A 131,251-nucleotide genomic window follows, 5' to 3' on the forward strand; every position below is an offset into this window, starting at 1 on the left:
TTTTAGATTCTGAATGATCTTAGAACCGTCACAAACATCAACACAAAGCCTTATTACTCCCCAAAACATGTCCCTGAAGCACACAGGGCTTCAAATAACTTTAGCAATCTGCACTCATTAATGCAAGGCAAACCATTTAAATTTTTCCCAAGAAAAAAGAAAGAATTCTACCATGAATGGAAAAGAAAATGAGAAAGCGAAATACATTTCTTTTGAAACTTTAATTTAAAACATTACAAACAAAAATCTCATTACAAAAAAAGATTCTCTGTACAAAAGAAGACGATTGGAGGCAAATACATAGAAAGATTTCACCGATTCATCAGGTTCTATGTAATGATCAAAGTTAGCATAGGCAAGCTTTAAACTGTCCGCCGCAGTAGTAAAGACGTTACATCCGACCACAGGCGATGGCGAAGATGAGACTTTCTGGTCCTGCTAGTATTCAATTAAAGGGGGAATACAGTGAAATGCAAATCAAAGTTATGTTAATAGTATTCCTGACACGATAGAAGGGCTAGCATATTGCCCCAGGCTCCCTTCAGTGCTACTTACAGAAGAAAAGGCCTAGGCATTCGGAAGGATCATATTGGTTGAACTACTCTGCAGCAGATATCAAAGAAACAAAAGCCTAGGTTTTTTGTTATCTGAAAAGCACTGGAGGGAGCTTGCTACAGCATTTTCTCCAGGAAGATTTTTCAGATCATTGTTTACAGTTTATCTATCGCTGCGACACTTAAAGCAGAACTAAACCCATCAATATAATGGCTTCAAAAAACAGTTACATTCCCGTCACGTTCTGGAAATGCTGTAACATTGGATGTGCTCTCAACTAAACTGTCAAACCATCAAATGTCTGGAGTCATAACTGATCACATGTGCAGCATCATAGCAGTTGAAGATCAGAGGCCAAGATGGCAGCTTCCTTGGCTGAAAAGGATAGGAGGGTTTCGTTTTGCTTCAACATTAGCTTATGTTAACACACGGGGAAAGTCCACTCCATTTTATTAACTGGTTAAATGTGAATAAGCGTGTACAAAGTTGTTCGAACATTTGTTATTAGCCAATGACGCAATTTTCTTTTTTATCTATCTTTGAAACAGAGGAGGGGGGAACTTTTACCATACAGCAAAAATGGATCATTGCATTAGACATTCAGTTTAGATAAAAGGGTTACATTCAATAATATCACATTTTTTAAATGACGTGATTTTGTACTTAAATTTTCTTTAATTTATCGATCATGTGACCATTAAAAAAAAAAAAAAATATATATATATATCTCCACAAATGCCACTTAGGAAACATTTGGGTGAGGTCAGAAGGACAGCACAATGAAAAAACTTGTGATAAAATTAAAATATCATTGTCATTTTTACTTTAAAATTACTGGTAGAAACGCCACAAGGAAGCGCTTTCAGTGTTGCGGTCAAAGGCCAAAGGGTATTCTTTATGCTTATAAACTAAGAATCCACTAGGGGGCACTGTACACCATGTATTGTATTGGAATCACTTGCCCAGGTGGTCCCCAATCTTTCCAAACGAGGGGTCAGTTTAATGCCCTTCAGACTTCAGGGGAGCCAAACTTTGCCCAGAGGGAGTAGAAAATGCCCCATCATTGGTACTAGTGGGAGGAATAGTGCCCCTTTGTTGGTATCAGTGGGAGGAAAAGGGTCCGATCGCTAGTGTCTGTGGGAGTAAGGCTGCCAAATCGCTGGTGGGAGAAATAATGCCCCATCGTTGGGGTCAGTGAAATCGTGCCCCAAGGGCCAAATCAGTGAAATCGTGCCCCAAGGGCCAAATCAGTGAAATCGTGCCCCAAGGACCAAATCAGACTCTCCACCTTTTCATCATCGAGGAACCCTTGAAGTAACTTACTGGTCTCAGGTAAGCCCTGCTAAAAATGACTACTACTAAAAATCTACACCTCATAAAACATTTGTGTGATGGTCAGTGGGAAGAATGCTCTATACCAGTGATGGTGAACCTTGGCACCCCAGATGCTTTGGAACTACATTTCATGACAAATGTAGTTCCAGAACATCTGGGGTGCCAAGGTTCGCCAACACTGTTCTATACACTTGTGGTCATTGGGAAGAATCCCCCCCTATAGATAGCTAAAAAGATCAACGGTGTCAGTGGGAACTTATCTGAGCGGCAGAAATTGCTCATTGCTCAAGGAACATCTAGCAACCCCAGGAGGAAATCTGGTTGAGAAACCCAGGTCTAGACCAGCCATTTTCAACCAGGAATCCTCCAGAGGTTGTTTAGGGGTTACTTGAGCAGTGGCATATTGACCCCCTATTTAATGGTCCATGCATAGTTTTGGGGCCAACGCCACTTGGCAGAGCCAGCAGCATGACACCAATAATCATTTTAGATATCTGTAAAATGTGGCATTCTGACCACCACTGTAGGTGACATGCCAGGGTTGCCAACCTCCTGCAGCGTTTTTTACTGGCAAAACATGGAAAATTTACTGGCGGAGCACATTTTTTTACTGGCAACCTGAGAAACTACAGAACTCCTATTCAAAACTAACACAGTGAATATTTGAACAGTATAAACATGATATAGAAACAATGACAATACCTAGAACAAGGTAATTTGCTCAATTTACACCTAAGTCAACATAGCATGAAATTATCAGCCCTTGATATTTACTGGCAGTTGTAAAAACAAAACTGATTTTTACGGTCAGTAAATTTACTGGCGGTTGGCAACCCTGGGACATGCTTTCCACTGACCACCAATGTAAGAGGCAATTTTCCCACTGACCACTAGTGAATGGTTTTCATCAGAGACCTAATCGTCCCAAAGATAAAGGCAGTCTATAGTTTGACATGCAATCTTCTGAAAAATGAATGTTAGAGAGGGAGAGCAAGAGAGCGAGACCATTGATCAAGGAACCCCCTGCAACCTCTGGAGGAACCCTGGTTGAGAATCCCTGGGCCAGATAAGGCAAGTAAAGGAATACATTTTGGAGACCACTGATCTACAGAAATGTACGGCCAAAGTTTTGGGAATCCATCCCATTTCTATGTTGGACATTCCATTCCAAAAGCAAGCTTATAACTATGCAATCCCCATTGACAAACATTGGAAAACCAAGATAATTGCACGGTTCCAACCTTGTGGTAACATTTTGAGGAAGACCATTTTCTGTTCCAGCATGACTGCGTCCCTGTGTACAAAGCCAGATCCATAAAGACATGGTTTGAGGAGTTTGGTGTGAAGAAACCAGAATGGTCTGCACAGAGCCCTGACATCAACCCTACTGAACTCCTTTGGGATCAATTTGGTGAGAGACCGGGCTCACAAATCAGCATTCCATTCCAACATCAGTATCTGACCTCACAAATGTTCTTTCGGTTGAATTAATTCAAATTCCCACATCTTTCCAAGAGGAGCAGTGGCTGGTATTGCTGCAAAAGAAAGAGGTAAATGGGGGTACCCTAGAAAAGAACATGCATTTACCCCTTGCAGTGTGGGGAGCTCTACTGCAAGTTTTTAAAAATTTGCCCCAGAGTTTAGCCTCAAGGCCTCATCCAAATTGGACATTTATAATGGTGCTGTTAAGGGCGTCTGGTGTTTTTTTTTGTCTGCCTCTAAATATCTCTGCATGTTAGGCTATGCTTCCATGCACACAGGCGTTGAAACATTTAGGAGGCAGAAAAAAAACCCTCACTGCCAGTGCATCTAGAAGCAGCAGAGTTTTGGCAGAAAAAATGCTTGACGCCTGTAATCATACATTAACGATAGGCGTGTCAAGCGCTTGAGTGTGAATTTCTTTCAATGGCCAGGACAAATTATTATTCTGGCCAATGAAATGAATGCCCAAGTGCTTGATGTGCCTAGACAATGTTTACATGTGCTTACAAGCGTCAGGCATTTGCTGATGGTTATTAGTGCTCTAGTCAATAATTTCCTGTCTACAGGTAACGTAAGCTTCTGAAAGGTTTACTGGCCCTTTACGTAAATGCAGCAGTAGAATAACAAACTGACACATCAAAAGTATGCCATTTCCCTATATGGTTTCAGCGGTCGTCATCGAATACCACAAAGTAACTTAACCAATACTTTTGGTTAAGCCAGCTGCATCATAAAACCCCATAGATTTGGAAAAGCTACATCCATTTCTCCATATGCTGGCTATGCTCTGCTCCTGCATGACCTGTACAGCCATTCAATAGAAGAGGGGACCCACAGAGTTTATGAAGGTGTCAAGTAACGGAGAACTGCGGTTTCACATTGAGCAGGGGGAACCTGTCCCAACAAATGCTATTAAAGAGGAAGTAAACCCAAATGGGTTTTACTTCCTTTTGCTCCCTGCAAATTAAAAGCATAGCGGGCTAGTATGCATCGCATACTAGCCCATTATGTGACACTTACCTGCAAACGAATCCATCGCTGTCCCCTGTGCAGGCTGCGTCCATCTTTGCCCCTCATCCTGCCGGGGGCCGTGGACTCCGGCTCTGAGAGTGGCCGGAACAGCGTGACGTCAGTAATGGCACACGCTGGGGGAAGAAACGGAACGGAGGCCAGTTTCTTCACAGCGCACGCGCTGAATACATCATCGGCCCACTACAACTGAAATATCTCCTAAGCGGCGCACGTTTAGGGGATATTTCCACTACCTATAGGTAAGCCTTATTCTAGGCTTACCTATAGGGTAAAACACTCACAAAAGAAGGGGCCGTGTGGGAAAACTTCACAAGCATCATGACTACTTCACACCATTGTTTTTAGTGGTTATATTGTTACATATTTTTCTATTTATAGGTCTATATTCTTATTGTCATTTTGTATATCCTTTTTTTGTATTCAATAAAATTGTTTTTTTTTTTTTAATTACTCAGTTTCCTTGAAAGTCCCATCAACCTTTTTTTGGGGGTATTTTTATTCTTCCAACTCACACAAAAGAAGGGTTTACAACCACTTTAACCTTTCATAAAGCCCCTGGGACCTCCCCACTGTATACATAAAGACAGTACATCAGCAAGTAGCATCTCTACCTTATGTTTTAACATTCAAACTGTGAGAATTTACATGGGCACATCAGGGCTCACTTTGGCCCTGGAAGGGCCAAAGAAGAGATTTCCTGCCACCTCATGGTACTCTTGGCAGTAGTATTAAACTGAACGTACACATTTTTTTTTTTTTTTTTTAAATGAGAGAAATGAGGGGATAGGATCCCTGACAGCTTTTTATCTCCAGGTCTCTGTTGGGGAGATTCACTTGAATTTTCCTGGTCACCAGAACAGGATGAGAAGGGAATCTTCCAATGGGGACACTTATTTCAGAGACAACTGTTCATAGAAGAGAATTCCCTTATATTGGGAAGATGGACTCACTTCCTGCTGAGTCTACAGGACAGGAAATGGAGGGAAGTCTTCCTAATGTAATGTAGATAGCAAAAATCTGATGGTGGTAATCCTTCCCTGCTTTATCCAAAAAGAAAAAACAAGGAGGTGCCTTTTCTGTATACTTTAATTTATAGCCTTTACTTTTCACTTGGCTGAACTCCAGGAAGGAAAAAAAAATATATATATTTTTTCATTTTTTTTAAATAGTCAAAATGCCTGGATGGGTTTTTATATTATCTTCCTATAACCCTCTATAAAACAAGACACTGACAGGCAGGGGGGAGAGGCAGCACTAGCAGACAATCAGGCTCAGCTGCTGCGTTTATTGAATACTCAATGTGCTTACATGAAAGGGTAAGCTCAGGGATGACATTGTGTAAAGCTGATCCTTTATTGTCCAATCAGTGGGCTGGGGGGGGTGGGTGTGTCCTGGACCAAGCTGTGCTGCTTAACTGCAGTAGAGGTCCAGGACCTGGCTATAATAACGGGATCCCAACAGAAGTGAAAAATCTGCTGAAGGTATGATAATCTCACATGTTTTCAAACAATATCGGTAGTCTCTTGCCTGGAGTTTAGCTTCCACACCAATTTGATAGTAACAAAAATTAGATTAGAAGATGCACTTTCAATTGTGAACAGCAACAACTTAACATTTGTTGAATCTTACGTAGAATAGATTTTAATCGGCACACATTTGTAGATGTTATTCACCCCTTCTAACAATAACAGAAGGAACTTGGTTTGGACTGACATAGGGTTCAGTGGCCTGTTTCTTTCCAAGCTGAGTGGTCAAACGGTTAGCTTTTCGGTACTGTTGGCATCAACTCCAAAGAACGAACACTTTTCGCCACGTGATCTCCTCCTTCCCCAATAATATGCAAAAACAGAACTTATATAGACTATTCTTACCAAGCTAGATAAAGTGGCACAGATTATCTAATTTAAATAATAAAAATGGGTGGCAATCAGGTGACACACCACAGCCAAACTTGTAGATGCAGATTTGAGACGCGTAACGCAGATACAAAAATTTGTGTCGTCAGCAGTCATCGCACTTACTGCCTCTTGCATAAGTTTTTTTTTCCTTACAAGTTCAAAAGGTAAAGTAAAATGTAAAAAGTTCATCACACAAAATTCCCCTTCTGAGGAGGAGGTGGCGATTTCCTTTCATTGGTCACCCAGCCGAAACCCTTGACCCCAGTTGTGTCGCCCACCACCGCCTCCTGCCTGATCGTCTGCTGCTCGTCTGGCACTGGCAGGAGGGACACCGAATCCGGAGACTCCTCCTCTTCTGTTTGGGAACCAGCGGTACCTGGAAATAAAAAAAAAAATGTTCCCTTATTTTTAAGATTCTGATTGAACAAAAAGAAAAAAAAAATATATTAAAATGCAGAACAGTTATAGTGGATCTTCACCAATTTCTGTGACTTGGCTGTTCCGCTGCTCATAATTTTTTTTTTTTTTTTTTTACGTTTACGGGTTCGGTCTAGCGGTGCATATTTGGTAAGTTGTGCCAGAACCTGGAAGAGCCAGCAGAGCTTTCTGGTGATGTCACAAAGGAAAATGGTGCAGGAACTGGCAGTGGCTGCAGGAAAGAGGATCCCAGCAAGACAATGCTGGATCCTCTGTGTGGGGGAGCGAGCATCTCAGTATCTTAACTGCTGCCATCTCAGTATCAGGTAAGCTGGGGAGAAATTTTTTTTATACACACACAAAGTTTTTGATCCCCTGCTGATTTTGTACATTTGCCCACTGACAAAGAAATGGTCAGTCTAGCGAGAGACAGAACATGGGAAAAAAAAAAAAAAAAAAAAAAAAAAAACACACCACAGAAAAACGCATTTTAAAAAGTTATAAATTGATTTGCATTTCAATGAGTGAAATATTTATTTGATCCCCTTTGCAAAACAAGACTTGGAACTTGGTGGCAAAACCCTTGTTGGCAATCAAAGAGGTCAGACGTTTTGGCCACCAGGTTTGCACACATCTCAGGAGGGATTTTGTCCCACTCCTCTTTGCAGATCCTCTCCAAGTCATTAAGGTTTCAAGGCTGACGTTTGGCAACTAGAACCTTCAGCTCCCTCCACATATTTTCTATGGGATGAAGGTCTGGAGACTGGCTAGGCCACTCCAGGACCTTAAGGTGCTTCTTCTTCAGCCACTCCTTTGTTGCCTTGGCTGTGTGTTTTGGGTCATTGTCATGCTGGAATACCCATCCACGACCCATTTTCAATGCCCTGGCTGAAGGAAGGTGGTCAGAATTGACAGTACATTGCCTCTTTGAGGCGGTGAAGTTGTCCTGTCCCCTTAGCAGAAAAACACCCCCAAAGCATTTATTCACCTCCATGTTTGACGGTGGGGATGGTGTTCTTGGGGTCATAGGCAGCATTTCTCCTCCTCCAAACACGGAGAGTTTAGTTGATGCCAAAGAGCTCAATTTTGGTATCATCTGACCACAACACTTTCACCCAGTTCTCCTCTAAATCATTCAGATGTTCATTAGCAAACTTCAGACGGGCCTGAACGTGTGCTTTCATTAACAGGGGTATCTTGCGGGCGCTGCAGGATTTCAGTCCTTCACGGTGTAGTGTGTTACCAATTCTTTTTTTGGCGACTATGGTCCCAGCTGCCTTGAGATCATTGACAAGATTCTACTGTGTAGTTCTGGCTGATTCCTCACCGTTCTCATGATCACTGAAACTCCGAGGTGAGATCTCGCATGGAGCCCCAGACCGAGGGAGATTGACAGTTATTTTGTGTTCCTTCCATTTGCGAATAATCGCACCAACCGTTGTCACCCTCTCACCAAGCTGCTTGGCGATGGTCTTGTAGCCCATTCCAGCCTTGTGTAGGTCTACAATCTTGTCCCTGACATCCTTGGACAGCTCTTTGGTCTTGGCCATGGTGGAGAGATTGGAATGTGATTGATTGCTTCTGTGGACAGGTGTCTTTTATACAGGTAACAAGCTGAGATTAGGAGCACTCCCTTAAGGAGAAGGCTCCTTATCTCAGCTCATTACCTGTATAGAAGACACCTGGGAGCCAGAAATCTTGCTGATTGATAGGGGATCAAATACTTCTGACTCATTAAAATGCAAATCAATTTATAACTTTTTAGAAATGTGTTTTCCTGGATATTTGTTATTCTGTATCTCACTGTTAAAATAAACCTACCATTAAAATTATAGACAGATCATTTCTTTGTCAGACGGCAAACATACAAAATCAGCAGGGGATCAAATACCCTTTTCCCTCACTAGATCTATCTATCTATCTATCTATCTATCTATCTATCTATCTATCTATCTATATTTTATCAGCTGATGAGGCAGAGCTGCTCCTTATTTTGGAAGGCTCTCAACAATATTGTTGGGATCTATCCAGCTGCCTGATTGGCAGCTTTCTCTGCGTCTCAGTGCCTGGTTGAAAGCCGAAGCCAGCTGTGCCCTCCCCCTTTTCCTCTGTCCAGCACTCCAGTGACTGACCATGCTGCTCTCTGCTCCGGCCAGACCAAAAACTCAGTTCTCTGCATTTGAGATGAGCAACCACACTCACACTCATGTACGATCACACTCATGTACGATCATCATGTATGTATTTTTGTAAAGTAAAGCACTTTCTCCTCTCACCTTGGGACAAAGTAGAGACCTTTGGAATATCTGAGCATGTGCAGGTTTTCCATGAGCAAGGATGGTGAAGTGAGGGAGGCCTGGGACCTCTCAATATACATGAGCACAGTTTGGCACATGCACAGAGGTGCCGAAGGGCTCTGCCAAATCCCAGAGGCTGAACAGAACCAGTTGGCTTATCTGTGCATCTGCTGGACTATCAAAAATGATGGTGGGCAGAGCCACGATTGAGGGGACGGAAGGATTTTACAATTATCTTAGGGTGGCCTTCTATATCCCTTGTACTTTGGACATATGGAAAATTTTCATGACATTGCTGCCTCTTCCCCTGGAGACCTCCAGCACATCTAGATGTGTGTCTTGATTTTAAAATAGATCCCTCAATATGCTACTGGATTCTAATCCCTGAGGAAGGCTTAACCAGTCGAAACGCATCAGTGCTCTGGACTCATGCATCCGGGATCAGTGCGCTTTACTGTGCTGTTAATTTTCAGTAACCAGTGTTCTAGTCTTCATATATGTGTGTGGTATTTTCTATACTGCCTCCCTGTCCACTAGGGGTTATTTTAATGCTACTTTATTCAACATTGTATTTTATTCTAATGTCACATACTCTATGTCTTCTGGGTATCGCAAAGTCCCCCTTCCCCCCTTTTGTGGGTTTTAAACCAAAAAAGGAAGTGTGCCCCAAGGGGGATAATATGAGCAGTGTATCACCGGGCGATGGATGGTGCAAGCGTGAAATACACAATTAAATGTTGAAAGTTTTATAACAAAAGTTTATTAAGTAGAAAATTAAGTAGAAAAATATACACACAGATCTATAATATAAAATCGCATGAGCGGAAGAGACAAAGAACAATGGTAATCAAACTGCTAACATGCTTTGGTATACTATCCCAGTAAATTCAAAGATAACCTGCTGGGGTGAACATACGACAGCACATGATACTCTACATGTTTCGGAAAATAAAGGGGTTCTATCCCCTCGATATAGTGTGTTTCCTTCTTCAGGAGTTTCGGGGAAGCAGTGATGATATTTTTCTAGAAAGGATAAAAAGGGATATATATGTATATAGGTATAAGTCAGTCACTGTATTTAGCACCAACATAGGGTATAAGACCATTATGTCAGAGTATGAGAGACTGTTTGAAATACAGACAAGACATGAGGACAGAGCAAAATCGCAGATTGAGCGAACATATCTATACAGAAGTACTCACAAAGCATATGACTCTTCAGCATATATACTGTACACAGGTATACCACGAGAAGGACTCCCACTTCCTAGGGTTCGGAAGATTACATCAATTAGTTAAGGATCCAAATACTGGATATGATTTGAAGAATGGAGACCAGAAAGGAGAGTATGGGGAGATTTGCAGATTCTGGCCTTGACAGAAATCCCTACAGGGACGGCAAGCCAGGGCTCACAAGAGCCACCACTGCTGAGCGGACCACAAACACACCTGCAGAGTCAGAGACAAGGAAGAGGGGGTTGTTTTGAGAGATATGTATCCCATATTCAAGATATAGGGCTAATAGAGCCTTAACATTAAATGTCCTTTCACAGCACAGTGTATAAAACACTGAGACATGTTTGTGACAATCACAGTTAGGATTGACATACCTGGTCTCTGATGTTTCAATGTAAACAACTCCTGCAGGGAAGGAATGCTCCTCAATCAGAAAGAGAGATGTCAATTACTAATTCCTAAACCTAAATCCACTGTTGAGGCCCCTGCTAGAATCATTACAACTTACACGAACGATCATGAAAAAATTAGGCATATTTGCCAAAAATACTGGCATCTATTAACTTCAGATCCGACTTTGGGCCCTCTGGTACCCCCCAGACCCCCAATAACATATAGACGCGCCACTTCCGTAGGTGATTTATTAATTAAAAGTGAGTATAAGGGACAGGATAGAGGTGATCCCTGCACTACGCTGGGCACATTCCAATGCGGATCATGTGCATACTGTAGATACATGGATACACGCAAAAATATATGTTTGCCTAACGGCAAACGTTTCATACCGAAACACTATGCAAACTGTCAAACCACGGGAGTGGTGTATCTATTGACCTGTCACTGTAACTGTTTCTATGTGGGGAAAACCTTACAAAAATTATGGCAACGCATCTATCGACACCTTAGGGTGATGCAATCTGCCGACCCTGACTTCCCCTTCTGGAGACACGTAGCCCAGGTACATGGTGGCACGTGTCCCAAAGTCTCAGTACTAATTTTGGATCGGCTACATCCAAGTTCCCGAGGAGAGGATTTTAACAAGATCCTCCTACAGCGGGAACTCCGCTGGATATCCAATCTGAATGCGACAATGCCACCTGGCCTGAATGAGGCGTTCAATCTTAAACCCTTCCTTCCTGGCTTCTCCACAGGTGGTTACGACAAGGAATTATAGGACAGTGGCTTGTTCCACCAAGCCATTCTGTCCTATCTTCCATTCAAGCACCCAATATCCTGAATCTCCTGTGCTTATGTATTAAGTAATTTAATTTTTTATAAAATTATTCCATTTCAATAGTCTTATGCCCAATGCAGATTACACATGCTGGGCTGCCGCTCTTATCCTTTACCCTATCATTCTAGTTTTATTACTACCCCTTTTTTTTTTTTTTTTTTTTTTTTTTATGTCTTCCATTTGTCTTTGCATTAGGCTCACATTGATGTGTTTAAAGGACAATCAATTATTCCCATGATAAAGAATAGAATGTGCTCACAGGACTAACCAGTGTTAAAATCTTATTGTCCAGCTTGTATCTGTGTATATATATATATATATATATATATATATATATATATATATATATATATATATATATATATATATATATATATATATATATATATATATATATATATATATATCTGTACTGTAATATTAAGGAAATTTATACATGCTTGTGATTTTCCAGGAACGTTTTGTAAAGATGGAACTCCCACCTCTGAACAGTCCGGAATAGGTCAAATTTAAATTCCCTTAAAAACGACCATACCAATGAAATTACTGTATTCATAGATGTGGCTTTGATCAATGTGCCCCTGGGGATGGCTCGCCGGTGCTCCCCGGCACGGAAAGACCTCTGTATCCCTTCTCTGGGGACAGCGGCATCTCCCCAGCAGCGCTGATGCGCACGCGCCCGACGCCCTGTCTCGCACCTGCGCACTGGGGATCTCCCATCCTCACCCCATCAGACTGCTCTCCTTCCGTGTCGGCGGCCTCTGTCGACGAGTGACGTCACCGCGTCCTATGACGCGTTGGCGTCGGCCGCCGCCCAGGCCGAGGAGCTACAGTGGGCGGCTATTACGAACGCAACTGCATACAGCTGATGTCTCCTCCGGACATTACGCTCCGGTTGGTCTGACAATCAGCTGTATTGCAGCCACCTAAGTCTACCCCGCCCTGCAGGCTAATGATTGGCCTGCAAGTATTACACCCTACACCAAATAGAATACTTAGTATTGGCCTCACACACTCTCTTCTCTGCTACACAGCCGAGAGGAGCATTCCTTCCCTGCAGGAGTTGTTTACATTGAAACATCAGAGACCAGGTATGTCAATCCTAACTGTGATTATCACAAACATGTCTCAGTGTTTTATACACTGTGCTGTGAAAGGACATTTAATGTTAAGGCTCTATTAGCCCTATATCTTGAATATGGGATACATATCTCTCAAAACAACCCCCTCTTCCTTGTCTCTGACTCTGCAGGTGTGTTTGTGGTCCGCTCAGCAGTGGTGGCTCTTGTGAGCCCTGGCTTGCCGTCCCTGTAGGGATTTCTGTCAAGGCCAGAATCTGCAAATCTCCCCATACTCTCCTTTCTGGTCTCCATTCTTCAAATCATATCCAGTATTTGGATCCTTAACTAATTGATGTAATCTTCCGAACCCTAGGAAGTGGGAGTCCTTCTCGTGGTATACCTGTGTACAGTATATATGCTGAAGAGTCATATGCTTCGTGAGTACTTCTGTATAGATATGTTCGCTCAATCTGCGATTTTGCTCTGTCCTCATGTCTTGTCTGTATTTCAAACAGTCTCTCATACTCTCAGACATAATGGTCTTATACCCTATGTTGGTGCTAAATACAGTGACTGACTTATACCTATATACATATATATCCCTTTTTATCCTTTCTAGAAAAATATCATCACTGCTTCCCCGAAACTCCTGAAGAAGGAAACACACTATATAGAGGGGATAGAACCCCTTTATTTTCCGAAACATGTAGAGTATCATGTGCTGTCGTATGTTCACCCCAGCAGGTTATCTTTGAATTTACTGGGATAGTATACCAAAGCATGTTAGCAGTTCGATTACCATTGTTCTTTGTCTCTTCCGCTCATGCGATTTTATATTATAGATCTGTGTGTATATTTTTCTACTTAATTTTCTACTTAATAAACCTGTGTTATAAAACTTTCAACATTAATTGTGTATTTCACGCTTGCACCATCCATCCATTGCCCGGTGATACACTGCCCATATTATCCCCCTTGGGGCACACTTCCTTTTTTGGTTTCTTTCCTTAATTGGGATGTGGCAGTGATCCCCGGGCAAGCTCAAATATTGGTTCCCTTCCGAACTGTTGTTTCCTTTTGTGGGTTTTAGCCCCTCATAACATTTTGTTTGGCCTTACATCAAACAACGCCATTTACTTACAGAATCTCTGGCGTGGAAAGAAAACTTCTGCCTCCCAGGTCCATGGGATATTTAAACATCAAGAAGAAGTAGAGATGGCCCACCAAGTTTCCAATCAGTTCATTGATGATCCTTAAAGAAAATAACAATTTATATACATTTAGGTGGAATTGCATTATTCACATGAGCACTGCTGTAATTAAAATTTCTGCACAAGTATTGAGTGACCTAACTTTCCGGAGTGTGAACTGTTCTGTAAGGTTTATTGGTTCTCAAACTTTTCTCTGAAAAATTGGAATTGCAGCCAGAAGGTCATTTTTTGATAAAGTAGGAAAAAGCACAACATTAGAAGGTTTTATTGCTTCTGACTGTGACCCCCACAGAAGAGATCTGCCTTCATGGTCACCAGGACAAGTGGGTGAAACAGACAGCAACAAACCCTGACGACACCTGACCCTTTAAACCCTATCCAAAAAATTAAAATAAAAAAGTTAAACACCATCTCCCTGGTCCTTCTCATTTTTGCAGAACCAAACCTTCCTATCCACCAATGAAAGCACCATCTTGGTCTCTATTCTGATCTGCATTGGCCATAATGGTGCAATGGTGCATATGTGACATCAGGTATGACACCAGCCATTTGAGGGCTTGAAAATTCAGCCAAGAGCTGACATAAGCCCACTGGCAACAGTGACAATTATCACCATAGGCATGCCTTTAATGCAGCATACGTTGTGCATGGAGTACAAAAAAGGCAGATTGTACAGTCTATGAAAACGCAGAAAACGTTATCAATAAGTTTTACCATCACCAGTAGCAGCCATGAGCTTGTATTTGTTTTCTTGACCCGGCTACCAGCTGTCATGTAAATGTGACCTGGGCGGCTGTAGAGCCATCTGATCACTTTTACAGTGCGGATGGTATGGAGTTTCCTCCCACCCCACACCCTTCTTCCCTTGGGTTCTTAGGCTCTCTCTCTCTCTCTCGGAGCCGGGACAACATCAAATGATTTCAGGAGGGCAAGGGAGAGGAGATTGAGAACATCCTTACCATGATATCCTCTGCCGTTTATGAAACGAGAAGTGCTCAGCATGTGGTTGGGCAGCAGCTAATCAAGCATAATGTGTGCTTGATTAAAACAAACCTAATCACAGAGCCACAGTAATAACTGTATGGGATGTCCCAGAGCAATGCCACCTGAGTGGAGGGGACACAAACAAAAGTAGGGTACAATCAGACCTGAGGACCTATATTGCTGTCTGCAGCACACTGCACCCAAAGGCGATATCCTCATACCTTCTTACATCCACCTGATAGAATCTGGTGAATGTATGGACTGAAGACCAGGTTGCGGCCTTGGAGATTTGAGCCATGGAGGCTTGGTGATGCACTGCCCACGAAGCATTAACAGCCCTGGTGGAGTGCGCTTTGACCTGAAAAGGTGGAACCTTCCTCTTCAAGCAATAAGCTTGAATAACTAGCTGCCGAATCCATTTGGCAATAGTGGTTTTCGAGGCTGCCTGTCCTTTCCTAGGACCTTCAGACAACACAAACAAAACATCTGTTTTCCGAATCTGAGCAGTCGCTTTCAAATAGATTTTGACTGCTCTCACTACAAAGAACGTAGTGACTTTTCTTCCTTAGGACATGGTTCTGGAAAAAACAAAGGTAAAACAATATTCTGGTTTAGGAGAAAACCTGAAACCACCTTTGTCAGAAAGCTAGGATGAAGACGCAATACTACTCTATCCTTGTGAACGATTAAATATGGCTCTTTACATGAAAGAGCCGCCAACTCTGACACCCTTCTTGCAGAAGAAATGGCTACCAGAAAAACTAGCTTCCTTGTCAAAAGGACCAAAGGTATATGTCGTATCGGCTCAAAAGGCTGTTTCTGTAACGCCGACAGAACTAAAGTCCCAAGGGTTATGGGGTGCTCTAACCGGTGGATTAAGCCACGTTACCCCCTGTATAAAGCTTCGGACCAAAGAATGCGAAGCAAGCGGACGTTGAAACAATACTGATAAGGCCAAAACCTGGCCCTTGATAGTACTCAAGGCCAGTTTCATCTCTAGCCCCATTTGCAGAAAGACAAGAATTCTACCTATGACATACTTCCTAGGATGCCAACCCCTGGATTCACACCAGGAAACATATGCCTTCCAGACTCTATAATAAATGACTCTGCAAGCTGGCTTCCTTGCATTAATCAAGGTAGGTATCACCGAGCCTGAAAGCCCACGATTCTTTAGAATGTGGGTTTCCATAGCTAAAACCATTAAATTTAGCGTTTGTAAAGTAGGATGGAACACTGGTCCCTGCGATAGCAGGCCTGGACGTGGTGGTAGGGGCCATGGACCATCTTTACTATTTCTGCATACCAAGATCTTCTGGGCCACGCTGGGGCTACAAGAACTACAGACTTCCTTTCCCGCTTGATCCTGCGAAGAAGTTGAGGTAGCAGCAGAAAAGGAGGGAATGCATAAATCAGCGAGAACTGATACCACGGGGTCATCAACGCATCTGTTCCACATGCGAGTGTATCCCTTGTTCTTGCCACAAAGTTGTCGACTTTGTTGTTGAACCTGGATGCAAACAGATCTACATCTGGGATCCCCCATCTGTGGCATATAGCCAGGAATATGTCGGGGTGAAGGGACCATTCCCCCGGGAACAACTGCTGGCGACTTAGTCTGCCTGCCAGTTCTTTAGCTCTGGAATGAAGCTTGCCGATATGCGCGGCACATGTTTTTCTGCCCAGGTTAGGATATGGCTTACCTCTCCCTGGGCTGCCTGACTTCTGGTGCCCCCTTGGTGATTGATATAAGCCACTGCTGTGGCATTGTCGTATTGAGTCCTGCTATCTGAATGTCCAGGCCCTGAGGGCTAGACGCGCTGCCCAAATCTATAGAATGTTGATGGGCAAGGTCCTTTTGGTTCTGGACCATTTCCCTTGGACAGACACTTCTACCAGGACCTGAAAGGCTGGCATCTGTTACCACCTTCCAGGTAACCGGTAAGGAGGATTTTCCCTTCTGCAGATTCTCGGATATCCTCCACCAACTGAGGCTCTGACGCACTTTTGGCGACAAACGCATTGGTAAATCTAGTGCCTGAATCTTCTTGTTCCAGGCAGATAGGATACTGTTTTGCAGCAGTCTCGAATGGAACTGAGCATAGGGAACTGCTTTGAATGAAGCCACCATCTTCCCCAACAACCTCATACAAAGGCGAATGGAAGGACCCTTCTTTGCACTGACCCCCTGAACCAGCTCTTTTATGGCGCTGATCTTTGCCTGGGATAAAAACACCATCTTCTGGGCTGTATTTATGACCAGACCCAAGTACTCTAATCTTCTTACTGGCTTTAAAGAAGATTTCTCTAGGTTAAGGACCCAACCTAGGTATTCCAGGTAGTTGACTGTGGTGAACATGCTTTGGTCCAAGCGGACTACTGACTGGTCTATTAAGAGCAGGTTGTCCAGGTATGCTATTATTGTTATACCTTGAGTCCTTAATCTGGCCAGAGGAAGGGCCAAAGGTTTTGTAAACACCCGAGGAGCAGTAGCTAGACCGAAAGGCAAGGCTACAAACTGAAAAGTAAGTTTTTCTACTATGAAACGCAGATACTTCTGGTGAGCGGGGAAAATAGGGACATGCAGGTATGCATCCTGGATTGATTGATGCCAGAAGCTCTCCCCCTTGTAGGATGGAGACTACTGATCGGATTGATTCCATGCGAAAAGAGCGAATCTTCAGGAAACGGTTTAGATCTTTGAGATCTAGAATGAGTCAGACATCCCCATTTGGTTTTGGTACCGTGAAAAGGTTTAAATAAAACCCCGACCCCTGCTCTTCCATGGGGACCACCATGATCACTTTTTGCGACAAAAGTCGGTTTAATGCTAGAAAGAGAGACTCCTTTTTCCCTGACTGGGTTCTATAGGTGTGGGAAATGCCAAGCGTGCTCTCTTAATGCCAACAGATCTAGATGTATCACGACATTTACATCCACTAGCACCGGGTGTTCACATGATATTGAACCATTTATTACTTGTGGCTCCGAAGGGGTGGTCTATCTCCTACAATGTCCCTGTGGGCTCCAATATATAGGGAGGACCAAAAGGGCCCTACGTGTCCGTTTAAACGAACACATAGGGAATATAAGAAGAGGTTTTGATAAACATCCTGTCTCCAGGCATTATGATCAGGTCCACAGAAGAGACCCCTCTAAGACATTTTTTGTAGGGATTGATAAGTACAAACCCCACTGGCGAGGCAGTCCACTTATTAGGGAGATCTTCAAGTTAGAGATGTCCTGGATATATAAAGTCAAAAGTTACGTGCCATTTGGCATGAACGTCGATACAGACGTGAATGCCTTTATTAATAACGCCTAACCTACTGTTGGTTCCTATTTTCTCCCCCTACCCCCCCCCCCCCTCCCTTTTCAAATACATCAATGGTGTTTGATTATGCAGTGTATACATATTGAATTTATGAATCTATTGTCAAAGTCATCGCTCTGGGTCCTCATAACTGGAGCGCCGGATGAGCCTTTGATTTTTTTTTTTAATCACAGTGTTTTGGTGGTATGCACCAACATAATCACTTTCTTCTTGTTTTGGAGATTGTGGGAGGGAACTCTCATTAGGGTTTTTTGGGTCTAGCCTATGTTGTAATACTTTGGGGCTTCTATATTTCTAGTATATACTGGCCCATTGCTTTATTTTATATTTTCATTTTTTCTATCTTTTCATCTTATTTTAAATATTAAAAAAAAAAAAAAATTTTGTATTTTTATACACATTTTTATTTTTATACTTACATGCATATCCATCCACTCATCATTCATGCAAATATAAAAACATTTTTTTGCATGCAAATTCTAGGATGGCCACCAGGGGTCCCCTCTTTCATGTCCCCGGAGGCCCCAATTTCATGCTTCATTTATGTGTGTCACCACTTAGATTTTTAACAACATGTTGCGGTATGGACTTGGATTGTCCGCCCCGGTGTGGACACATGTTGTTGTGGTGGAGCGTGGGTCCTTCTGGGGTGTGCACCTTTTGCTTTGGCGGGGCATGGTGCGTGAACTCGATGGATCTTTTATGAGTGGCCGGTGTTTATTTATTTATTGCCCTTTTTTTTTGGTCTTTGCTGCCCATGCGCAGTAGAGTGACCCAGTTAGCCACCTGACGCAGCATCACGTGATGCAGGTCAGGATCCAGGGCGCGCAAGCGCATATGCATTCTGCCAAACCTCATCCTGGGTATCTTCAGTTAACCGTCCGACGCAACATCGCATGATGGAGGTCGGGATTCAGGGCGCGCATGCGCGCCTGTATCTAGCCATTTGCGCTTCAGGCTAATGCGGAAATCCGGTTTAGATGGAACCCAGAGCGAGGCTTCTACTTTATTATTTTTATTATTTAAGGGAGGTGACGTGATGTGCCACCCATGCCCCTGGAAGACGCAATTTTCTTGCGAAACGCAGCGTAGGGCTGAGCGGTGTCATCGCATCACCTCCCTCTGTCGTAACTCCAGCAGGACGGGCTGTCTGAACATCCGGCCGGTGCCACAGACTGTCTTTCATTAGAGGACGTTTTTCCTAATTTTATATGTGAGTGTTTACTATATTTTTTTAATAAATATCACCTGATTTTACACTATTGGAGCCCTCTTCTGTTTTCTCTTTATGATGATATTACTCTGCTGAGGGCTGAGCCTCTTTTTCCCTATGGATCCATCCATCTGCACCACAGCTCCTGATGTCCCATTCCAGCTTCCATCTTGATTCCCTGGCGGTCCGGAGTAGCAGGATTTCACAGCCCATTTAGACCCTCTGTAACGGGGGGTCATGGGGTTCTTGTAAGCGGCCAGGCACTTCATCTATGGTGGTGGAGCCACACATCTGGGATTTCATATAATCTGACAATTTGGCATTATTACATCACTTTTGGGTGTTTTTGTATATGGACTTGTTTTTCATTATTTTTAAATTTATTTGCTTGCAATATATATTGCAGCCCTTCACGTTCATGTTTTTGCACTAATGTTTTGATATATCATTGTAGATATTTTTTTATTTGCTTAAGGGGAGGTTGGATCACTTTTCAAACCTTGCACCTGGTTTTGTCATATATTACCTTATGCTTATATGTTCTCTTACATTTTGCTCTCAATGAGGTTGGGAATACTTTTCAGTTATACACGTTGTAGTTTGTTTCAAGCGCGAGTCATCAATTTTCTAATCTAACTTCTGTGTGTTTGTGTCACATATAGGACTCTGCAGCACATATTGTTATTATTATCATTTTCTTTTGATGCGCAGTTATTTTCCACTTTTTCAACTTTTCAGCATGTGAAGCTGAAGAAGGTCCTTCTCCACTTGATTCTTCGGAAGAGGAATCACCAGCTTGTTCACAGTCCTCTGAGGGGGATTCATCTTCCATCTCCCACTGTTCCTCCGTCTGAGGATCCTGGGTGGTAGAAGGGGACCGAATACATTTTCTTCCACTGTGTGAAGACGTGATTAAAGCCACTAATCTTTCCTCTAAAGCACTCATAGCTGAGGAGAAAGCCTGCTCAGTTATATAGACAGGGGCTGAAGTGTCAGAAGCAATTGCAGCCCCTGATAACCCCGATGGCTCACTCTGACCAGCCTCCTTAGATTGGGATGGTGTTGCAGAGGGACCTGAGGGCAACCCCTTTGTGTCCTTGGTTTTTGTGGCATTTGAATCACCTCCTCTAGACATAGTGCTGAGCACAAACGCAGAGGTACTACCAAAAAAAAAAAAAAAAAAAATGCACCCACTGCTGAGCAATAGTCCAGCAACTGCAGCTGCTATTAAGCTCAGCCTGATGCTTTAAGTAAATGTGCCTGGGAATACCTGTGTCACTCACTCACATGCCACCCATCCGCTCTGTGTCCCTCCTTTAGCTGTATGCACCTAAAAAAAGGTGCGTTTTATAGCTATACAGCCCGCGTTGTGGACGCTGAAGCACGCCAACGCCGCTAAGGCCCCCCCCTCCACTCATCTATTTTAAAATAGATAGTTTTCCTGCGCAAGCGGGCTCTGATCCTCACTGGATGACATGGAGGAGGACTGTGGTGGAGGAGAGGAGGAGAGCTGCCGAGGGGAACCGCCGTAATGGAAGCAGGAGTGGTGCAGCACACCACTATCTGACGCCATGCTCCCTCTGCCTGGAGTAAAGCTATCCAGGTGGGGGAGACATTCCTAGGAGGAAAAAAAAAAAAAAAAAAAAAAAAAAACACCTCTTTCCCACGTCTTAAGCTGGAGCTTGGGCCGGAGGAAGCATGCAGCTTGTACACAGAGTGAGACTGACAAGTATGGAACAGGTATGTGCTCTTGACAGCCCCTGGTGGTGACTATAGGCATGACAACATTTACTTAAAAAGGAGAAAAGCCCACAAGAATTAGAAAAATTCCCTAGGAATCTCCCTTATCTGTGGTAATAGACCCAATCTTTACCACTCACGGTGGGCTCCGTTAAAAACCTTCAGGGACTGGGGCCCCCTTTAAAAAAAATAAATAAATAATCGGGGGATCCACAGCCCTGGGCCTGTAAAAAGCACCCCGCCAGGTATATGGCTAAAAATTCAAGTTAGACTTACCGGTAACTTGTTTTCCTTGAGTCTTTCAGGACAGCACTTGAGAGAGTGACTCCTCCCTTTGCCAACAGGAAACACCTCTTCCACCAAACTTTAAAAGGAGGCTCCTTTCCACACATTGTCAGTAGTAGTAGAGAACCTCCGGCCCCAAACTGGAACACATAATCGAGATATGATTAGTCACAGTATATATATATGTAAAAAAACAATAGGGCGGGATACTGCTGTCCTGAAAGACTCAAGGAAAACAAGTTACCGGTAAGTCTAACTTGAATTTTCCCTTATCGTCTTTCAGGACAGCACTTGAGAGGATAATAGAGACTTACCCCCCTAGGGAGGGACCACAGCCTGCAGAACCTTTCTGCCAAAAGCCTGATCACCTGCAGATAGGAGATCCAGTCTGTAATGACGGACAAACGTTAAGTAGCTTGACCACGTAGCCGCCTTACAAATCTGATCTGGGGTGGCACCAGCTCTTTCTGCCCATGTAGTGGCCTGCGCTCTTGTTGAATGAGCCCTAATTCCCAGCGGGGAAGATAAACCCATTTGAGAATAGGCTATAGAAATAGCTGTCTTAAGCCATCTAGCCAATGAAACTTTTGATGCTTGTTGGCCTTTCTTGTTTCCAGAAAAAAGAACAAATAATGAATCTGAAACTCTAAACCCTCCTGTTACTTCCAAATACTGTAATAGGATACGTCTTACGTCTAAATTGTGAAACTGCTCTTCCTTTGCACCTGAAGGGTTAGCAGAAAAGGTTGGTAGAGTAATCTCTTGAGACCTGTTACTAAAGCTTGCCACTTTTGGCAAAAACCCCGGATCTACTTTAAGGACAACTCTATCAGGAAAAACTGACAAAAAAGGCTTTTACTGATAGGGCGTGCAGTTCACTAATCCTTCTTGCTGAAGTAATTGCGACCAGAAAAATAGTCTTCAAAGTTAAATTCTTTAGGGATATGGCCTGTAAAGGCTCAAATGGTTATTTTGCCAGAGCCTGCAGAACCACCGAGAGATCCCAATTTGGGAAATGCTTCACCGGTACCGGTCTCGACCTGGAAAGTGCTTTGAAAAATCTCATGATCAGAATTTCTGAAGATAAGGATCTCTCCAGATAAACTCCCAAGGCAGCCACCTGCACCTTAAGAGTGCTGACCGCCAGATTCTTGTCTGCACCTTTCTGCAAAAATTCCAGCACTGAAACTAGGTCTTTAACCCCCCTATGTTCTGAATGACAGAAAGAAACATAGACTTTCCATACTTTGGCGTAAATATCCCTGGTTACCTTTTTCCTACTGGAAAGCAACGTAGCAGTTAAACGTTCTGAAAAGCCTTTGCTTCTCATTAATTGCTCCTCAGATACCAGGCAGTGAGCTTTAACCTGTCTACCCCTGGATGAAGCACTGGCCCCTGAATCAACAGATCCTGACTGAGCGGGAGATGCCAACATGGTTTGATTGCCAACTGCAGAATCGTGGAAAACCAAGCTCTCTTTGGCCAATATGGAGTAATCAAAATGATTGATACTCTCTCTTTCAGTATTTTCCTCAACACTAGAGGGATTAATCGGAATGGAGGAAAAGCATACCCTAGGTGAAAATCCCACGGATGTGCCAGAGCATCTATCCCCTGAGAGCAAATGTCTCTCTGAAGGGAGAAAAAATTCGGGAGCTGCGTGTTTTGTTTTGAAGCAAACAGATCTACCTGCGGAAGGCCCCAAACACTGGTGATTAATGCAAACACCTTCCTGTTCAGACTCCACTCTGATTCCTGAACTTTTTGTCGGCTCAGATAATCCGCTACTTCGTTCAATGTGCCTTTTAGATGGACTGCGGATAGAGATAGTAAGTGGTTCTCCGCCCACTCCAGAATCTCTACTGACAGTAAGTGAAGGGCCCTGCTTCTTGTGCCTCCCTGTTTGTTCAGGTAGGCTATGGCCGTGCCATTGTCCGACAAAATCTGGACATGGCAACCTATGAGGTTTTGAGAGAAGAAAGCTAATGCTAGGGCAACTGCCTTCAGCTCTCTCCAATTTGAGGATCTTTGGGCCTCGAACTGGGACCATGTTCCCTGCGCTAAGGCTTGACCCATGTGGGCCCCCCATCCCTGCAAACTGGCATCTGTTGTGACCACTTTCCCGGTCAGAAAAGACCAAAGAAGACCTCTTTGCAGTACCACCTGACTTTTCCACCACCAAAGTGAACGTTTGACTCTGGTGGGAATCTTTACTTTTGTATCCAAACTCTCCGTCCTGTGGTTCCATGTCCTTAGAAGGAACCTCTGGAGAGTCCTGAAATGCAGCCTTGCCCATTGGATGGCTGGCATTGAAGAGGTTAATGTCCCCAGAGCCGACATAACCTTTCGGACTGAAATCAGTTGATTTGTTTGTAGTGCCGTTATTACCCTTTGGACCTTGATCTTTTTCTCTTCTGGGAGAAAAATCTTTTGCTCCACTGAATCTATCAAATAACCCAGAAACAGTACTTGCTGAGCTGGGATGAAATTTGATTTTTGAACATTCACTATCCACCCTAGTGACTCCAAATGACTGCGGGATTTGTTCAAATCCTCCTGCAACTTTTCCCTGGATGGGGCAAAAAAGAGTAGGTCGTCCAGATATGGAATTAACGCAATCCCCTAAAGTCGAAGAGGGGCGAGAGCTTCCGCCATTGTCTTCGTAAAAATACGAGGAGCTGACGACAGGCCGAAGGGCCCTGAACTGAAGATGTATAATCTCCTTGCCCATATTCACCGCAAACCTCAGGAACTTCTGGGACTGAGGTGCTACAGGAATATGAAGATAAGCATCCCTCAGATCGATTGATGCCATAAAACAATCTTTTGTCAGAATGTTTCTGACCGTGAAAATTGAGTCCATACAAAACTTTTTGTATAGGACTGACTTGTTCAGGGGTTTTAGGTTGAGGATAAGACGGAAGTTTCCGGATGGTTTTCTTATCAGAAATATGTGTGAATAGAAACCCTGACCCTGTTCTTCTGGGGATACTGGTATCACTACCCTCTGGTGCCTCAGATCCTTTAAAAGGTTCTTCATGGCCAGAGCCTTTGTTAGATCCCTTGGTAGGTTTGTTACAAAGAATCTTTCTGGTGGGCGATCCGAAAACTCTATCCTGTAACCTTGGGACAGCATGTCCAAAATATATAGACTTTCTGTCATGCTGGCCCAAAGGGGAAGGAAACTTTGAAGCCTTCCCCCCACTGGTACGCACAAGTCATTGTGCTTTACCGGAGGCTGCAGGAGGATGGAAAAGGACATTTCCTTTGCCTTTACCCTTCTGCGATGCCCAATTTTTTCTTTTCTCCTGGGGTTTGGTTTGTTCTTGAGCCCTTTGGGAACGAAAAAACCGTTTAACTGGCTGCTTTTTCTTTTTGATGGGAAAAGACTTCTTTTTATCAGCAGTTCTATCTAGAACCGCATCTAAATCAGGTCCAAAAAGCAAGTCACCCAGGAACGGTATCCCACACAGCTTGTTTTTGGATGCCGCGTCCCCCGGCCAAGTTTTCAACCACAGAGCCCTTCTGGCTGAGTTGGCTAGGGCAGCAGATCTAGCTGTCATTTTAATTGATTCCGCTGAAGCATCAGATATAAATGCGACAGCGGCAGACAGAGTTGAAAATGAATCCAAAATTTCTTGTTTTGGTGAGTCTGCTGAGATATGGGCCTTAAGTTGCTCTAACCAGAACTCCATATTTCTGGATACCACTGTAGTTGCCATAGTAGGTTTAAGATTTCCCATGATGGATTGCCAAGCCCTCTTTAGTAGCTGATCCATCCTTTTATCCATGGGATCTCTCAACACCCCCATGTCCTCGAATGCCAAATCTGTAGACCTCGAGACCTGGGAAAACGCGGCATCTAGTTTGGGGTTTTTGTTCCAAACTGCCGCTGGATCTTCATCAAAAGGGAAAAGCCTTTTTAAGGCTTTGGGAAAGAAAGGCTCTCTGGCTCTGCCCACTCTTTCTTAATAGCTTCAGAAATAACAGAGTGTACTGGGAAATTGCGATTTTTGTGCTCGCTAAGCCCTGCATACATTTTATCATGCAGAGATAACTCCTTTCTTTCCTCCACCAGACCCAGTGTGGTATAGATTGCTTTTAACAGGCCATCTACCTGTTCTAAAGACAATTTAAATCTTGAAGGTAAATTTTCTCCTTCCTCACCCTCATCAGAATCCTCAGATTGAGAGGGGGAATGTCCCTCTGGGGTAGGAGATGCCTCAGTCTCCATCGCCGGGACTATAAGTGAGCCTTGGGAGGACTGTGAGGTAGTAGGCTGACTCAGGGATGGGTTTGCTAGGGAAGAGCGAAATGATTGAATAGTCGCATCAAGTTCCTTTTTAACCGATGCAATCAAGTCGCTGCAAGCGGAAGAAGCTTCTTCTTTAACTAGCAAATCAATACAAGCTTGATATAACGTCTTCTTCCATCCTTCAGGTAGCTTGGATTTACATGAAGGACATTTTCTTTTTGCCACTGGATCAGAGCTCTTGGCCTGCCATGAGACAAAAGAAACCATCCCAGTGAGACAACCTGTCCTATACCCAAGGATGCTCACCACAGGTGCACAGTAAGAGCTAACTGCTTTATGTGCCCAGACAGGCCCCTGCCACCGGGGGGGGGGGAGATAGAGAGAGAGAGACCCCACAGTACAAGGAAGACAGTATACAACTGCACCTTACCTGGGCTTTGCTGGTGCCTGTCCCACTCGCTGCCGCCATCGATTCCATCGAGGAGCGTTTGCTGTGTTTGTGTGGCTAAACGCCGGTTCCGGACTCCAATAGCGCCAGTGCGCCGGACCAGAACCGCTAAATAAGCACCAGCCCCGTTCCTCCCCTTTCCCTCTGCGATTTCCGGCGGAAATGACGCCGCACGCCTGTTCCGTGGGCGCCGCCACCTCCGGATGCCTCACTTCCGGCGGATGGAGCCCCGCTGCCATCCCCAAGATGGCGGCGGTGCAATAAGCAACAGGCGGTGGACCTGAGAAAAAAAATATAGTAAACGGCCACCGCCTGTCTTGCCGCCGCCTAGGAGCGATGCCCACGACAGTCGGACTCACCCTGAGCCCATATGAAGAGGGAGAGGGAGCCCAGCCAGCAGCACTTCACCTCAGCTGTGGAATGGGAGGAACAGCTCTCATGAGGTAAAAAAGTGTTTGATGGAAATCCAGGAAACCTGAGCTCCCAGGACAGCACCTGAGAGCCCTGACTTCCCCACGAAGTGTTCCCTCCGGAGGAAACACAAAAACTGACAATGTGTGGAAAGGAGCCTCCTTTTAAAGTTTGGTGGAAGAGGTGTTTCCTGTTGGCAAGGGGAGGAGTCACTCTCTCAAGTGCTGTCCTGAAAGACGATAAGGGAAAAACCTAATACTGGATCCCGGGGTCCAGCTCTCTAAAAAGAGAAGCCTTAGGAGGTAAAACCTTGTTTCTTCGAACACGAGGCCTGGGTACCATTCAATTTGGTCTGGAAAAGACACTTTGAATGGATCCGGTTGCATGGCTTGCCCCAGTAAGGAATATTCCAGCGGAGCTCAGCACAGCGTATCTTTACTCGTGACCAACACCTAAGACACTGGCAAAAAAAATGAGGTACTCCCGGTAAGGGGAGGGGTTATATGGGGAATTGAACTTCCTGTTTAGGGTGCGCCAGTGTCCATCACCTGAAGGTGCCATATAAACCATACAGTTATTATTGTGGCTCTGTGTCCCGTTATGTACGATAAAGAAAAAGGTCTGCTGATCGGCATCTGATCAGCGTTGATTGGTGTGTTCTGGTGGGGGGGGGGGGGGGGGGGTCGTCGTCCACCAATAGCTCAGCAGGGGAGATCACTGTACTAACATCAGATAGTTAGTACATCAGCTCCTTCTGAGCTCTTCAGTCCCCCCCCCCCCCCCCCCCATTCAGCCCGCTGGGTTGGAAAAAACAAAAAACGAAGTGTGTACCAGGCTTAACCCTAGCGGAGGGCAGGGGAGACCCTGAGATTTAAAACCTCCTCTGATGTCTCCATCACATAGGAGGCGTATTTTTTTTTAAAAATGCAAACGCATGCACAGGGTGCTCCTGTGTATGTAAACCGCGATTGCCCCATACATGTTTAATATCGCCGTAAGAGTAAGTCTAGAGCAATCATTTACGGTTTATGCTAAACTGATGAGCTGTAAAAGGCATTTTAAGAGTCTACTCATTATTTTAGACACAATCATTTGTTGCCATTTTGTGGGTGCTCGCAGTTTTGAGGCTTGACGCATTTGGTATATATTTACTCTACACTACCTTTTTTTTTTTTGTCCATAATAAAAGATAAGGGGAGTAAATTGTGTTTCGGTAATAAAATAAATTTCCGTTTATTACTGAATTTGAAAAATTTGAAAAAAAATGTTTTTTTTATTCTACAAGGCCTCTGCTTTCAAAAAATATATATAATATTCAGGGGCTTTAAGTAATTTTGCAAAAAATAAATAAAATTGCTCTAGAGGAGAACTAATTAATTGAACATCTGAGGCTGGCCATACATTATACCATTTTCCTTCAGATTTACTAAAACCATATAAGGGGAGGTCAAACAAACATTTTCAATTAAAAAAAAAAAAGTCATAATGTATGACCAGCTTAAACACTTTCTCTTCAAAAGCAATTAAATTGTCACTAATTCAATAGACCAAAAAAGTAGATCAAATTCAATACCTTGGTCAGCTAGGCGGTTGGAGACAAAGTTTGCCTCCCCCTCCTCTCCCTGCAGCCTCTTGAGACGCGTCACAGGCCCAAGAGACTCGGAGGCCATTCACAAGGGGCAGCGTGGCTCGTGCATGCGCAAGCAGCTGTAAAGCCTCAAGCAGTCACAGTCAGCTGCACAGTTATGATGCCGGCGCCAGCACCGAAGAGCGCTGAAAAAAACTGGTCGGGAGAGCACGGCGCTGGATCCCTGAACAGGTGATTGGCTGTTTTTTCCACATAGGGGACTGAAGAAGTGCTTTAACTTTATTTAAAGAGTCACATAGTGACCCTTCATGTATGGCGCTGCTGTGCAGCAAAACGCGGTACAATCCAGCGCACGGTGGAAAAATACAAGACATTTTACTGCAGATCACCACACATCACAGCAGCAATGCGGTATATGAATGAGGCACATAGAAAACATAGGGTTTGATTTATTAAAGGCAAACAGACTGTGCACTTTGCAAGGGCTGTTGCACTAATTTTCCCCAGAGCTTAGTGAAGGTGGTGAAGCATCACTTTGTAAAGAACACCCAATCAGGTGCAAAGAAAAAAAAAATAAAAAATTTCTTGCAGATGACTGACAGCAGAGCTTCACAACATTCACTAATGTGGAGAAAATTAGTGCAACTGCACTTGCAAACTGCACAGTCTATTTGCCTTTAGTAAATCCACCCCATGTTTCTGTAGCAATAACAATGCAGAAAAACCCAGGTGAAACAATCCTTGGGCTATAGGCAGATTTCCTGCTACTGTAACTGGCTTGCTGCACAAAGTCTGAGAATGCAGGAATATGTATGGGGGGGCACGAGGGGTTCACAGGACAAATAAGGGACAGGTATGGATCTGAAAAAAATAAATAAATAAAATAATGCTGTGCTAGGATCCTTGCAATGTATGTCAATGACCTGCAGGGAATTAAATACTTACGATCCACCGATAATATAGTTAAATCCAAGAATGACCCACGGGAGATAGCAGGCCTGTTGCAGCATGAGAAAAAAAAAATAAAAATCAGGTTAGTACTGCGTCACACCCACAGGTAATCAGCATTATACGGCAACATATGAAAATGTGTTTATCAGTGCTGGATGATAACCTAACATTCCAACAGGAGGACCATACATAACCCAAACCTAACAAAAGCCCAATACAATACTCAGGTGAAAAAATATTGAAAACTGCCCCAAGTGCAGCCACTGCCTGTAGGGCTGAATGAAATAGGAATTGTATGCAATTTACTAAAAGTAAAGCAAACTGTGTTTGCTTCAAACATTCAATGTGTAGGGAGGTCTCAGAAGAGTTGAACGTCTACAGCACACAACTGGATGTTTAAACAGGACCTGGATTTAAAAAATGAAAATTTGATATTTTATATAGAAAACCTAAAAAGTTAAACTGCCCCTAAGCAGTATCCTAAAAAAAAAAAAAACCACACAACACACACCACACTATCTTGTCTACCAGTAGATACTAGTACACTTTCTGTGCATTGAGCCTTATAGCTGTATAGCTGCAGTGTGAGATCATCTAAGGCACTGCTGCCTCTGATTGCTAGTTCTATGAAATATGGAGGGTCATTTGGTGATGTCGCTAAAGCTGCTCACTGTTCTCCTTTCTGGAGAGACATCTATACCCGAGGACCTGCACTGCAAGGATCTCGCTGCTTCCGTTTCCTTCACTGCTCCTTTACTCCACCAGTTATCATATCACCAGTTATCAACAAGCAGCTCTGACACGGAGGCGCAAAGCCCTGCTTCTCTGCCAAGATGGTTGCCTCCACATAGGAAGTGCAGAAAAAAGGTACAATAAGTCAGTAATGGTGAAAAGATCAGAGGCAATACTGGTAACTAATTCTTTGCCCTCTGCCTGCCTTTTTGGGCACAACTTTCTCAGTTCAGGTCCTCTTTATTGCCAATACAGACTCATTATTACCAAGTCCCCTCCTGTATTGAACAGAATCTAGTACTTATGTGTCATGGTTAGAAAAAGATGGAAAGACCTCTGCAGGTCCAACAATGTACAAAAAGACTGCAAATTACAATTAAAGTGATCTTAAACCCAGGGTTTTTTTTAAAGAACTTTCAGCAACTTATTTCATCACCGAGTATGCAGCTTCGTTATCTTTGAAAAGGATTCTAAAGACTCGTTTACCTTCATGCATTCTATGCATAAAAGGTAAAAAAACCTTTAGTATGCAGCTCCCCCAACCCCCAGCCCCCCAATACTTACCAGCTGCTCTCTCCCTCCTCATTGGCTCACACAACATATCAGCAGCAGCCTTTGGCTCCTGCTGCTGTCAATCACAGCCAGTGATATGGGCGGGGCAGAGACCTACTGGTGCTGGAGTGGGGTCCATTTTTGCTGGGGGAGTCTATTGTTATTAGCTAGAGGGGATCTTTTGATCCATCTAACTAAATTCCATAGAAAGCGAGGCTCAGAAGTGAGCATGTACGAGTCTCCCCATAGTAAGGGGGGGGGGGGGGGGGAGCCAAAAGTGCTGGCGGGGTCCCAGGAAGAGGTTCAGGGCTGCTCTGTACAAAAGCCATTACACAGAGACCTCCGGTCCACCGGCAGGAAGGGGGGAGCCTACTACCGCTGGTGAGGCAAAGTCTGGGGCTATGGGATCTACCACCCGCCCCCTTTCTGTGAGGCAGTCCGAGCCCTGGGATCTGCCCCACCAGTCTCCTCCCCCAACAGCGCCTCGAGTGTCCACTGAACCTCAAAGCGGGCCCCCGGAGCATCCAGCGACACAACTTTCGGAGAGCTGGGGTGGCAACAGAAAAACAGTGTGGCTGCCAGGTGACCTCTCTCTCCAAGCTTAGCACTAGGGCTGCAACTATTGATTATTTTCATAATCGATTAGTTGGCCGATTATTGTTTCAATGAATCCGTTAAAAACCTTAAAAGAAAAAGTGTGGTATATAATTTCGTTAATATGTAAAGTTTAAAAAAAGGCAATTTATTCTTAAATATCTATATGCAGTGGTAAATATAAATAACCAACTATATGGTAAGGGAGTAAAATCTTTAATCCACTCTGAGAATAAACGGACAGAAGAGATATATACTGTATATACACCATTAGAGGGGATAAACTATTAGAGGTTGAATCTAGTAAATATCAGACTCAAATCAATTTTTTTTTTTTAAAGAAAATTACTGTTTTGCAGATTTTCAAACAGAATTGTATTATATGCTGGCCATACAAAAACAATGTCTTCCTTCAAAAAAAAAAAAAAAAAAAAAAAAAAAAGTCATTTTAAGAATGTTTGTTCGATTTTCTAATGGTTAGTGGGGGTCAAATCGACGGTCTTTTTCAACCACAGTGGACGGGAAAAGTTAGAAATAGAAAACTTTTTGGTCAAAGGAATTTTCAGATAGTGTATGTGGTTTTCGTTCAGAAATTACATTCGTTTTAAAACAGAATGTTAAAAACAAGTGAACATTTTAAACAATTCTTTCATTCAAAGATTGCACAAAGATTTTTCGTCTGAATATTCGACTGAAAATTGATCCGGGTGGCCAGAATAAGACTCGGTACACACCTATGCAGTTTGCTTTTGATGTGTTTCTGCAGTGCTTTTTGCTGTGCGTCTTGATTTTTTGCGCATGTTATGTTGCTGTGATTTGCGCTTTTGCATTTTATGCCTTTTTTTGACCAAATTGTTGTTAAAAAGTTCTTGACCCTTTCCAAATACGCAGCAGCTAAAAGAGCATAGATGTGAACGGTGAATTGTAGTGCGTTTCTACGAAAAGCCCCAAAAAACATATAGGTGTAAACTAGGCCCAAGATGTTTAGTAACATAATGGGGGGGGGGGGGGGGGGGGGGAAATAGCCCTTTATAGTACAAAAAGAACAAATCGCTACTGTAAGGGGTTCATTTTTTTACTGTGCAACGGTGAAAGTAATATTCACAGTAGCGATTTGCTCTTTTTGTACTCTAAAGGACTCATTTTAGTTTTTATAACCCCATTATGTTACTAGTCGATTAATCGGTTGTTTTCGGCCCCACATAGCACCACTAGTCCCCAGAGACCTGTCTCCTTCCCAGACACACAGGCTTCAGCCTCCCTGGCAGTCTTTAGCCATGGCTCCTTGCAGTGTCTCCTGCCTAAGGAAACACCAAAACTGAGGAGCTGGCGGGGAAGCATGCCTTTTAAATCTAGGCTGGGCGGTGTTTCCTAAGGGAGGAGCCAAGGTCTCTCATAGGTGGCTGTCCTGAAAGACGATATGGGAAAATACTGATTTTAATTTGTAAGCAACAAGTGTCAGAAAAAGGTTTCGTTTTTAAGTGGTTAAACTGACCTCATTTACAGACCGAAGTTCATCCCTTTGATCTAAAAGTTACGTTTCTCTTCATCTCAGCTTAAGATGTTGTGACAAACTTGACAGGCTGCCTGTCAGCAGTGAGCAGGGAACTCTCTGCACTGATTTGAGGAAACGCTATTTAAAGATCGTGATGGGGTAGAATCGCAATCGATTCTTTAACGATTAATCATGCAGCTCTAGTGTGTTGGTCTTGTAACCGTTTTGTGGGCAGCAAGCCAAGAGAATGTGTGCGATATACAGATGCCGCTAGAGAGACAGTCTACAGCTTTGTATGTTATGTACATTACTGGGCTCACGTACCTTAAATCTTGTCCCAAACCAGAAGGACACGATCATGTCTCTGTTCAGCTGTGACCACACGTACAGAACGGACATGATCAGAGGGATCATCAACAGCTGGAAGGCAGACAGAAATCCATTATTACACAGACATCCATCAGATGGCCTTACCTTGAGGACTAGACAGTGAATAGGCAGAGTGTGGTGTGAGTGGTTCTAGGCTCTGTTCAGATCGGAGTGGTTCCCGGAGGCAGAAGGGGCAGTAAGCAACTGCAGGGACAACGCATCAAACACCAGACTGGATGAAAGTGAACCGTCTGGGTCTCAGATCTCCGATGCAACACTATGGGGGTTATTTACAAAAGGCAAATCCACTTTGCACTACAAGTGCAAAGTGCACTTGGAAGTGCAGTCACTCTAAATCTAAGGGGTAGATCTGAAATGAGGGGAAGCTCTGCTGATTTTATCATCCAATCATGTGCAAGCTAAAATGCTGTTTTTTATTTTCCTTGCATGTCTCCCTCGGATCTACAGCGACTGCACTTCCAAGTGCACTTTCAAGCGCACTTTGCATTTGCCTTTAGTAAATAACCCCCAGTGTGTCACTGAAATGGCAGCCTGTGCTTTAAAGTACACCTGCCATCAGAGAAATAGAAATAAATGCCCCCTAATTGGGACTTTAAATGGACCACCAACTCAAAAATTGTATAAAAATGATTCGTTAATGTAATAGATTAAAATACAAAAGACCACATATTGAAAGGGTGCACAACATGTGCTACATAAAACAAACCAACTGTGTTATATAAAATCACATGCAATATGAATGCCCAAATGCCCGGCGCGTTTCCGGTATAAGATGTTCGAATACCTTCCTCAGGGGCCAGGGGTTCAGAGAGTTTAATATTCAAAATAAATTCTAGTATGGTGATTCAATATCAGAAACACGCATAAGGGACCGGTCAGTATATATTAACAATGCACACCTCGCCATCAGTGGGAATTGTGAATATTTAGTGCGTTCTCTGGGTGCATGGCACCTGCATAGTCTCACGGGGAGTGCTCCTATAGTAAACTCCTCTTAGATGAAACAAAACAGCTCGTAAGAACCACTGTTATTGGGCTAAATAGCCCAGGGAACAATGTCCCAATGCCTAGGCATTTATCCAGTGATTCAACATCACACGCTAGACAGACATATTCGTCTCACCAGAGGTGAAACGTTGGGACATTGTTCCCCGGGCTATTTAGCCCAATAACAGTGGTTCTTACGAGCTGTTTTATTTCATCTAAGAGGAGTTTACTATAGGAGAACTCCCCGTGAGACTACGCAGGTGCCATGCACCATGCTTCGCTCCCATCTTGTGACCGCCAATCAGAGTGGTAATCTTGTTGGAAAGCCCGCCCCCCTCCTGGCACTCAGATCTTCTTAGGGTTGGTTTCCACCAGAACGCAGTGAGGGAAACCCGCGTTCTGCGTGCATTTCCCACACCATATTCAAAATGCACTTCAGTTGCAATCTGCAATGGTTGTCAATATTAAAGTGGTTCAAAATCCTTATGGTTTTTATTTTAATGCATTCTTTGTATTAAGGTGAAAAACCTGTGCTGCAGCCCCCTCCTTTCCTTACCTAAACCTGATCCAGCAACATGCACGAGAGCAGCGGCTCCAGGCCACTGTCTCCCTCCTCATTGGACAGACTGACAGAAGCAGAGTCATTTGCTCCCGCTGCTGTCAATCAAGTACTGTGATGTGGGAGCGGGGGCAGGGCTGCGTGTGGGTTTTTCTCCCCCACAGCAGCGGTTACTTTTGAAATAGGCGCGGCTGGGCTCCACCCACACATGCATCATTTATTCACAGGGATCTTTAAATTGAACTACAAATTCCCGTCTGTCACTGCTGCTAATTTCCAATGGAACACGAGCCCGGTAATCACCACATTCACAGTCCATTGATACTTCCTCCAGCTCTGCAAGTGAGAGCCTGTACCTCCGAATGGACAGACAGCTGGAGGAAAAGTCAGCAGGAGCCTGACACTAACCTATCACCCACCTATCACAGGTGCAATACTTTGCAAAAAAAAAAAAAAAAAAAAAAAAAAAAAAAAAAAAAAAAGGGGTTCCTGCAAAAATGTGTATTTTTGGTTATAAAGGTGAACTTTGCCTTGATAAGGACCCAAGGGTAGCAATGGGTTAAAAGCAACTGTGCAGCCTCAGTGTGTGAATGGCTACAGCCAAACAGGCATTTCTTGATAGCATTGAACTTTGTTTACCACATTCTGCCTTGTGCGCATTTCTCTTGGCCATTAAAGCAACCCATTGTAGAGAAGGGCCAATAGCAATGTGCGAGAGGCAGGAGGGAGTCAGCAATCTTCAATACATTCTGGAAGATTCCCAGGATTCAAGCACAATGGTGGGAGTTTGGAAGCTGCAGAAGATATGTGCACCTGCACTAGATAACAAGAACCTGCTGTGTGCTGTCTGGTGGAGAGTGTCCCTATTAAATGATCTTACCTGCATGTCCATTATCACGCCCGTTATCTGTCACAATGTTAAGGGAAGCTCACATTCAAGAAAAAAATAAAAAAAAATAACTTAGACATGAAGCTTATGTTTTTAAGGGCCAATGAACACAATATATTGGATGTCAAGTAAGAAAGACGTTTGATACATTTGTACCACTCTCAGGGCCGTCTTATGTGGGGGCAAAAGGTGCAGCTGCCCCGGGCCCAGTCACTGTTTTTGGGCCCAAAGCAGCAGCCCCTTGACCTGCGTTGCCAGTTTTCCTGGTGCAGCAAGGCAACCAATCCTCTTCTCCCAATCACCTCATCTGCCTGCCCTCTCCATTAGTTTACTGTGCATGCAGTCAGCTGTGCTGTGCCAGGTGAGAGATGAGCGTTTAACTCCCCGCTCACCCCCCTCCCCTCCTGTCAGCAGTGCAGAAATTAACCACAAGAGCGGGCTCTGTGTAATCCCCGCTTACCGCCCATTGTTTGTCCCACCATCGGGATGTAAACACAGAGCGTACTGTGCGTGTGTGGACCCCCCCCCCCCCTTCTGTCAACGTTTGGAGAAGGGGGGGGTGAAGAGATTGATAAAATAGAGAGAGGGGACTGGAGCAGGACATTGTGAAGTGGCAGCGGGCTCGCCACCCACTCTGTCTCTTCCTCCTCTCTAGTAGAAACAGGAATGGACCAATCAGCAGGGAGGAGAGGAGCATCATGGGACACATATTCTGCAGAGACAGGCTGCCCACTGAAAATAATGGGGGATGAACTACAGCCCCCAAGCTTTGCAGCAGTAAGGAAGAGAGAACCAGATTTTCCCGGGGAAAGTTTGCTGCTCAAGTTGACTACCCAGAGAGAATATGTGAGGACCGTGCTGGGGACACCATCTGAGAGAGTACAGAGCGTGACCCGAGTCTGGAGGGACAAAGCTGCTGCCAGGATATGGACCTGCTGTGCAGCCTACCATAGTTGTCACAGACAACCCAGAGTGAGTGGACATCTGATTGGAGGGATCTGCTGGTATGTTGCTGGGTCTGGCAAGAGCCTTGTGGGGACTACTTTTTACCACTGCTATAGACGGACCCACCGGGGGGGATTTAGACTGACCCACCGGGGGGGATTTAGACTGACCCACCGGGGGGGATTTAGACTGACCCACCGGGGGGGATTTAGACTGACCCACCGGGGGGATTTAGACTGACCCACCGGGGGGATTTAGACTGACCCACCGGGGGGATTTAGACTGACCCACCGGGGGGATTTAGACTGACCCACCGGGGGGATTTAGACTGACCCACCGGGGGGATTTAGACTGACCCACCGGGGGGATTTAGACTGACCCACCGGGGGGATTTAGACTGACCCACCGGGGGGATTTAGACTGACCCACCGGGGGGATTTAGACTGACCCACCGGGGGGATTTAGACTGACCCACCGGGGGGATTTAGACTGACCCACCGGGGGGATTTAGACTGACCCACCGGGGGGATTTAGACTGACCCACCGGGGGGATTTAGACTGACCCACCGGGGGGATTTAGACTGACCCACCGGGGGGATTTAGACTGACCCACCGGGGGGATTTAGACTGACCCACCGGGGGGATTTAGACTGACCCACCGGGGGGATTTAGACTGACCCACCGGGGGGATTTAAACTGACCCACCGGGGGGATTTAGACTGACCCACCGGGGGGATTTAGACTGACCCACCGGGGGGATTAGACTGACCCACCGGGGGATTAGACTGACCCACCGGGGATTAACTACCATGAAGGGGGGGGCAATAAATGTTTGCCCAGGGTCCAATCAATATTAAAGATGGCCCTCACCGCTCTGTGGGCGAAGAACAGACAACTGACAATCAATAACCCCATTGAAAATAAATGCCAACTGTCATTTGTAAAAGTGCCATATATTTTTCAGTCAAATAATTTGATATACCAGTCACAACTATACAAAAATTATAAGCATACATGGGCAGTTATGAACTGAAGGCAAGCAACATCTCATCCTGGGTCAGGTCTGGCAAACTGAAAACAAGAACAATCATTAAAAACCACAATCGCCATTTGGCTTATCTCTCTGCATCCGGGTTCCCAGCTCCTCCCACCTCCAGCGGGGATCATCACCAGAGCTATAGGTGAAGAATGCAGGAAACCCCAACATTGGGGTCTACAAGAGATCTCTTCAGATACAGGAAAGCACATCTCTACAAAAACTGAAACCAAGTTTGTGTGAACTAATTCTTCTAAACACAGCCGGGGTCCATTCAGAGTTTTATTTTTGTTAAAGGATACAACAATACAAATCCAATTAAACAGGAGCATGAACATGTAATCTGCAGGTCTTCCATCAAATGCACCTAGAAAATAGAGAACACTAATAGTTAAACATGGATTTAAAGCTAAACTCTGGGATCAGCAAATCTCATCTAAATATATTCATCATGTGTATTCTTCCTTGGTGAGCTTTGTGTATTTCTTCCAGACCTGTACAGTAGTCCAGCGTGAGACTTTCCCTCTGTGTAATAAAGACCACTCACTGCTGCTCTCTCTCTTTGTGCAGGGAGACTGGTCTGGTCTCCGCCCCCCCTGTAGTTTTCTGCAGGCAGCCTGTAGTGGGTGGAGCCTGCTGGGCCCCTCCCACAGCTCTGCTTTCTGTACAGGCCATGTACAGCACAGTGAAGATGTCAACATTATTTTACAAGGCAATATCTGGATTTATAAAGTCATTTAGTGCACAGAAAGTACATTTATATTTTCTTGGCTATCGAGGAATTTCATAGAAAGTTTTCCTGCCCAGAGTTCTGCTTTAAATGAGGAGTACACTTGTCAAACATTATATAGAAGTATAGTGCTGAAGTCTACAGTTGACTGCAATGCTGCAACTATTTTTATATATTTTTCTATGCATCAGAGGAAGTTTCTGTTTATTTTATGAGGCTTGTACATTACATAGTAACTGGATTTGGGACCGGCTTAGCCTGTCATACAGGCAGATGTACTTTAACGCTGAACTCAAGACAAACATTGAAATACACAAATGAAATACGGGGCATTAGACCTGATTTTTTTCTGCTTGCAGTTAACACTTGCAGTCTTTTCCCTGCTCTCATCCTGTGAATTTAAAGTAAATACATAATTTAATTTCTCATTTCTCTGGCACTCTGCTGTCCACTCCTATCAGCATGCTCCTTGCACAGCATTCCAAGAGGCTGACAAATGCACCAAATGCAGAGACTTACACTGATGTATTTTTCTAAAATCAATTAAAATGATGTATTAATGGATACAGGGGCTACATTATAGTGCATCTCACTGGAGGTTCAAGTGGTTATAAAAACTTCCTATTTTTTTTTTTTTTAAATAAAAAGAACAAACATGTCATACTTACCTGCTCTGTGTAACGGTTTTGCATAGAGCGGCCCCAATCCTCCTCTTCTGGAGTCCCCCGCTGGCGCTCCAGGCCCCTCCTCTTCACCAGGTGCCGCCACAGAAAGCCGCTTTCCCTAGGGGCACCTGTGCGTGTTCACTCCTGAGTCCTGCTGCTGCGTCCATTGACAAAGACAGCAGGACTCGGCCCCGTGTCACAGGATTTGACTGACAGCAGTGGGAGCCAATGACTCCTGCTGCCATCAAACTGTCCAATGAGGAGAGAGACAGTGGCGAGGCCCACTGTGCTCTTGCACATCGCTGGATTGGGTTGGGCTCAGGTAAGAAAAAACGGGGGGGGGGGTCTGCTGCAGCACAGAAGGGTTTTCACCTTAAAGCATAGGATGCATTAAGAGAGATGTATGGGGATTTCTTTGCAGATTCATACTTACCTAGGCAGATGCTGCACCTGTCCCCCGCCGCCTCTAACACTGAGAACTGAGGGATCAAACATCACCGCTCGCTTGGTTCTCAGAGCTCCCTGAGCAGAGGGCTGGTGACCGTCAGTCACTGACTCTCTGCTCTGCCCCCTTCTCTCTCGATGGAGCGCTGGGCAGGGGAGGGGACGGGAGTGGCCGGCTCAGGCTCACTGAAAGCATGAGTTGGGTGCCAGTCCAGATCTTGCCTGCGCCTGGACCGACTCGGACCTCAACTGACAGCAGGCTTCAGCCCACTGTCTGCTGAAAACGGGTCCCAGGAGTGCAGAAAGGACTGCTTGGCTGTACTTCTTGAGGCCCTAGTCACACTGATGCAACAATCGCTTCAACTTTGGAGCAGTGTGAAGACCAGTGTGAAGACCAGTGTGAAGACCAGTGTGAAGACCAGTGTGAAGACCAGTGTGAAGACCAGTGTGAAGACATACATAGAATTTAAAGAGATGCATTTTTCATGAGCTTTTCTTGCGCTAAAAAAGGTGCAGATTATGGCTGACAAGGAATTCATATTAAATTTAAATTCATGATATTAACCACCTCAATACCGGGCACTTATACACCTTCCTGCCCAGACCAATTCAGCTTTCAGCGCTGTCACAATTTGAATGACAATTGCGCGGTCATGCTACACTGTACCCAAACTAAATTTATATCATTTTGTTCCCACAAATAGAGCTTTCTTTTGGTGGTATTGATCACCTCTGCGGTTTTTATTTTTTGTGAAATAAAAAAAAAAGAGACCGAAAATTTTGAAAAAAAAAAAAAAAAAAAAAAAAAAAAAAAGGGTTTTTGTTTCTGTTAAATTCTGTAAATAAGTTCTTTCACTGATGGGCACTGATAAGGCGGCACCAATGAGCGGGCACTGATATGTGGCACTGATATGCAGCACTGATCTGCATTGATAGGCGGCACTGATAGGCTGCAAAGATAGGTTCTTATGGGTGGCACTGATGGGCACTGGTAGGCATTGTGAGTGGGCACTGATTGTTAGCTGCCTGGGCACACATTAGTATTTCCCTGGGGGTCTACGGGGCATACCTGGTGGTCCAGTGTGGATGGCTTCCCTGGTGGACATGGGTGGGCTGTGCTGATAAACAATTAGCACAGACCCCCCCTGTCAGGAGAGCAGCTGATCGACTCTCCTCTACTCGCGTCTGTCAGACGCGAGTGAAGAAAAGCCGATCACCGGCTCTTCTTATTTACATCGTGATCAGCTGTGATTGCACACGGCTGATCACGTGGTAAAGAGTCACCATCAGAGACTCTTTACCAAGATCGGTGTTGCGGGGTGTCAGACTGACACCCCGCAACAACGATCACCGCAATGCACGCCCCCGGGGGCGTGCAGCGGCTCAATATCCTAAGGACGTCATATGACGCCCAGTCAGGATATTGAAACCACTTTGCCGCCGTCAATCTGCTATATGGCGGGTGGCAAGTGGTTAAAAAGTCAAATACAATTATATACAGCATCTAACAAAGTATGTACACCCCTCACATTTTTGTAAAATATTTCTTTTTATGTGACAACATTGAAGAAATGACACTTTGCTACAATGTAAAGTAGTGAGTGTACATCTTGTATAACAGTGTAAATTTGCTGTCCCCTCAAAATAACTCAACACACAGCCATTAATGTCTAAACCGCTGGCAACAAAAGTGAGTTCACCCCTAAGTGAAAATGTCCAAATTGGGCCCAAAGTGTCAATATTTTGTGTGGCCACCATTATTTTCCAGCACTGCCTTAACCCTCTTGGGCATGGAGTTCACCAGAGCTTCACAGGTTGCCACTTGAGTCCTCTTCCACTCCTCCATGACGACATCACAGAGCTGGTGGATGTTAGAGACCTTGCGCTCCTCCACCTTCCATTTGAGGATGCCCCACAGATGCTCAAAAGGGTTTAGGTCTGGAGACATGCTTGGCCAGTCCATCACCTTTACCCTCAGCTTCTTTAGCAAGGCAGTGGTCATCTTGGAGGTGTGTTTGGGGTACAGTGCCCAGTCCCGGCAGCACTCATGCAGCCCCAGACCATGACACTCCCACCACAATGCTTGACTGTAGGCAAGACACACTTGTCTTTGTACTCCTCACCTGGTTGCGCCACACACGCTTGACACCATTTGAACTAAATAAGTTTATCTTGGTCTCATCAGACCACAGGACATGGTTCCAGTGATTCATGTCCTTAGTCTGCTTGTCTTCAGCAAACTATTTTCAGGCTTTCTTGTGTATCATCTTTAGAAGAGGCTTCCTTCTGGGATGACAGCCATGCAGATCAATCTGATGCAGTGTATGGTCTGAGCACTGACAGGCTGACCCCCAACCCCTTCAACCTCTGCAGCAATGCTGGCAGCACTCATACGTCTATTTCCCAAAGACGACCTCTGGATATGACGCTGAGCACATGCAGTCAACTTCTTTGGTCAACCATGGCGAGGCCTGTTCTGAGTGGAACCTGTCCTGTTAAACCTCTGTATGGTCTTTGCCACTATGCTGCAGCTCAGTTTCAGGGTCTTGGCAACTTCTTATAGCCTAGGCCATCTTTATGTAGAGCAACAATTCTTTTTTTCCGATCCTCAGAGTTATTTGCCATGAGGTGCCATGTTGAACTCCCAGTGACCAGTATGAGAGAGTGAGAGCGATAACACCAAATTTAACACACCTGCTCCCCATTCACACCAGAGACCTTGTAATACTAATGAGTGACATGACACCAGGGAGGGAAAATGGCTAATTGGACCCAATTTGGACATTTTCACTTAGGGGTGTACTCACTTTTGTTGCCAGTGGTTTAGACACTAATGGCTGTGTGTTGAGTTATTTTGAGGGGACAGCAAATTTACACTGTTATACAAGCTGTACACTCACTACTTTACATTGTAGCAAAGTGTCATTTCTTCAGTGTTGTCACATGAAAAGATAGAATAAAATATTTACAAAAATGTGAGGGTGTACTCACGTTTGTGAGATACTGTATATTTTTTTTAAAACTGTAATTTTCGGTACCAAAATTTCCCATTTGGTGCACCTCTAACCATTCCCTACTCCACACTAGCTAATATTACTTTAAACCTTTCGCTGCCAGGTCCGTACGTCATATGGGCCTGAGGGTTTTTTTTTTTTTAACACACAAATCAGTCATGTTTTAAATGGTAGGAAAAAAAAAAAAAAAGTTACACTCAAGCATATACCCCCCCCCCCCCCAAATTTTTGCCCCCCCCCCCCACATATACGCACTTACAAACATAAAAATGCATGCGTCAAGGGCGCCTACACATGAAATAGATTGCAATACACTTTACATATCCCCATACACGTGAAGTAAGAATATTTCAAGCACCAAACCTCCTCCATGACGCTAAATGGTTTGCCTAAAGGAAAATATATGATACTGAAGTTTGTTGCCATTTCCCAGGTGAGGCGCACGCAAATTTAAGGTTTGACATGTTGGGTATCTATTTATTCAGTGCAACTTTGTCTTTTATATTTTACCAGAAAAGTGGTATACCCCAGAACTAACTTTAGTCTAATATTTACTGAAGTTTTGCATTTCCTAGACCTTTGTGGTAATATGTAAATAAAACATTGGAACTGCCACTATTTTATTCTCTAGGGTGTCCGCTTTCCAAAAACACAATGTTTTGGGGGTTTTATGTAATCTCCAGGCCTAAAAACAGCTTACCTGTAAAATCCTTTTCTTTCGAAGGACATCACGGGACACAGAGCCTCAGTAATTACTGATGGGTTATATAGGGTATCACTGGTGATTGGACACTGGCACACCCTATCAGGAAGTTCAACCCCCTATATAATCCCTCCCTTTGCAGGGATACCTCAGTTTTGTAGCCAAGCAATATAGTGTATTAGAAGAGGGGTGGGACCTCTGTGTCCCGTGATGTCCTTCGAAAGAAAAGGATTTTACAGGTAAGCTGTTTTAACAAATCCTATTTTCCTTTCTCGAACATCACGGGACACAGATCCACAGTAATTACTGATGGGATGTCCCAGAGCAATGCAACCTGAGGGGGGGAACCACGACCAAGTAGAGTGCAATCAGACCTGAGGACCCCGTACCGCTGCCTGCAGCACACTACGCCCAAAGGCGATATCCTCATGCCTTCTTACATCCACCTGATAGAATCTGGTGAATGTATGAACTGAAGACCAGGTTGCGGCCTTGCAGATTTGAGCCATAGAGGCCCGGTGATGCACCGCCCAAGAAGCACCAATAGCCCTTGTGGAATGTGCCCTGATCTGAAACGGAGGAATCTTCTGTTTCAAACTGTAAGCCTGAATGATCATTTGTCGAATCCATTTAGAAATGGTAGCTTTTGACGCTGCCTGTCCTCTATTGGGACCCTCTGGCAGCACAAACAAAACATCCGTATTGTGGATCTGAGCAGTTGCCCCGAGATAGGCCTTAACTGCTCTTACTACATCCAACGAATGTAGAGATCTCTCTTCCGAAGAACATGGATCTGGAAAAAAGGAAGGCAGAACAATGTCTTGGTTTAAATGAAAATCAGAAACCACCTTCGGTAAAAAACTAGGATGAGGGCGTAGTACCACTCTATCCTTGTGTATAATCAAATAAGGCTCCTTACAGGAAAGAGCTGCTAATTCTGATACTCTTCTAGCAGAAGAGATGGCCACCAGAAAAATTAACTTCCTAGTCAACAAGACCAAAGGAATCTGACGTATTGGTTCAAAAGGCTGTTTCTGTAACACAGCCAGGACCAAGTTCAAGTCCCAGGGGTTTAGGGGCGCTTTAACCGGAGGATTAAGACGCATCACCCCCTGTATAAAGCTTCGGACCAAAGAATGCGAAGCAAGTGGCCGTTGAAATAATACTGATAAAGCCGAGACCTGGCCCTTGATGGTACTCAAGGCCAGCTTCATCTCTAATCCCAATTGTAGAAAATCAAGAATTCTACCTATGACATATTTCCTGGGATGCCAACCTCTGGATTCACACCAGGATACATAAGCTTTCCAGACTCTATGATAAATCATCCTGGAAGCTGGTTTCCTTGCATTAATCAAGGTAGATATGACAGGACCTGAGAGCCCACGACTCTTCAGAACGTAGGTCTCAATAGCCAAACCGTCAAATTTAGCGTTTGTAAGGCAGGATGGAACACTGGACCTTGAGATAACAGGTCTGGGCGTACCGGTAGGGTCCACGGGGAACCCACCGTCATCCCACGGAATCACCAACGCATCCGTCCCGCATGCAAGAGGATCTTTTGTCCTTGCCACAAATCTGTCTATCTTTTTGTTGAATCGGGATGCAAAGAGATCTACATCTGGAACCCCCCATCTTTGGCATATGGCCCAAAAGACGTCGGGATGTAGAGACCATTCCCCTGGAAGTAACTGCTGGCGACTTAGATAGTCCGCCTGCCAGTTCTCTATTCCCGGGATGAAAACTGCCAATATGCATGGCACATGCATCTCTGCCCAGACTCAGATCTGGTTCACCTCCTTTTGAGCAGCTCGGCTCCGGGTGCCTCCCTCCCTTTGGAGCTCAACACAGGACATCTTTACACGTCCATCACCTAAGACACTGGCGTAAAAACTGAGGTATCCCTGCAAAGGGGAGGGATTATATAGGGGGGTTGAACTTCCTGATAGGGTATGCCAGTGTCCAATCACCAGTGATACCCTATATAGCCCATCAGTAATTACTGTGGCTCTGTGTCCCGTGATGTTCGAGAAAGAAATTATTTTTTTTTTTAAACATGTATGCAAAAATGGCTCTGGCACCAAAAGAATTAAACTTGTAGACTAGCAGAAAGTTCACGATCCATGGAGAGTTCAAACTGCACATTAAAAAGGCATTATAAATCTTCCTACTTGCACTTTGTGTTTTTACCTGTAGAAGATGTACATTGATCATAGTGTTTTTTGGTGTCATTTGCTGTTCTGTACACACAGCATATAGTAGAGCAAATCACCACATGCCGATGTTAGCAGTTTATATTAAAAAAACATGAGGCATGTGGTAGGGCGTTGCACAGGTTAAAGCATGTCCTCTGTCTGTAGTCTGAGAACTGACATTTCCTATGAAGGACCTACATATCCCACAATCCCTGGGTACCTCAGTCCAACACGGGCACAGGTGAGAGCTTCAGAGGAATTTGATCCGACACGGGGACAAAACAGGCGGAGAATTCACAGAGACACAGACAATGGTGCAGCCGGAAGGTGTTTTTAGTTACAATAGCACTTCCACATACACTATATTGCCAAAAGTATTGGGTCGTCTGCCTTTACAGGCACATAAACTTTAATGACATCCCAGTCTTAGTCCGTAGGGTTCAATATTGGGTTGGCCCACCCTTTACAGCTATAACAGCTTCAACTCTTCTGGGAAGGTTGTCCACAAGGTTTAGGAGTGTGTCTATGGGAATGTTTGAACATTCTTCCAAAAGCGCATTTGGGAGGTCAGGCACTGATGTTGGATGAGAAGGCCTGGCTCGCAGTCTCCGCTCCAATTCATCCTAAAGGGGTTCTCCCGGGTTGGAGCAGGATTATGAAGCTAAGCCCCACCCTGGGCTGCAGTACATTTTTTTTTTTTAAGTTAACTATCGTGAAAAATATTACCATAACGTAAACAATCCTATCAAAGTAGGTTAACGCTTTCCAGCTGGCAGGAGCCCCCTCCTCGACAATTCGTAATGCCGGAAGCGCTACATGAGCTTCTGGGTCATGTGATCACTGATTGGCTGTCACAGTGATCAGGAGCCCACCCCACCAACTCGCAATCGTAACTGTAAGCCAAAGATGTGGGTGACAGCACGGTCACTGTGCTGGGGGTGCGGGGGGAACACACTGCCAGTACAAACAAGGGATGCCAACTTCACACATACTGTATTTGTAGCAGCTTAGCGTTAAAGCTCATTGCTGCCCTGCCAAATATGTGCAAATAGAAAAGCATTCATGTATAGTTGACTGCTGAATGACTTATTCAACTGAAGTCTACCGGAAAGGGAAAACAAAAAGACTCTCTATTGATGCGATCCTCGGACAACGCTCCTGGTAGTTAAACACCATGTGACACATGACTAGGCTGAGGAGGATCAGAACACCCTTCTATTCACGGCAAGGACACTGTTTTTATTTAAAAATATGATTTGGGTATTGCTCCTTTAAAAAGCGTCACTAAACCCACATCATACTATCAATAAATGGTGTATTACATGCTGTCCATACTCAGTCACTATGAGATTCCTTTTCTATATTCTGCAAAAAACCTGGTTAATCCTGCTGCTCTCTATCTCCACCTTCTATTCATATCCCCAATTCAGCTAGGGATTTTGCAGCTGTGGAGGCGACTCTACCCATACTCAGTTTTCAGTGAGTTTCTATGTTGAGCATTTTCTCCCTATCACATCTGAGCAGCCAATGTGACTCCCTCCCTCCTCATGCCCAACCAACCAGCTAAAGACAATGGGGGTGGGATAATAATTCTTGATTGATGAAGGCTTTACCACCCTCTTATTCTAAGACACAGGCTGGAGGGGTGTGGCCTAGCCTGTGACAGGCAGAAATCTGCCCACACCATGTTATTGTCAAAGTATAACAAAGCTTTGATTTTAAATCTATAATTGTCAATTTAAAAAACAAACAGTTTTAAAAAACTATTTCAAAGGGCTTTTTTTTGAACATGTGACCAGCAGCATAAGACTAGAGGCTCCTACTGCTTATGTTGCCCTGTAGACAGGCTGGGAAAGATCTGGGTCATGCAACAGCTGTATATCGATTAAGAAAAAGTTACTTAGATATTCTTGCTATAGGGGGGGGGGCACACTTTTGGGTTCACTCCCGAGCCAGGTTGTGTGTGTGTGTCCATTGAGCCACACACAGCATGGCTCAGCCCTCACAGGATTTGAGTGACAGCAGAAGCCGATAGCTGAGATAGAGGCGTCCTGTTATAATAGGAACACAGAGCAGTGCTGCTGCAGAAGGGCACAGTGTTGGATCAAGAGATAGGACCCAGGTAGGCATACAGGGAGGTGGGGGAGACAACTAGTGGGACATTTCTTTCTTTAATGTGGGGGAATGCATGATGGTAAAAAAAAAAAAAAAAAAAAAAAAAAAGAAAAAAGCCTGCCTTGAGAACCACTTTAGCTATTTCAACAGTGAATTTAATTTATTTGGCTTTATATTTAGCCCACAACCTGGCTTCAGCTCCATGTACGATTCTTTTCTACTCTACAATATTCTCCTCCTGAAGAGCCATGTGTAGGTTCTCGGGATACAAGGAGGCACAACAGAGAAATCATGTTATCATTATTTACCTGTTTCAAGTCGCGTTGAATACTGATACAGGAAATACAGGTTGACCATGTACAGAAATCCTGTGCCGGGTCCCACAGGGAAGTAAAACGTTGAGGTAAAGGGTCTCCATATCTGTATTGAAAGAACACATCAGTTCATTATAAACAAATCAACCAATCACATTCTCTGTACAGGTCTCACCAAAGCTTGTATTTCAGTTTCTGATTGTAGTTAGAAGCGGCCACCCCCCCCACAACACACAGGTTCCACCCCTCCCCCGTCCTCCTCCGGCCCCCCTGTCCCAGATCTGTCAGGATGGAGAGCAGAGGAAGGAGCCGGTAAATCTGTCATTTAGCGGCTCCTTTTTCTGAATGAACAGTCAGTGATTACTGACTGTCCATTCATAACTGAGCATGCTTCAGTTTATGAATGCAGAGGAGCCACTGTCTCATGTCCAGTGCAGCTGAGGCTGCTGAGAAAGGGACTGGGGAATCTCTGTCCTCAGTCCCTTTCCATGTCTCAAAGGGGAGATGTCAGGGGTCTGTTTAGACCCCTGACATCTCACCAAGGCCCGCCTACCCCAACAGGGTTGAATAAACAAAAAAAAACAAAAAAACCCCACACATTGTAATAAATATTTTAAAGTAAAATTGTAAACAAAAAAAACCCACTGACTGTCCTCTCTCCGATCCCCCCCCCGGCGCTCCAGTCCCCTAGAGTGGGCCACCTGACCAAACAGAGATCGGGGGAGAAGGGGCTTAGTGGTGACCAAGGACCTGATGGTCACTCTTAAAGAGCTACAGCGTTTCTCTGTGGAGAGAGGAGAACCTACCAGAGGAGCAACCATCTCTGTAGCACTCCACCAATCAGGCCTGTATGGTAAAGTGTCCAGACGGAAGCCACTCCTCAGTAAAAAGGCACAAGACAGCCCGTCTGGAGATTACCAAAAGTCACCTGAAGGACTCTTAGACCACGAGAAACAAAATTCTCTGATCTGAGGAAACAAAGACTGACCTCTTTGGCCTGCATGACAAGCGTCATGTCTGGAGAAAACCAGGCACCTGGCCAATACCATCCCTACAGTAAAGCATGGTTGTGGCAGCATCATGCTGTGGGGATGTTTTTCAGTGGCAGGAACTGGGAGAGTATTTAGGATTGAAGGAAGGATGAATGCAGCAATGTACAGAGACATCCTTGATGAAAACCTGCTCCAGAGTGTCCTGGACCTCAGACTGGGGTGAAGGTTCATCTTCCAACAGGACAACGACCCTAAGCACACAGCCAAGATAACAAATGAGTGGCTACGGGACAACTCTGTGAATGTCCTTGAGTGGCCCAGCCAGAGCCCAGACTTGAACCCGATGAAACATCTCTTAAGAGATCTGAAAATGGCTGTGCACCGATGCTTCCCATCCAACCTGATGGAGCTTGAGAGGTCCTGCAAAGAATGGGAGAAACTGCCCAAAAATAGGTGTGCCAGGCTTGTATCGTCATACTCAAAAAGACCTGAGGCTGTAATTGATGCCAAAGGTGCTTCAACAAAGTATTGAGCAAAGGCTGTAAATACTTATGTACATGGGATTTTTTTTCATTTTTTTATTTTTAATTAATTTGCAAAGAATTCAAAAAAACTTTCTTCACATTGTCATTATGGAGTTGTGACAGACTCACCCAGCACAGAGGCTTTTGGAGGGGACTGCTAGCCTCTTGCCTACCTGACTATGGGCCCTGGAACTTGAGGGAGCTACAAGCATTTAGGAAGATATTCTGTTATGTAATACAAAAGGACATTATTAAGGAGGCCATGATGGTCTCTGCCAGCTTGGGACTCAGTGGAGAGATGTATGTGAAAGGAATGCTGATTAATGAGATCTGGAAAGCCCAGGTCTTTCACCCAATAGTTTATTGTGCTCATTAACACACTTTTGTCTTAGAAAACTATTGGTGGATGTGTTTCTACCTATGTGTACTGTAAGTTGTGAGTGAGGAGACGGCAAGCCTACTCTGAAAGGTCATATCTGAGTCACCTAGTCTGGGTAAATGATTTGATAACTTGCTCATGTTAATTAGGTTTCTGGTTACAGTTTGTATTGTCAGCCTGCTGTATATATTTGTGTGTCATCTCAAATAAAACAGTCCATGTTCAAGCTGCGCAACTGAGCTAGTCTCGCCTGGTTCTTAAAAAAATCTGATATTTCGTGTTCCAGAACTTAGGAAGCGATATACTGATGGAAGCGCTCAAGCAGAGTGTGGGACGTTCCGTCACAGGAGTATGGTTTGTAGAATTTGAGGAAAATAACAAATTTTATCAATTTTGGAATAAGGCTGTAACATAACAAAAAATGTGGAAAAAGTGAAGCAATGTGAATACTTTTCAGAGGCACCACCTTGGCCTGCCTTGGGTGCCGGAATGAAATAATTTCTGTGTGCATTTGTAGGAGTTACATCATTCTGAGATGATACAAGATAGCAAAAAAATATTGAGCAAAAAAGGTGTTGGTGATGATGAAGGGAAATCATGGATGTTGCATCACTCCAGGTAAGTGGAGCAGACTTCAGTTTCACTTTTTTGCTGCCATGATCATACTTCCTGTCAGAAGGTGGCTACATTCATTCACCATGGTCCCACTGGATGTAGGAATGTAGCCACCCTCCATTGCTCGCTCCTGAGATGGACTATGGGATGTGTAGTGTTCATAGAGCAGAACATGTGGAAGCGATCTATTCTGCTACAAGACAGCTGCCATACCAGCCGCCACCAAAAGAACGTCATACAGTGCAGAGACCGAAATACAGAATATGAGATATCCGGATGATCACAGAACACCTCCCAGACACCGAGATGATTGCAGAGGTGGACGTGTCCTTAAAAGCAGGCAGCTGTATCAGACTGATGCAATCTGAGAAAATCTCTCACAAGACTTTCCTATACGGCCAACCAAGCTGAGTTTCACACATCTGTGACGTCTGTGAGTCACAGGATGATCAGCCAGGCAGAGAGAAAACGGTGGATTAAAAGAGAAGTACCGTATATACTCAAGTATAAGCCGACCCGAATATAAGCCGAGGCCCCCAATTTCACCACAAAAAAACTGGGAAAACTTATTGACTTGAGTATAAGCCTAGGGTGAGAAATGTGCAGCTACTGCAAGTGGGAATGAGCGTCATCAATGCCCATTTGCAGCCTCACTGTGCCCATTTGCAGCCATAGGTCCCCTGAACTTCAAACTCGGTAGTTAAGGGTTCCTAGATGCCCCCTAGCTGCAGCCAAAATTTGGGGTCTCTGGACCCAAAGAGTCCCGAAATAACATTGCTGCAGATGGGCACAGTTGACCGACTTTGGGGCCCCCAAATTTGGTGTGCAAACCCAAAGCTGGGGTTCCTAGCACCAAGTGGCCCCGAGATGCGGGGCCTCAAAGTCGGTTCAGAAAATGTCAAGCACTTTTCTGCAGCAGAGAAATACATTTTCCGAACCAACTTTGGGGCTCGTATCTCGGGGCCACTTGGTGCTAGGAACCCCAGCTTTGGATATGTTGTAGTGTTCCACTGGGTTTGCACACCAAATTTGGGGTTCCTAGCACCAAGTGGCCCTGAGATATGGGGCCCCAAAGTCGGTTCGGAAAATGTATTTCTTTGCTGCAGAAAAGTGCTTGACTCATGTATAAGCCGAGGGGGGCATTTTCAGCACAAAAAAAAAAAAAAAAAAAAAAAAGTGCTGGAAAAACTCGGCTTATACTCGACTATTATACTGTACTTTTTTTTGTGTTTTTTTATATATTTTTGATTCATACTTACCTAGGTGGATGGATCATCAGACCGATGTTGCAGCTGTCCCTCACCATCGCTGCACTGAGAACCGAGCCACCAAACATCGCAGATGGCTCGGTTTTCACAGATCCCCGAGAGGAGAGCTTCTGACAGTCAGTCAACGTCTCTTCTCTCTGCTCCTCCTCGCTCACTGGAGGAGCGCTGAGCTGTAGAGGAGCGATGAGCGGCCGTCTCAGTGACTTGCTGAGAGGCTAAGACTGCCATCAAGGCACCTAGCGAATCCAGACTTGGGAAGTTGGGATAACGCGATGCCTCAACTGATTTCAGCGATATCAGCGGAGAGTGGACTTCTGACTAGAGGTCGACCGATATATCGGCCGATATTTGGCTTTTTTTACTTAATCGGCATCGGCCGATTGTGCTGATAAAAAAAGCCGATTATAACTTCAGCGGGACTTGCAAATGACTTCTGTAATAGAAGTCAATTGCAAGTTGTCTGAAGGTTTCTTCTCTCCTCCTCTGGGCAGCCTGCCAAGTCTGATAAGAAGATACATTTGTATCTCTTCGAGTTCTTTTATCAATAGACTGAACTCCGTGTGTAGAAGTTCTCAGTTTAACCAATTTAAAGACTAAATCTTTTTTGACATTTGTTGCTTACAAGTAAAAATTCTGTATTTTCTGCTAGAAAATCACTTGGAACCCCCAAACATTATACATAATTTTTTTTAGCAGAGACCCTAGGGAATAAAATAGCGGTTGTTGCAATATTTTATGTCACGCGGTATTTGCGCAGCGGTCTTTCAAACGCAATTTTTTAAAATAAAATACACTAATTAAAAAAAATAAAAAAAATATATAAGCAGTAAAGTTAGCCCATATTTTTTTGTCCAAAAGTTTTGGTTACTTGTTTTTGTGTATTTAATATTTAAGATATAGTTATTTTTTTTTTTTAATCTAAATTCTACATACAAGTGAACTGATTGGAGGTTTGTTTTGTTCAATAAATGTTTAAATGTAAACAATTTTCTGCATCACTTATTATTTAAGGTTGCTTTCACACTGGAGCGGGCAGGCGTTAACGGTAAAACGCTGTTAGTTTTAGCAGCGCTTTACCGTCTTTTTAGCGGCGCTATTCGGCTGCTAGCAGGGCGCTTATAACCCAGCTAGCGGCCGAGGAAGGGGTTAAATGCGCCCCTGAAGTGCTGCTGCCGAAACGCTTTGCAGCCGCTTCGGCAGCGGTGCGCATTCATTTCAATGGGCAGGAGTGATGGAGGAGCAGTATACACCGCTCCAAAGACATACTGCCAGCGCATCGCCTCAGCGTGAAAGCACTCGGGATATCACACTGAGACTGTAGGGAAGCCGTTTTACAGGCACTTTACAGGCGCTATTTTTAGCCCAAAAGCGCCTAAAAAAATGGCCCAGTGTGAAAGGGGTCTAACTGTTAGATTTTATGAGATGAAGGGGGAAAAAAAAAAAAAAAAAAAAAAAAAAAAAAAAAAAAAAAATCGGCATCACATATCGGCCATCGGCCAGCGCGATTTCTAAATATCGGCATCGGCCAGAGAAAAACCCATATCGGTCGACCTCTACTTCTGACAGCTCTCCGCTGAAAACAGGTCACAGATGTGCAAAACGAATTGCACTCGTGACCCAGAGGAGAAGCCCAGCCTAAAAAGCTCAGGCTGGACATCTCCATTAAAGTAAATCCGTCATTAAAGAAATAAGTAGGATGCCAATGCAGACCTACACCTGAAAATGTTAGTTACTTGGCTGTGTGATGGAAGTCAGCAAATCAGTAACTTCTAAGTCTCTGCCACCGATGTCACTGGATTAGCATAACAGCCAAGCAACAACTTGGCTGTCTCAAGTTTTCGCTGAAGACAGCTTTGGTTACAAACAGGCATTGGATGATACAGAAGTAGATGACTTCATCAGTCTGCTGCTGCTCTTCCACTGTCCACTCAGCAGTCTGGAGGTGGAGCCATGACAGCATTGTATTCTTACTACAGTCTAAATCTAACTGAGAAAACGGGGTAATTCTGTTGTTCTGAGTGATGGGGCTGTGTAAATCCCAGGACTGGATTGACAGAAATAACATCTCCCTTACATGCATTTAATTTGGGTATTTAGCTGTATTCCGGAAGTTCAGCTTTATTATAGAACTGAATTGCATTGCTCTAGACTTCATGTGGTGGTGGTGGGGGGGGGGGGGGTCAGACATATATAGATGGAATCTGAGCGTGCATAGACGCAATAAAACAGATCAACCACCATTTGACAGAAAATGGACAAATAATCGACTTCTACAGACGGCTTTTTTTGGTGACATTGATTAACCACTTTAATACAGGGCACTTATACACCGTCACTGCCCAGACCAATTTTCAGCTGTCAGTGCTCTCACAATTTGAATGACAATTGCACGGTCATGCGGCGCTGCACCCAAACAAAATTTTTTATCTTTTTTCCCCCCACAGATAAAGCTTTCTTTTTATGGTATTTGATCTCGGCCAATCCCCAGACGACATTCTATCATGACGAAACGCGTAGGGTGGAGCCTGTGACGCTGACGTCATTACGTTTTCTCTTAAGAGATTGATGGGACACACAGTAAGCAGGAGGAAGCTTGTGGAGACGCCGCAATCTCCATCTTTGATACACCACTGTTGTTACGCTTTCAAAAGGATGAAACATCTTGTAAGTGCAATATATTCAGCATATTAAAATTACCTTGTATGAACTATTACACTATGGGAGCATTCTTTTTTGTTTTCCGAGTACCACAATCTCAGCTTCAACTGCTAACGTCGGTATAGGTTAGTGGAAGACCTGAATTTCCCAAGTGCCTGGCGAGACCACCTTTACGGTGGTCATCTATAGTTGGTGAGGAGCCTCATTTCTCACTTGGGTGTCAAACTATTTTGGATGCTGGATTTGCTTTTCACCACATTTCCTCTGGAGCATCACTTTCACATTATACATGGACCTTTTTTGCTGGTTGGAATTTCTTTTGCACAATTTGAAATAGGGATTATTATTTCTTGCACTATTTGTGATTTGGATTTTTCTTCTTTTTAGCGATTTGGTTTATGTCATTTTTTCACTATTCATTACTTTACTCTTTTATAATCTATAATTAATTTAAGGAATGTTTTGTGGCATCTGCCTTAGGCCCCTTTCACACTTATGCGATTTTGCGGCCGCCGCGATTTGGGAGCAGTACTACTTTGACATTAACCATTCTCAGGTTGTGCTTACAAAGTAGTGCTGAAATCGTGTCTATATTATTCAGGTACAATTTGCATGCTACTTGAGGGTTTAACATTGAGGTCTATGGAGTACAAATCGTATGGACCAAAGTAGTGCAGGGACTACTTTGAAGCCGGCACGACTTAAAGTCGTGCCAATATGAATGGTAGTCATTGAAAATCATGGAGAATGACTTGTCATACGATTTTGCAGTTCAAAATCGTGGGACAAGTCGTATAAATGTGAAAGGGGCCTTAGTTTTCTATGTGAGAATTTTTTTCACCACTACCCCCATTTTCATATTTTATTTTCAAATAATATCTTTGTGTCTGTTGTGTTGGAATCAGTTGGGCTATCACCCTCAGTCATTTTTGGTGTGCTAGTTGCCTTAGTTTTTATTTATTGAGAGTTTTTTCACCATCACTCTTTTTGGATTTCTATTTATTATATATATTTTTTATATAATTTTATTAGCGCTGCATCTTTATGGTATTTGATCACCTCTGCGGTCTTTACTTTTTGCGCTACAAGAAGAACTCATTTTCTTTTTTTTTTTTTCAAAAAAAGTTTTCGTTCGATTGTTACAAAACTTTGTAAAGAAGTAAGTTTTTTCCTTCACTGATGGGCTCTGATGAGGCAGCACTGATGGGAAGAAAAACATTTTAAAGCGCCCTGTCCCGATGAGCTCGGGCGCAGAAGCGAATGCACACGTGAGTAGCGCCTGCATATGAAAACTGTGTTCAAACCACACATGTGAGGTATCGCCACGATTGATAGAGTGAGAGCAATAATTCTCCTCTGTAACTCAAAACTGGTAACCTGTAGACATTTTTAAACATCGCCTATGGAGATTTTTAGGGGTAAAAGTTTGCCGCCATTCCACGAGCGGGCGCAATTTTGAAGCGTGACATGTTGGGTATCAATTTACTCGGCGTAACATTATCTTTCACAGTATAACAAAAAATTGGGCTAACTTTACTGTTGTCTTATTTTTTTAATTTTAAAAAAGTGTATATTTTCCGAAAAAAGTGTGCTTGTAAGACCGCTGCACAAATACAGTGTGCCAAAGTATTGCAACGACCGCCATTTCATTCTCTAGGGTGTTAGAAAAAAAAAAAAAAAAAAAAAAAAAATAATATATATATATATATATATATATATATATATATATATATATATATATATATATATATATATATATATATATATATATATATATATATATATATATATATATATATATATATATATATATATATATATATATATATATATATATATATATATATATATATATATATATATATATAATGTTTGGGGGTTTTAAGTAATTTTCTAGCAAAAAAAACTTGTAAACACCAAGTGTCAAAAAGAGGCTCGGTCCTTAAAGTGGTGTTCCGGCCGAAATTATACTTTTTAAATAAAAATACCCCTATAATACACAAGCTTAATGTATTCTAGTAAAGTTAGTCTGTAAACTAAGGTCTGTTTTGTTAGTTTATAGCAGTAGTTTGTTATTTTATAAACTTACAGCAGGCCGTGGCCATCTTAAGTGTGGGCATCTGAAGCCAGACTGTATTTCTTCTTGGATCTCATCCTTGCAGATCTCACGCATGCTCAGTGCAGCACAAGCAGTGTAATAGGTTTCAGATCAGGTTTCCATAGCAACGGCAGTTTCAGAGGAAGTTGCCGCCCCTTCCCAGAATGCATTGCAAACAGGAAATGATGCGATGGGCCGCGGCCAGGGAGGAGGAAGTGAAAAATTAATACAGCAGATATACAGTAGGTGCTGAGAATTTTTTTTTTTAAATATCCAATTTGTTTACAGTGCACAGTTTAGTGAGGGATGCTGAAGAGTTGTAAAAGTGGGTGGAACTCCACTTTAAGTTGTTATGCAACCATATTATTTTATCTTTACTTCACTCCACCTAAAAGGCTTCAGTTTGTTTTTCAACTGAGTTGCACCATGGAATACTATACTTTTTACACGACCTGCAAATCTGTGTTCCTAAACGCATTAAACCCGCTGTAAATTTGCACCATTGTGAACTCAGAATGAAGGCGTTTTTTCAGGCTCTAAAAGGTCCAATAATAGCGCCTCTCCTACAGCCCCAGTGTGAGAACCCGAATGATTTCACACTGGGGCGGTGCGCTTGCAGGACGTTAGAAAAAAAAAAAATACTGCAAGCCGCATCTTTGGGGTGGTTTAGGAGCGCTGTATACACCGCCCCTGTCCATTGAAATGAATGGGCACCTCTGCCGAAGTGCCTGCAAAGCGCAGTGGTGCTTTTCAGGCGCATTTAACCCTTTCGTCAGCCACTAGCGGGGGTTAAAAGCGACTCACTAGCAGCCGAAAAGCGCCACTAAAGCTAGTGACCATGCTGGCAGCGTGAAAGAGCTCCAAAAAAAAAAAAAAGTGGAGAAAGTTCTGAATTTAACTTTGTCTCTTTTTTTTTACATCACAGAAACCTGACAATTTAAAAGGGGTGTGTAGACTTTTTATATCCACTGTACTCCCAGCATGTGCCAGGGATGTAACTTTTTTTTTTTTTAAAAAGTTCAATTGATGGGTTTAGTTCCACTTTACCCACGGGTCGGCTGTGCAGAATATAATAACAACAATGCTGGGGAAAAAAATCGATTTAAATCTTGAATCGAGTTGAGAGGTCAAATTGATTCAAAATTTAAGCAAATCGATTTTTTTTTTCACCGCGCAGGTCCTGAGGCGCTGCGGGCATGAGTTTTTACACGAGGCCGCGGACTAGGCCGAAGCTGCGGCCTCGCCTAAAAACTCCTGCCTGCAGCTCCCCAGGACCGGCGCTGACACCGCGCCGGTCCAGAGGAGCTGCGGGCAGGAGCCTTTAGGTGAGGCCGCGGCTTCGGCCTAGTCCACGAGGCCGGACGCTGCGGCCTCGCCTAAAAACTCATGCCCGCAGCGCCTCAGGACCGGCGTCAAAAAAAACAAAAAAAAACAAAAAAAAAAACAAACACACTTGATTCGAATCGTGAATCCAGTTTTTTTTAAAGAAAATCTCCCAGCCCTTATATACACACACACATACATCATTCTGTTCTTCTGGGTGGGGGAGTTCTGGCTGTGATGTGATTAATCACGACACAAGCCAATCAGCAGGTACCGGCCAATGGATGAGCGCCAGCACCCACTGATCAGCGAGGATGAAGACAGGACAGAGCTCTGCCTACGTAAACAATATAGAGCTTCATCCTGTCAGCGGGGATGTGATTGTAAATAAAATCCTTAGTGAAAGCACCACACAGTGCGAAAAAACACTGGCTAGGCACACATTTAACCCTTTGATCGCCCTAGATGTTTAACCCCTTCCCAGCCAGTGTCAGTACAGTGACAGTGCATATTTTTTAACACTGATCCCTGTATTAGTGTCACTGGTTTCCATAAAGTGTCAAAAGTGTCAGTTATGCCGCGTACACACGAGCGGACTTGTCGGACTGAACTCCGAAGGACTTTTCAACGGAGTTCTGACGAAACGGACTTGCCTACACACGATCCCACCAAAGTCCGATCATTTCGAGCGTGATGACGTACGACCGGACTAGAAAAGGAAGTTCAATAGCTAGTAGCCAATAGCTGCCCTTGCATCGTTTTCAGTCCGTCGGACTAGCATACAGACCAGCGTTTTTTTCTATAAGAATCGAGTCCGTTGGAAAGATTTGAAACATGTTCTATTTCTAAGGTCCGTCAGATTTTTCAACAGAAAAGGTCCGATGAAGCCCACACACGATCGGAATGTCTGACGGATTTGTCCTGTCGGACCTTTTCTGCCAGAAAGTCCGCTCGTGTGTACGCAGCATAAGCGTTAGATTGCCCACCATACTATCACAGTCCCCTATAAGATGCTGAACACCATTACTAGTATATACACAAAAAAAAAAAAAAAAAAAAAACATAAATAAAAATTCCAGTATATACAGTGCATCTGGAAAGTATTCACAGCGCTTCACTTTGTCAACATTTTGTTATTTTACAGCCTTATTCCAAAATAGATAAAAAAAATGTATTTTTCTCAAAATTCTACAAACAATATCCCACAATGATAACAATTAAGAAGTTTGTTTGAAATCTTAAAAAATAAAAATAAAAAATCCCATGTACAGAAGTATTAACAGCCTTTGCCATGACACTCAAAATTGAGCTCAGGTACATCCTGTTTCCACTGATCATCCTTGAGATGTTTCTACAACTTGATTGGAGTTCACCTGTGATAAATTCAGGATGATTGGACATGATTTGGAAAGGCACACACCTGTCTATATAAATTCCCACAGGTAACAGTTCATGTCAGAGCACAAACCAAGCCATGAAGTCCAAGGAATTGTCTGTAGACCTCCAAGACAAGATTGTATGGAGGCACAGATCTGGGGAAGGGTACAGAAAAACTGTTTGCAGCATTGAAATTCCCAATGAGCACAGTGGCCTCCATCATCCCTAAATGGAAGAAGTTTAGAACCACCAGGACTCTTCCTAGAGCGGGCCGCCCTGCCAAACTGAGCGATCGGGAGAAGGGCCTTAGTCAGGGAGATGACCAAGAACCCGATGGTCACTCTGACAGAGCTCCAGTGTTTCTCTGTGGAGAGAGGAGAACCTTCCAGAAGAACAACCATCTCTGTAGCACTCCACCAATCAGGCCTGTATGGTAGAGTGGCCAGAAGCCACTCCTCAGTAAAAGGCACATAACAGCCCATCTGGAGTTTACCAAAAGGCACCTGAAGGACTCTCAGACCATGAGAAACAAAATTCTCTGGTCTGATGAAACAAAGATTGAACTCTTTGGCCTGAATGGCAAAGCGTCATGTCTGGAGGAAACCAGGCACCACTCATCACCTGGCCAATACCATCCCTACAGTGAAGCATGGTGGTGGCAACATCATTCTGTGGGGATGTTTTTTTAGTGGCAGCAACTGGGAGAGTAGTCAGGATCGAGGGAAAGATGAATGCAGCAATGTACAGAGACATCCTTGATGAAAACCTGCTCCAGAGCGCTCTGGACCTCAGACTGGGGCGAAGGTTCATCTTCCAACACAACAACGACCCTAAGCACACAGCCAAGATAACAAAGGAGTGGCTTTAGGACAACTCTGTGAATGTCCTTGAGTGGCCTGGTTGAACATCTCTGGAGGGATCTGAAAATGGCTGGGCACTGATGCTCCCCATGCAACCTGATGGAGCTTGAGAGGTCCTGCAAAGAAGAATGGGAGAAACTGCCCAAAAATAGGTGTGCCAAGCTTGTAGCATCATACTCAAAAGACTTGAGGCTGTAATTGGTTCCAAAGGAGCTTCACCAAAGTACTGATCAAAGGCTGTGAATACTTATGTACATGGGATTTTTTTTTTCATTTTTAATCAATTTGCAAAGATTTCAAACAAACTTCTTTCCCGTTGACATTATGGGGTATTGTTTGTAGAATTTTGAGGAAAATAATAAATTTAATCCATTTTGGAATAAGGCTGTAACATAACAAAATGTGGAAAAAGTGAAGCGCTGTGAATACTTTCTGGATGCACTGTATACCGTAGTGCAAAAAAACAAAAAAAAACAAAAAAAAAAAAAAAAACACAGGGATGATCAAACACCACTAAAAGAAAGCTCTATTTGTGGGGCAAAAAAACCCAAAATATACATTTCATTTGTGTACAGAATTTGTATGACCGCGCAATTGTCAATTAAAGTAACACAGTGTTGTATAGCAAAAAATGGCCTGATCATGAGGGGGGTTATATGATGCAGCTCATCAGTATACACACACACACACACACACACACACACACACGTTGGCAGTTTTCCTGCCAGGGGATCCATTACTTTTCCACTTCCTTTAACAACTCCAATAGCATAGGTCAGTGATGGTGAACCTTGGCAGCCCAGATGTTTTGGAACTACATTTTCCATGATGCTCACCTACATTGCAGAGTGCATGAGCATCATGGGAAATGTAGTTTCAAAACATCTGGGGTGCCAAGGTTCGCCATCACTGGCATAGGACATCTATAGGTTGAAGTGGTTATACCGGAATGATATCTGCACCTGCAGGCGGCATCATCCCAGTATCAAAATTTGCAGCCAGCGATTCCTTGTAAGGCAGAAATAATTTGAGCAGCTGAACATCTGCGGGTGGCGGAAGGAAGTCCGCGCCCCCCCCCCCCCCCACCACCACCACCACCTTTCCTGGGCTCTGCCATCTGATCGCGGAGCCCGGGAGCAATGAGACTGTAGTTGCAATGGCGGTACTACACAGACAGAGGAACTGTAGTAGTTGCCCATTTCTTGTGACCGCAGAAATGACAAGGATTTCACCACTTCCGGTTTCGGCTCTTTGTTTACCTGGAAAAAAGCCGATCAGATCGATCAGTGATCGGCTGCATGGGAGGCCAGAGGAGAGATTTGGGGTCTAATAGACCTCGGATCTCTCCATAAAGAAGACCTGTCACAGCCCATGCTATCACAAGGGATGTTGTTCATCCCTTGTGATAGCAATAAAGTTAATCTTAACTTTAATTTTTTTTTTTTAAAAATGAAAGAGACCATGGAAAAAAAAAAAAAAAGTTTTGGATAAAATAAAATAATAAAGCCCCCCATCCCCTGTGCACAAATGTTAATGCATACGTAAGCTGTACACCCGTATGTAAATGGCATTGGCACCGCACATGTGAGGGATCGTCGTGATTGTTAGAGTGAGAGCAACAATAATAATTCTATCACCAGATCTCCTCTAACTCTAAACTGGTAACCTGTAAAGGCTCTTCAGTCGCTGTCTATGAAGTAGCGCAGTCTGCATTCCATGGGCTGATACAACTATAAAGTGTGACATGCTTGGTATTTATTTATTTAGCGTAACAACATCCTTTATATTTTACCAAAAAAGAGGAGGGGGCGATGGTGGTAGAAGGGGGGGGGGGGGGTGAGGGTAACGAGACAATAGCGGTAGGTGGGCTGGGGACACAGGCAATAGGTAGGTTTGGGGGGGGGGGGGGACAGAGGCGGTAGGTAGGTGGGGGGGGGGGGGGACAGAGGCGATAGGTAGGTGTGTGGGGGGGGGGGGACAGAGGCGATAGGTAGGTGGGGGGGGGGGGAACAGAGGCGATAGGTAGGTGTGTGTGGGGGGGGGGGCAGTGGCGATAGGTAGGTTGGGGGGGGAACAGAGGCGATAGGTAGGTTGGGGGGGGAACAGAGGCGATAGGTAGGTTGGGGGGGGCAGTGGCGATAGGTAGGGGGGGGGGGGGGGCAGTGGCGATAGGTAGGGGGGGGGGCAGTGGCGATAGGTAGGGGGGGGGGGGACAGAGGCGATAGGTAGGGGGGAGGCGGACAGAGGCGATAGGTAGGGGGGGAGGCGGACAGAGGCGATAGGTAGGTGCGTGGGGGGGGACAGAGGCGATAGGTAGGTGTGTGGGGGGGGGGACAGAGGCGATAGGTAGGCTGGGGGGGCAGAGGCGATAGGTAGGTGTGGGGGGGGGGGGGACAGAGGCGATAGGTAGGTGTGGGGGGGGGGGGACAGAGGCGATAGGTAGGTGTGTGTGGGGGGGGGGGGACAGAGGCGATAGGTAGGTGTGTGTGGGGGGGGGGGGGGGGACAGAGGCGATAGGTAGGTGTGTGGGGGGGGGGGGGACAGAGGCGATAGGTAGGTGTGTGGGGGGGGGGGAACAGAGGCGATAGGTAGGTGTGTGGGGGGGGGGGGGAACAGAGGCGATAGGTAGGTGTGGGGGGGGGGGGGGAACAGAGGCGATAGGTAGGTGTGGGGGGGGGGGGAACAGAGGCGATAGGTAGGTGTGTGTGTGTGGGGGGGGGGACAGAGGCGATAGGTAGGTGTGTGGGGGGGGGGGGACAGAGGCGATAGGTAGGTGTGTGGGGGGGGGGGGGGGGGACAGAGGCGATAGGTAGGTGTGTGGGGGGGGGGGAACAGAGGCGATAGGTAGGTTGGGGGGAACAGAGGCGATAGGTAGGTTGGAAGGGGGGGCAGTGGCGATAGGTAGGTTGGGGGGAACAGAGGCGATAGGTAGGTGTGTGGGGGGGGGGGAACAGAGGCGATAGGTAGGTGTGGGGGGGGGGGGGGGAACAGAGGCGATAGGTAGGTGTGTGTGGGGGGGGGGGGACAGAGGCGATAGGTAGGTGTGTGTGGGGGGGGGGGGGACAGAGGCGATAGGTAGGTGTGTGGGGGGGGGGGGACAGAGGCGATAGGTAGGTGTGTGGGGGGGGGGGGGGACAGAGGCGATAGGTAGGTGTGTGGGGGGGGGGGGGGAACAGAGGCGATAGGTAGGTTGGGGGGAACAGAGGCGATAGGTAGGTTGGAAGGGGGGGCAGTGGCGATAGGTAGGTTGGGGGGAACAGAGGCGATAGGTAGGTGTGTGGGGGGGGGGGAACAGAGGCGATAGGTAGGTGTGGGGGGGGGGGGGGGAACAGAGGCGATAGGTAGGTGTGTGTGGGGGGGGGGGGACAGAGGCGATAGGTAGGTGTGTGTGGGGGGGGGGGACAGAGGCGATAGGTAGGTGTGTGGGGGGGGGGGACAGAGGCGATAGGTAGGTGTGTGGGGGGGGGGGAACAGAGGCGATAGGTAGGTGTGTGGGGGGGGGGGGGAACAGAGGCGATAGGTAGGGGGGGGGGCAGTGGCGATAGGTAGGTTGGGGGGAACAGAGGCGATAGGTAGGGGGGGGGCAGTGGCGATAGGTGGGGGGGGGGCAGAGGCGATAGGTAGGTAGGTTGGGGGGGGGTGGTGATAACGGTAGGTAGGACAGAGGTGGGAGGGGGACAGAGGCGATAGTTTGGGTGGGTGATAGTCGGTATCTCTGCCCCGGTGGCCCCCTCTGGTGGTCGGTGGAGTGCCGGGTAGACACCTCCTGAGTCAGGCTGTCCGGTCCCCGGTAGGTGGGTCCGGTGATCAGACATCGTACCTGGAACTTGTACAGGAAGTACTCCGGCCATAGGATCAGGTAGACCGGGTTGATGAGGCCGAGCTTCCCCAGCAGAGGGACGGCGATGGATGCGGCGAACCAGTACCGGGTGATGAGCGGGATGCTGCGGAACCAGTCCCCGAGGTCTGACATGGCGGCGATGTCAGCGGGACACACCGGGTCCGGTACCTACGACGTCACGCGCCCACCGCTGACGTGTCCGCTCCGAATTCGATCAGCCAGACCCCGCCCCCCATTCGCTGTCACATGCTGATCACGCCCTCCTCTCATCGAACGGAGAATCACAGGGGGCGGGGTTACATTAAATGCCGTCACGTGACAGCTGGCACGGCGTATACACAAGTCACGTGGGGGGGGCGACATAGAAAAGTTTGGTTGAATGAGCTGTCAGATCCATAGCGCCCAACTGTCCCTGATTTGGAGTAATGTCCCTCTGTCCTCCTCATTTGTCCCTCATTTTGGTCTGATCCATATAGTTGTATATAAAATGCACTTTTTATCTATTAAAAAGTGTTTTCCAGAGTTAAACCTTTCATCTGATTTCTAAATTGCTGCATTTGTAAATTCCAGCAGCCAATATAAAGGAATAGTAGTGGTAAAAAAAACACTTGTGGGTTTAACCAGGGGCGTTGCTAGGTCTACAAAAGATCTGGGGCTAGAGCCCATAGCAACGTAGTAAAGAAAGTCATACACTTGGGCGGGCATACACATGTATCTAATATACGTGTGTGTGTATATATCCCCAGAGCACCCCCTTACATCAAGATCCCCAGAGAGCCTCCCCCTTAAATCAGGGTCCCCAGAGAGCCTCCCCCTTAAATCAGGGTCCCCAGAGAGCCTCCCCCTTAAATCAGGGTCCCCAGAGAGCCTCCCCCTTAAATCAGGGTCCCCAGAGAGCCTCCCCCTTAAATCAGGGTCTCCAGAGAGCCCCCCACTTACATCAGGGCCCCCAGGAGAGCATAGTTGCCAACTGTCCCGGATTTCCCGGGACATTCCCGGGACTCAGACTCCATTCCCGAATTTGTGGTGTCCCGGGAAATGTCCCAAAAAATCCGGTTCTCGATTTTCGAAACGGCCGCCATTTTATTGAGGTTCAGGAAGACGGCTGGGGGGGGCTAGACGGAGCTTCTGCGTCGCCCCCCACCCTCCCCCCAGCTCCGCCTCGCCCCGCCTACCCCCCTGCCCCGCTGCCAGTCTGATATGGAAAGGGGCGGGGGTTCTAGCCATGATGCTGCGGACACACTACTAGGACACCTCTGAGGTGGGGGGGGGGCGCGCGCGCACCTCTGTGGGACTCCTGATGTGAGGGGGGGGCACTGGGGACACCTGATGTGAGGAGGGGTGGGGCACTGAGGACACCTGATGTGAGGAGGGGTGGGGCACTGGGGACACCTGATGTGAGGGGGGGGCACCACTGGGGACACCTGATGTGAGGGGGGGTCCACTGGGGACACCTGATGTGAGGAGGGGTGGGGCACTGGGGACACCTGATGTGAGGGGGGGCACCACTGGGGACACCTGATGTGAGGGGGGGTCCACTGGGGACACCTGATGTGAGGGGGAGCTCCACCGGGGACACCTGATGTGAGGGGGAGCTCCGCCGGGGACACCTGATGTGAGGGGGGCTCCACTGGGGACACCTGATGTGAGGGGGGGCTCCGCCGGGGACTCCTGATGTGTGGGGGAGCTCCGCTTGGGACACTTGATGTGAGGGGGGGCTCAGCTTGGGACACCTGATGTGAGGGGGGGCTCCGCCGGGGACTCCTGATGTGAGGGGGGGCTCCGCCGGGGACTCCTGGTGTGAGGGGGGGCTCCGCCGGGGACTCCTGATGTGAGGGGGGGCTCCGCCGGGGACTCCTGGTGTGAGGGGGGGCTCTGCTGGGGACACCTGATGTGAGGGGGGGCTCCGCCGGGGACTCCTGGTGTGAGGGGGGGCTCCGCCGGGGACTCCTGGTGTGAGGGGGGGCTCCGCCGGGGACTCCTGGTGTGAGGGGGGGCTCCGCTGGGGGCACCTGATGCAAAGACGGACTCTGCTGGGACATCTGACGCAAGGACGGACGGCTGGTGGCAGGCGACGTGGCTAGTGACACGCTCAGGGATCCCACTGATCAGGGGCGTTGCTAGGTGGCAAAAAGACCAGGGGCTTCAGCCCGAAGTCCCTGACCTACATACACTGACCTACCTGACCCATACTGACCTACATACACTGACCTACCTGACACACACACTGACCTACCTGAAACACACACACTGACCTACCTACCCGACATACACTGACCTACATACACTGACCTACATACACTGACCTACCTGACCCACACTGACCTACATACACTGACCTACCTGACACACACACTGACCTACCTGAAACACACACACTGACCTACCTACCTGACATACACTGACCTACATACACTGACCTACCTGACACACACACTGACCTACCTGAAACACACACACTGACCTACCTACCTGACATACACTGACCTACATACACTGACCCACACTGACCTACCTGACCTACATACACTGACCCACAATGACCTACATACAATGACTTACCTGACCCACACTGACATACACTGACCTACACTGACCTACACTGACATACATTGACCTACCCACACTGACCTACCTGACCTACATACACTGACCTACCTAACCCACACACACTGACCTACCTACCTGACATACACTGACCTACATACACTGACCTACCTGACATACACTGACCTACCTGACCCACACTGACCTACCTGACCCACACTGTCCTACCTGACATACACTGATCTACCTGACACACACACTGACCTACCTGACATACACACACTGATCTACCTACCTGACATACACCGACTTACATACACTGACCTAACTGACACACACTGATCTACCTGACACACACTGACCTACCTGATACACACTGACCTACCTGACCTACATACACTGACCTACCTGACCCACACTGACCTACCTGACATACACTGACCTACCTGACCCACACTGACCCACCCACACTGACCTACCTGACCTACATACACTGACCTACATACAATGACCTACCTGACATACACTGACCCACACTGACCTACATACACTGACCCACCCACACTGACCTACCTGACCCACACTGTCCTACCTGACATACACTGATCTACCTGACACACACACTGACCTACCTGACATACACACACTGATCTACCTACCTGACATACACCGACTTACATACACTGACCTAACTGACACACACTGATCTACCTGACACACACTGACCTACCTGATACACACTGACCTACCTGACCTACATACACTGACCTACCTGACCCACACTGACCTACCTGACATACACTGACCTACCTGACCCACACTGACCCACCCACACTGACCTACCTGACCTACATACACTGACCTACATACAATGACCTACCTGACATACACTGACCCACACTGACCTACATACACTGACCCACCCACACTGACCTACCTGACCCACACTGACCTACATACACTGACCTACCTGACACACACACTGACCTACCTGACATACACACACTGACCTACCTACCTGACATACACTGGCCTACATACACTGACCTACCTGACATACACTGACCTACATACACTGACCTACCTGACATACACTGACCTACATGACATACATACACTGACCCACACTGACCTACATACACTGACCTACATACAATGACCTACCTGACCCACACTGACCTACCTGACCTACACTGACCTACATACACTGACCTACCTGACATACACTGACCTACATACACTGACCTACCTGACCCACCCACACTGACCTACCTGACCCACACTGACCTACCTGACATACACTGACCTACCTGACCCACACACACTGACCTACCTACCTGACATACACTGACCTACCTGACATACACTGACCTACCTGACCCACACTGACCTACCTGACCCACACTGACCTACATAAACTGACCTACCTGACATACACTGATCTACCTGACACACACACTGACCTACCTACCTGACATACACTGACCTACATACACTGACCTACCTGACATACACTGACCTACCTGACACACACTGATCTACCTGACACACACTGACCTACCTGATACACACTGACCTACCTGACATACACTGACCTACATACACTGACCTACCTGGCCCACACTGACCTACATACACTGACCTACCTGACCCACACTGACCTACACTGACCTACCTGACCCACACTGACCTACACTGACCTACCTGACCCACCCACACTGACCTACCTGACCTACATACACTGACCTACATACAATGACCTACCTGACATACACTGACCTACCTGACCCACCCACACTGACCTACCTGACCCACATACACTGAGCCACCCACACTGACCTACCTGACCCACACTGACCTACTTGACATACACTGACCTACCTGACACACACACTGACCTACCTGACATGCACACACTGACCTACCTACCTGATATACACTGACCTACATACACTGACCTACCTGACATACACTGACCTACATACACTGACCTACCTGACCTACATACACTGACCCACACTGACCTACACTGACATACACTGACCTACCTGACCCACACTGACCTACACTGACCTACACTGACCTACCTGACCCACACTGACCTACACTGACCTACCTGACATACACTGACCTACATACACTGACCTACCTGACCCACACTGACCTACATACACTGACCCACACACACTGACCTACCTGACCCACACTGACCTACCTGACCCACACTGACCTACATACACTGACCCACCCACACTGACCTACCTGACCCACACTGACCTACCTGACCCACACTGACATACACTGACCTACCTGACCCACACACTGACCTACCTACCTGACATACACTGACCTACATACACTGACCTACCTGACATACACTGACCTACATACACTGACCTACCTGACATACACTGACCTACCTGACCCACACTGACCTACCTGACCCACACTGACCTACATACACTGACCTACCTGACATACACTGACCTACCTGACACACACACTGACCTACCTGACATACACACACTGACCTACCTACCTGACATACACTGACCTACATACACTGACCTACCTGACATACACTGACCTACACACACTGACCTACCTGACACACACTGACCTACATACACTGACCTACCTGACCCACATTGACCTACATAAACTGACCTACCTTACCCACACTGACCTACACTGACATACACTGACCTACCTGACCCACACTGACCCACCCACACTGACCTACATACACTGACCTACCTGACATACACTGACCTACCTGACATACACTGACCCACCCACACTGACCTACCTGACCCACACTGACCTACATACACTGACCCACCCACACTGACCTACCTGACCCACACTGACCTACATATACTGACCTACCTGACATACACTGTCCTACCTGACCCACACACACTGACCTACCTGACCCACACACACTGAAATACCTGACATACACTGACCTACCTGACTCACACTGACCTACATGACCCACACTGACCTACCTGACCCACACTGACCTACACTGACCTACCTGACCTACCCACACTGACCTACCTGACATACACTGACTTACCTGACCCACACTGACCCACACTGACCTACATACACTGACCCACCCACCCTCTCCCCCTCCAATCCCTCTCCCCCTCTCTCCCTCTCCATCCCTCATTCATCTCAGACTCTAACCACACCCTCTTGAGCCACGCCCATTTAAGCCACGCCCACTATGTCGCGTAAACCACGCCATTTTGTTTGTCGGAAATTCCAATGGAAAATGTCCAATGGAGTCTACACACGGTCGGAATTTCCGACAACAAGCTCCCATCGAACGTTTGGAAAACCTGATCGTGTGTACACGGCATTAGAGTTGTTCTGTAGCCACACTTTGTTATCTCACCTGTGTACTTGTGGTTGTTGTTGTCCTGTTAATAATGAACCTTCACCCCAGTCTGAGGTCCAGTGCGCTCCATGGATCATCTGCTTAGAAAGCCCATGTGAAAGGACCCTCACGTGTTTGGTCAGTGGGAATAATTCCCTTTCACAGATAAAAACAATTGGTTGCAGTATAGAAAATGACTCGATTCAACAGTCAGTGTTGGGGGAATCCCTCCTGTGGAGTCATTGTGTTCTCCCAGCAAGGATAGCTGTCCCTCCTGGGAGAACAGGGATTACTGCTAGCAACTATAGCCGCTGGCAATATTCACATGTAAAATCAGACAGGCTGGTTGTACAATCAGCCTGCCCATACACGGTTCGAATCTCGGCTGGTTCCGCGGGGACTCTAATGCCGACTTTATTTGAGATGCAGAAAATGCTCAAGGAACCGTTAGCAACTCCCTGGAGTTCTATGGAACCCTGGTTGAGACTTTCCTGGAGGTTGGGGAGGTCTTCTAATGAGCATTTTAGTAGCCTTATGAATTTTAAACATTTAAAGTGTATATGGTCAAAATGTAAAATTATTTTATTCATTTCCATGTCAATTATTTCTATCCTTTTTAAGCTGAACAATGTAAAGTATGTAAAGTTTCATAGCGATCCCCACATATTTGCTTCCCTGATTTCTGTGACCCGTATTCATTCACCGATCCCTGTGAGTAGGCACTTCTGTGTCACAGATTTCAGAGCCTGCCTTCTGAACTACAGAGGTTCTGAGAGGAGAAGTTTCAGGAGGCGGAGTCAGTACAGGAATGACTGCTTGCAGGCAGTAAGGTACCATGGGACATGTAGTCCTTAGAATTTGATATAAAACATCAGAGGAGAAGCTGCAAAGCATGCAAGGAATCCAGGAAATTGTGGAAAGACCGCCATCAGACGGGCAGCACAACATGAAAGGAATAGGCTTATATTGGTTTGTCAAATAGAACTATTGTTTGTAATGGTATTACAATGCTAATGATCTAACATGAAAGTGTATGCTGTGACCACAAATCTCTAAGTCATTTATAAAGCTGAACTCCAGGCAGGTATACAAACACATTAAGGTCGCTCTATTTTAATTCACCTTTAAATGGAAGCAGTGTAAGGAACTGAAACTCACTTGGTGTTGCCCTCTTGCAATCCACTGTACAGCAGAGCTTGGTCTGGGAGTGTAGGAAGCAGTACATGTAGCCAATCAATTGTGCTGCAGTGCAAGGAACATGCTTAAAGGAGAAAAGAGCAGAGTGATAAGAAAGATGAGCATGTTAGTCTGCTGCTTTTCCTGTACTTTCCAATCCTAGGCTGGGTGAGGGACAAGACCTAGCTGTATCACCATGAGCAGAGAAAAATCAGGTCTCCTCTGCTAGACGGGGGATAGGCTGAGTGGAAGAGCTGTATAAACTCAGGACTGGATGGACAAATATATAAATCCTTTTGGCAGGTAAAACAGTTTTCATATATGTATCTATATATATTGTCTAGAGTTCAACTTTACTATTTCATTGCAGATGGCTCCCAACAAGCTGTCCTGGCTAGTGGAACATCTCGTCAGTTTCTACGAATGTATGCCCAACTCCAGATACAGGATCACTGTCTATGCACAGATACAGAACACTGAAGGACCCGGCGTCAGCATTGTGGACACAACATGTGAGTCGATGCCTTGTATCAGTATGACACATGGCCTGGAAATTGTGGTTTAAAATAAAAAAAAGTCTTTCTTTTTTCTCAGTGCCAGTTCCAACAGCAGCACCAACCGGACCTCCAACTCCACCGCCAACCATTCCCGTGGCCTGAGAAGGTAACAAACGCCTCCATTAGCAGCATTTGTTGTGTTGCCAGTCAGGGCCGGTGCTAAACTTTTTTGCGCCCTAGGCAAGAACAGTTACTTGCACCCCCCCCCCAAAAAAAATGTACACATTTCCCCCTTTCCTGCACATAATGCCACCCCTTTTACCCTACACTCCCCTTCCTGTACTGACTGCCCCCCTTTAAACCTACACCCCTTCCTGTACTCACTGCCCCCCTTTAATGCTACCCCCCTTCCTGCATTCACTGTCCTCATTTAACTCTACACCCCCTTCCTGTACACACTGCCCCCTTCCTGTACACACTGCCCCCATTCTTGTATACACTGCCCCCCTTCCTGTATACACTGCCCCCTTTAATCCTACACCCCCTTCCTGTACTCACTACCCCCTTTAATGCTACACCCCCTTCCGGCATTCACTGGCCTCATTTAACGCTACACCCCCCTTCCTGTACACACTGCCCCCCTTTAACTCTACACCCCCCTTCCTGTACACACTGCCCCCCTTTAATCCTACACCCCCTTCCTGTATACACTGCCCCCTTTAATCCTACACCCCCTTCCTGTACTCCCTGCCCCCCTTTAATGCTACACCCCCTTCCTGCATTCACTGGCCTCATTTAACGCTACAACCCCCTTCAGGGCTGGAGTGGGACAAAAATTTGGCCCTGGACTTCATCCAGACCGGCCCACTTTAATTTTGCAAACAAACACAAAAACAGTATATAAACTATATGCAATTGCGCAAAAAAATAAGTTAAAACATTCCACTGTATGTATAAACAGCTTTTTTTTATTCATCAATTACCGTGACCAGTGACATTAAATTACATTAAATTACTAATCAGTTACCGTGACCAGTGGCATTAAATTATTCATCAGTTACCGTGGCCAGTGGCATTAAATTAATAATTGACCAGTGGCATTAAATTAATAATTGACCAGTGGCATTAAATTAATAATTGACCAGTGGCATTAAATTAATAATTGACCAGTGGCATTAAATTATTCATCAGTTACCGTGGTCAGTGGCATTAAATAATAATTGACCAGTGGCATTAAATTAATATTAATATAATGCCACTGGTCAATTATTAATTTAATGCCACTGGTCAATTATTAATTTAATGCCACTGGTCATGGTAACTGATGAATAATTTAACCATGACCAGTGGCAGTACATTTACAGTACAGATTTACCCCTACCCCCTCCCCCTGCCATGCTGCATATTCAGTTACTATTACATAATTACATATTACTCAGTTACTTTATTTTTAGTAAAGTATTAGTGCTTACTTGAATCACACATGATTTGGTCCCTGTCTGACTGTACTTGCTGCCTGCAACTTGGTTCTGGTAAGGTTCCGAATCCTACTCCTCAGCGGCGCTGGCTCGGCTCCTCTTGGTTGCAGTCTTGCAGGCTTGCTTGCTACACTCCTGGCTTCGCCTCCTCCTATGTCCCCGGGCCGCCTCCGCCCTCCGGCCGTGAGTGATGTTACGGCGCCGGGACAAAGAGGCCGCCCAAGGCTGTAATGTTAGGGGGAGTGACTAGTGAGTGGCAGCCAGCGTCATGATGATGCCGGTGCTTGTGTTGTGTGACGCCGCCCGCCGAGTGCAGGGGCAGAGCCGCCCAGCGGCGGCCGGCGTTATTTTAACAATGATGGAGACTCGGAGAAAGTCAGAAGTGTAGTGGCCCACGGTCAATCGGCCCACCGGGAAACTCCCGGTAGTCCCAATGGCCAGCACAGGCCTGCCCCCCTTTCTGTACACACTGCCCCCCCTTTAACTCTACAACCCCCTTCCTGTACACACTGCCCCCCTTTAACCCCCCCTTCCTGTATACACTGCCCCCTTTAATCCTACACCCCCTTCCTGTACTCCCTGCCCCCCTTTAATGCTACACCCCCCTTCCTGTGCACACTGCCCCCCTTTAACTCTACACCCCCCTTCCTGTACACACTGCCCCCCTTTAACTCTACACCCCCTTCCTGTACACACTGCCCCCCTTTAACTCTACACCCCCTTCCTGTACACACTGCCCCCCTTTAACCCTACACCCCTCTTCCTGTATACACTGCCCCCTTTAACCTTTCTCCCCCTTCCTGTATACACTTCCCACCTTTAACCCTACACCCCCCTTTCTGCAAACACTGCCCCCCTTTAACCCTACACCCCCTTCCTGTATACACTTCCCCCCTTTAACCCTACACCCCCCTTTCTGCAAACACTGCCCTCCTTTATCCCTACACCTCCTTACCGTATATGCTTCCCTCCTTTAACCCTATACCACCCTTCCTGTATACACTGCCCCCTTTTAACCCTGCACCCCCTTCCTGCACAAACTGCCCCCCCTTCCTGCACACACTGCCCTGTGTAGACTATACCCCCTGTGATGTGTGTTGCCCCCTTATTGAACTGACCTGAGCTGCTTCGCCGGACACAGCAAGCAGCACATGGCTGGAGTACCTGTTCTGTCCGTCCCCGCTCAGTCCTGCCACCTGACTTGGTGCTTCCACCTGGCAGCAGAGTTGGTATGACAGCTCTCAAGGTGACATCCACCGGGGATGAGGAGGTGACAGGAGAGGACTGTGGCAATGGACATGGCTGCTCCCTAGGTGGCAGTGCACCCTAGGCGGCTGCCTAGTTCGCCTAGTGGCAGCTCCGGCCCTGTTGTCAATTGAGGATCAGTAGAGTGATTTTGACAGATTTTTGCCTATAACCAAACTGAAGTGGAAACTCCCTATTCTGCTCTTTTTTTGCTTAGGAGCAGTTTGCTTGGTTGTATTTAGGATAGTTTTGTTTGTTTCATTTAGGGCTTGCTCACACAGTGTATTAAAATGTCTGCTTTTTTTTTACAACATTTTGGGAAAGTGGAAACTCTTTAATCTTGGTACTTCCAATTGTCAAGTTATGTTATAGCTGAATATATTTGGATTCAATTAGGAATCGGAAGATTGCCAGATCATTTAACGCTTTGTCAGGGCTGCCTGTCTGGGATATGTGTAGGGAAGGGTCTGGAGGATGTATGTATCATGGTGTCTGCTAGGATGACGCTCTGATGTCGGTGAATAGGAGTGTAGTTGGCTTCATAAATTTAACAACCATAAATAATTCAGCTTCTTGGTTTTCGAAATGTCAGTGTGAACATCTGCTAGAGCGGACCTCCTATTCCTGATGGACGGATCCTGGGGTATCGGAGCTGGCAACTTTCACAGTCGCCTTACCTGCTTCCTGTAGAGCACAGCCGGAGCCATGGCCGAGATCGGCCCTAATGCCGTGTACACACGGGCGGACTTTTTCGACGGACTAGGTCTGGCGGACTTTTCGACAGACTTTCCAACGGACTTTCCGAATGAACGGACTTGCCTACACACAATCAACCAAAGTCAGACGGATTTGTACGTGATGACGTACGACCGGACTAAAATAAGGAAGTTCATAGCCAGTAGCCAATAGCTGCCCTAGCGTCGGTTTTTGTCTGTCGGACTAGCATACAGACGAGCGGACTTTTCGACCGGACTCGAGTCCGTCGGAAAGATTTGAAACATGTTTCATTTCTAGGTCCGTCGAATTTTTGGGGAAAAAAAGTCTGCTGGAGCCCACACACTATCGAATTGTCCGACGGACTCCAGTCCTCCGGACCAAGTCTGCTGTAAAGTCCGGTCGTGTGAACGTGGCATGAGGGGACACAGGTGAGACCCGTCCAAAATTAAAGTAAACCGGTCAGCCACATGAAAGTGTCGAGTCTTTACAGGGACCCGGCACACATTTCTTATGTGGTCAAGTTTGCATATTACACAGCCAGGAGTTGCCTCGATTAGAATGACCGCATTATCAAATTTAAGGCGTGTGCACGTATGTTACGCAATGTATGTAACACTTCCAGGTGTTTTACATGTTATGGAGTACTCTTACATCTCACGGTACTCCCCCCTGACAATGCCTCATCTGTGTTTCTCAGCATCATGTTTTTAAGCATCTACTTCCCACACTGAGATGCTGCCATATATTTCATAATCCATGTAAATCCTGGAGTCTCGGCTGTGTTCATAGACGTCTGACACAATTCAGCCCCTGCTACAGCCTCTCTGCTTCTGGCTTGTAACAGAGTTTCACTCTGATCACTGAGAGAGAGGAGACTGAGAAAATGCTTCCTGCAGCAAACTGATGACATCTCAGCCTAGGCCAAGCCTCTAACTGGTGCTGAAGGACTGCTTAAAAAATTACACTGTTGCTATATATTGTAATACAGTGCCTTGCAAAAGTATTCACCCCCCTTGGCATTTTTTCGTGTTTTGTTGCCTCACAACCCGGAATTAACATGGATTGTTTGAGGATTTGCATCATTTAATTTACAGAACATGCCCACAACTTTGAAGATTTTTTTTTTTTTTTTATTGTGAAGCAAACAACAGAAAGAACAAAATAACAGAAAAAGTCAATGTGTATAACTATTCACTCCCTAAAGTCAATACTTTGTAGAGCCACCTTTTGCGGCTATCACAGCTCCAAGTCACTTTGGATAAGTCTCTATGAGCTTGCCACATCTTACCACTGGGATTTTTGCCCACTCCTCCTTGCAAAACTGCTCCAGCTCCTCCAAGTTAGATGGTTTGTGCTTGTGAACAGCAATCTTTAAGTCTGACCACAGATTTTCTATTGGATTGAGGTCTGGGCTTTGACTAGGCCATTCCAACACATTTACATGTTTCCCCTTAAACCACTCAAGTGTTGCTTTAGCAGTGTGTTTGGGGTCATTGTCCTGCTGGAAGGTGAACCTCCGTTCTAGCCTCAAATCACACACAGAGTGGTACAGGTTTTGCTCAAGAATATCCCTGTATTTAGCACCATCCATCTTTCTCTCAACTCTGACCAGTTTCCCAGTCCTGACTGCTGAAAAACATCCCCACAGCATGATGCTGCCACCACCATGTTTCACAGTGGGGATGGTGTTCTTTGGGTGATGTGATGTGTTGGGTTTGCGCCAGACATAGCGTTTTCTTTGATGGCCAAAAAGTTAAATTTTAGTCTCATCAGACCAGAGCACCTTCCTCCATACATTTTGGGAGTCTCCCACATGCCTTTTCGCAAACTCAAAACGTGGCATTTTGTTTTTCGCTGAAAGTAATGGCTTTCTTCTGGCCACTCTGCCATAAAGCCCAACTCTATGGAGCGTACGGCTTATTGTCGTCCTATGTACAGATACTCCAGTCTCTGCTGTGGAACTCTGCAGCTCCTCCAGGGTTACCTTAGGTCTCTGTGTGGTCTCTCTGATTAATGCCCTCCTTGCCCGGTCCATGAGTTTTGGTGTGCGGCCGTCTCTTGGCAGGTTTGCTGTTGTGCCATGTTCTTTCCATTTGGTTATGATAGATTTGATGGTGCTCCTAGGGATCATCAAAGATTTGGATATTTTTTTATAACCTAACCCTGACTTGTACTTCTCAACAACATTGTCCCTTACTTGTTTGGAGAGTTCCTTGGTCTTCATGGCAGTGTTTGGTTAGTGGTGCCTCTTGCTTAGGTGTTGCAGCCTCTGGGGCCTTTCAAAAAGGTGTGTCTATGTAATGACAGATCATGTAACACTTAGATTGCACATTAACAAGTTAGAACATCCCACCGCAAACCTGGGCCTAAAGCCAATGGTATATTATCGAAACTATCTTAAAAGGTTATTTCTATATTATTTATTTTTCTCGGAATTCAAGCTAAGAAAATATATTTAGACAGGACATTCTGGGGACTTTTTGTTAGGTATTTTTTTTAAGCACGTCATTTAGCAGAATATTATGCAAATACATATATGTCATATAACATGTAACTTGTGATACTTGTACTCTTGTGATTGGATAAACTAAGGGACCGCCCCTTGGTTTGCCCCCCATTGATGTATAATGATTGTTGCCCTATATAACATGTAAAAAGATATAATACATTTGTATTTCTCGATATCCAAAGCGCTGTGTGGTGTCTTGATTACCCAATCGATTGAAAGACCTTCTTGGTGTCTGAGTCCAGCTCGAGCAAGGAAAAGGTTTGGGGGCGCACTTGACCAGTTGACCACTACCCTTTCACAGGTGGACATCATTTCACTAATTATGTGACTTCTGAAGGTAATTGGTTGCACCAGAGCTTTTTATGGGCTTCATAACAAAAGGGGGTGAATACATACGCACATGCCAATTATCAGTTTTTTATTTCTGAAAAATAGTTTTATGTATATATTTTTCAAATTTTACTTCACCAACTTAGACTATTTTGTTCTGATCTATCACATATAATTCAGATTAAAAAAAACATTGAACTAAAGGCTGTAATGTAAACATTGAACTAAAGGCTGTAATGTAACAAAATAGATACAAAGCCAAGGGGGGTGAATACTTTTGCAAAGCACTGTAAGTCAGATATGTATTCATTGAGACTTAAAGCTAATTAAAGTTTTATATGTAAAACCCAACTGAACCAAAACAAAAGGTGTGAAAATTCTTATTGAATATATGTTATATTATATATTATATGCTTCCTTATGTTAGAAAGCAACTACATACTAAGTAGAAAAGCCCATCTTCTACCAGAATGCCGCAAAGGAGGATTACTTGGTCAGAGCCATATACCGTATCTCAAGTCTGCTGCTTGCAGAGAGACCACTGCTTCCACACTGACCAAAGGTCCTTCTCTGCTGCATGCTGGCAGGTTATAGGCTTTTCTACTTAAGCTGTGGCTGCTTCCTGCAGAATGCACCTGAAATGTATTTAGCTTATTTAATCAGTCAGTTGAGTTTTAAAGGTTTTTTAGCTTAAGTGAAGTGTATTTGATTAGTCTAAAGTTTAGAACTATATAACAGTCAGGCAGGTACATGTCCCTCCCTCTGCTAAGCTCCATACTGCAATTGCTGAATGAAATCAAGGCCTTAACAAATCTCGTGCACACCCTTAATTGCACAAACTGTATACAAGTAAAATGTACAAAACTGTGCTACTGCTTAAAATCTCCAAGTGCACTACACTTATCTTTTATGCAAGTTCAGCTTCAAGTCTGTATCTGCATCAAGTTCGCAGTGACTCCGACCATCATGAAGGCTTCAAAAATACAGTGGAACCTTGGATTACGAGCATAATCTGTTCCAGGAGAATGCTTGTAATCCAAAGCACTCGCATATCAAAGCTAGTTTCCCCATAGAAGTCAATGGAAAAGAAGATAATTCGTTCCGCATTGACTTCTATTGAATGCAATACCGCATGTGGCCAGAGGTGGGGGGGCGCCGGAGAGCCTCGGAAATACTCGGGGACAGCTTGGCTGAACTCGGAAACCCTCGGAAAGGCTCATAAACACTCGGGAACTGAGTATTTCCGAGTGTTTCTGAGTATTTCCGAATGATTATGAGTATTTACGAACGGCTCCAAACCATTCCGAGTGTCACTGGCACCCCCACACCTCTGGCCAAATGCGGTACTGCACACCCCATTAGCTTGAATTCTGCTCGTTTTGCGAGACAACACTCACAAACCGAGTCAGGATTGAAAAAAAAAAAGTTGCTCGCCTTTCAATACGCTCGTTAACTGCGTTACTCGTTAACCAAGGTTCCACTGTAAAGTCCATGCAGGTCTCCTGGAGACTGTCGGTGTAAGCCGTCTGTCCCGTACTTCGTACAGGCAGGCAGTTTTACACTGTCGGGATGAATTGAACTACCAGAGCACTCAACAGCACCGTAATAGTTAATTGAGAACTACAAGCAGACAGCCGCAAAGTTCATTGATTTACAGGGATCTGTTAATCGATGATGCAGCCACGTGACAGTGAGCAGGGGGAGAAGATCCCCGTCTCACTGCTACAAGGTGTATCAGGGGGAGAGGGGTTTAATGCTGAACATGTTGCCTCAATGTTTAGGGTGTAACATGTTCAGAAAGGTGGACTTATCCTTTAAGTGACACTTACATGTGAACTTGCACTTTAATTTTTGTTGGACTTTATTTTGAAGCTTAAGCATTATATAGTTAGTTACGGTGCTGCGTTGAATCATTTTGTTTTATAAGGCCTTAGGATTGTACCACTTTCCCTTCAGGTTGGAGTAGCTCTGTACAGTGATGATGTAAATACAGACTTGAAGCTCAACTTGCGTAAAAGTAAAGAGAGTACTTTTTTGGCTGCTATAAATGCCATATCCTACAAAGGCTGGAACACTTGGACCGTTGAAAGGAGGTGAGTATCATGGAGTTTAGCTCTGCTTTATGTGCCCCTTCACTCCACATTCTTTCTGTGATCTACAGAACACCCCCAATGTTATGCAGGCTAGGATAAGAGCAGGGGCGGACTGACCATTGAGCCACTCGGGCACTGCCCGAGGGCCCTGGGCCACTAGGGGGCCCCATCAGGGTTGCCAGCCTCAGTAAAACCAGGGATAGTATGTATAAATCTGTGGGTTTTTTTACATCTGTCTGTGTATACTGTGTGTACATGTATGTGTATACTGTGTGATTGTATACTGTGTGTGTATACTGTGTGATTGTATACTGTGTGTGTGTATACTGTGTGTACATGTATGTGTATACTGTGTGATTGTATACTGTGTGTGTGTATACTGTGTGGCCCCATAATCTCTGATTGCCTGGGGGCCCCATAATCTCCTATTGCCCGGGGGCCCCATGAGTTATCAGTCCGCCCCTGGATAAGAGAAAGGGTTCTGAAGTCCTACTGCACTTCTGTCTTAAGGTGACATCGCTGCTCTTCCGCAGATGCAGTACAGTTGGTGAGAGTTGTCACCCCAGGAGAGGAAGTGTCACTGGTAGGATCGCCAGATGAAAGTAAAAGGCTAAAAGCCTGAAATATGAAAACGAATGCAGCCACCACATATATAGACTGGTAAGCTGCAATATACAGTAATACCTTGGATTGCGAGCATAATTCGTTCCGGAAACATGCTTGTAATCCAAAGCACTTGTATATCAAAGCAAATTTCCCCATAAGAAATGATGTAAACTCTGATGGTTCGTTCCACAACCATTTATTCATATGTCCTTCAGTTTATAGTCCATATAAAAAGATTATAGCAATGTGATCGGTTATGTAACCATAAATATTACAAAGGAAGATGGGTACGGCACCAGTTAGATTTATCATACACTATAATCAACTGATGCTGCTCCTAAAATTAGTGAAACTAATAAACAAATGAAAAATAATAAAGGGCGCAACAGTAGTGCAATACAATTAAACTAAATACCATATGTGAATACGCAATCAGTTAACAAAAAAAATGAAAGTCCACATATATATATATATATATATATATATATATATCACACATTGCTGTGAGACATGAATGGATGGATCTTCTATATGTTTCCAATCACCATGTCATATGCTGAAAGACCCATGAAGGGGCACACCGGATGAAAGAGGTCTCTCTGTGTACTACATGCCTGGTGGTCACTTGGTGGCCGATGCAATCTGGTGAGCGTTTTGATATACCACTTCGGGTGAAGCACTTTACTTTGAAGTATGTGAAGCACTTTTATTTGAAGCATCTAGCACTTTAATCTCACATGGTGATTGAAAACATATAGAAGATCCATCCATTCATGTCTCACAGCAATGTTTGAGATATATATATATGGACTTTCATTTTTTTTTTGTTAACTGATTGCATATTCACATATGATATTTAGTTTAGTTGTACTGCACTATTGTTGCGCCCTTTATTATTTTTCATATGTAACCATAAAAGGGCATTAGAAGCAAAATCCAGCAGGAGCTACAGAGTATAAAAGAGAAGAGAGGCGCCTCTAAGTGTAGTAATATGGTTACATTTAATGAAGGTACAACATCTCATCACAGAAGAGAGTTTAATAAGACTCGGGGCCACTCATTACAATTAGAAGAAAAGAGGTTTAACCTTAAACTACGTAGAGGGTTCTTTACTGTAAGAGCGGTAAGGATGTGGAATTCCCTTCCACAGGCGGTGGTCTCAGCGGGGAGCATTGATAGCTTCAAGAAACTATTAGATAATCACCTGAATGACCGCAATATACAGGGATATGTAATGTAATACTGACACATAATCACACACATAGGTTGGACTTGATGGACGTGTGTCTTTTTTCAACCTCACCTACTATGTAACTATGTAACTATGTAACTATTTAGCAACTCACATGATTGATTAAAACAGGCACATCTAAGTATGCAGGCATCTGGGGTAAATCTGTCCACATGGACCGTCCTCCGTACCGCCGGCTTTCACCGCTGTCAGTCTGCAATCGTGACCGGGAAGACTACCCTGAAAGCGAGGCGTTTAGCGCAGCACAGAAGGGATAACATCGATGGCAGTGGGGAGGATGATCTATGTGAACAGCTTTACCCCGGATGTCTGCATACTTAGATGTGCCTCTTTTAATCGTCAACCATGTGAGTTGCTAAATGTTGTAACTTCATTAAATGTAACCTTACTGCTACACTTAGAGGCGCCTCTTTCCTCCTTTATAGTCAGTTGTGACATCACGCTGCTTGTATATCAAGACATCCCTTGTATATCAAGTCAAAATGTTTTTTTTTTTCCACTTCCCGACCGGCGCATGCCGATGTACGTCGGCAGAATGGCACGGCTGGGCAAATGGGCGTACCCGTACATCCCTTTGAATTTGCCGCAGTGCCATTGCCGGGAGCTCCGTGGGTTCGGGTCGCGGGTCCCGCAGACTCGATCGTCGCGGGGATACCCGCGATCGCCTCATGGAGAGGACAAACGGGGAGATGCTGATGTAAACAGCATCTCCCCGTTCTGCCTAGTGACAGTGTCACTGAACTCTGCTCCCTGTGATCGAGAGCAGAGATCAGTGACGTGTCACCTGTAGCCACGCCCCCCCACAGTTAGTAACACTCCCTAGGTCATACTTAACCCCTCCCTAGCCCCCTAGTGGTTAACCCCTTCACTGCCAGTGTCATTTACACAGGAATCAGTGCATTTGTGAAGCACTGATTGCTGTATAAATGACAATGGGCTCAAAAATGTGTCAAAAATTGTCTGATGTGTCCGCCATAATGTCGCAGTCACGCTAAAAATCGCTGATCGCCGCCATTACTAGTAAAAAAAAATTAATAATAAAAATCCACAAAACTATCCCCTATTTTTTAAGCGCTATAACTTTTGCACAAACCAATCAATAAACGCTTATTGCAATTTTTTTTTTTTTTTGCCAAAAATATGTAGACGAATACATATCAGCCTAAACTGAGGAAAATAAATGTTTTTTTAAATATTTTTTGGGGATATTTATTATATCAAAAAGTAAAAAATAATGCGTTTTTTTCAAAATTGTCGCTATTTTTTTGTTTATAGCGCAAAAAATGAAAACCGCAGAGGCGATCAAATACCACCAAAAGAAAACTCTATTTGTGGGGTAAAAAGGATTTTGTTTGGGAGCCACGTTGCACGACCGCGCAATTGTCAGTTAAAGCGACACAGTGCCGAATCGCAAAAGTGCTCTGGTCAGAAAGGGGGTAAATTCTTCCGGGGCTGAAGCGATTAAAATGTTGCTTGTCTTGCAAAACGCTCTCAAACCAAGGTTTTACTGTATTACTTTTTTTTCCCTCTTGGGTTTAGATAGGTACACGTTCAAGAAACTCCAGAAAAAACGTTAAATGCACAGTTAAAATATACATAGATGTAGAACTAGAAGAACTATATAAAGGATCAGCATAAGCTGCCATTGACTTGACAACAGTAGAAAAACATGGAACGTGCAGCAGGAGGAGTGGGACTCCTACTGCAGTAGGAAGACTCCTTACTGGATTGCCGCAACAGTTTACTGTAATGTGGATGTCTTTTCTCTCCAGAGTCTGCAGAGGGATAAATAAATCCTGAGGAGGATGTGCGCCCCAAGCACCGATCCATAAAGAAGATAGCAGCGATGTTACCTGTTCTCAGTTATCTCCCCAATTATACATCCATGGCTGGAGGACACTGTGTTCTCAGGCACAGATTGCGGTCCTCTAAAGAACTGTAGAGCAGAAAGATCGCCGGCACCATGGTCAAATGAATCAGGACATCATCTTTATTAAGACGTTGGTGTGTACAGCATGAACAGTCAACACATTTCCACCATAATGTCCTTCTTCATAAAGAAGATAGTAGTTTTGGTTGGATTAGCCTTCAAATTCCATTGGTACACATAATTACATAATACCATTTGGAGGACTAGTAGGTTCCTCTATGGCATGTGTCAAACACAATTCCCGTGGGCCATTTCATGTGGCCCTCGCACCCAGGGCTTTTTTTCAGCTGTAATGTGGTGGAACAGTTTTCCCACTTCCGGTTCTTGCCCTCTGCTCCCCATTTAGCACTGTCACTTGTGAACACAGAAGCCTTTACAAGGACTGCTTTCCTCTTGGCGGCTCTCACAGATGCCAGCACAGTGGGGACAAGGGAGTTGAAGATGCTGTGTAGGATGGGGCATGGCCTGGTAAGCTGCACTGTGCGCGGGTGTAGAGATGCCAACCAATGATCTCTGTGCCAGTGCGAGAGGCAGAGACTCCTACACTGCTGGGAGTCTCTGAAAGCCATGCATGCCCATGCCACCACACTGCCTCCACCGTGTTTTACAGATGACATTGTGTGGTTTTGATCATGAGCTGTTCCAAGCCTTCTCCACACTTTTTTCTTCCATTCTTTCATTCTGGTACAGATTAATTTTAGTTTCATCCGTCCAAAGAATGCTTTTCCAGAACCGGTCTGGCTTTTTTAGATGTTTTTTGGCAAAGTCTAATCTGGCTTTTGTATTTAGGTTTATGAATGGTTTGCACCTTGTGGTGAACCCTCTGTATTTGTTCTCGTGAAGTCTTCTCTTGATTGTAGACTTTGACAATGATACGCCCACCTCCTGGACAGCGTCCTTCACTTGTCTGGATGTTTGTGAATAGGTTTTTCTTTACCATAGAGAGGATCCTGCGATCATCCACCGCTGTTGTCTTCCATGGACGTCAAGGACTTTTTACCCTGTTTCCCCGAAAATAAGACCTAGCGTGATTGTCGGTGATGGCTGCAATATAAGCCCTACCCCCCAAATAAGCCCTACCCTGTTTCCCCGAAAATAAGCCCTACCCTGAAAATAAGACCTACAAGGACTTTAACTAGGGCTTATTTGGGGGGTAGGGCTTATATTGCAGCCATCACTGACAATCACGCTAGGTCTTATTTTCGGGGAAACAGGGTATGTTGCTGAGCTCCCCAGTGCATTCTTCTTTCCTCAATGTACCAAACTGTTTTGGCCACTCCTAAGGTTGCTGCTATCTCTGTGATGGATTTGTTCGGTTTTTGAAGCCTTACAATGGTTTCACTTGCATGGACAGCTCCTTTGAACGCATGATGTAGGTTCACAGCAATAGATTCCAAATGCAAATACCACACTTTGAATCAACTCCAGACATTTTACCTGCTTAATTGATGAAGAATTAATGGAGTAGCCCACACATAGCCATGAAGCGGCTTTTGATTTTAATTGTCCAATTACTTTTGGTCCCTTGATAAAGGGGGATGGCTATTAAGAGCTGTAATTCCTAAACCCTTCCTCCGATTTTGGATGTACATACCCCCAAATTAAACCTGAGTGTTCACCTTACAGCCCAAATCAATTATATAACTATAGCTTGAATATGTTTTGGTAGATACCTGGGAAAAAAAATAAAATTGTGCCTGTGTCCAAAAAAATATGGACCTAACTGTATTTGGTTTGTTTTTCTTGTATGTATGGGTTGTTACCTATGTGGTAAATTTCATGTCAATAGCACCTTTATAAATATATTTACCTAGACTAATGGTGACATGTTCAATACTTATTTTACCCACTGTATATACAGTGGGACAAATAATTATTTGATCCCCTGCAGATTTTGTAAGTTTGCCCACTTACATAGAATTGTAATTATCATTTTTATCATGTGTATTTTAAATGACCGACAGAATATCAACCAAAAATCCAGAAAAAGCACATGATACAAATCTTATAATTTGAGTTGAAGTTTAGTGAGCAAAAGGTATTTGATCCCCAAGCATATATATAATATTGCAAAAAATAAAGTGCAGCGCTAGGTATAATGCCCCGTACACACGGTCAGACTTTGTTCGGACATTCCGACAACAAAATCCTAGGATTTTTTCCGACGGATGTTGGCTCAAACTTGTCTTGCATACACACGGTCACACAAAGTTGTCGGAAAATCCGATCGTTCTGAACGCGGTGACGTAAAGCACGTACATCGGGACTATAAACGGGGCAGTGGCCAATAGCTTTCCTCTCTTTATTTATTCTGAGCATGCGTGGCACTTTGTCCGTCGGATTTGTATACACGCGATCGGAATTTCCGACAACGGATTTTGTTGTCGGAAAATTTTATATCCTGCTCTCAAACTTTGTGTGTCGGAAAATCCGATGGAAAATGTCCGATGGAGCCCACACACGGTCGGAATTTCCGACAACACGCTCCGATCGTCCATTTTCCATCGGAAAATCCGACCGTGTGTACGGGGCATTAGGGTGGGTACAAGATGATCCTGATGCAAAAAAGCATATATAAAAGTAGATATGTCACTGTATTATTAAAGTGCAATATGACCATGTGCCAAATGGCTTAAACGTGGAGTGGGACATCAACTGTTTTATCAGTAACAGTTGATGTCCACTGCTTGTATGAATCTCCCATTTCAATACTCCTTTAATAAGTGATTTTTTTCAGAAAATTAACAAATAAATAACATAAAGAGTTTTTTTTTTTCCTAAGGACTATAATATATGTCCCTTGGGTTCATTTAATTTCAATGAATATGTTCTGTATTGTGATTCAGGTTATAATTATCGTTGAATTTATATATTTTTATAATGGTACATTTTTTGTTGTATGTAAGCCTGTGGCAACACGGGGCAGCTGGCTATTCACAGCTATTTTATATATATTTTTTGTTTAGGTATAAAATCCACTTGGATTACCTTGTTTCTCCACAAGATGGCAGTATGCGCTGTTTTGTCTTTTGGTAATTGATTGGTATACACCAGTAGTCATCCTTCTAGTTAAGTATTCTTTTCACCTGGGGTGTTAAAGTGGTTGTAAGCCCACTTTGTGGACTTCTACCTATAGGTAAGCCTAGAAAAAGGCTTACCTATAGGTAGTGGAAATATCTCCTAGACTGTTTAGGAGGTATTTCACTTGTAGTCCGCCGAAAATTCCAACGGTGCATGCGCGGGGAAGAAACTAAACTAAGTGCCGTTTCTTCCCTAGCCTGTGCCGTTAATTGCGGCTCCCGTGCGCATGCGTGGGAGTGAAGTCCCGCGAATCACAGAGCCGGAGTCCGTGGCCCGGAAGGAAGAAGGGCCAGAAGATGGACGCTGCCTACACAGGGGACATCGCTGGATTCTTTTGCAGGTAAGTGGCACATAATGGGCTAGTATGCAATGCATACTAGCCCATTATGCGTTTCATTTGCAGCGAGCAAAAGAGGAAGTAAAACCCATCAGGGTTTACTTCCTCTTTAACACACCCAAGGAGCTCTCATGCACCATTTCCTTGCAAGGACTATTACCACAATTTTATTTATTTGCCTTGGAGTTTTAGTACTGCAACTTCTGTCTTTTAATAAAATGTCTTGAGAAGACATTCTATACTATTGGAGCCATTTTATCTTTTTTATATTATCCTGCTGTTCACACCATTAGGATTCGAGTGGATGTCCATGGATCTTTCTGGAGAGGAATGCTGATGTCTTCCATCTGCGAATCTTGGATTTCACTAAAAGCGCTGTTTGACACACCCCCCCCCCCCCCCCGCATAAAGGAGGTCGCAGGCTTTCTGGTAAGCCTTTTATACATAGTTACATAGTAGGTGAGGTTGAAAAAAGACACGAGTCCATCAAGTCCAACCTATGTGTGTGATTATATGTCAGTATTACGTTGTATATCCCTGTATGTTGCGGTCATTCAGGTGCTTATCTAATAGTTTCTTGAAGCTATCAATGCTCCCCGCTGAGACCACCGCCTGTGGAAGGGAATTCCACATCCTCGCCGCTCTTACAGTAAAGAACCCTCTACGTAGTTTAAGGTTAAACCTCTTTTCTTCTAATTTTAATGAGTGGCCACGTGTCTTGTTAAATTCCCTTCTGAGAAAAAGTTTTATTCCTATTGTGGGGTCACCAGTACGGTATTTGTATATTGAAATCATATCCCCTCTCAAGCGTCTCTTCTCCAGAGAGAATAAGTTCAGTGCTCGCAACCTTTCCTCATAACTAAGATCCTCCAGACCCTTTATTAGCTTTGTTGCCCTTCTTTGTACTCGTTCCATTTCCAGTACATCCTTCCTGAGGACTGGTGCCCAGAACTGGACAGCATACTCCAGGTGCGGCCGGACCAGAGTCTTGTAGAGCGGGAGAATTATCGTTTTATCTCTGGAGTTGATCCCCTTTTTAATGCATGCCAATATTCTGTTTGCTTTGTTAGCAGCAGCTTGGCATTGCATGCCATTGCTGAGCCTATCATCTACTAGGACCCCCAGGTCCTTTTCCACCCTAGATTCCCCCAGAGGTTCTCCCCCCAGTGTATAGATTGCATTCATATTTTTGCCACCCAAATGCATTATTTTACATTTTTCTACATTGAACCTCATTTGCCATGTAGTCGCCCACCCCATTAATTTGTTCAGGTTTTGCAAGGTTTCCACATCCTGCGAAGAAGTTATTGCCCTGCTTAGCTTAGTATCGTCTGCAAATACAGAGATTGAACTGTTTACCCCATCCTCGTTTATGAACAAATTAAATAGGATTGGTCCCAGCACAGAACCCTGGGGAACCCCACTACCCACCCCTGGCCATTCTGAGTACTCTCCATTTATCACCACCCTCTGAACTCGCCCTTGTAGCCAGTTTTCAATCCATGTACTCACCCTATGGTTCATGCCAACGGACCTTATTTTGTACAGTAAACGTTTATGGGGAACTGTGTCAAATGCTTTTGCAAAATCCAGATACACCACATCTACGGGCCTTCCTTTATCTAGATGGCAACTCACCTCCTCATAGAAGGTCAATAGATTGGTTTGGCAAGAATGATTCTTCATGAATCCATGCTGATTACTGCTAATGATACCGTTCTTATTACTAAAATCTTGTATATAGTCCCTTATCATCCCCTCCAAGAGTTTACATACTATTGATGTTAGGCTAACTGGTCTGTAATTCCCAGGGATGTATTTTGGGCCCTTTTTAAATATTGGTGCTACATTGGCTTTTCTCCAATCAGCTGGTACCATTCCAGTCATTAGACTATCTGTAAAAAAATAGGAACAACGGTCTGGCAATCACTTGACTGAGTTCCCTAAGTACCCTCGGATGCAAGCCATCTGGTCCTGGTGACTTATTAATGTTAAGTTTCTTATCTTAATGAGGTAACGGTAAAAAACGGTGATGAGCACTCAATCCAAATTTTATGCTGCACTGTGAAGTAACATATTTGATTTCAGCAATCTATGAACAATTTTTTTCATCCATATCGTTTTGCACTTTCGTGTGTTTTTTTAAAATTTTTTTTATGTGACTTTGGTTTCTTTCTGGATTGTCGCATGGGACGGCACTAAATTAAATATTTTTGTTGCATATAACACAATCCATCACATTTGAACTGTATAGTTGCATTTTATTAGAATTTATGCTACCTAAGAATATGGTCACATTACACATTTATGATTGTGTTATATTTTCTTCTCATGCGCAGAGTCTTTTTTGCCCAAACTTAGGGGGTTATTTATGAAAGGTAAATCCACTTTGCACTGAAAGTGCACTTGGAAGTGCAGTCGCTCTAAATCTAATAGGGCGTACACACGGTCGGACTTTGTTCGGACATTCCGACAACAAAATCCTAGGATTTTTTCCGACGGATGTTGGCTCAAACTTGTCTTGCATACACACGGTCACACAAAGTTGTCAGAAAATCCGATCGTTCTGAACGCGGTGACGTAAAACACGTACGTCGGGACTATAAACGGGGCAGTGGCCAATAGCTTTCATCTCTTTATTTATTCTGAGCATGCGTGGCACTTTGTCCGTCGGATTTGTGTACACACGATCGGAATTTCCGACAACGGATTTTGTTGTCGGAAAATTTTATCTCCTGCTCTCCAACTTTGTGTGTCGGAAAATCCGATGGAAAATGTCCGATGGAGCCTACACACGGTCGGAATTTCCGACAACACGCTCCGATCGGACATTTTCCATCGGAAAATGCGACCGTGTGTACGGGGCATAAGGGGTAGATCTGAAATGAGGGGAAACTCTGCTGGTTTTTATCATCCAATCACGTGCAAGCTAAAAATGCTGTTTTTTATTTTCCTTGCATGTCCCCCTCGGATCTACAGTGACTTTACTTACAAGTGCGCTTGCAGTGCAAAGTGGATTTGCCTTTAGTAAATAACCCCCTTAGTGTTGCACTTTACACGTTTTTATATTATATAATATAGTATATTGTTTGCACTTTTGTGCGTTTTTTTAAAATTTTTAAATTTTGCTTTTGTCGCATATGATCCCACTAAAACTAAATATTTTGGTTGCGTATAATACAATTCATCATTTGTGCACTGTATAGCTGCACTTTATTTGAATTTATGCTATCTAATGTTCATATTGCACTTTAATAATGCAGTGACATATCTACTTTTATATATGCTTTTTTGCACAGGATCTATCTATCTATCTATCTATCTATCTATCTATCTATCTATCTATCTATCACTACACCTTCTGGTTTATCCCCTGCTGGTTACTTGGAAGCTTTTACACAGTCCATCTTATCACTGGCCCTCATCCTGAACCATTGGATATAGGCATTGGAACCATCTTTATCTATGAATTTTGGACTGATATTGTCATGTCATAAGATATGACATTGTATAGTGAATATTTATATGTAATCCATATATATATCTATATTACATGGTTGGAATCAATAGGAGGGCGGCCTTAGATACTGTGGAAAAGGATTAATCACCTTGATGTAGTGGTATTGTGAATCTGCTGGTCCTGTGAGTACCTTGCTAAGATGCTGTTATTATTATATTTCACCCCGTATCTTAATATGGGGACTTATTATAGGTTATTTATTTTTCATCATATTTTTGCAGATTGGGGCATCAGAGGTATTTTCTGATCTAATGAATGCCTCGCTGATCTGGTTGCTCTTGGGTAGCACATGGCATGCCGCCTATCAGAGGGCTCTATTTACTATGTAAGTAGTATCCCATATACTTTGTTTCCATACTATTTATGGGGTTTATATTATATGTGACTTGTCTGCATCTGCCACCACCTTGTTTCACGGTGGGGATGGTGTGTTCAGGGTGATGTGCGATGTTAGTTTTCTGCCACACACAGCTTTTTGTCTTTAGACCAAAAGTTCAATTTTGGTCTCCTCTTATCAGAGCACCTTCTTACACATGTTTGCTGTGTCCCCCACATGGCTTCTTGCAAACTGTGAACAGGACTTCTTATGGCTTTCTTCTTGCCACTCTTTCTTAAAGGACAAATTTGTGGAATGCACAACTAAGTTTTCCTGCGGACAGATTCTCCCACCTGAGCCATGGACCTCTGCAGCTCCTCCAGAGCTACCATGGGCCTCTTAGCTGTTTCTCTGATTTAATGCTCTCATTGCCCGGTCTGTCAGTTTAGGTGGACGGCCATGTCTTGGTAGGTGTGCAGTTGTGCCATACTCTTTCCCTTTTCGGATGATGGATTGAACAGTGCTCTGTGATGTTCAAAGCTTGGCATATATAATTTTTTTTTTATTCACTAACCTTGCTTTAAACTTCTCCACCTTTATCCCTGACCTGTCTGGTGTGTTCCTTTGCCTTCATGATGCTGTTTGTTCACTAAGGTTCTCTATCAAACCTGAGGGCTTTACAGAACAGCTATATTTATACTGAGATTAAATTACACACAGGTGGACTCAGTTTATAAATTAGGTAACTTCTGGAGGCAATTGCTTCCACTAGATTTTAGTTATGGGGTATCAGAGTAAAGGGGGCTGAATACAAATGCACTCCACACTTTTCAGATATTTATTTTGTAAACTTTTTTGAAAACCATTCATTTTCCTTCCACTTCACAATTACCATATTTTTCGCTCGATAAGACGCACTTTTTCCACCCCAAAAACCGGTGGGGAAATGTCTCTGCGTCTTATGGAGCAAATATTGACCAGGACCGCCCCACACCGCCGTGTTGCATAATGGCAGACAAGAGGAGAGGCATCCCAGGTCTCCCACGAGTGCCGGGCGATCTCCAGCCTGGGCCTGTCACTCGGCCACAGACAGAAGACAGAGCAGCCCGAGCAGCTGAATGGAGTACGGCCGCAACTGCCGCTTGGGCTGCCTTGTCTTCTGTCTGAGTGACAGGCGGATCAGATGTGATGAGGTTCTCGCATGGAAATGCTAGTCTGTGCAAGGTGGTCAGGCTGCATTTTATACAAGAACATATTTGGGGGCACACCATACAATGCATTTAAATTCAAGATGGTGCTGCTGTAAGACCTATAAACAGTACAAAATATTTTACAGCGCACACATACAAGAATGACATTTCCTGCAGGGCTAGTTAAAAACACCTGAACATATTCAAAAAATACGGGGGTTTGATCACACTATATGGTCATATAGTGCTAAGCCCACTTACTGCGACAAAGTACCCCGAATTAGTGGGTCCTTTTCTAGTAATAGAATGGAAGATCCTTTGTCTCAACCATGGGAGCTGAACATTTTATGGCACTGGTCAGGCTGCAATTTAGTACACCGTTTGGTTCAGAATATTTTTTTTTTCTCCTCTAAAACCTAGGTGCATCTTGTGGTCAGGTGCAAAAAATACGGTATGTGTCACTTAGTGTTAGTCTATCACATAAAACCCCAATAAAATACATTTATGTTTTTGGTTGTAACCTGACAAAATGTGGAAAATTTCAAGGGGTATGAATACTTTTTCAAGGCCCTGTAGATGCGGAAATTGGTGAAGAACCTTTAGAAAATGAAAACTAATGTTAATCTATAACCTATAGTAATAAGATTAGTAAAATATGATTATAAAAACAAACAATAGGTAATCTCAATCTCAGCAGATGTTGGAGTCCAGGACTCTGAATAAACAGAAAAGATGATCTATCACTGATGAAAAACCACATTCAGCTCACAAACATTATTAATTTCCCAGTCATGTTCTTGGTTTAAGGTCTTTCAATAGTATGGCTGAGCCCAATAAGGGGACTCTGGCGCACTTGGTTTTCGACATGTTGAAGAATAAATGCTTGGCAAATGGGACATGTAGAGCTGTGCTCCATATACTGTTCCCATGCGGCATGAGTGGAGTAGGGTTGTAGTGTCCTCCACTCCATATTCAGTCAAGCAGATGATGCACATTGGCTGCTCCGGGGTGGTGGTCTCTCTGGTGCTGACTGGTCGTCAACAACCACGATGTGTCTGATTGGAGCACGGCTTCTGTTAGTGTGATGTTCTTGATCTTGTCCGATGAGCGATTGGCGAATTTTGGTGGTTATGCTGCGAGCTTCATGGCATCGTACTGAATTGAGAAAAAGATTACGGCGCACACATACAAAAATGACATTTAACTCCTGCAAGGCTATTTAAAAACACCTGAGCATATTAAAAAAAAGGGGGTTTGGTCACACTATATGGTCATATAGTGCTAAGCCCACTTACTGAGACAAAGTACCCCAATTAGTGAGTCCTACGCTATCCATAGAATGGAAGATCCTGCTTCTCTGAACCATGGGAGCCATACACTCCTTTAAATGGGAGAATTAAAAGGACTCCTCCTATAACACAGGTGGACACTAATAAGAGGCAATGATGAGAGGGGGTGTGCTGCAGCCCAAAAGGATTTGGTCAGAATCCATACACTAGACAAAGATTTGTGACCAAATCCCTTTGGGCTGGAGCACCCCACCCCTCCCATGATTGCCTCTTATTAGTGTCCACCTGTGTTATAGGAGGCCTTTTAATTTTCCCATTTAGAGGAGTCCCTAAGGCTGATGCACAGACCAGAGCGCTGCATACCCTTGCTTTACTGGCTTTTGGGGGTTTCCCTTTCCCTTTCTGGATTTCTCTGCTGGACAGGAGCTCCACACACTGTGATTGAGGATCGCTCAAGCCTTATGGGAGGTTTGCAGCATCCCTGTGGGGATACACGTGCTTTTGACCTTCTGTGGCAGGGAGGTCCACCATGTCTGGTAAGCGTATCTGGGCTTATTTGGTGAAGGATTTTGTCACATTACATCAGAAGGACGTTTCCCATTTTCTTTACGAGGGATCCTGTCATTCCTTCTGTCCGGTGATTGGAGTCTCTATCTGGATTGGACTATTTCTTTTTTTCTTTTATTTAGTTTTATGCGCTGCACTTACCTTTGTTTGTATTGTTTATTTGCTAGGTGATTTGCCTATAGTGTGATTTGCCTATAGTGTTCAGCTTGCAGTCTTCACGTTTTTATTACTGTGTTTGCGTTGATTGTTCCTTTGTTTTTATACAGTAGTGTATGCTCCCATGGTTCAGAGAAGCAGGATCTTCCATTCTATGGTTAGCGTAGGACCCACCAATTTGGTGTACTTTGTCGCAGTAAGTGGGCTTAGTACTATATACCATATAGTGTGAGCAATCCCCTGTATTTTCTGAATATGCTCAGGTGTTTTTAACCACTTCCATAACCGGCCTATTCTGGCACATGTAAAAATCATATTTTTTTTTCTAGAAAATTACTCAGAACCCCCAAACATATTATAATTATTAGTAGACACCCTAGGGAATAAAATGGCGGTCATTGCAACTTTTTATCTCGCACAGTATTTGCGCAACAATTTTTTTAAACTTTTTTTTTTTTTTTTTTTTTTGTTTCGGAAAAAATAAACAGTTTCATGATTTAAAAAATAACAAAACAGTAAAGTTAGCCCAATTTTTTTATATAATGTGAAATATAATCTTACACCGAGTAAATAGATACCCAACATGTCATGCTTTAAAATTGCGCACACACACTCATGGAATGACGCCAAACTTCAGTACTTAAAAATCTCCATAGGCGACGCTTTAAAATTTTTTTACAGGTTACATGTTTAGAGTTACAGAGGAGGTCTAGTGCTAGAATTGTTTCTCGCGTTCCAACTAGGGATGGGCTGAACACCCCCCTGTTTGGTTCGCAGCAGAACATGCAAACAGGCAAAAAATTTGTTCGAACACCATTAAAGTCTATGGGACATGAACGTGAAAAATCAAAAGTGCTAATTTTAAGGGTTAATATGCAAGTTATTGTCCTAAAAAGTGTTTGGGGACCTGGGTCCTGCCCCAGGGGACATGTATCAATGCAAAAAAAAAAAGTTTTAAAAACGGAGAGAAGTGATTTTAATAATGCTTAAAGTGAAACAATAAAAGTGAAGTATTCCTTTAAATTTCGTTCCTGGGGGGGTATCTATAGTATGCTTGTAAAGTGGCGCATGTTTCCCGTGTTTACAACAGTCCGAGAGCAAAATGACATTTCTAAAGGGGAAAAAAAAAAGTCATTTAAAAGTACTAGCGGTAGCACTGGCAGCTGTAATGAATTGTCGGGTCTCTGAAATACTCATAAAAATCATTGAAAAAGACGGCCTGGGGTTCCCCCACAGTGCATTACCAGGCCCTTTGGGTTTGGTATGAATATTAAGGGGAACCCCTGGACCGAAATTAAAAAAAAAAAAAATGCGTGGGGGTCCCCCCAAATTCCATACCAGGCCCTTCAGGTCTGGTATGGATATTAAGGGGAACCCCGCGCCAAAATAAAAAAAAAAAATGGCATGGGGGTCCCCCTAAAAATCCATACCAGACCCTTATCAGAGCATGCAACCTGGCAGGCCGCAAGAAAAGGGGGGGGGGGAGAGAGAGAGCGCCCCCCTTCCTGAACCGTACCAGTCCACATGCCCTTAACATGGGGAGGATGTCCCCATGTTGATGGGGACAAGGGCCTCATCCCCACAACCCTTGCCTGGTGGTTGTGGGGGTATGCGGGCGGGGGGCTTATCGGAATCTGGAACCCCCTTTAACAAGGGGACCCACAGATCCCGGCCCCCGCTGTGTGAAATGGTAATGGGGTACAAATGTACCTCCTACCATTTCACAAAAAAAAGTGTCAAAAATGTTAAAGACAAGAGACAGTTTTTGACAATCCCTTTAACCGGGTGACCCCGCCCCACTCTGACATCCCGGGGAAAGCCATAGGGTAATCCCCGTGAAGTCACTGTGCATCAGAGGGTGGCCCCACCCTCAGTTATATAAGAACTGTCAGAAGAACAGAAGCGTCACACTGCGCAAACCTCCCATGGATGCAGATCGTCCGGAGAAGGAAGCGGGGAAGATGCGGACGAGAAGACCGAAGGAAGAAGCAGAGAATCAGAGGAAGAAGAGCAAGAAGCGGGGGAAGAACAAGATGGAGGAAGAAAACCGAATGAAGACCAGAAAAAGATGGAAGAAGAAGCGGGGCTTTAATAAAGGATTTGAGGATTTGTCAAAAACTGTCTCTTGTCTTTTTTAACATTTTTGACACTTTTATTGTGAAATGGTAGTATTTCACATGGGGGGGCGAGATCTGGGGGTCCCCTTGTTAAAGGGGGCTTCCAGATTCTGATAAGCCCTCCGCCCGCAAACCCCCACAACCACCGGACAAGGGTTGTGGGGATGAGGCCCTTGTCCCTATGGGGATATCCTCCCCATGTTGAGGGCATGTGGCCTGGTACGGTTAAGGAGGGGGGGCGCTCTCTCGCCCCCCCTCTTTTCCTGTAGCCTGTCAGGTTGCGTGCTCGGATAAGGGTCTGGTGTGGATTTTGAGGGGGACCCCCATGCCATTTTTTTAAAAAAATTTTGGCACGGGGGTTCCCCTTAATAGCCATACCAGACCTGAAGGGCCTGGTATGGATTTTGAGGGGGACCCCTACACATTATTTTATTTATTTTTTTTTAATTTTGGTTCGGGGTTCCCCTTAATATTCATACCAGACCCAAAGGGCCTGGTAATGCACTTTGGGGGAATCCCAGGCCGTTTTTTTCAATGACTTTTATGAGTATTGCAGAGACCCGACAATTCATTATAGCTGCCGACGCTACCGCTAGTACTTTTAAATGACTTTCTTTTCCTTTAGAAAGGTCACTTTGCTCTTGGACTGTTGTAAACACGGGAAACATGCGCCACTTTACAGGCATACTATAGACACCCACCAGGTATGAAATTTAAAGGAATATTTCTCCAAGCGTCTTCCAGGACAGCCCATGAGACCTTGGGCTCCTCCTACCAGGACAGGAAACACGTCACCCCCACCAGATAAAAGGGCGGTCCTCCAGGCCCATGTCAGTTATTTGTGTTTCCTCCGGACGGGGGGTAACATGTTCATGGAACCTGCTCCCATAGGCCTTATAAGCAGGGGCTTTGTATGGCTTTTTTCTGGGGCATATCACTTACCTCTTCCTCTGCCAGAAGCAGCACACCGCTGGGGAGGTTGGCTGTGTTGCTGTTCTCTGTCCTCAGTGCCTGGAGAGGGCCAGGACCGGTGTGAGGTCGTGCCCCTAGCGCAGTGCATTGCACTCTAGCTCAGCTGAGCTTCGGTTGTCCTTCCCTGCCGACAGCCTGGCTGATCTGAGCAAGGAATGGAGGAAGCCGCAGCGTTCGAGGGGGCTGAGCTATTGCGCTCCAAGCTGGCCCACAGGAATTGCCTGGAGAGGGTTACTTCCGGGGCATATGACATCATCATCGGGCGCCGGAGACGAGGTTCCAGTCTTCATAAACGGCGCGAACAGAGAACGCTGGCTGCTGGTGTTTCTTGGTGTTAAGCAGCCAGGCTGTGGATGACCAAGAGGGGCAGAATGGATCCTCCTTCCATACCTGCACAGGCAGCGGATGCAGTTCCCAACACCAGCACCTCACAGGTAAGCCTGGGGTGTTCTGTCACCACCTTACTATCCCTGTGAGTGTTCCCTTCCCCTCCCCCCTCTGTAGTAGTGGGTGTAAGGGGACACATTTCCTCCCTCCTGCACGTGGTGTTACGGAGTGATTGTGTGGCTTTAATTACATTGTGGGTCATTTATTTTGTCTTGCAGACCAAGACTCAGGACAAGGCCCAAGCGCAGCCACTTAAAAGGAAATGTGCGGTTTGCGCAAACAAATTGAGCTCCTCATGGAGCAAAGCAGTTTGTCGCACCTGTATAGAAGGCCTAGTAAAGGATGACCCGGTTGCCTTGTGCCAGAAGATGCTTACTTCTGTTAGGGATGAGCTTGCGTCCACCTTCAGTTCCTTTAGAACGCTTATTGACAAGCTCCAGACTCCAGCAGAGAGTCCGTCTTCACTGAAGGCGTCAGTAAGCACTCCGCAGCAGGCAGAGAGTGAAGACTCTGAGGCTGAGGTCAGATCTACCCGTTCTTCTCTGGAAGAATCAGGGTCAGATACAGAGCCCAGAGATAGAGAATCCACTCGAGGCTCAAGATTTAAGTTATCTGTTGAGGATGTAGATGACTTATTAAAGGCTATCTATACTACCCTTGAATTAAAAGAGGAAGAGGTTCAGTTATCCAAACATGATCTTATGTATAAGGGATTACATAAGAGAAAATCAAGAGTGTTTCCAGTTCATAGTTCTTTGGTTGATACTATTAAACTGGAATGGGATAATCCTGAGCGAAAACCATTCTTCTCTAGTAACCTAAAAAGGAGGTTTCTATTTGATGAGGACACTGCGCAGCCATGGAATAAGAATCCCAAGTTAGACGCACCTCTTTCAAAAGTTTCAAAAAACTCGGACCTGGCGTTTGATGATATGGGTACGCTTAAGGATCCGATGGACAAGAGGGGGGATATCCTTCTCCACAGAGCCTGGGACTCAGCAGTTGGAAACCTGAAACCAGCTTTGGCTTCCACTTGTGTGGCCAGAAATCTGGAGGTTTGGTTGACTCAGATTCAGTCACATCTGTCAGCAGGTACCTCCAGAGAGCAAAATTTAAAGTCTTTTCCTCTCCTATTTCAGGCAGTGGGTTTTTTGGCAGATTCTTCCGCTGAGTCGGTAAGAATGTCAGCCAGGACTTCGGCTCTAGTGAACTCGGCCAGGAGAAGCCTTTGGCTTAAGACCTGGTCAGGGGACTCGGCCTCCAAGTTGCGCCTTTGTGGCCTTCCTTTAACTGGCGATCATTTATTTGGCCCAGGTCTACAGGAGGCACTGGAACGCACGGCTGATAAGAAAAAGGCGTTTCCAGAGAGAAAGAGAGTTCAGACAGCCAGAAAATTTTTTCGTGGCCAAAACAGGCAACAGAGTCCTAGAGGAAAGGACAGCAGGCCGAAAAAGCATTGGACTGGGCACAAAGGCAGAGGCAAAGGGGGAGTGCTATTTAACCCTCCTCAACAGCCCGCCAAGCCGCAGTGACTTGTGTTCCCCGGTGGGAGGGAGATTGAGGGCCTTCATCCCACAGTGGGCAGCAGTCACTCTGAGCCCCTTCGTCCTGGACCTAGTGACCAACGGGTACAGGCTGGAGTTTGTTCACCAACCACCAGAACGTTTGGTCACATTTCCTCCACAAGATCGGGAGAAAGCGAGGGCTCTGGGTCTCCAGATCGAAGACTTATTAGATCAAAAAGTCCTGATTCCTGTTCCTCGATCGGAGCGGGGCAAGGGATTCTATTCCCATGTATTTGTGGTCAGAAAGCCGTCAGGAAAGTTTCGACTTATCCTGAATCTCCGGACCTTAAACAAGTCCATCAGATACAAGCATTTCCGTATGGAGACGGTTTTTACAATCAAAAACCTACTATACCCAAACTGCTTTATGGCCACGTTGGACTTAAGGGATGCTTACCTTCACATCCGTATCCATCCAGCCTTCCAAAAGTTTTTGAGATTGGCAGTGAAGATGGGTATGGGGACCCGACATTTTCAATTTCAGGCCCTCCCCTTCGGTCTTTTCTCAGCCCCACGCATCTTTACGAAGGTGTTGGGGGAAGCGCTGGCTCCTCTAAGATTAAAGGCAATAACGGTTATCCCTTACTTAGACGACCTCCTGATAGTGGCAAAATCATACCAAAGGCTGTTGGAAGGCTGTACAGGACTTCTTACAGTCCCTAGGCTGGCTAATAAACAAAGAAAAATCGTCCTTGATTCCGGCCCAGAAAGTAACTTATCTGGGTTACGATTTTTGCTCCATGAACCAAAGAGTTTTTCTTCCTCAGGAGAAGATTACCAAAGTGTTCCAGACTATGTCAACATTGCAGACCAACCAGTCGGTCTCTCTGAGACAGGTGTCGAGGGCAGTGGGTCTTATGACCTCATGTTTTCCCGCAGTACCATGGGCGAGACTCCGTCAGCGTCCGTTACAAAGGTTTCTTTTAAGAAACTGGGACGGGGACGTAAGGTCCCTGGAGTCAAGGATCTGGCTTCCCAACAGGATAAAAAGAAGCCTGTGGTGGTGGAGAGCTGGTCAGCACCTAGCAGGAGGTCTCCCATGGTCCTTTCCCATTTCCCAAAGGATTACCACGGATGCGAGTTCCTGGGGATGGGGGGCCCACCTCAGCAATGCAGTAGCACAAGGAGAGTGGTCCCCAGAGGAGGCAAGGGCCTCATCCAATCAAAGAGAGCTGCTTGCAGTCCAGAGAGCCCTCCAGTCTTTTCAGATGGAGGTCAGGGGTCACAACCTCCAAATCCTGTCAGACAATATAGCGTTAGTCGCGTATATCAACAAGCAGGGAGGCACGAGAAGCCGGAGGCTTCAGTCCATTGCCCAAGAGATCCTTTCATGGGCAGAGGGGAATCTAGCCTCCATTTCTGCTGTACACCTGAAGGGGGAAAAACAATTGCCTGGCAGATTATCTCAGCCGTCACAGGATAGACCGAGACAACTGGTCCCTTCATCCCGAAGTCTTTGCAGACCTCACCAAGAGATGGGGTTATCCGGTAGCGGATTTGTTCGCAAACCGAAACAACCGCAAGACGGAGATATTCTTTTCCATGAACCCGGCAGACCAAGCCTTGGGGATCGATGCTCTGGCAAACCCGTGGCCTCCAGGCCTATGTTATGCCTTTCCGCCAATCAGGCTGATTCCAGTAGTCCTCCGGAAGTTTCGGCTGGAAGAGACAGATCTGATTCTAATTGCCCCGTTTTGGCCCAAGAGGCCATGGTTTTCCCTGCTACAGTCTCTGGTTTCAGAGCCTCCGTGGAGTCTTCCGAAAAGGGAAGACCTATTATTGCAGGGTCCAGTATCACACCCTCAGGTGGTTTCCTTAAACTTAACGGCCTGGTATCTGAAGAAAAGATACTGAGCGCCCAAGGGTTCTCTGACAAAGTAGTCAGGACTCTCGTGAATTGCAGGAAGCCAGTTACTAGAGCCATATATTCCAAAGTTTGGAAAAGGTTTAACTCATGGTTATCTGAAAATGATAGATTAGCTCATGATATTCCGTCTATTTTGGAATTTTTCCAAGAGGGTGTCGACAAAGGTCTTTCTGTTAGTACCTTAAAGGTACAGGCGGCAGCTATTAGTGTGTTCCTCCAGTTTTCTCTCCTGGAAAATCCCACTATAGCCAGATTTTTCAAATCTATCTCTAGGGCCAGACCAGTAGTGGTGAGAAGTTGTCCAACGTGGGATCTGTCCCTAGTACTTCAAACTCTGGTAGAATTTCCGTTTGAACCTCTGGAAAGTATGTCAGTTAAGTTACTTACATTAAAAACTGTGTTCCTTATAGCTGTTACCTCAGCTCGTAGGGTAAGTGAGTTGCAGGCCCTATCAGTTAGGGAGCCCTTCCTCACGATTTTTGAGGATCGAGTTGTGTTACGAACCGATCCAGGTTTTTTGCCCAAGGTGGCAAGTACATTCCACCGATCTCAGAACATTGTATTGCCAACCTTTTGTAGTTCGCCACAGGGCGACTTAGAAAGAAAATTTAGTTTCCTAGATGTAAGAAGGATTCTCTTGGTCTATCTTGAGGTCACGAAGACCTTTAGGAAAACTGATGCCTTGTTTGTCCTCTTTTCTGGAGTTCACAAGGGGAATAGTGCATCTAAAGCCACATTGGCTAGATGGATAAAGCAAGCCATCTTGGAAGCTTACAAAATTAGGGAGGTCCCTACACCTTTTGTTACTGCGCACTCAACTAGAGCCTTGTCTACGTCTTGGGCTGAGAGGGCTGGTGCCTCACCGGAACAAATTTGCAGGGCTGCCACTTGGTCCAGTTACTCGACCTTCATTAAACATTATCGCCTGGATCTCCTATCAGCTCAGGAGCAGGCGTTTGGTCGTAAGGTCCTTCAGGCAGTTGTCCTAGACTGGTAAGTTCTGGCTCATTGTCTCATGGGCTGTCCTGGAAGACGCTTGGAGAAAAGCTGAGTTAGACTTACCGGTAACTACTTTTCTGAGAGTCTTCCAGGACAGCCGGATTCCCACCCGGTATTGTCTGAAGTTATGTGTATTATGCATATGTTTTGCAGGGTCCTACGGTTCTTGAGAATACTGACATGGGCCTGGAGGACCGCCCTTTTATCTGGTGGGGGTGACGTGTTTCCTGTCCTGGTAGGAAGAGCCCAAGGTCTCATGGGCTGTCCTGGAAGACTCTCAGAAAAGGAGTTACTGGTAAGTCTAACTCAGCTTTTCACTTTTATTGTTTCACTTTCAACATTATTAAAATCACTGCTCCCGAAAAACGGCCATTTTTAAAACTTCTTTTTGCATTAATACATGTCCCCTGGGGCAGGGCCCAGGTCCCCAAACACTTTTTATTACAATAGCTTGCATATTAACCTTTAAAACGAGCACTTTTGATTTCTCCCATAGACTTTTAAAGGGTAGTCCGTGGCTTTCGAATTTGCTGCGAACACCCCAAATTGTTCGCTATTCGTCGATCGGGCAAACAGCCAATATTCGAGTCAAACTCATGTTCGACCCAAACAGACAGCCCATTCCTAGTTCTAACGCACACGGTGATACCTCACATGTGTGGTTTGAACGGTGTTTACATATGTGGGCGGGACTAACACTTGTGTTCGATTCTGAGCACGAGCTACCGGGGACAGGGGCGTTTTTCAATTTTTTATTTTTTTTTTTATTTTACTTTCTTTTTACAACATTTTTTTTTTTTTTTTTTCTTTTATTACTTTTATTCCTATTACAAAGAATGTAAACATCCCTTGTAATAGGAATCATTTGTGACAGGTCCTTCTTTATAAAGAGATATGGGATCAATAAGACTCTGCATCTCTCCTCCAGGCTGGAAAGCATGAGATCGAAAAAAAAATCCACAATCCCATGCTTACCAGCCATGATCGTGGCTTTGTTTTCAACTGCGGCCCGGACGTGAGGTCATAACGTCGTGCCCGGGCCTCCGACGGTCATAGAGATGACTGGTGACCATCCGGTCACCAGTCATCTCTATGCTCGTCATTCGGCAGTGGGCGATTCTTCCTCCGGGTCCCCGATGGCACGGGAGAGCCCAGAGATGCACCGGATGGCGGTGGGAGGGGGGGGGGGGATGTCCACTCCCGTCGCCTGTAAGAACAATGAATCGGCAGAACTGCCGCTATGATCCTTCTTATGGTGCACAGAATCTCTGCCTGAAAACAAGGATATCTGAATGATGCCTATAGCTGCAGGCATCATTCAGATATTCCCACTGAAAGTCCAGGACATCATATGATGTCCTTGGGCTGGAAGTGGTTAAATAGCCTTGCAGGAGTTAAATGTAATTTTTGTATGTGTGTGCTGACAAACTTTCCAGCGGACTTTCGACGTACTTCTGACGGATTTTCTAGCCAACGCCTACACATTTTCTAGCCTCTTGCCTACACACGATCACACCAAAGTCCGACAGATTCGTACGTGATGACGCACACCGGACTAAAATAAGGAAGTTGATAGCCAGTAGCCAATAGCTGCTCTAGCGTCGGTTTTTGTATCCGTCGGACTAGCATACAGACGAGCGGATTTCTGGGTCCGGTGGAGTTACGATGTAAAGATTTGAAGCCTGTTCCAAATCTAAAGTCCGTCAGATTTGCAACTGGAAAGGTCCGGTGAAGCCCACACACGATCGGATTGTTCGCCGGATTTGGTCCGTCAGACCAGTCCGGTCGAAAAGTCTGACCATGTGTACGCCCCATTATTGTTTTCATTATCCTATATTACTAATATTGTTATTAAAAGATATTAACATTCATATCATTTTCTGAAGGTTCTTTACCTATTTCAGCAGTTATATTCAGCAGAAAAACCACCAAGATTCTCCAATCGCTCAGACAAGATCCAGAAGATCACAGCGGCAGACAAGACAATAATGGGGCTTACACATGGTCGGACTTTTCGACCGGACTGGTCTGACGGACGCCGAAAAAAAAAAAAAAAAAAAGATTACAGCGCACACATACAAAAATTACATTTTTTTTTTTTTCCTGTCTGTATGGTTGCACCATCTTCTATGCATTTTTTTTTTTTTTTTTTTTTTTTTTTTTTTTTTTTTAGGATGTGCCCCCCCAAATCTTTGTTTATCCTACTGAATTGGGTGCCAAAATTAAATTGTTAATAGTAATAATAATAATAATATATAGAAATAACAATATTAGGTGGTGATGAAAACAATAGGAGTTAATCGCTGTCTCAGCAGATGTCTGACTCCAGGGCTCTGAATTAACAGAAAAGATCTGTCACTGATGGAAAACCATATTAAGCTCACCAAAGTTATTAATTTCCCAGTCCATATTCTTGGTTTATGAAGTCTTCCAAATCTAGGGTTTAGTCCCAGAAGGGGATACTGCAAAACATTGCATGGTTGAGCAATGAACACCTGGCAAAGTGGACACGTAGAGTTGTGCTCATCCATGTTCCGATGCAGCTAGTGTGGAGTTGGTGGGAGCAGTTGGGTTGTAGTGTCCACCACTCCATATTCAGTCATATGGTGCACATTGGCTACTCTTTGTCCTGGTGGTCTCTCTGGTGCTGGCTGGTTGTCAGCAACTACTATGCATCTGATTGGAGAGTGGCTTCTGTGGATGGACTTATGCCGCGTACACACGGGCGGACTTTTCGACCGGACTGGTCCGACAAACTTTCCAGCGGACTTTCGACGGACTTCTGACGGATTTTCTAGAGAACGGACTTGCCTACACACGATCACACCAAAGTCCGACGGATTCGTACGTGATGACGCACACCAGACTAAAATAAGGAAGTTGATAGCCAGTAGCCAATAGCTGCCCTAGCGTCGGTTTTTGTCCGTCGGACTAGTATACAGACGAGCGGATTTCGGTGGAGTTGCGACGTAAAGATTTGAAGCCTGTTACAAATCTAAAGTCCGTCAGATTTACAACTGGAAAGGTCCGGTGAAGCCCACACACGATCGGATTGTTCGCTGGATTTGGTCCGTTGGCGTCCGTCAGACCAGTCCGGTCAAAGTCTGACCATGTGTACGCCCCATTATTGTCTTGTCTGCCGCTGTGATGTTCTGGATCTTGTCTGAGCGATTGGAGAATCTTGGTGGTTTTTCTGCTGAATATAACTGCTGAAATAGGTAAAGAACCTTCAGAAAATGATATGAATGTTAATAACTTTTAATAACAATATTAGTAATATAGGCTAATGAAAACCATAATGGGGCGTACACACGGTCGGACTTTTCGACCGGACTGGTCTTCTGACGGACGCCGACGGACCAAATCCGGCGAACAATCAGATCGTGTGTGTGGGCTTCACCGGACCTTCAGCGGACCTTTCCAGTCGCAAATCTGACGGACTTTAGATTTGGAACAGGCTTCAAATCTTTACGTCATAACTCCACTGGACCCAGAAATCCGCTCGTCTGTATGCTAGTTCGATGGACAAAAACCGACGCTAGGGCAGCTACTGGCTATCAACTTCCTTATTTTAGTCCGGTGTACGTCATCACGTACGAATCCATCGGACTTTGGTATGATCGTGTGTCGGCAAGTCCGTCGAAAGTCCGCTGGAAAGTTTGTCGGACCAGACCGGTCGAAAAGTCCGCCCGTGTGTACGCAGCATTAGAGGTAATCTTCATCTCAGCAAATGTTTGTCGGAGTCTTGGGCTCTGAATAAATAGAAAAGATCTGTGACTGATGGAAAACCACATTAAGGTCACTAAAGTTATTAATTTCCCAGTCATATTCTTGGTTTGAGGTCCTCCAGTGGGCTAAGTCTCATAAGGGGACTCTGGTGCACTTGGTTTCCAACATTGCCAGGTTGAAAAATAAATGCCTGGCAAATGGGACATGTAGAGCTGTGCTCCATATACTGTATGTTCCCCATGCGGCCTGGGTGAAATTTGAGGGAGCAGAGTAGGGTTGTAGTGTTCTCATCATTCTGCTCCGTGGCTGGTGGTCTCTTGGGTGCTGGCTAGTCGTTGGCAACCACGATTTGTCTGATTGGAGAACGGCTCCTGTGGATGCAGTTGATCTCCTCTTGTCTGTCGCTGTGGTGATCTGGTCCTGATCTGGAGTGATAGGAGAATCTTGGTGGCTATGCCACGAACTGCATGGCACCCTGCTGGATTAGATGCTGAACTGGTGAATAAATATAAAGGTTAAGATGGCGCAAGGATTGGAGCATGCACAACGTTGGTGAGAAAAAAAGCATACTGTGAACAGTAATATCAATGTGGGTATATAGCAAGATTTGTAGGTAAAGTATTGTAAAGGGTTAAAGAATACATCAATATAAAAAACGTATGCGTAAAATTCCGTGTTTAAAAAGATTCCATGAATTAAAAAAAACAGCACTAGTGGCAGCTCCCTTGAGAGTGAAGCAGTCTGAAAAACAAGATAAGAAGAAACAACGTGCGCCAGACTAAGTGCAGTATATATGAAATGTAAATTTATTTCACAGCCAAATTGCTACTCGCATGACATCTGTGAGAAACAAGCATGTATATCTACAGGATGTCCATGGTCACTGTGGAGTCTGGAGGTTAATCCAGGAAGGTATCCCAGCGGGCTGCAGCAGTGTGTCAGCAGGGAGATGGAAAGAGCTGGCCTGGTTCCTGCTAGGCAGCGTGCGCACCAGCGTGGAACACAATTGGGAAGGTCGGGAACTGGAAGTGATGTCAAAACGTGTCAGATGACGCATTTCAAAGCTTCCACTTTTTCCTCAGATCTGGTTTGTTACTGGAGCTGTCAATCTTGTATAGGCTCACCCGGGCCGGAGCCGATGGAACGTGAACATACCAAATGTTTACACAAGGATTTAAAAGGGGCCAGAAATTTAGTAACGCAGAGTAAAAACCGAGCCAATATGTCGATAGTAAAATTCAAACAAGCACAGAAAAATAAATGAAAAATAATTAAAATAAAATGCATAAATAATTAAATTGATTAAGAATTGCTAGATAAAAGCTTTAGCATAGCTAAAGCTTTTAGCATAGGGTGGTTGTCATTAGAGGGGCCGATATCTACAGTGGCAGCTTTATTAGCCTTCCTATTGTATCTCCTAAGAGTCAGATCTTATTATGAACTGGTGAACCTTCTGGTGAATGCCCTGATGCATTGCCTGACAATTTTTTGATCATGCATTGACTACTAGATTAATGATGCATTCCTTACAGGGAACACAAAAACAAATGAAAATCTGCACCACTAATGTTGGATATTATCACAAAAATTAAAATTGATAAACTATTTTGCTAAAACAAAATTTAAAACAAACTGTATATGTTCTCAGTAAGTCCACATGTCAATTGCTTGAAACTAGCAGAAAGTCCCAAAACCAGTGAAACTGATTAGGCAGTCCCCGAGTTACGAACACAAAAAGGACTGTAGGATTGTGTGTAAGTCGGAACACTGCTTATAAGTGTAACTTCTGCCTGTGCAGGGATGTGGGATGTTCCAGGTGCTTCTGGGGCTCTTCTGGCCATGCAGTACATGTAGTACTGCAGCGTGGGATGTGGCAACATAGCTGCTCGGAGGTATCCATGACCAGCCTGGAGCACAAGCCGCCGGCATTGGGGCCATTCGTAAGTAGGAGCCGTTCGTAACTCGGGGACTGCCTGTAAATACATTTTAAATTTCAAGATCCCAAAGACCACCGTTTGTGTATTCACCGCCACCACATATAGATGTGCTCTTACCAGAGAGCATAGACCTCCTATTACAGGAGGTCAAGAAAGGCTCATGTATATCTTAAATCTCATCCTCTGTTGATGTCCAGCCAAAAGAACACTATGGGAGTCGCCATAACAGTCCACACACATGCTGACACCTCTTGTCTCAGACCATCAGAGCTGATGTCATACACCAATGAAGAGATAAGTGCCAATAGTGTAAAACCTTTTACATTTTAGCTTTATTAAAAAGTAATGCACTTACATATTTCAGGCTAAAATTGGCTTGAGTCAAACTAGTATATGGATATCTATTGTCCATATGGCAAGATGGACACCATGACACGGATCTGTACCACCGACTAGTTTCATCACAAAGGACTTTTTCATATATATATATATATATATATATATAATTATACAATAATATACACTCATCCTAGAAGTCAAGAAATTGGTGATGATGATTGCAGCTGCTGTACACAAGGTACTATTCACTTGACGAAATATAAAATGGATACATTACAGCGCTCACAATAGTGCAAAATAACAAATGGATGAGTGAAATTGAACAAATTAATAAATGAAGATAAGTAAAACATCCATATAATGGTGAATGATGTGCTCCAATCAATAAAGTGCAATAGTGCTCCAAAATTTGAGGTGTGCCACACCCCTTCCTGTGTCCCCACTCACCGGATGGAATGGACCCCTAGCTTTTCAGTCTATGGGGTAGTTTAGGCTTAGATTGTTGGCCAGGGATGGCAAATTCACATCAGGATCCAATCAAGATCTCCCACAATCATAACAACCATGTGTGACTATTACCCAAAATGAGATAAAAGAAGGACTGTTAGTGAAGTACAGCTTGGCAAGATCTTTATTGTGCAAACTTAAATGGGTACATGCAGAATATAGGGCTTTTTTTCTCGGAGAATAGGTGCAGGAACTCCCCCATCTGAGTCACCCCTTGTCTCTGCCCCCTACCCACCTCTGACCACCGACCCTTGATTCCACCCCCTACCCACCTACCAGTACTGCCCCTTTTAGAGAATACAGAACCAAGTATTGTTTTGTGGTGCTAAATCATTTGTATGAAACATGTTGATAAAAAGAAAAGCAGTAAAATAGATCCCCAGCAGTCAGCAACAATAGAATCCCAGCAATAGATCCCCACACAATAGACTCCCCCAGCAACAATGGACTCCACCCCAACAAAAATAGATTCCCTGCAACAACCGTGAACTACCCACAACAAAATATCACATCCAGTAACAAAATATCCACCCAAGCAACATTAGACCCCCCCCCCCCCAGCAGCAACAGATCTCCCAGCATCAATAGATCCTCCAGCAGCCAGTAAAAATAGACCTCTCCCTCACCCAAGAAACATAAGACCCCCCCAGCAACAATAGATTCCCCATCAGCAACAATAGACCCTCAGACAAAATCAGATCCCCACCAGTGACAATAGATCCCCCCGCAGCCAATATCAATAGAACCTCCAGCACACCCAACACCCCACGCTATTACATACATTCAGTGCTGGAGGTGCCCGAACTGCGTTCCCCCGCGTTCCCACTGAAAAAAAGCCCTGGTTAAAATCATGCATAGATTAGCAAGAAAATGCAATAGGAAGCGCCGCTTCTGGCGTGCATTCCACCGACAACCGGAAGTGACGCTGTTTGGACTCGAAACCAGGAAATTACGTCAACCCATTTTCGCCCTCTCACAAGGTCCTTATTTGTTAAATTTCACTAATTCATTTGATTATTTTGCACTATTGTGAGCGCTGTAATTTATCAATTTTTTAAGATATACATGAGCCTTTTTTGACCTCCCGTAATAGGAGGTCTATGCTCTCTGGTAAGAGCACATCTATATGTGGTGGCGGTGAATACACAAAGGTGGTCTTTGGGATCTTGGAATTTAAAATTAATTTCATCCGTTTCACTGGATTTGGGAGGGATAAAAGCCCTACGGGCGGACCAGTAGATCTTTCCTCATCAATCTCTCTAGGCAAGTGGAATCTGTGGGAGCAGAAAAGTTTGGTGGTCTTTGTCCCACCTCTTCATCGCCATCTCAGCAGATGTTGTGAGTCCAGGGAGGGCTCTGAATAAACAGACAAGATCTGTCATTGATAGAAAACCACTTGAAGCTCACCAAAGTTGTTAAATTCTAAGTCATAATCTTGGTTTATGAGGTCTTCCAGTAGTATGGCTGAGTCCCATAAGTGGACTCTGTGGTACACTTGGTTGCCAACATTGCCAAGTTGAAATTGGTGGGAGCAGGGTAGGGTTGTAGTGTCCTCCATTCCATATTCAACGAGAGATGGTGTACATTGGCTGCTCTTCATCCTGCTGCTCCCATCCTGGTGGTATCTCCACTGCTGGCTGGTTGTCAGAAACCACTATATGCGTCTGGTTGGAGACCAGTTTCTGTGGGTGTAGTTGGTGTTCTCTTTGTCACTGTGATGTTCTGGATCAGGTACGATGAGCAATAGGTGAATCTTGGCAATGGTAGTGCTGTGAACGGTGTGGCACCCTAATGGTATTCAATGCCGGAATTGGTGGAGCATCTTCAGAAAATGAAGTGCATGTTAATAGAATAGTAATATACTGTATATTAATACTTAATGGTTAAAATATTAGGAGTTAATTGCCATCACAGCAAATGTTGTCTGAGTCCAGGGCTCTGAATAAACAGAAAAGATCTGTTTAGAGATAGAGTTTACCAAAGTTATTCATTTTTTTTCCCAGTCAATAGTCTTGCTTTATGAAGTCTTCCAAATCTAGGCTTGATCCCAGAAGGGGACACTGCGGCACACTTGGTTGGTGAATTGAGTGAAATTGGTAGAGGCAGGGTTGGGTTGTAGTGTCTTCCATTTCATATTCACTGACAGATGGTGCACATTGGCTGCTCTTCGTCCTGCTGCTCCTATGCTGGTGGTATCCCCACTGCTGGCTGGTTGTCAGCAACCATTGTATGTGTCTGATTGGAGAATGCTTCTGTGGATGGAGTTGGCATCCTCTCATCTGATACTGTGGTGTTCTTGAACGGGTCCGTTGAGCAATAGGAAAATCTTGGTGGTGGTTATGCCTTGAACCGCGTATTATCCTGCTGGATTAGATAACAAAATTGGCCAAGAACCTTGAGAAAATGCAATAAATGCTAATATTAATAATCGTGCTCAAAGTTGGCATCCCCTTTGTAGAATTGGTAATATGCTGTATGTACCAATTTTAAAGAACCTGAGTGAGCAGGCAAAACATTTTATTTTATTTCTTATGGGAATCATATTCTGTAACTGTAGGTCATAACAATGTCACAATCCTAAAATGAAACATGGCAACAAGTAAACAAATGAAATGATCCCTGTTCAAGTCTGCACACCCTTAGTTCTTAATACTGTGTATTGCCCCCCCTTTAGCATCAATGACAGCATTCAGTCTCTTGTCAGTTGTTTGAGGCCCCAAATTCTTGCAGGTGGCATAGCTGTCCATTCATCTTGGCAAAATGCCAAGGTCATGCAAAGTCTTTGGTCATCTTGCATGAACTGCACGTTTGAGACCTCCCTGTGAGAAATGGTGGACCTCCTCTCCCGGCGGTATGTGTGATTACACAAACGTTATGCTACTTTACATCTCTGGAATAGGAGGTGGCTACATTGTTCCATGGGGCTTCTATACACAGTGGCCAATCACTCCCCTGCTGCCCTGCATGGGCAGTTAGTAATTGGCTGTAAAACAAAGAAATTCCCAGCTCACTTACTAACCAGCCTGCAACAAACCAAATTGTCCTGTCTAACAGTCCACGTTTAAGACCAGGGGTTTAGTTTGCAAATGTGTAAGCTGCAGGGCCTTTTCACGGCACCCCACTGTACTGCAGATGCACTGGGTACCTTCGCTGCCCTTGTGCTATTGCTGGGTGTCCGGTGTGTTTCTGTACTTTTTTTTTTTTTTTTTTTTTTAAGACGGGGTGGGCCCCCTTCAGGCATATACCTACCCTCAATAAAAGTATGTATGTGAGATCAAAATTGGAGAACAATTTATGAACACTTGATTTTTTTCAGAAATAATGTAATCTTCATTGTTCAACATTTGATGGATTTTTTGTTGTGGCTATACCATGCTAATAGAACAGTTTTTTTTTTTTCAAAATAACCAAGGCACTTCAACAAAAAAACATTATATTATAGAAAACCCAATGATGAAAATTAGAGAGCAGCAATAACTATAGCATGGAGAAAGATTGCAACTATTATTTCTGAAGGTTACAACAATTAGTAGAAAGTGTATAGGCCCTTTCTTTGAATTACTTCCACATATCTGTGGCCACAGGACATCACTAGTCTCTCACACTGCTCTGGTGTGATTTTGTTCTGCTCTTCTTCCAGTCTCTTCCACAGTTCAGTAACTGTAGTGGGTTTCTTGGCCATAACTTTGTCGACAAGGTCTTTCAGTAGGTTTTCTATTGGGTTTAGATCAGGACTCTGGGCTGGCCATTTCATTATTTCAATGTTTTCAGCTTCAAGGAACTGCTTTACCCATTGTGCTGTGTGACGTGGCATTTTGCATGAAAATTGTTGATTTGGTGATGAATGCAGGGAAGGAACCGCATTTTGTCGAAGAAAGTTCTGATAAATGTTTTCATTCACTCTGCCATGTAGCTGTATAAGAGGCCCAACTGCTGCTGCAGAAAACATCCCCCAAACCATAACGCCCCCCCCCCCTTTCTTTTACGGACTATTTTACACACTTTGGGTTCGGTCTTTCCCTAGTTTGACGACGAACATCGGACCCAAATAAATGAACCACTTCAATACCAGGCACTTTCCCCCCTTCCTGCCCAGGCCAATTTTCAGCTTTCAGCGCTGTCGCTCTTTGAATGACAATTGCGTGGTCATGCAACACTGTACCCAAACTAAATTTTTAACATTTTCTTCCCAGAAATAGAGCTTTCTTTTGGTGGTATTTGATCACTTATACAGTTTTAAACGAAAAAAGCTATAAACGAAAAAAGAGCGACAATTTTGAAAAAAAAAAAACCTGATGGGCACTGATAGGCGGCACTTACGGCTCTGATAGGCGGCACTGATAGGCATCGGCGGCCGCAGAACTTTTTTCGGGGGGGGGGGGGTGTATCATTTTAAGGTCGCCCATGCTCTGACCCTTTTTAGACAATGTCATTATCACAGTCAGAGACTGCAGACGTAGTACAGGAGATGGTCAGAGACTGCGGACATGGCACAAGAGATGACCAGAGACTGCATACATGGCCCAAGAGACTGTCAGAAACTGCATACATGGCTCAAGAGACTATAAGACTGCGGACATGGCACAAGAGACTCTTAGAGACTGCATACATGTGGGGGGTGACAGAGACAGAGAGGGGGTGACAGAGAAAGGAATGTGACAGAGGGGGGGGTGACAGAGAGGGGGGTGAAAAAGACAGAGGGGGGACAGAGAGAGAGAGAGGGGGTGACAGAGGGGTGATGGGGGGTCAGGGAGAGGTACCCCCCAGCCCTGTCTGTAGTCCCTCAAGTGCCCCTATGTCCCAGTGGTGTGTGTAATGCTCAGTACGGTACCTTGCATTCCAGTAGGATGTCCATGATAGCCATCAGCTGGCAAGACCCATTTTCATTCTGGATGAGGACAGGAGGTGCTCTGTTCCTTTCATCTGAGGTATGATGTGACATGGAGTGGTCCCTGGCTGCTTGCATTTCCTCCCTTTCCTTGTTCTCTGAACCCCCGGTCAGTCTGTCCTCCAGGCCTGGGAGCGGTGAGGGGGTTTAAGGAGTCCAGGGGTTCCAGGCTCTGGGAGGCGCCGGGGACGCTGTGTCTGCTGTTCCTGCCATCTTCCTGCTCTCCTTTCCTGCGGCCTCTGTCTTCTGGGCCGCTTGCTTGCACTATGTAGACCAGGTGATGTCATCCTGCCCACCCCTTGAGGCCTTCACTGTCCCACTCCTTGCACCAGCTGTTTCCGGCCCTGCTAAACTGTGTACAGGTGCGAGCAGGGCTGGCCGCCAGCGCTAGGATAAAGACCGAGTGTGGAACTCCCGATCGGATCCCTGAGGGGGGGCACTTGCCCCTCCTTGCTCCTACCTGGGGACACCCATACTGATAGGCGGCACTGATAGGTGGCACTGGATAGGCAGCACTGATGAGGAGCTAGTGACAGGCTTTACTGAGTGGCACTGATTGGCACTTTGATGGGGCACTGACAGGCATCATTGGCACTTTTTTGGGCACTGATCTGATCTTTCATGGGCACTGACAGGTTTTATAGAGGGGGACAGACTGGCAGGTGATGGGAATTGATTGGCTGTTGATGGGGGCTGTACTGATAATCAATGTGCTGATTATCAGCACAGACCACCCCCCCCCCCTCCCTACAGGGAGAGCCGCCAATCGGCTCTCCCTGTCAGCGCGAACCGAGGAAAGCCGTTTACCGGCACTTTCTGAAGCCTTCATACCACGATCAGAGTTGCGGTGTGTCAGAGTGACACACAGCACCTCCGATCGCCACAGACGTGCGCCGGCTCTGTTACCCTGATCACGTCATATGACGTCCGATCAGGATAACTAAACCACTTTGCCGCCGTCATTTTGCTATACTGCGGGCGGCAAGTGGTTAAACTTGCTTTCATCACTAAAGTGAACTTTGGACCAGTTCTCTTCTGTCCACACAACAAGCTCCTCAGCAAAGTTTAGTCTAGCCTTTTGATTCTTTTGTTTCTTTCTGCTAATGAGGTTTGGTCACTGCAGAGTGGGCTTCCAGTCCAAATTCTCAAACGGCGAGACGCTGTATGACGAGACAGATCCTTACTCTGTTCAATGCTGAACTGGCGAGCAATTGCAGCTGCAATGTTGGACCGATTGCCTGGCTGGTAAGTGAATCTTGAAGGGAATTTTTCTTTGCTGTTTTTTCACGTGTCGCCTTTCCATGTGCTCCTTGCTGCAAAGGCCAGTTATAGGGTGGGGTGGTTGCTATTTGTACTGTTATTAGTGTATGCTGCTAGTGATGTTATATACAACACCCTGGAATGTATTGGTAATAAAAACATTTACATAACTGGGCATCAGAAATAGAAATATAACTTTATTGGGGTGGGGTGGTATAGATTCATTTTAGAACTTGTGTGTACATAATGAAAAGTTTGTAATAACATATGCATTGATCTACAAAAGTCTCAGGTTTTGCATCAACATGGACTTCACTGGGCACCCTGCCATTTAATACTTCCTTATTGTCAGTTTTATGTGCCAAAGTAAGCCCAGCACTACATCCTGCTAAAGTATAAACTAATCAGTTCCTGCCCATGCCCATTGATGTCCAATTGTGAGGAAACATTTTATTACAATTTGGAGCAAGCAGGATGTATCGGTGAGGGTTCACTTATCCAAATCCGTACTATCACCTTTAGTGCCGGTTCACACTACAGCAACTTGGGATCCGACTTATCAGACCTCAAGTTGCCCCAAGTGGCTGGACATAACAAATTCCATTGACGTGAATGAGAGCCGTGTTAATGTACACTACTGAAGTTGCTCCGACACAAAAGGTTCCTGTACTACTTCAGGGAGACTTCTAGGCAACTTGTACCCATAGATTTCAATGGAAGTTGCCTCCAAGTCGGATCTCCAACTATATTGAAGCGACTTTACAGGAAAAAGAAAATAATTTACCCAGGTACTTCCCACATTTACCCAGGCAACCCCCTCCCTCCCACAGAGCTGATTATTCTGTGATTGGCCATAGCCAAAGTCGCCTGTCCTGGAGGCAACTTGAAGTCGCATTGTAAGTTGCGCAAAGTCACGTTTAAGTCGCCTCCAAATCGCCTTGCAAAGTTGCGCTGTAAGTCGGGTTGCCCCTGTGTGAACCGAGCCTGAGTGCTGGTCTAAAGGCCCGTACACACGGTCAGAAAATCTGAAGATACATTTCGTCCGATGAACGATCTGCTGATTTTCTGATCGTTTGCTGCTTTTGACAGCTGATTATGAATTTTCGGCAGACAAAAACTGGATGTGCAGGCTTGTTAAATTTTTGTCTGATGTGACCACAACGTCCACTTTTTTTTTTTTTTCTTTTCATTAGTACGGCATTAGTACTGGCAAAAGAAAAATCTGAAGAGCAAGACTAGACATGCTCAGAAATGAAAGAACACATAAAACAATTCAACACATTTCGTCAGACATGGGGGTAAGTCACACATGTGCAAGTCACAAAGCAAGTCTCAAGTCTTAACCTTCAAGTCATAAGCAAGTCCCAAGTCACTGTGGCGAAAAGCAAGCAAGCCAAGTCGAGTCCCTGCTAGAAGGCAAGCAAGTCAAGTCAAGTCATTTATTTTGGTCAAGTCACAAATTAAGTCAAAATACTGATCTACCCCATTTCCATCCTTTAAATGAGTTAAAAGTCAGTTTTCAGGAAAGGTTTTGTTTTATTTTCAACATTAACAAAACTGCTTAGTGCTTTATTCTTGGCATATTAAAGAAACACTTTGAATGCCCAAACAGCAGACAAGGAGCAGAACACTCAGCAATTAAATGGCCAACAAGCCTGAAAAAAATGTAGTCCTTGCTGAGGGGGAAAATAACTAAGCTCAAAGTTTGAACTTGACACAATGCCAATATCTGGACACTTGAATGGTGATGAGAATAATAGTATTCCCATCACCATTCTTCAAGTGTCCAGATATTGGCAATTTGGCATTGTGTCAAGTTCAAACTTTGAGCTTAGTTATTAGAATAGAAAAAAGAGGGAGAAACACCCGCGCAATGGGATGCATGCAATGGAATAAAAATTTAAAAATTAAAGAATGTTGTTGGAACTGCTGCCACTACCGATTACTTCCACTAGGTGGAGTAAGATATAAGAAAAAAGGAATAGAAGTAGATAGCGCTGTTTCCAAGCCTGGTGAATTCAAATGTGTTATAAAGGTCCTGGATGTGCATAAGTCAAGTTGGTTGTCTGACTTAATAAAGTGCAGTGTGTGCTCTAAAAAAGATATAACTTAATCCGTATGAATATAATATATCCATATATAAACGAACCCTATTTTTAAATTAAAAATATTTGTGCAAAATTATGTGATCCATAACGTAAATCGATAATGTACATATGAAGTGAACAAACAAATATATATAATCAAGTGCTTTCAGTGCTGCTAGGATCTGGTGAGTGCAATCAATCACTATTAGAACACGGATTAAGGCACGCACTGAAAGGTTTACTCATTGGAATATCCATCAGAATCCAGGGTTTTTTTTTGTAGCAGCACTGAAAGCACTTGATTATATATATATTTGTTTGTTCACTACATATGTACATTATCGATTACGTTATGGATCACATAATTTTGCACAAATATTTTTAATTTAAAAATAGGGTTCATTTATATATGGATATATTATATTTATACGGATTAAGTTATATCTTTTTTAGAGCACACACTGCACTTTATTAAGTCAGACAACCAACTTGACTTATGCACATCCAGGACCTTTATAGTAATTCCACGGGATAAACATTCACTATACTATAGGCAATATCTTTACAATCTTTCCCACTCCATACTGCCCTCCCACTAAGGGAATAACACATTTGAATTCACCAGGCTTGGAAACAGCGCCTATCTACTTCTATTCCTTTTTTCTTAGTTATTAGAATAGCCACTTAAAATGCATTGCATTTGCAAAAAATAGTATTCTCACTTCTCAGAATACTATTTTTTGCAAATGCAATGCATGTTAAGTGGCTATTCTCAGAATAGCCACCTAAAATGCATTGCATTTGCAAAAAATTAAATTTGAAAGTACTTTCTCGCTCAGTTGTGAGCGATGGGGTCGCATTATCACCCCACCATGGCTAAACACACGTTCAACAGGTGAGCTTGATGCAGGGACTGACATTACTCTTACCGCTACCCTGAACAAAGAGGGGAGCATGTGCCTGTTCATGGCCCAAAACTGAAGGCAGCTCTGTCCATCACAAATGTCTAAATACTGGTTCAGCTGTATTTGGGGATTGGAACATGAATCTCTCTTCTGTTTTTTGCGGTATGCTGTGAACAGCCCAGATTGACTCTCTGACTCTGCCACTGGCATTTGCTCGTCTTCATCGGTGGTTGTTGGGGTGGGCTTGCAGTCCTCTTTGAGAATCAAGTCTGAAAAACACAAGCATAAAACAGTGACTCAATGCACTCAGGTGTTATTACTGCAAACGGGTTATTACCAAAAACATAACATACTTTTTATCATCGCAGACACAGCCTCCTTGACATTTTCGGTAGCCAAAACATCATGGGTCAACCACATGGTGCCAAATGAAGGATCCAGCAGAGCAGCTTTTAGGTATAGAGGGTCAGAGAAGGGTAAGGTTGCTACATCATTCTGTTCATCTGCCATCCTCACATTGACAAAGATCCCTTCGAATCGTCTTTGGAGTGATTCTTGCAGGCTACGGATCAAGCCACCAAGGTAGCGCACGCTCTCTTTATGATTTTCCAAGTGGTGATTCAGAGAAAGGATACAGGGTACAACAGCACTTATTGTGACAAGTTTTTCTCCCTGTGAGAGGTCTGTGGCTTCTCCAAAAGGTTGAAGGACATCCACGAGTTCCTTAATCTGATTCCACTCTCTAGCTGTGAATACAGTCTCTTTGTGTCCCCCATCTTCAAGCATTCTAGTCAGTTTCAGCTGGTCACAGCTGACCACTGATTTCAATTGCCTCAGTGTGGAATTCCAGCATGTGGTAACAGAGGCAGGGATTCCACGCTGTCCAAACTCCTCCTCAAATTTTTCCTTGAAAGAGGTGCTTTTGTGTAACAAGGAGCTCAACCTGGAAGCTTTGGCGAGAGCTGCATTGACTAATTTAGTCTCTTTAAGTCCATCACCTATTACCAATTGAAGCGTGTGTGCAAAACATTGAAGTCTAGTCTGGGTTTTTGCACTCAAATAATTGTCAAACATCTCCTGTTCTTCCACTGACAGGTCATTCCAAATGTCTGAATCATCAAGGTCATCGTCTTCATCTAGCTGTCCTGGAAAACATGTAGTGAATGCTTTTTTCATGTTTGCGGCGTTGTCACAGATGATGTGGTCTACCTTTTTTTTAATCTTGTACTCTTCACATATATGCTCAAATTCCTCACAAATTCTTTCCCCTGTATGGGGACCTTTGAAGCGGTTGCACGCAAGCAACTGTGATTTTAACTGAAGACGGTCATCCTCAATGTTGATCCAGTGCACTGTGACTCCAAGAAAGCCTCTCATCCTGCGGTCTGACCATATATCTACAGTCACTGACAGATGATCTACCACTTCGAGTTCATTTTTCAGCTTCATTTTCCTATCTGCCACCAGATTGTCAAGCTTGCCAGTAATTGTTCTTCTACTTACTGGAGAGTACTTGTTGTCTACTATTGACAAAAAGCGACGAAAGCTTTGATGTTCAATGATGGACAGTGGCATGTTGCAGTTTAGAATGAGGTCTGACAGGATTGAGTTTGTAATTGCCTTTTGCTGCTGGTGGTTGCAGTGGTATAGCTGCACAGTCCCCTGTGCGATGAATTGTGAGATTTGAGGCTGGGTATCATCAAAAGTCCCTTTGGTATGGATGTACTCTTCATATCTATAGAGTAAACAGAAGAGAGATAGAAAAAAAAGTTAGCTATGTGATTTATTGATTTGAACAACAATACACTCTGCTCCCACCTAAAGTGGGATGTAGGCCTAATTTGCATATATATATATATATATATATATATATATATATATATATATATATATATACACGTGACGTTACTGTACCTACTTTTCTTTGTGGGTTTTGTAGTGACGGATGAAGTTGGATGTTGTGGTGGACGTGTCTCTTATTTTTGAGTTGCAGACCTTGCATATCGCCGTTCTCTTCTTTTCACCAACATCTAAAATATAATCCTTAAATCCAAATTTAATTATTTTTGGAATTGCTCCCTCCATTATAGCTGCCTTGTGCGTTGATCTGTCAGGGGTGGATCCAGAGTTTGCTGTCGGGATGGCCCGGGCACTGCCAGAAAATAAGGTGTTGCTGCTTAGTACACTAGTACTTACAGAACTATTTTTAATGTATTATATATATACGGTCTTAACCTAACCTTGTTTAAAACAGTGACACGTTTATCATTCCAGATTAGAATATTACATTAGTGACTCATAGTGACACTTTTTGGGCACCAGTGACACCAATACAGTGACCAGTGCTAAAGCTTGCATTGATTTCAGCATGCATGGAGCATTGCAGTACATAAACTTTCACTGGATGTGGACTGTTTAATGAGTTTGTAGTACGCATGGAGAACTTAATTCAGCAATATGATTTTTATGTAATATTCACGTTGAGCACTTTGTACTTCGCACAAGTAATAGTTAATTAGTGAAGGACTCAGGGAGGAACTGGTCTGGGACTGAGGGTCAGTGCAGTGGCCGTCGCATAGCAGGAGAAAAAAAGCACAGAGCCGAGGAGGAGGAGAAAACAAGGAAAGAAGGTTTGTACCTACCTAGGTTTCATAGTTTTAGCATGTGCAATGATATTGATGATAGATTGCATCTGCAATCATATCTGCGTCCTGTAATCATCAGTACAGGCCAGGGCCCTGCTAGCTGCTACATCACTAGTGCAGATTTGCAGAAGCTGCAGGTCTGTTTGATGCAGTGCCAAGCAAGCTAATGCTTCCCTGCAAAGTTTGCAAGGAAGCATTTGCTTGGCACTGCATCAAACAAACCTGCAGCTTCTGCAAATCTGTTTCCTCCTCCTCGGCTCCGGGCTCTGTGCTTTTTCTTCTGTGCTGCGACGACCACTGCACTGTCCCCCATTCTCAGACCAGTTCCTCCCTGAGTCGTGTGACTGTCCCTGCTCCAGTGCCCCCTCAGTAGAAGAATAATAGTCTGCCATGACTTACTCTATGGCTGCTGGACTGGACTCCACTCAGATTCAGTCAGTCGGCTAGGCTTGGCTGGCTCCTTGGGCAACTTCCAGTTCCTTCTTCCTCCCCCACCGTGAGGCCCGCGACTCACGCTGCTGGCTCTGCACACTTGCACAGAAGCCCAGCCCCTCCCTCAGAGATCACTCCGCAAATAAAAAAAAAGTCTGCGGTGGCCGCGAACACTGCAAGCGCCGCTCGCGGACACCTATGCGATCCCCGCCCACAATGTTGGCAAGCTGTATTTGTGCGGGCAGAAGCCGGGACTCGGGGGAGCTTTCTTTTGTGGGGGGGCGGCTTTTGCCTAGGCCAAGACACAGCACTGGTGGTGCCAAGTCATTGCAAGTCAAATAGCCCAAGTCAAAGTCAAGTCGCAAGTCATTAGTGGCAAGTCAAAGTCAAGTCGAGTCATTTATTTAATTTTGTCAAGCAAGTCGCAAGTCCTCAAACAGGTGACTCGAGTCCGACTCGAGTTAAGTCATGTGACTCGAGTCCCCCACCTCTGCATTTCGTAACTTCTGACGTTGAATTCTGTTGTCAGAAAATTTTGTGATGGTGAGTACCATCTTCACTTTCGATTTGAGACTAGCATCAAACAAAAAACTGACGAAAATTTGTCCAATAATCTGACCGTGTGTTTTAGGCTTTAGGCTAGGTTCAAACCGCCTTCAATTCTCTGAAAATGGATCACTTTTGAGAGGCTACACTGCAGCTTCATGTGCTCAGGAGGTAATCCTGCATATATAGATTTGGATTTTTTTTTTCGAATGGTAATTTTGAATGTGACCAAGGCACCTCAAGTCAGTGGGACTGTGCTGCAACCAAGACCCAAATACCTGTCTCTCAGTTGCAGCACGGTCCCATTGATTTGAATGGACACATTTGACAGGCTGTGTCACCTGTCAACTCTACAAGCCATGTTAAATTTGCTGTGGTAGCGACAGGATTTGCGACGTGTACAGCCCTTTCTACCTACATAGTGGCAGCATGTCTTAAGCTTCCTGAAACTTAACTTTCCCCCTATGCTAGAATCACAGTTGAGGTATTTTGTAGATCGCTATCATTTCTCCTCTTGTCTCTTCTCCAGGGAGAATAAGTTTAATGTTTGTAGTCATTCCTTGTAACTGAGGTCCTCCTAGTCTCCTTTATTAGCTTTGTCGCCCTTCTCTGGACTCTTTCCAGTTCCAGCACATCTTTCCTGAGGATTGGTGACCAGAACTGGTCGGCATACTCAAGATGTGGCAGGATTATAGTTTTACCTCTTCTTCTTCCTTTTTTTTTTTTTTTTTTTTGTAAATCCCCTTTTTAATGCATACTAATAGTAGTCTGCTAGCTTTGTTTGCTGCAGCTTGACATTGCATGCTATTGAGTCAGTGATTTACTAGGACCCCAGATCTTTCCATCATGGAATCGCCCAATGGTTCTCCCCCTAGCAAGTACTGTAACTTCCATTCACATTTTTAGCTCAAGTACATCACTTTACATTTTTCAACAGTAAACCTCATTTGCCTTATAGTTGCCCTCCCCTTTATTTTGAGGCCTTCTTGTAAGGTTTCTATATCATGCTGTGAAGTTATTGCCTTGCTTAGCTTTGTATCAGAAAACACGGATTGTCCTGGTACCTACTCTGTTTAATTCATATATAAATGATAGAGGTTGGTATAAATTCCGAGCCTTTGGATACACCGATCCAGACCATTCCAGTACACGGTATTTATCACTGCCCTTTGGATGCGCCCTTGTAACCTGTTTTCTAAGCCAACACATCTCAGTTTGTGAATTGTGTTTATGGGGAAATATATTGAATGCTTTTGCAAAATCCAGATACACCACATCCACAGGCCTTGCTTTAGGTGGCAGCTCACTTTCTTGTAGAATGTTAGCTGATTGGTCAGCCAAGAACAAACTTTCATCCATGCTGACTACTGCTTATGAGCTTATGATACTGTTTTCATGTGCAAATTATTTGATATAGTCTCTTATCCCCTCCAATAGTTTACACACTATTGATGTTTAACTGACTGGCCTGTAGTTTCTAAGTATGTATTTCTGCCTTTTTTTTTTTTTTTTTTTCCTAACAATTGGTACCTTGTTTGGCTTTTTGCCAATCGGCTGGTGCCATTTCCGTCCTTAAACTGTTCACCTCTACAGAAGGTGACCTAACACTGTAAGGTGACCTAACACTGGACCTCCTTCCTGGTCCCACTGTACTTCAGTCCTGCGATCCCCCTCCCTCTCCTTGCAGTGTTAACAGGATGGGCTAGACTGATTCTGATTGGTCAGCGTTGTCTATGTGACGGTGCTGACCAATTAGAATCCCTCTGGTCCCTACTGACTGAGCAGTACAGAGGATATTCAGCAATGAGGGTTTCAAATCCCTGGACCGGTGGAGCGGCATGCCTGTGCCTGACAACTGGGGATTGTGGAACTGAAGTACAGTTGGACCGGGGAGGATGGGGGAAGGTGTCCAGTTTTAGTTCACCTTTACAGAAAATCTGTGAGGTGATCTAACACTTTAAGCTGTCCAAAAAAATTAGGGATAGTGGTCTGGCTATTACCTGGCTAACATCTTTGAGGACTCTTGGGTGTAAGTCTGGTGATTTATTTTGCATTCAGTTTTTCAAGTCTTTCTCCAGACACTGGCTTCTGTAGGCCACAAGTGTACATTCTGTGATGTATTACTAATAATAGTCTTGATTACTATACCCCTCCTTCCCCTTGAAAAAACTGAGGTGAAGAGTGCATTTAATACACACTGTCTGGGACCTTTTCCCCCTCTTGGCTCCACTTCTACCTCCCAGCTAGAATTAAAATGGCGCCAGGCCCAAGGAGGCAGTGTGTGGCTGAATGTAAGGGACTGCCACTTGAGCTTTGGTGTTCTCCCCCCCCCTTCTTTGCTCTTTGCCTCTGCCTCAGCTCACTGCCCCGCCTTTCGTAGACTACTTTAGTTGCCCTGATTGCGCGCTTACATTTCTTATTGGAACCTTTTGTAGTGCAATCTTTCTTATGACCCCTCGGTCTTGTGTAATTAATAAATATATATATATATATAATTTTTTTTTTGGGGGGGGGGGGGGGGTGTAACCCTGGCTCTTTTTATATTTGATGCCCATTGGAATGCACTGGCTAATACCTTTTATTTCATATATTCTTAAAGCACTCCCATTTTTCCCTCAGTGTTCAATGTTTTTAGAATTTGCGATCTTGTAGAATAGAGCAGTTTAGAGAAAATGGCTTTTAAAATTTTAGTGTTCTTGCACTATCCTCATGCCTCCTTTTTTTACTATGATTTACATGAATGTAATTACCTTGTGATCGCCGTTTCTGAAGTTTCCCCATAATTCCACATCTGCCGTCAGAGGCATGTTTGTAATTTTGATCTACCAATGCATTATTTTTAGTCAGGGGCATCCACCAATTTAACACCTGAAGTTGTCCTGCCAGAAATGGCAAGCCTTAGATGAATGAGCAGTTCCTTCTTTCCAGTCGATATCTGGATAATTGAAGTCCCCCATTATAATAACCTTCTGCCATTCCTGCCATTCCTAAGACCCCTTTCACACTGGAGGCATTTTTCAGGTGCTTTAGCACTAAAAATAGTGCCTGTAAAGCGCCTGAAAAATGCCTCAACTGCAATCCCAGTGTGAAAGTCTGAGTGCTTTCACACGGGTGCTGCGCTGGCAGGAGGTCAAAAAAAGTCCTGCAAGCAGCTTCTTTGGGGCGGTGGAGGAGCGATATATACCCGTTCCTAAAGTGCCCCTGCCCATTGAAATCAACCCATTGAAATCAATGGGCAGCGGCACTTTGCGGGCGATTTAAACCCTTTATCCGGCCGCTAGCGGGGGTTAAAAGCACCCTGATTGCGGCCGAAAAGCGCCTCTAAAAGACGGTAAAGCGCCGTTAAAACTAGTGGGGCTTTACCCCCAACGCCCCTGCGCTGTCAGTGTGAAAGGTTTCTAACTGTCAGGAGATCTGACTCCTCCTCATCCTTCCAAGTTAGGGGGCCTGTAGCATATGCCATTTCTCATTTTGTTTCTTCCCTTTGAAGCACCAGAAGGTTTCCACCTCCTCCCTTGCCTTATTAGCATTGTCGGCCCTTACGTTCACTAACAAATCATTCTTGATCTACAGACACACCCCTCCCCTTCTACCATCCTTGTCCTTCTAATACAAGGAGTACCCTGGACAGTCGCTAGCCAGTCATGTGAGCTGTCAAACCCAGGTTTCTGATATTCCCCCAAAGTCAAAATCCTCATGTATCAGCTCCAGTTCCATTTTATTATCTAGGATTTATGTACATTCCTTTTAGTTTTGTACGGGTGCATATTTCCTCGATTTTGTTATGAGGCTGCATTTGTTTCTGCCAACCTACTCCCCTTTTGGTTTCAGTATTCTGGCTATACGACTATTAATGCCCCAATAGCACCCTCGGACCTTCCCTCATTGCCAGCTATCGCTTCCTCTGATTCCTCTTCCCCACCACCTAAAGGTCCCTGTAACTTTTTGGCCATCCTTTCCCCCAACAGAGCTGCACCCTCCCCATGTAGGTACAGTCTGTCCCCTATAGAATTGATAACTGACCGAAAAGTCAGAACCCAAAACCCTCCTTCCTGCATCAGTTCCTCAGCCGCTTGTAAATTTCCTAAATCTCTTGTTGCCTCTCTGGTGTGACTCGAGGTACAGGCAGTATTTCTCAGAATACCACCTCGGTACTTTAATACAGCCCCTAAGTCCCTGAAATCATTCTTTAGGACACTCCACCTTCCTCTAACTTTGTCATTGGTTCTAATATATACCATGACAGCTGGGTCCTCCCCAGTCCCCAACAATCTGTCCATCTGATCTGCAATGTGCCAAACCAGAATGCCTGGTAAACCTACTGTAGCGCTGGTAGATTTGCAATCTACCGCATGTTAGGTAAATTTAGTAATTTGTGCGTTAGGAAGGTTAAGTTCGCCTCTGTTCCAGCTTGGCTGACGCTGTGTGTGTTTCCGTGCTGACCGGTGGGTGTCGCTGTTATCACTGGTTAGTGTTGGAAAGGCAACGTGTTGAAGCGTATGGATGCTCTTCTGTCCCGGAGACAACTCGGTGGAGGTGGTCCTCCGAGTTGCATTCTGGGCGAGGGTATTTATGGGACAGATGCCATATTTTGGGGTTCGTTTTTCAGCCACCTGCTGGCCCTCCTGGCCGACAGGTATGCGTTAAGGAGCTACCTCGTTGTCCTCCGTTCCGGAGGCCCACGATACTGCGGCGCAGGGGTGGGTCCAGAGGCTTGTCTGGGGCCTACCACCACGGCCGAGGAATGGTCCTGAGCTGTCGGTCCTGTGTGACAAAGCTGGACAACCGAGGCGATCCCAGGGGAGGGCCTGTCTTGGAGAAATCACGCAGCGTGCTGGTCTATAGAGGGGCCTGGTGACTCGGTTGGAGGACGTATCCAAAAGTAACTATACAGCATAGTGTTGCCGGGTTGGCTTAAAGGTTCAAACACTGTGACTGACGTTCACTACAGAAAATCTGATACATCCTGTGGCAGAGGATTGTACGGGTTTTGTTCCCAAACAAGTCTGTGGCAGAGACTTTGATTCGTACTGCGTGTTGGCTGCTAGACCAGTGAGAGAGGCCTATCCAGACGAGCAAGGAGTGTGTCCCACAAGGGGAGCGCATTTCATATAGTATCTGAATTCTACCAGGACATTTGTCAAGAGAACCCTACAAGAGGATATTTGAGTTTCTTCTGCAAGTTTCCTTTCCACCTCTTTCCTGCTATTTCCTAAATCGTTTGTTTAATAAAGCATTGAAAACGTACTCCAGTGTTGGTGCGTGTGTTGTCCAGAAGTAAACTCAATGGAACCCTAGAACCGGTGCCGGTGAAACAGAGGGAAGCAGAGTGAAGGTAACAGACCCGCTTAAACCAGCAGCTCCACCGTGAGTTATTGCTACACTACTGTTCAGCGATTTGCGGTCTTTGTGACAGATATCCCTGTGTGTCCTAATAATTCAATCTACTAACACTAGAATCTGTCTATCCTTTCCTATTTAGCCTTACCCCAATCCTCACTGGAGAAGTTGTTCCCCTGGCTGCTAGGGGAGTCTCTCTGCTCCAGCAACATCTCCAGATAAGATTTGCATTGACTGGAGTAAATTTTATTGGCTGCTATTGGTCATTGCACTGTGTATGTTACGGATTTCGTACTGCCTTGTTAAATCGATCTAAAAGTTTGGATAAAAGTTGTAGACTTTCCAGATTTCAGCACAAAGAATTGCAATACTGCAGGTGTCCACTAGATGGCAGAGACACATTTACTATAGCTGGAGATCATAGTACCATATTTTCCGGCGTATAAGACGACCTTTTATACTTTAAAAATATCCCCCAAAAATTGGGGGCCGTCTTATACGCCGGTATAAAATGTCAGCCCGCTGGATGTGCGATCATACTGTACATAGCTTCGCCTACATACAGTGGCGTAGCGTGGGTTGTCAGCACCCGGGGCAAGGCAAGTAATTTGCGCCCCTTTTAGCACTCCTGAGTCCCTTCAAATACAATAGTACTGACCTACCTGATTCCTATAGTGACCACTACACTAACCTACTTGATTTCAACACTGACCAACCTGATTACTTTACTGACCATTACACACTACACTGACCACTATACTATACTGTCCACTACACTGAGAACTACACTGACCAATACACTGTCCACTATACTATACTGACCACTATACTGAGAACTACACTGACCAATATACTATACTGTCCACTACACTGAGAACTACACTGACCAATACACTGTCCCCTATACTATACTGACCACTATACTATACTGTCCACTACACTACATTGTCCACTATACTACACTATACTGACCACCATACTACACTACACTGTCCACTATACTACACGACACTATACTGACCCCCATACTACACTATACTGACCACCATACTACACTACACTGACCACTATACTACACTATACTGACCACCACACTACACTGTCTACTACACTATACTGACCACTATACTACACTGACCTCCATACTAAACTACACTATACTGACCACTATACTAACCACCATACTACACTACACTGTCCACTATACTACACTGACCACTATACTACACGACACTATACTGACCACTATACTACATTGTCCACTATACTACACTATACTGACCACCGCACTATACTGTCCACTACACTACACTGACCTCCATACTAAACTACACTATACTGACCACTATACTAACCACTATACTATACTACACTACACTGACCACTTTACTACACTACACTGTCCACCATACTGACCACTATACTACACTACACTGTCCACTATACTACACTATACTGACCACTATACTACACTATATTGACCACTATACTGACCATTATACTACACTATACTGACCATTATACTATACTCACCACTATACTGACCATTATACTGAACACTATACTGACCACAATACTACACTATACTGATCACTATACTATACTCACCATTATACTCACCACTATACTGACCACTATACTGACCATTATACTACACTATACTGACCACGATACTACACTATACTGACCATTATACTACACAGCCTACGCTATACTGTCCTGCCTACAGTCTCTCTCTCCCATTCCCCCCCCGCCAGTAACATGACTCTCACGAGGGAGTCTCACTCACCTTCTTATCCTGGCCTGCATCGGTCCGGAGGAGGAGAAGAGAGCGGCGGCTCACATTGTTTATTCTCTCCCCCGCGCTCTGGCTGCTGCCATGTTCAGTGTCCAGTGCAATGTGACTGGGCGTATAGGGGTCATGTGCGGAGGCGGGACTTCAGGAGCGATCGAGGACAGGCCAGCCCTACGTCTCACATGACCCCCATACGCCCAATCACAGGGCGCCGGACACTTAACATGGCGGCCGGAGCGCAGGGGACACAGGAACTTGAAATTAGGAGGAGGCAGCCAGTAGTGACACATACTAGCGCCCCCCTAAATGTTGCGCCCGGGGCCACGGCACCCCATGCACCCCCCACGCTACGCCACTGCTGTTATCCATTGGAGAAGTCCAACCAAACTAGCTTTGGCTGAACTTCTCCTTTTTAACAGATGTAATACTGTTCAACATAAAAATGAACTCCGGGGAAATTTAAAAATGACCCTTGCAGTGCTGGGGGAGAACCTGCAGAGGTTAATCAATAATTTTTGTCCTTTTTTTTTTTTTTGTTTTCTTTATTGCATACAATGTAGGACCTCCTGGTTCTGCATTGTAGGTGTTGATGTCAGTGCAACCACCAGACAGTACACTGGAGAGAAGTGGCTTCAAGGAATGGTCACTTAGAGTAGGAAGCCCGAGAGAGCAAGGGATAAGGCAAGTAAAGCTGCTTTTCAATGTTTCCCTAGACAAATACTTTTTGCATAGATGCATTGGTCCAGCTTTGAACAATGTAGCTATACATAAACGATATCTAGGAAGTGAGAAATTCCTCTAGTAGACACTGCTACGCATAAGATCTCCACTAGCTTCCAGGTCCCATGCAAATTGGTTGCATTCTGAACGATGATTTCACGGCCCCGCCTTGCCCAATCCAAGAATAATTTGCATTCATTGAAAAAATTCAAACGGATCTGTGAATGGTGCCCACACCAGGAAGCTGGCCTCTTCCTGCGTTCAAAATGCAGCAGGGAAGCCACTCGGAATGGGACCTGGAAGCTAGTGGAGATCATTGTAGTAGCAATGCCTTCTATAGTGATTTCCAGCTTCTAGAGCAGTGTTTCCCAACCTTTCTAGTGCCGTGACCCCTTGATAAAATTTTCCCGAGTTGTGAGGACCCCTAACAGTAAAATTATTTTCATAGCGTGGGTTGTCAGCATCCAAGGCAAGACAAGTAATTTGCGCCCCTCACCCACGGAAATATAGCGCTCCCCGAGTCCCTTCCACTTGTACAGTATTAAAAACCCTTATGGTCCATTTTAGCATGTACCACTCTTACTTTGTTCTCCTTTCTTTCCCTTTTATCTCTCTCTATCCTAATTTCTTGTTTTTTTTCCCCCATCCCTCTCTCTAGCTTTTAATGGTAACTATAATCACAGGTAGTGTTACTCACTGTGTCTATGGCTTCACTATGTCTCTGACTTTGTGGTGTCTTGTAGCAGTGACACCTATGCCGAAATCAGGAGATGGGGTCTCCTCCAGCCCCTCCCACTTCACATTCCTCACCAGTCAGCGGACCTCTAGTCACTGCCCCCCAGCCATGCGGTGGGTGGCTGTGGGCTCCAGGAACAGCCCTGCTGGGCGACTGCAAAAAGGCTGGAGAGCGGTGCGGGCTTCAGGAACAGCCCAGGATTCGGTGACCCCTGGCAAATCGTCATTCGACCCCCGAGGGGGTCCCGACCCCAGGTTGAGAACCACTGCTCTAGAGGATCCCCAGAAGTATGGCACATACATAGCTATGCCACACTGGATCAATATAATGTAAACATTCCTGTACCTGGAATTTTTAAACTCCTTCCTGCCACCTGTACACATATATGTATCCTCGCTGAAGTGGGTTGACTTCCGTGAGGCTGCATATATGCCTACCAGTGTTTGTGCTAGGAGCGTGCACCCAGGGGAAAGAGGAGATATAACAATACATGTTTGGTGGAATGTTGGAGTCTGCAGACACAGTGGAAGCTCTGACTGTTTACAGGTATCCTGGAATGAGGAGATTGTCAGGACAGACACCTGATACCGGATTTCATTGTGCCAGAGCTCGGAATGTCAGCCTAATTACCCAGCACAGCAATGTCTATGAAATCCAATCATGCTGTTCCCTGATCTGCATGAAGACTCAGGGGCAAAATTTTTTTGATACTTTTTTGGCAGTTTTAGGTGGCAGCAAACTGAAATGAACAAGTCATTATTAAATTATAAAATTGCTTCTGCAGGAATTATGTATGTCACTATAAAAGGACTGCAGTAACAGCCATCAGCCTGTGCCCCTCATGTTCTGCCGACTCCCAGCTTGAAAGTGATGTAGCGGCTGTATAGCTGACGATCGCTTTCAGAGTGGGCAGTGGTACAATCAGGGGATACATGTAATCAAGCAGATCTGTGCTCATTTACATGCATTGGAGAGTAGGTGAGACATTGGGGTCTATTAATCCTCTGTTTCCAAAAAAAGTACCTGTCACCCTCCCAATACTATCACATAGGGGTTTATTAACCTCTTGTAATAGCAAAGAAGTAAAAATAACGTTTAAAATAAAAAAAAAAAAAGTTATACATTAGAAAAAAAAATCCTAAACCTCGTTGCCACGCACACACCCGCAAATGCACATCCAGGGTGTGCACTTGTATGTAAACCGCTGTTGAACCACACATGTGAAGTATCGCCATGAACATCAGAGCAATAATTCTAACACAAGAGCTCACAATTTTTAAAGCAGAATTCCAGGGAAAAAAATTATTGTATAGAAGTGCAGGTGCTTCCATACCAGTCAATAAACCCAGTGGTATTGTGTAGTCCTGTTGTCAATGAGAAATCCTAGCATTCTTTCATGCATGAAAGGTTCTCTATCCCCCCAGTATCTTGTTTACAAGACCAGTGTCTGATGTGCCCTTTTTCCACCCAGCTACCAGCCTTGTACATTACCCCTTGTAGTCCTTTTGAAATCAAGCATGATGCAACTACATTGTTGCTTACTCCAGTGGGCAGACCCGGGAGTCTCAGATTGCCCGGTCTATTCCACCCGCTGTGCTTCAGATTTACACTTTTGGGCCAGGAGACTCCTGGTTTGTCCCACCTCCCATGACAGAAGAGTAGTCAGTGTCCTATTTATAGAACAATACTGATCCGCCGCACATACACCCATAGTTCGGCCAACTAAAGACTCTAAATCCCAGGGCATGATGGGATTTGTAGTCTCAGTGAGTGGCAATGAATGCTAACAGGAAGTGACGCTGCCACTTCCTCAATCCCTCCTCCCAGAGCCTCAAGAAGCTGGGCAAAAAAATTAAATATTTTTTTTGTTTTTTTACTGTGAGTTTTTATGCACAAACTTTACATTTACTTTGAAAATGATGTTATCAATTATCTTTACCAATGCAAGCATGGCTATTTACCGATTTTAACCCCATCCCAGAATGGTTCTTTA

At 44.8% G+C, this 131,251-nt stretch overlaps 2 protein-coding genes across 3 annotated transcripts; both read right to left on the reverse strand.

Moving 5' to 3' along the window:
- Nucleotides 1–202: 202 nt before the first annotated feature.
- Nucleotides 203–63,518, reverse strand: DERL1 (derlin 1). Of its 2 annotated transcripts, none has more exons than XM_073632195.1 (8): nt 63,241–63,518; nt 47,321–47,432; nt 37,449–37,513; nt 35,157–35,183; nt 32,665–32,760; nt 28,962–29,014; nt 13,689–13,799; nt 203–6,718 (listed from the first exon to the last, which is right to left on the reverse strand). In XM_073632195.1, exons 1-8 carry the CDS (start codon nt 63,391–63,393, stop codon nt 6,541–6,543), a joined length of 795 nt encoding a protein of 264 aa, XP_073488296.1. In that variant the 5' UTR covers nt 63,394–63,518; the 3' UTR covers nt 203–6,540. The 2 variants fall into 2 exon arrangements, with proteins under 2 accessions (XP_073488296.1, XP_073488297.1); XM_073632196.1 differs by having other exon boundaries at nt 203–6,678; nt 63,241–63,510.
- A 53,134-nt stretch (nt 63,519–116,652) lies between these two features.
- On the reverse strand, nt 116,653–119,354 carry LOC141146082 (zinc finger BED domain-containing protein 4-like). Its single transcript, XM_073632841.1, has 4 exons — nt 118,963–119,354; nt 117,398–118,779; nt 117,154–117,313; nt 116,653–116,734 (listed from the first exon to the last, which is right to left on the reverse strand). Exons 1-4 carry the CDS (start codon nt 119,127–119,129, stop codon nt 116,653–116,655), a joined length of 1,791 nt encoding a protein of 596 aa, XP_073488942.1. The 5' UTR covers nt 119,130–119,354.
- Nucleotides 119,355–131,251: the final 11,897 nt, after the last annotated feature.

The sequence above is a fragment of the Aquarana catesbeiana genome, linkage group LG05 (assembly GCF_042186555.1).
Source record: "Aquarana catesbeiana isolate 2022-GZ linkage group LG05, ASM4218655v1, whole genome shotgun sequence".
Lineage (NCBI taxonomy): Eukaryota > Metazoa > Chordata > Amphibia > Anura > Ranidae > Aquarana > Aquarana catesbeiana.

What these genes read in the sequence shown, in the direction of transcription:
- LOC141146082 (XM_073632841.1), bottom strand. Translation starts at nt 119,129, where the DNA reads ATGGAGGGAGCAATTCCAAAAATAATTAAATTTGGATTTAAGGATTAT. An exon ending in TACAAAACCCACAAAGAAAA is followed by an intron (nt 118,780 to 118,962) that starts GTAGGTACAGTA and finishes TTTACTCTATAG; the next exon opens with ATATGAAGAGTACATCCATA. An exon ending in TGTGTCTGCGATGATAAAAA is followed by an intron (nt 117,314 to 117,397) that starts GTATGTTATGTT and finishes TGTGTTTTTCAG; the next exon opens with ACTTGATTCTCAAAGAGGAC.
- DERL1 (XM_073632195.1), bottom strand. Translation starts at nt 63,393, where the DNA reads ATGTCAGACCTCGGGGACTGGTTCCGCAGCATCCCGCTCATCACCCGG. An exon ending in TTAATTGGATTTGTATTGTT is followed by an intron (nt 35,184 to 37,448) that starts GTATCCTTTAAC and finishes ACATTGTGACAG; the next exon opens with ATAACGGGCGTGATAATGGA. An exon ending in GCGTGATAATGGACATGCAG is followed by an intron (nt 32,761 to 35,156) that starts GTAAGATCATTT and finishes TCTGCCTTCCAG; the next exon opens with CTGTTGATGATCCCTCTGAT.